A 144,179-nucleotide genomic window follows, 5' to 3' on the forward strand; every position below is an offset into this window, starting at 1 on the left:
ACGACAAGATTTTGTGACCTCTTTTTCTATTTCTTTTATTCATCCTTTCCCCAAAGCTCTTTTTTCAGAGATGCATGGACATTTCTTTTCAAGATCTTTTGCTTAGAGACCGCGTGGGCATCCTATTAAAGCTATTTTATTCATAGACGCGTGGACATTTCTTCCAAAAGGTCCATTGTTCAGAGACAACATCCCTCTAAAAGCTCCATTGTTCAGAGACGAGTGAACATCCCTCCAAAAGCTCCATTGTTCAGAGACGAGTGAACATCCCTCTAAAAGCTACATTGTTCAGAGACAAGTGAACATTCCTCAAAAAGAATCACTTTTGTTTAGAGATGAGTGAACATCAACGGAGACGAAGCACGACCACAACATCAACAACGGCAAGATGGCGTTCCCTAGCTTGAGGAACTTCGTCAAACCAAATCGGTTTCTTTAGAGACGTGTGCTCGACGGTGCAAGATACGTGTTTCTTAACTCTTTTATCTGTTTAATTAATGCTAGTTTGCAGGTATTGGCGTTACAAGAATGATTTAGGATTGCAGAACGTTCTGAATCATTCTCCGTCCCTATCGCTACTTTGACTTTTGTTTTTGAAACTTGCGTTTCTCCAAACTCAGTCAAAGTGGGGGCTTCTGTAGACTCCCAAATGTGTCTCCCCAAAACCAAACCTAGTGAGGAATACCTTTATGTCATTTGAGTATCGAACAAAGTAAAAGTGTAAAAGGTCTAGTGATGTGGATGTTTTTATTAAAATATCTCTCTTTTTGTTTTAAAAAATGTTTCTTCTTTCACTCTATTTATGAAAATATCCAATATAGTTTGGTTTGGTCCATGATAAGGATCCAATAATGGTTTAGTTGTATTGGGCTCGAAAAGACCTTTCCAACGATATATTATAATCCCAATTTCGATTAATAATGAGGAAGTGATGGCCAAAATACTAAACTGGGCCCAAGCCGGATTTTACCTACGGCCCAATGATCATGTGGAGGGTCCAAAGGTTTAATCCTATTCCTAAAAAAATTAGGATTTATTAGAAGCTTCTATGAGTTTCAAAAAGATATTAATTATCCTTTTTGAAATGATAAAATCAAAGAGTTTGAAATTGAATAAAACTTTCCTTTTTTAAGTCCTAATTCTATTCGAATTTAAAGATGTTCAAAGAAAATCAGATATTATTTTTGTGAATTATAATATTTATCCAAATCTTATATAGTTTGATAGATCTTGAAATTATCTTTCCAATGATATATTATAATATTAATTCAGAGCTATAAAGAAAAAGATATGAAAGAAATACGAAACTCTATCCAAAACTGACCTCCTTCCACTTTTTCGTCCATATCCTATAGAAAAGATTTTAATCTGATTCTAATTGGGTTGGATAGTAGACTTCAATATCTTTCCAACGACATATTATATAACTTATTTTGACTTCTGGATCAAAAGATATGAGAAAAACAAAATCCCACAAAAAACTGTCCCAGCGCTAAACGACAGTTTTGTCGCCTGACGCTGCTACTTGCCGCCTGGCGCTACTCCTGTCATCTGGCGCTAACTCCTGTCTTTGGAAAAAGGAGGTCTTTTATTCCGAATAGGATTCAAACTCTTTTTTATCGTATCCCGAGCTATTTTTTCTATAAATAGGGGTCGTATCTCCCCGTTTACATTCATTCAAAACCCAGAATTCTCTAATTCTTTCTCTCTCTAAAAGCTAAAATATTTCCTTCTCTCTCTATTCTTTTTCTAAACCTTCCCTTTTACAAAATTCCACATACATTAGCTCTAAACTCACCTAGCCAAGTTCGAGGTTGCCTTCGCCCTAGACGTGAAAGGTTGATAATTGCTGAGGGTTTGGTCCCAAACCTTATTACAATTCTTTGATTAGATTTACTGTTTTAATATTTTTCCTTGAAGTTAATAACGTGTGTATTTTGTTATTAGAAAGAGGTATGAGGCATCCAAGTAACTTAGTTATTCTTTTGATGTAGAAATCATGTATAGATTATTTTGTTGATTCCTAGTATCATGTTAGGATATTTTATTGCTTTCTAGTATCATGTTTAGGGTAATAACTAAAATTTCTAATATCATGTATGTTTTTTATTCTTCCTATTTCTTTTCTAATATCATGTTAGTATCATGTTAGGGCTAATTGATTTAATGTTTAGTAACATGCTAGAGATTGTTATTAATCTTGTTAGTATCAAGCCTAGGATCTTGCTAATATTATCATTGTGCTTTGATATTGAGAATATTATTATTTTGATGATGATTGTTGATTGTTATTATATTTATGTTATTATTGTTATTGCTTGATCATGCCTTTTATACATGCTTTAAGAGAATTTGTACTTGTAATCACGCCTAATAAGATAACTAATAATCTTTTTTAGGCTAATATGATTATAATTCAAGTGATCGCCAATAATAGATTTGTTTGTGCATTAATATTCAACCAACATAAATTAAACAGGTTTAGGGTTATTCTATTGATTACATGTTAGTCAGAAAGCGCACATGAATACGAGAAGAATAAAGTAGAGGCCTATTTTAAGGGAAGTTCAATCTCTTTTAGGTTGGATTTGTATCTTCATCCCTAAACTTTCAGTCATGGTTCCAGACCTATTGGAGTTAACGATCTCTTGGATCGTTAAGGGGTGTAACCTTAACCTTGTGAACGGTTTTCAAATTCCTAAAACTTGTATGCGACTCTTTTACTCTAGCTTCCTTCCCTTTGGACGCCACCATGCTTAAGTGTATGATCACAGTGGGGCTCAAGTGTGAGTTGCTTGAAATATTCCCTACAGTTTTTTGGCGACTCCACTGGGGACGATTTCTATTTTAATTTCTAAAATTTATTTTGGAAATGATTTAGAATTAGTGGACGAGACTCAAAAAGTTCTAAGTATTTCATGTGAGTAATTTTGATTGACATTATTGGCATAAGCATAAAAAGGTTTGCATTGGAAATACCATCCGTAATGCGTCAAAAACATAGGATTTTTACACGTAGGAAATTAGGGAAATATCTTTCACAATTAAAGTTGAAATAACGCTACGAAAAACTGGAAAATTCAAGAACAGAAAGCTCTCAAGGCATTTAAGAATTAACGCTGAGAAAACAGCGTCAGCGCCAAACGATGGCGCTATCGCCTGGCGACAGTGCCAGCGTCTAGCGACATACACTATTTTCTCGCGTCGAATTCTTCCAATACCGAGCCAGAAATCTACCTTCTTGTTTCGGTTAGTTTTCTAGTATTGTTTGCTCGGTTTTACTTCTTGATTGAGTTTTTTTCCTTTTTTCTGGAACCCATATGTGTTCTACATATGGCAAACCCATATGTGTTCTACATATGGCCATAACCCTCTGGGAATTCACGCTCCATCTACCCAATCGAACGCTCCTGGCAACGAAGGGTACATCCGAGTTTGTTGAGTTCACCAAATCATGGAAGCGAGTTTAACTCGCGGGGTCTTATCCACTCGCGCCAACCCTTCCAAAGGTAAGGCTTCCACACGGTGCATTCGGACTCATAACCGTGGACCTTTTTTTACTAATCCATATCTTGAACTTTAGAGAACTAGAGATATGGTTAGGTTGAAAACTCATTGCATCATATCGTGACTATATGACTACTTGTGCATTATTTGTTGTGCATATTTTATATATGTTTCTCCTAACCATTTTTTTGACTTGTGAATGAGTTAAATAAATTAATTAATGACTAAAGAACTTTGCTAATTTAATTAATTATTTAATAAATGATTAAAGTCTAATTAAATTGATCAAACTTGACTTAGTACGACTTTTAGGCTTGTCCCTTTAAAGTAAAATAATGGAAACAGTCTTAGATCAATGTTCCAGTAATGGCGCAGAGATCTGGAATGTAGCGCCACGCGATGATCTTGTCGTCTGGCGCTGACTCTTAGCGTCTGACGACAGTTCGTATTTTTGCTCGAGTCTTCACGACGAGTCTGACTAATCAATTGGCTAAACAGTTTAATCGGTTTATTAATGACAATAATCATGTTCCGTTCTTATTTGAGTCTAGGCACATAGTCTTATGGTATCACACAAGAGTCAAAGTATGTCACTCACATTCACTATCAAAGCACACACATAATATGTCACCTTTTGACCATGTCTAGAGAGTCTTGTATGCGCGTATTTTTCCGTCATTTTTTTAGGGGGGTAAGTCGAATATTAATCCTCCAATTAAACCATACTTGTTTAAACCCTTACTTTATCCTCAAAAATACACCCTATTTTTTCTTTTTTGTTTTTTAAAATCAATAAAGTCTAAGTCAAAATTGAGTCAAGTCATTAAAATAAATAAATGGTTTAATTTACAGCGCTTGGTCAAGAAAGGAAGGACGGTTAATCAAAGACAATACATTTGTTCAAATACTCCTTTTTGACAAACCAATCAGTCGGAAAAGAAAATCTAAGAAGATAATGGCGTCTCAAGAAGAAGTTAAGACGTGGCCAACCTAACTAAATTGATGAAGAGTACGGCTCTTCAAATCGATGACCCTGTGAGACAACAACAAATGGAACTCATACAAGAAAGCTTGAGAAAATATGTAATGACTATAGATTCCAAGGCATTAGCTTACAAGGGGTCTCAGTGGACAGGGAACTTCTTCCGCAGAAGTTCAATGCCAGTGACATCCCTAGGTTCAAGGCAACAGATAATCCTTACTTCCACTTAAGAGCGTTCGAGACAATAATGAACTTTAAGGGGATAGATAAGGAAATTTTTCATTCACTCTTCTCTTTATCACTCGAAACCGTTTGTCAACAATGGCTCTTTTCCCTTGACAAGGAGCAAAGCTCTACTTGGGATGCCAATTGTAAACACTTTCATTGATAGATACAAATGTAATATTCAAGTTGAAACTGATGGGAAATAGAGATACTTAAACAAAAAGAGAATGAAGGCTTTACTTCTTTCTTTAATAAGTAGAGGGAAACCTCTGCTAAGATGATTGAGGTACCTATTGAAAAGGAATCTGTGAGATTGTTCATAAAGAATCTCCAGGAAAAATATTCCAAACATCTTAAGAATCAAAGTAACTTGAATACTTTCAAGGCCGTCTATGACATTGGAATTAATATTAAAGACGACCTTGCAAAGCAAAAAGCTGCTAACACTAACAACAACAGTTGCTGGAAAGGAAACAAGAATGACAATCCTCTTCTTCCAAAACCACCCACTCAAATAATGTTAGCACCTCTAATCTGAATGAAGTCCTCGCCATGAATAATCAAGGAAAAAAGAAACCATTTAGGAGAAACTTTACTCCTATTGGTATGAGTTATGACACCGCATTTGACCGTCTGCATGCAAAAGGTCTTATAACTCCTATTCGACCATTTGGGGATCCACCAGTCGAAAAGAGAACGACTAATTGGAACCCCAATGCACACTGCAAATATCATCAAGGTAGGGGCCATCTTAATGAGAATTGGTGGAAGCTAAAGGAAGCTATCCAAGACTTGATCGATAACAATAAACTCCCTGTGCCTCCTGCAAGCAAGAAGCCAAACATCTACACCACTTTCTGGATCCTTGGCTATCTAAAAGTTGTGTTGATCCTTCATCTCTAATCAAACCATTCGAAGAAACTCATGCCCTTGAAGAAGAAGAAGAAGTATTCTTCGACGCCATGAGTGAACCGTCCCCAATGCAACAACCGCCCACTAAAGAAGATATGTTGCTCCTCGTATATTTGGTAGAGAAAATGATAGGCATGTGTAGAAGAGTTCTTGAACGCACAGAACAAGAACAAAATAAACATGTCAATAAAGAGGTAACACCTACTATGAATAAACCATTCTCTCTTCAAGTAGCCAAAACACCTAAAAGGAGTTATAAGCCCTACACTCCAATTGGGACCACCTATGCGAATATGTTCAAAATGCTCTCCGAGAATGGCAAGATTAAACCTCTCGAACCAAGACCATTTGAATCATTAAATTCTACTGTCAATATCATCAGTCAGGGACACACAATAGAACACTGTTTTAAATTTAAGGATTTAATCCAGAAATAAGGAATATCCTCAGTATAATATTATGTTACATATTTTGTACCAATATACGACAAAAATAAAATATAGTTAGCATATTAAAATCAAATCATAATATTCAAATAATAAAATAAGATACAATATTTTTTTTAAATTATCATTTATATAAATAATATTCATATAAGTCATAACAATTTTCATTTTAAGGTCATATTATCTATACTACAACATAGAGGTGTAATATATTGTTCTTCAAAATGGCATTCACTATGATATCTGAGATCATTCCTCTTAATTAATCACGGAGAATAAAAGTTTGAATTGTGTGACTATTGTACCAACCTGACTATTCTGATCAAATTTAAAAAAAAAAAAAAAAATTAACTCACTTGAGTTAATTTTAGTTGATAAGAAGGTACAATATTATAGGTTTATAACAATTTTCTTCTTTTAGATTTGTTTACTTTTTTGTAATATGTATACTTATAAATTATAATGCAAAACTGATTTTGATATGATAATGTTTAAACACAAGGATCTAAGAAACAAGCAACTATCAAAGAATCATTCATGCGACGGTTTAAAGGTCTTGTGAAAGAAGGCGCTTCTCGTATTATCTCTAGGTTCGGAGTTATTATACTATACTGGTAAACATTTGGCTACTAGCCATGCCTATAAAGGGAACTTCTACTTCCTCAATATGTATTTGAATTTGTGTCCTTCAACAAAATCCTTAAACAACAGGTCAATGTGGTGATTTTAGTAGGTACGCACGATACATCATATCAATTTATTAACCATTTTTGTTTACATAAATTTCATATATTTTAATCAAATAATATTTTTGTAAAATAATTATAGATCTTATCAGATAGCTTACTGGCATGGGCAATCTTATCAATATTTCAAAAACTGATACCCCAAAGGCCCAAATTACAAATTGACAATTGAGCTAGAAGACTTGCAGTAAGTAATTCGAATCAGCCTATAATAATTGAATTTTTTATTTTTGTTATTATACATGTAAGGCACTAACTTTTTTTTTTTTTTTTTTTTTTGACATGCACTAACTTATATAATGGAATTTTATATAAATATTAGAACTCTTTTTTATTTGTTGACTTCAATTACATTTATCTTGCATTTTGTAGCAAAAACAAGCTGACTTTTTCATTGTTCGGAAAATATGCTGAATAACTTTTGGAGTATACTACTAAAGATGACATATTGTAATTTGCTAAGATTAAGTGTATTAGAGGTGATATTTTTATTAAATATTTATTTATATATTTAAATTATAGTAATTTTCGTCCAAATTTAATAATTGTATTAATCAAATCACCTTGATCATAACTTTTCTAGATGAAGTTTAATAATTGTATTAATCAAACCACAATTCTATATAAACTTTAATTTAATTTTATAATATGTAATGATATACATACTCCATATTTATGTTTTTGTAGGAATGGCCCACCGTTGTATGTGATAATGAAGTCCCTAATGTATCCTTATTCACTCCAACAAAAAGACCTCTTGATGATGCTACAAATGTTGGGATTGATGATGAAACAAGTTTGACACAACGCTATACTAACAAAAAGAAGGTCGTGGTTAAGATTGAAGATAATACCAACAATGGATAATTTTTAGCTACTTATAATGTTTTTTTATAATAATACTATTAGGACCTCTTAATAATGTTAACATTTTGAATACAAAATAAATTATCTACATTATTAGTTTTTCAATGACTATAATATATGGAGTGTTTATTTGAACGGTTTTATCTTAATAATATGATAATCTCATTAATTTTATATCATCTATTTCGTATTAATAGTATGATATCTTGAATATGATAATCAATTAATATATAGTATATATTATATTCCTTAACCATGTGAGACACTATGATTATGAGCCATAATTTTTTGATATATAATTGACATTAATTGCATAGTACATCAGCATATATATGAAGATGTTTTTTTTTAATAATTTTATTTAATATTTTTTTATTTATTTTTGTAAAAAAATTTATAAAGTATAGTTTTAAAGGTAGGTTTTTTTTTTTCCTATCTATATTCCTTTTTCCAATTTATAATAACTACAACACTTTTACTTTTGCACTATTTATATGCTAAATTTGACCATACCTTTTACCAACATAAAAAAAAAGGAAAAAAAAGGAAAAGAAAGAAAAAAAAGCCTGTAGCCATGTAAAATATATTTGGATTGGGATTTATTTATATTATTATTTTACTAATAAAGCTGGACATTAGCATGTTTGTCAATTAAAATGTTGCAGTTAATATGAAACGGTGAGATTATTCAATAAAAAATGAAATATTCTAAGTATCTTATTCTACATACAAACTATGTATCTACATACAATATAATATAAAAAAGGTTTGAAAATTCACAAAATATTCTATACATATGCACATGCAAGTTGAAGTAAGAAATTATCAAAAAAATATTTCCGGGCCTGTTCTAATGAGTTGAACTAAACATAACTGAATATAGCTAAAATGAATTGTTTATGAGGGAAGGAAATTAAGAACTAAACTGAACTGAACTGAATTGAATTGATTGGAGCTAAACTAAAAGTAAGCTGAAGAGAACAGACCCTTAGTATATATAAATAATATAAAATGTACATAAGGATAAAAAAAAATCATAGAGCTTATTCTGATTTACTGAACTGAACTGATTTTAGCAGAACTGAACTGAATAGAGCCGAAATGAATATTTTATGAGAGTAGGAAATTAGGAACTGAACTGATTTGAGCTGAACTGAACTGAAATTAATCTGAAGTGAATATGCCCTTAGTAAAAAAATATATAAAAATACACTTTAATAATCTCAACTATGAGAGTTTTACTTTTAATAATCCCAACTAAGGTTTATTATCTAATAATCCTAACTATGGGGGTAGTTTGCCTACAATAGTCCCAACCGGTCAACACTAAGTCAATGACCTGTTATAACATGTTTCCATGGCACGTGTCATCACGTGATTGGTCCAAATTTAAAAAAAAAAAACTAAAAAAATAAAGGGTTTTTCTAAGCTATGCCCCCCCCCCCAAGTTCTTCGATTTCTAAGTTGTACCCATGCTTTTTCAAAGTTATAAGTTGTGCCCTCTACCTCACGATATTTTATTAACAATACCCTTTGACAGTCATATCCGTTAACGAAAGTTAAGTTATTTTATCAATAATGGTATCGTGGTGTTATTAATTTGACACGTGTCCCGTTCTTATTGGTTTAACACTTTAAAAAAATTTAAAAATCAGAAAATAAAATAATAAACAAAAAAGGTTATTGTTAACGTCAAAGGTTGTTGTTAATAAAAATTAGTGAGGTTGAGGGCACAGCTTAGACGTTTGAAAAAGCATGGACACAACTTAGAAACTGAAGAAGTTTGGGGGCATAACTTAGAAAAACCCAAATAAAATCTCAGCCACCCCTTTACCACCGTGAAACCCTAACCCCCCACCTCCTAACCTCGTCGGCCACCACCTTATTGCCACCGAAACCAACCGGTTGGTGAACCCAGACCCCCAAAACCCCCAGCTGCGTGAATCCAGACCCCTAAAATTACCAGCCCAGCCAACCACGACCCTTAAAACCATCGGCCCGCGCTAACCTCCACCCCCAAAAACACCAGCCGTGCAAACTCCTAAGAGCAAGATTAGCCCTAAGTCTTAAGACTATACATGACATCAGCAAATCACTTATAAATTGTCTTAAGATAAGACTTCACAACATTTATGCATTTATGATTTAAAGTCTTAACAAAGTCTTAAATGGAGTCTTGAAAATTCAAGACCCAACTTAAGACTCAGTTCATACTTTATACATTATATTTTGCCCATATACGTATACTAAAGCACACTTTTTTTAAATCTAATTGCAATTGACTGTTGTATTTATTTTTATTGATTAAATTGTATGTTATATTATAAAGTACGGAGTATTCCTTTATTTGCTAATTTTCTTGTATTTTAATCCAACGTATTCTATTATTTGCTATTATTTTAATCAACAAATTTAAATTATAAGAAAATGTAAATTTTTCGGCTATGGTATTATATATATATATATATATATATATATATATATATATATATATATATATATATATATATATATATATATATATATATATATCACGAAATTTCATTATTATTTATAATTTTATCTATTAGTGGTTTAATATTATTTTTCAAATATGTGCCTATGTAAGATACATAACTTATGACACCATTGTAAATTATACGAAAATAAAAATAGTATGTATATTTGAGAAATCTTAAATAAGTCTGAGGAATGAAGATCTTAATTAAGTTGAATCTTATAAAATCTTAACATAATTATAAAAATATTAAAAATTATTAAAATCTGATGTGGCATGGGAAAAAAATCTTAAGACAAGATAGGGCTAATCTTGCTCTAACCCCCAAAATCACCATCCTAGCCAACGACGACCCCTAAAACCACCAGCTGCGCGAACCTTGACCCTCAAAACCACCATCCCAATTCGAGTTTTTAGGGTCGGGGTTGGTTGGGAGGTTATTTCGGGGGTCGAGGGAAGGTAAGACAGGGTCGTCCCGCCGGTGTAGGTGGATATGGGGGGTGGCCGCCGGTTTCCGGCAAGGTTAAGGGTGCGGTTTAGGGTTTGATGGTGGGGATAAGGTGGCTAGGAAATTTTGGGATTTTTTTTTTTAATTTTCTATATGTTTTTATTTTATTTATAAAAAAAATTAGACCACTCTCGTATTGACATGTGGCTATTACAATAAAATTACAAAAAAAAAAAAACTCTTTCAACAGGTTACCGGCCATTGGGACTATTTGTGGCAAACATACCCAATCGTTAGGATTATTAGATAATAAATCTTAGTTGGGATTATTAAAAGTAAACTGCTCATAATTGACATTATTTAAGTGCATTTTTCCTAAGAAAATATCAAAATGACATCATATATGGTTATTCGTATGAAGTTAATTATGTAATAGATCCAAAGAAAATTAGTAATATTTAATACAAAATATTATCTGAAAAAAAAAAAAAGGAGAAAGATAAAAAATCTAGGATTTCTTTTTTCTTTTTTTTTTTTTTTTTTTTAAAAAAAACAAGGTCTACGATATCTTAAAACCTAAGATAATTTTCTAACAAAAAAATTAAGGACTATCCTAAGTATACCATTTTCATAAAAAAATTCATATAAAAATTAAAAATAAAATTTAAAGGTAAGTTATTAAGTACCAAATATCTTATAAAAAGTAATATGTTACAAATAGCATGGATACATGCAATTAAATTAATCAATTACATTATGCTAAAGGCGAATATGAAGGGACACTTGGAAATATAATATTGTAGACACCCAAATGTGTCTCCCCAAAATCAAACCCTGTGATAAATACCTTTCATGTCATTTGATTGTCGAACAAAGCGAAAGTGTGAAAAGTCTAGTGATGAGGATGTTTTTTATTAAAATATTTCTTCTTTCTGTTTTTGAAAATATTTATTTTCTTACCTTATTTTTGAAAAACGTGCATTCTAGTTTAGTTTGGTCCATGATAAGGGTCCAATAATGGTGTAGTTGGATAGGGTTTGAAAAGACCTTTCCAATGATATATTATAAGCCCAATTCCGATGAATAAGGAGGAAGTTATGACCAAAATACTAAACTGGGCCCGGTGTGGTTTCTATATGCGGCCCAATGATCTATGGAAGAGCCTATTATTAATTATCATTACTAAAACTATTAGGATTGATTATAGTCTTCTAGAATACTCTAGAAGGTTCTTTTAAATACTAATGGAGTTAGGATTGATGATTATGTTTCAAAGAGTTTGAAATTGAATAAAACTACTCTTTTTAAGAATCCTTATTTTGTACGAAATGTAATATATTCATATTTAATTTTGTGCCTCATAATATTTATCCAAATTTTATATGGTTGGATAGATCTTGAAATTATCTTTCCAATGATATATTATAATATTAAATCCGAGCTATAACGAAAAAGATATGAATGAGACATGAAACTCTATCCAAAACCGACACTCTTCCACTATTTCGGTCATATATTTTTATCTACAAAATATTTTAATCTGATTTTAATTGGGTTGGAAAGTAGACTTCAAGATCTTTCCAACGACATATTATATGCCTTATTTGGACTTCCAAATCAAAAGATATGATAGAAACAAAACGCGTGAAACTGATTATTAGCGCCTGGCGCTAATTGCCAGCGTTGGCGCTAATCAAGTTTTATTTGTGTCAGAACTCTGTTTCGATTTTTTATCTTTTTGGCTGATTTTCTTTATAAATAGCGTTCTAAAAATTCCGTTTTAAATCATTAATTCTCATCAATTCTTATTCTTTCTAATTCTCATAAACTCTCATCAAGAAATTCTTGCTTCTCTCTCTCTTTCTAAACCAACCCTTTTTACAAACATAATTCCTCATACATTAGCACTATAAACACCTAGCATAATTCGAAGTTGCCTTCGCCCTAGTCGTGAAAGGTTTAATTTCTGAGGGTTTGGTCCCAAATCTCTCTTTTAATTATTTAGTTTAATTGTTGTTTTATATTTTCCATGAAGTTACTAACGTGTGTATTTTGTTATTAGAAAGAGGTACGAGACATCCAAGTAAGTGCTTTAATTGATTTATTGATATTATGATGTAGAAATCATGTCTAGGTTGTTATCATAATTCCTAGTATCATGTTAGGATGTTTTCCTTAATTTGATGTTTAGGGTGACAATAATAAATTCCTAGTATCATGTCTAGGGTAACTTTAATATCAAGTATGATTAAAAGTATGATGCCTTTTATTTTCTTCCTAATATTCATGTTAGTATCATGTTAGGGCTAAAGATTTGATTTTTATTGCTTAGTGACATGCTAGGGTTTGTTATTAATCTTGTTAGTATCATGCCTAGGGTCTTGCTATTATTATGCTTTAACATGATTATTATGATTATGATTATTATAATTATTATTATGATGATTATTATTATGATTATTTTGATTATGATTATTATAATTGTTATATTGTTTGTTATTATGTTGCTTGATTTTTATTGTTATTGCTTGATCACGTCTTTTAATGCATGTTTAAAGGGAATTGGTATTTGTAATCACGCTTAATAAGATAATTAATAATCTTGTTTAGGGTTAATTTGATTATAATTCAAGTGATCGTCAATAATAGATTTATTTGTGCATTAATATTCAACCAACATAGATAAACAGGTTTAGGGTAAACTTATTGATTGCATGTTAGTCAGAAAGCGCACATGAATACGATCAGAATAAAGTAGAGGCCTATTATTAGGGCAGGTTCAATCTCTTTTAGGTTGGATTTGTACCTTCATCCCCGAACCCTATTTGGTTCAAGACCTTATGGAGTTGACGATCTCTTGGATCGTTAAGGGGTGTAACCTTCACCTCGTGAACGGTTTACAAGTTCCTAAAAAAACTTGTTGGCGACTCTTTTGCTCTATCTTCTTTCCCTTGGACGCCACCGTACTTTAGTGTATGATCACAGTGGGGTTCAAGTTAGGGATTAATGCTTGAAATATTCCCTACAAATATAAAGAGTTTTCCCTCCAAAACAACTTACTAAAAAAACCTTATTTTTAGATTTGTATCTAAATTTTGACTATTGATTTGTACAAAATCTAAAAGAAGCTTCTTTAAATATCACATTGCCCATAAGAACTATTACATATTTAATTATTTTATTTCATATATATACTCCTATCATACTATTTTTATTTATTTTTTTGAAACAATACATTTCATACTTTTTTTTTTTTTGAAGAAATATATTTCATAATTTTAAATACGGAGTTATACTTTTTTGATAAAATTTATTGTTGTTAAAGTTATTTGAAAACCGTGCATTGTACGAGGTTTAATCTAGTAAAGTTATTAATTATCATCCTTAAATATCTTTTATTCATTCCATTTGTCTATACTATATATTTACGTTGTATATTCAATCAATTGTTGGTTGTACGATTATTATGTGATGTATTTTTGCACAACGTATAGGAAAATATACACAACTATACAAATATAAGATGTAAGGTTATTATTATGTCTATATATTTGGTGATTGTAATTAGTAAATAGATATTAGGGTGTTAGCTATTGAATCGATTAATACGAGTATACGACAATAAAATTTTAGTTTTGATTCGTTGTACGGGCTATAGGAAACGAATTTTCTTGTATAGAACATAATTTATTCATTTTCAATTAATAAAATAACAATTAAAAAATAAAAGTGAATAAAACAAAAGAAATACAAACAACATAAAAAAAAAATATTTATATAAAATTTCTTAATTTTACTATTGACCATATTTGTCGGTGAATTACATTTTAATAATTAATTTGTTAATGTTAATAATTTTATTTTTACTAAATGAATTTTTTTTCCTATGATATTAGAATTTTGATTTTAAGACCGTGCATCGCACGGGCACTATACTAGTTCATAATAAATTTCCTGCAATGTATACACTCTTTAAAACACCTTTAAACCTTCTAAAACATACTCAAAAATATTAAAATTATCTACTTTTATTCCCAATTAATAAGTAATTAAAATACCTTCAAGAAAACTTAATTCCAGCCTCTACATAAAAATTCCAACATTATAAAAACTCTTAAACTCGCTATAATTTAGTTTAAAATCATTAGTTTCAATCAACTGCTGTTAAATTTCATCAATAAACATCAATTAAGAAACTTAAGATTTATCAATTTTGGGCTTTTATTTTAATCCAAAAACTAAATCTAAAAATTATGTGAATTAAACATCATTAAAAACATTCACTACAACAAATTAACACTTGTCTCCCTATGGTGGAGTCGTTATTTTTTATTAGTTTAGTTGTTTGTTTGCGTTTAGGGTTTGTTTGTGTGTTAGGGTTTATTAAAAAGTAATCATCTTTTGCCCTATTGTCAGTTCCTTGGTAAAGATTTGTTCGGGATCACAACAGTTGTCAAGTTTTCGAATGCGTTCAAGCGAATCAAATGAAAATCATCCTTACGCCTACAACAAATCGTTATTCTGTCTCTCCAAAAAGGCTCTATATTTCAGCTATGTGTGCGAGAGCTGTACCACAGTGCAAGATCTTTTCAACGATCGTAGCTTTGATGAAGGAAACCTTAGTTTGATTCAATTTTATGTATTTGTTAATTTAGATTTCATTTGTACATGCCGGATGGCTTTTTATTAATGAATTGATTTGTTTCAAAAAAAAAATAAAATAACAATTGTGCCACGAATTATGCCACCGGAAAATGTAGTCAACCAAAAAACTTAAAATGACAACAAAAGTTTATGCCATGTGAAATGTGAAAACAAAAATCGTGGCAAATTAAAACTTGTGTCATGACTATATTTCTTTCCTGTGGCAAATTGACACTTGTGCCACGCGAGATATTTTATTCTCGTGGAAATCCAATACTTTGCCACAAATACTTATATTCTAGTGGCGATCAAGCACTTGTGCCATGGGAATTTATTTTCGTCATGACATTAATATTTATTTCCAAGGAAAACATATACTTACAATAATACAAACCAATAACATTGTGTTTAAGGAAAATAAAATTAGACTAATATTATGAATCTTAAGACATAAAAAAAAATTCGTGGTTAAATGTACAATTAGCTTAAACCATGAAATTGACCCGGAAAAAGTCATCACTTTCTCTCTCTAAGTTGAGAGCACCTCTCTCTAGGTTGAGAGTTTTCTCACTTCACGTGAGTTTCCCCTTCCAAACCCTAACCCTATAATATTCCTCCTTCGACTCCACGAAAGAACTTCCTAGCTTCTTGGCTTTTTCTTGGTTAATGGCACATGCAAAAACTTTTCAGACATTTTATCCAAAAATCTTTCCAAAACCTTTCACCTTCTCTAAGCTCTTCTTGCTCCCCCGATTGAATGCTGCCTTAAGCCCATCAAAGGGGATTTTAAGTCTAATTGGGGAAGTTATCTCTGGTGCAATCGAGGCAGGGACACTTGTTTCCCATGCACTTGGTTTGTGGTTTTTGATCTTCCAGTTTCGGCAGTATAGGAAGGCACTTATTGCTCTTCTTCTGTCCATCTCATCCCTCTGAATATTCTATTCTCCTTCTCTTCTGCCTTTTATTCTCTGTCTTCTTTGCCATGGAGAATAATCATAACCCCCCTCCAAATGAAAACACAAATCAACCACATAGAATGGGTGTTCTGATCTCACCCCCACCCAACTTTAATGCTCTTGGAGTAATTAATTTCAACAGATTCATTGGAATTTTTATTGGCCCAAATCCCCCAACTGTCACCTTCGTCCAACACATTATCAATCAAAGGTGGACCTCCAGGGGTCATGTTCGGGTCCACCAAACTGGGGATTACTTTCTCTTTGAATGTTTAGTCCCTAGTGACATGGATAGCCTTCTCCGACAGTACACTACTACCTTTGATGGTAGGTGTAGGGAATATTTCAAGCATTACTTCAAACTTGAACCCCACTGTGATCATACACTAAAGTACGGTGGCGTCCAAAGGGAAGGAAGCTAGAGCAAAAGAGTCGCCAACAAGTTTTAGGAACTTGTAAACCGTTCACGAGGTGAAGGTTACACCCCTTAACGATCCAAGAGATCGTTAAATCCAATAGGTCTGGAACCATAACTGGTAGTTCGGAGATGAAGGTACAAATCTAACCTAAAAGAGATTAAACCTACCCTAATAATAGGCCTCTACTTTATTCTGATCGTATTCATGTGCGCTTTCTGATTAACATGCAATCAATAGGTTTACCCTAAACTTGTTTATCTATGTTGGTTGAATATTAATGCACAAATAAATCTATTATTGGAGATCACTTGAGTTATAATCAAATTAACCCTACACAAGATTAATTTTTTTTTTGAAATAAGGTAAAATTATATTAACACCAAGAAAAGAATTACACCAAAACAAGGCCCCAACAAAGGGCACAGCTGAGAACCAAAAACTGCAACATACTGCAGAAACAAAAAACAAGCAAAACTACAAACAAAATACAACTAGGGACAACAAGACTCCAGCAGCAAAAGCTAACTGATTAAGCATCTAGACCACTCCCTATTTCTCTTACTCGTTTTCTTAGGCATTACCACACTAATTCTATGATAGATATCCCACAGCAGCTTCTTCATCACATGCTGAGGACTTTGCAGACAGAGATCCCACACAGCCTTGTTCCTCTGCTGCCAAACAGAATACAACAACCCAGCATAGCAGCTCTGAATCACTTGTCTTCTAAATCTTCCTGTAATAGTTTTCAACTTGTCATTGCAACTCTCCAGAGTAATAGGGTCACAATTATACCCAGTTACCTTGTCAATGATCCTGCAGCATTCCTTAGTGTACTGACACTCAAAGAACAAATGCTCAACTGTTTCATCAAACGGTCCACACAAAGGACAATCAGAAGCATCAATAATGCCTAATCTAGCCAATATTGCTCTGACTCTGATTCTTCTCCACACAATCATCCAACTAGTAAAGTTGTGTCTTGGAATATTCATTCTATTCCAAACCCAGTTACACCAAGGCACATCCTGCTGCTCTTCTTTCAACCACTTATAACCACTAGCAACTGTGTAATCTTATTAATTATCTTATTAAGTGTGATTACAAGTACAAATTCTCTTTAAACATGCATTAAAGGTGTAATCAAGCAATGAATACATCAAACAACATAATAATCATAATAATCATTATTATAACAATTATAATCATAAATCACAAAAATAATCATAATCATGTTAAAGCATAATAATAGCAAGATCCTAGGCATGATACTAACAAGATTAATAACAAACCCTAGCATGTCACTAAACATTAAAGATCAAAGCTTTAGCCCTAACATGATACCAACATAAATATTAGGAAGAGAATAGGAAGCATCGCATGAAACACAATTGTCATATTTGATATTAGAAATTATAGTTGTTACCCTAAACATGATGCTAGGAAGATCAAAACACCCTAAACATGATTTCTATATCATAATAACAATAAATCAATTAAAGCACTTACTTGGATGCCTCGTACCTCTTTCTAAAGACAAAATACACACGTTAGTAACTTCAAGAAAAATAATAAACGAACAATTAAATTAAATAATTGAAAGAAAATTTGGACCAAACCCTCAGAAATTAAAACCTTTCACGTCTAGGGCGAAGGCAACTTTGAATTGGGCTAGGTGTTTCTAGATCTTGTGAATGCGTAATTTTGTATGCAAAATCTAGTTTAGCAAAGAGAGAGAGAGAGAGAGAGAGAGAGAGAGAGAGAGAGAGAGAGTAATCAAGAGAATCTTGAAGAAAGAGAGAATTAAGAATTAGAGAGTTGATTGTTATTGATAGTTGTTGATGATTGAAAACAGAATTTTAGGAGGCTATTTATAGAGAAAATCAGTCGAATGGATAAAAAAACGAATTAGAGTTTCGAAGAGAATAAAACAACTTGGTGCCAGACGCCAGACATTAGCGCCAGACGCCAGGCCTAGCGCCAGGCGCTAATCCTGTCGTCAGACGCTAGAAAACCGTGTCCACGCGTTTTCTTAATTTGATAAAATTTAGCCGTACAATAGGGCAAAATCGTATTTTTCTTAAAAACACTTCTTTTATTCTGATTAAAACTCTAAAAAGTCAACTAAAGTCAATTTATCAATGCTAATTAAATTAGGAATGAAAAGAACCTTCTAGAAGAATCTAGAAGACTATAATCAATTCTAATTGCATTAGGAATGATAAATCAATATTAGGCCCTCCTCTAGATCATTGGGCCGCATATAAATATCAAATTAGGCCCAGTTTAGTAATTTGGCCATAACTTCCTCAATATTCATTGGAATTGGGCTTATAATATATCGTTGGAAAGCTCTTTTCGAACCTGACCCAACCACACTATTACTGGACCCTTGTCATGGACCAAACCAAAATGGATTGGTTATTTTCTTAAAATATGTTTTCAAAAACAGAGAGAAAGAAAAGAAATAAAAACTATCCGCAACACGACCGTCCACACTTTCACTTCATTCGATTATGATTCGACATGAAAGATACTCATCACTGGGTTTAGTTTTAGGGAGACACGAATGGGTGTCTACAGTAGGCTAATCAATCTGAGGAGATATGATGCTACTCTTATCCCACAACAAATTAATTTCTCAACCACAAGGATATGGGTACGAGTCTATGGGCTGCCGCTTCCTTTCTTGACTGAAGCTTGGGCTCGAAGGATTTTTGTTCACTTGGGTTATCTCGACCAGTTGGTGTAATACCCCGTATTTTTATACGTATTTTATTTAAAAGATGAATTTTATAAAGTATTTAAATAATTTTAATATTTTAATTATGGCATTTTAACTAATATTTTTATAAAAGGAAAGTTTATTTAATTCCTTTATTTATAAAAGTTGGGGTTTTATTTTAAGAAAGTTTAATTTTAACAAATTCTATTAGGGAAGGGATTAGGAAAAACTAAAAGAGGAAAGTTTAGGGAAAGAGGGATTGGTTGAGAAGGGGTATAAATATCCCACTTATGAGGCAAATCAACTCTGCCCAGAGTGGAGAAAACCCAAGGTAAACTTCTCTCTCTCTCTCCTCCTTATTTTTCTTTCTTTTTCTTTTCCCCCTTTCCCTTTCTTTTGTTTTCGGCTGCTCTTTGCTTCCCCCACCGCTGCCAGCCACCGGCAGCCGGTGGCTGCCTCCTCTTACCCCTTTTTTTTTTCGAGCATGTATAAAAAAAATAAACTTTATTATTTTAATTTAATCAATGCTTAAATCTAATTGTAAATTATGAGTTTTGGGATTTGATTTTGATGTTTGATTATAATTATGTTAATTAATTTTCAGATATAATTTATTAAAAAGCCCCAATTTTTGAAACCCTAAGTTCTTGATTTATGAATTATTGAAGGGTTATAATGTATATTGGTTTAGATATTTGTTTTAAGAGTTTTAAGGCTTAATTACAACAAGTTTTAATTAAAATAAAGTGCTGGAATTTTATGTAGAACACTTAATATTATGTTTCTTGAAGGAATTTTAATTACCCATTAATTGGGACTTAATTATGGTGTTTTAAATATAATTTCAGCTTACTTTGATTAAATTATGAGGGGTTTTAAAATAGTATATATTGCTGGAAATTTTTTTAGAGTGGATTTTAATACTCTATTATGATTTTAATGTGTAGGAGACTTCGAAGTAAGCAATTTATACTAGTCGTGGCGATTTTAAGATCGTACTCAAGGTACGTTCGCGTACTTAGCATATTTTGATGATGTAGAATCATGCTAGGCTTGATGTTAATCAATTACAAGTAGTATCATGCTAAGGTTTTAAGTATGCAATTGTGAATTAATGGTGTTGGTGATTGAATTGTGAAGCATGAATTATTTGTGATGGTTTATGGATTGGAAAATTATATTTTGGCATGTTGTGTTTGAACCACACTTTTATTTATGGCATGTTAGAATGCATGATTAATTAAACTATATGTTTAATTATGTTTGGAATATTGAAAAGGAATTTAATTATGATTCAAATAAATTTTATTGATGGTTTAAGCATGAGAAAGGAGCTATATAAGTGTCCATGTACACGAGGAATAAATTGTATGTTGGTGCTTTTGTGCACTTAAGGTGTTTTTAACACCGAGGGATAGGATTTTTGGCGCTTTATGCGTTTAAGGTGTCTTTGACACTAAGGTAGAATTAAAAAGGGCTCAACATTAAATAATATGTGGTCACTAATTATTCAAGAATTAAATTGGTATGTTTAATTGATTGAATAATTATTGTTGATTGATTTATTATGCTTTGAGAGTCATCACCAAGTCCAATAACATGTAAATAACGTAAAGTGAAAGAGATTACGCACCAAAACTCTTGGAACGTATATACCTTGAGTATGAACAATGGGGGAAGTTATGGGGTTTTATATTTAACCATAACTTCTAATGGAGTACAGGACGCTGTACATCCCTTTTTATTTATTATTATGCGCAGGAATTCCGCCACCTTTGAGTGGTTATGTCGCTGGCACGGTTAGCTCCCGTGTTAGCTAACCTCAATTTATTTGGGGGAGGTATAGTTGGAAACCCGTTCGATGCGTAATTACACTAAAGGAATTATTTAGTGTCTAGTTAAAGTGTCTTGTTGATTGTTGTGTGTGCTTGTAAAACAGGTGCATTGAGGTAAGTGTGTGTTGATAGGTGGAAGCATGTAGTGTGTTTAATTACGCTTATGTACTCAGCTTTGCTGATTGTGTGTGTTTGTGTGTTTGGCCATGTCTTTATCTTGGCCCTATGATGACCCATTTTTAATGGAGAGTAGTGGGGACAAGTAGAGATAAACCTTTCAGGTATTGAAGCATATTCATGATGGGGCATGAGTGAAGAGTGAATCATGCTAGTTTCCATTAGTTACGATGTTTTTTATGCTTTATTTATTTATGACAAATTCTGTGTGGACTAATGCAAAGGTTTGGTTTTGGAACGGTTTTGAATAAGGGCCTTTAATGGTTCCAAGTTGTAGTTTGATTTTATTTGACTTTGTTTGTTTTGGTTTTAAACTTTACTTTCATTTGGTTGACTTTTGAGTTGACTTGTTTAAACGGTTTTTAATTTTAAATCTTCCGCTGTGTATCTTTGATAGTTGCCTTAGCGATGTTCACGGTGGCGGTAATGTCTTAGATATTCCTAAATCGTATTTTAAAGAGTAAAATGAGTATTTAAAGGAAAAAAATTTCGAGGGGGATGCTAACGATCTTGTTAAACCTTTTACAGCACAGGAAATCCGGAAAGCGATGTTCTCCATTCATAACCTCAAGGCTCCGGGGCCGGATGGTTTCATTGCGGAATTTTTTCATCAGCACTAGGATATGGTTGGTACTTCAGTGGTGGAGTCAGTGCAAAAATTTTTCTCTATAGGTTATTTATTAAAGGAGCTTAATGCTTCTTTATTAGTTATGATTCCGAAAGTGGATATCCCGGAAACGGCTTTGCAATTCTGACCTATAAGCCTTTGTAGCACTATTTATAAGTGCATAGCTAAATGCCTTGTAAATAGAATGAAGCACCTGTTACCAACTCTCATCAGCGAGTTTCAGCATGCTTTTGTACCGGGAAGATATGTTGAAGATAATGTTTAATTGAGCCATGAACTCCTGCATCTGATTAATACTAGAAATGGTTTGTCCACTAAAGCTGTGATAAAATTGGACATGTCAAAGGCTTATGACCGAGTTGATTAGGGTTTTTTACTTTAAGTGCTAAAGGTGTATGGCTTCACCCCAGTTTGGGTACAATGGGTTTCCTAGTGTATCTCTACAGTTCCGTATAAAACACTAGTGAATGGACAAGTCTCTGAGTCATTTCAGTCAACTTGTGGATTGAGGCAAGGGGATCCCCTATCCCCTTATTTGTTTCTATTCTTTATGTACATTTTTTCTCGCATGCTCTCAATGGCGGAAAATATTAACCAAATTCGGGGATTGCGGGCAACTCAGAGGTCCCCTTGTATTTCTCACTTATTTTTTTGCAGATGATGCTATTCTGTTTTTCCAGGCTTTTGAGTTTTCATGCAGGAATATAGTGGAAATCCTGACGAGGTTTGGGGAGGTGTCAGGGCAACAGCTAAACTTGGACAAGTCCTTTGTAAAGTTTAGCAAGAACGCCCAACAGGCTGAAGTGGAGGAGTATAAAAATATACTTCGAATAGGGAAAGTGTCCTTGATGGAAAGGCGCTTAGGAGCCCCTATCGATTTCTCTACAGGGAAGAAAGGGGCGTTTTAGTTCCTGATAGATAATGTGTCAAGAAGAATAATGTCCTGGAATACTATTAATTTATCCTAGATAGCAAAACTGATATTGATAAACACGGTGCTGATAAGTATTTCGTCGCATGTGATGAAGTGTTTCAAGTTACCTGCTTTTGTTACTAATAAAATTGACTCTTTGATAGGTAGGTTCTTCTGGGCAGGAAGGGGAGATAAAGGTATGCATTGAGTGAACAAAGAGACTTTACAACAACCAAAAGAAATGGGGGTCTTGGCATTCGGGCCATGGGATGTTTAAATGAGGCCTTGTTATTCAGACAAGTAGTCCGAATGCATTGTAATCCCAGCTGCTTGTTGTTCGTGTTTTGGAGCCAACTCATGCGTGTTCGATATGCACTGGTAAGCCCATAACAATGACTGCTGGAAACGTGTCACGGGGTCGGCGTGGCCTCCGATATGTGGGGAATAAACTAATAAAGGGTTATGCTTGGAAGATTGGAAATGGAGAAAGAGTTAAAATTGCAAATATGAGGTAGGTACAGGGTGCTGTACCTGAACTCAAATCCGATCTTACTCTACATGGCATAGGTACAGGTAAGGTTAAAGATCTCATTATAGAATACACAAGACAATGGAATGCGGCTATAGTTCGGGAAAGGTTTAAGTGGGAAACGACCAGTAGAATCCTAGAAATGGAATTGCCAGTGGAAAATGAAGAGGATTTCCTATACTGGAACTTTCACCCTTCTGGCAACTATTCTGTTAAAAAGGGGTATGCTTTTTTAATGAGTAGCTCTTCTTTGGAATAGGTTGCAGATCAAGATTACAAATTCTTTAAACTCATTTGGAGTTTAAATATTCCCCCAAAGTGGAGCCTTTTTTTAATGGAAGTTGGTTATGAATGGATTGGCTGTCAGGTCAAACTTGATACAGAGGGGGGTGGATATTGAAGGGGCCTGTGATTCGTGTGGAATGATGGATGAAGACTTGCAACACCTTTTTAGGTTCTGCTCTTTTGCGAGGTATGCGTGGAATAATAGTTCTTTGCATATTAGCTCTGAAACTAATGAATCTACTCCTTTGAGACACTGGATTCAACAACATATCCTGCTATTTAATAGCGAGGATGGGAAACAAAGTGAACGCCTGCAAGTCTTTGTGGGAATTTTGTGGAGTCTATGGCTAACCAGAAATGGTCGAGTCTTTCGAAATGAAAAAGGGTATCTGGCAGACTACTTCAGACACTTGAGTCAAACTATGAATAGTCTTGAATCTTTTCTTAAGCCAGATAGTCGTCCTAAGGGGAACTCTCGACATTTAGTTAGTAATGGGGATCTATCGCCAGGTTGCTATAGGGTGAACATTGGTAGGAGAGAAGACCTCCCTACTACACCAATGCAAGGAGATAATGAAGTGGTACTTATGGTGGACGGGTCATGGGACAAAACCATGGGACATGCTGGTTTTGGATGGGCTTATTCTCTTGATGCGGTCAATTTTTTGGATGCGGGAGGGGAGTATGGCACGGCTATGTCGGCCTTGCATGCAGAACTGGTGGCTTGCTTAAAAGCCATCAATTGGGCAAGGACGAAAGCCTACTAATGCATTACAATTTATACAGATTCGATTTCTATTGTCCAAATGATGCGGTCCCCTAATAGAAGGGAAGTCAGACTCTTATGGTCTTTAGAAGAACTACTTAAAGTGGGAGGTTCTTTTGACATGTGCACTTTATGGAAATTCGGGAGGGATCAAATCTCCCAAGCGCACTTCATAGCAGGTAGTTGTAGAAGAAATTTAGTTTCTTTCTCGGTGTAATTTTATTTTAGTTGCTCTTGTCAAAAAAAAAGAAAAAGAAAAAGAAATTGACCCGATAAATGAACCCGAAAATTGACCATTCCCAAATTGACCCGTCCCGAATTGATCCGACCAAAACAATGAGGTTCTTCAAATAATGATGATTTTTTTTTTTTTTTTTTTTTTGGTGTTCTACCCGATCCACCCTTTTGGGCTAATCCGGATTCGAGGATCAATTCTGGGTGGTTAGGTTCCAGTCCCCTCCCAATTATTGTTGCGGGGGATCGAACACAGGTCCTCCCTACCAAGTGTAGTCCCAATCACCACTACACCAACACCCAATTGGTAAATAATGATGATTTTGAAAGTGAAGTAAGTACAACTCGATCTATTTGAATTATTGTTTATCTCCCTCAACATACAGTCAACTATAGTTATCTATTTTGCTTTGATTTAAGAATAGGTCTTTTGGTCTAATTTACTTAGACTATAATCTTTTGTGTAACCTTGACATAATCATGATCAAATGTATTCCTAATGATCTGAATTTTTAGTAACTTCATATCATACCCTTCCTTATCAGCTAAACACTAGCAAATATATCCTATGATTGATTATATATCCTTAATTGGCTGAAAGAACAACTCTATTTTGTGGAGAAAACAAGTTCATATCGAGTAGATGTTGCTGTCGTCGTCTAGCCTGCAGGGAGCTCTTCCTGTCAATTTACTCACATTGTACGCAAACGTACATATGGTTGATCTTTTGGGTAATCATCTGACTGGCCTGGTTTACTGTCAAAAGATTTTCTGACTTCAACCTCTAGCAATAGTAGTATTAGTAAACTGCAGGTTCTCGACTTGTCTGCTAACAGAATTTCAAGTCGCTTCTTATTGATTTTTTTTTTTTGATCTAGCATATCATCACCCTCTTACTATTTCTTTGCTAGAATGATGTGTCATTCGAGGTAAATTCTGAATTTTTTGCGTTTGTGATAAAATCTAAATAATGATTTGTATAAAGATAAAACTCAAAGGTCGTGACTTTGACATACAAGTGTTAGCTTTAGGTTTAGTTTATCCCCTACTCCTCTGTAGCTAGTGCTCGTTAATTTGCTAAATGCTAGAATCTCTCATTATATTGAAGTTGTGTGGTGTTAGATAGGCATAACAAGCTATTCCCTTCGTTTCTAAATATCACATGCCTTATTTGTCCATTTCGTAAAGAATGTATCAATTTTATACTTGGTAGCCTTCTATCATATATTATTGTTTTTTTCGTGGCCAATTCTGCTAATTCCTACACTAATATTAAGACTCTTAAGTCTATCCATTTACCAATTCAGTGGAAATTTTTTTCCTTATTTAGGTAGTCTGCCAAGTATACATGTATTTGTTATATTTTACAAACTATAGTTTATTAGCCTTTTTTATTATTATTATGTGGAAAACTAATTCTTTTTGTTTTCATTCTTGTAGGTAAAAAGGAGATTGCAAAGCACAAGATATACTACTTTTTTTATTATTATTATATTACATAAAATGTATTATTTTTATTTTTCTTTAGAAGAAGGATTAGAGGCCATGACAATTTTTAACCCTATTTTTGTGCGTGTATGTGAATAATGATGAGTCATATTAAATTCAAATATTTTTTTATGTATTAATATTAAACATCAATTTGAAAGTCTATTTCTCCAAATTTATTATGTGTCATAATTTATATATTGGTGTCAAAAATATACCAAATGTGAAAAATATCATTTAAAATTTTTAGCCACGTGCTAATCAAGCCACGAGCCCACGACAAAGATCATCGATAGTAAATTTGGTGGCCACGTTAAAAATTCTTGACAAACAACTTGTTTAGCCATGATAGTATTAGTGACAACGGATGTTATTAGTCACAATAGAATTTGTGGCATACAAGCACATTAATAACAATAGTATTTGTGGCTACACAGGTTTATTAGCCACAGTATAATTTATAGAAAATTAGTTGTTAGTCTCGTTGATATACGTGGCAAAAGAATTTGTTGGTCACGTGAATACCCGTGGCATAAAATTCAAAATTTGCCTCGACATGCTTTTTCCCGTGGCAAATTTCTTGCCACGGCCTCTTGTGCCTCGGGATTAAATTTAGAATCCCCGTGGCTAAACTGCAAAGCCACGAGAATTTTAAACTTGTGTCACGATTTTTCTCGTGGCACAAAGATCAATTTGTTGTAGTGGTTATAGTACGTCACACAGTACTCGAGAAAATAATCAATCAAAGCTAATTAAATATTTGAAGCAAGAAAGTTTTTTTTTTTCCTTTTTGGTTCGAACCACACGCACAAGAGGGAGGAAGGGCGGATGTCGCCGCCTCCCACTGGCTGTTGTTGCTGACAAGTGCTGGTGGTGGTCAGTCGGTGGTGGTGGTAGTCGGCCACCCTTCGATGGTGTGTGCGTGTTGTGCAAGGTGGGTAAAGGGAGGGGAAATTTTAAGGGGAAAGAAAATAAGAGGAGAGAGAAAGAGAGTTTACCATTGGGTACTCTCTAGCGTGAGCGCAAAGTCTAATTTGTTCAAAAGGTGGGTATTTATACTCTCTCTCAAAAACCCTCTTAATTAAATTTCCCTTTTCACCCTTAATGATTCTCATTCCCATTCAACTTGGTATTTTGACATTAATAAAATCCTTTTGACTGAAAAACTCTTTTATAAATCCAAAGTTCCCCAAAATTTCTAAATTGAAGAAATAAAATATTTCTAAAACCAAATAAATAAATTAAAAGTGAGATTTTAATTCAAATAAATTTTTAAATTATTAAAATACCATAAAAAATTCATTTCGAATTATTTAAATTCGTTGTATGATAATTCTTTAAATTAAAATATACATATAAAAATATGGGGTATTACATTGCCGACCGTGAGTGGAGAGGGGCTGGTTTTCTGTCGATTTTTTTTTTTCATTAACTAAAATCTTATTTTAAAGATTTAAAAACATTTTCTAAAATCATTGAAATATAGAGACGGACTTGTTTTTGTGACCATGACAATGCCACCCCAATGGGCCCACTTTTCCCTTGTGGTGATCAATCTTGCTAGAAACATATCAAACATCTTTCATTTTATTAACTCTCAAGCATAAAAGCATATAGATACACTCCCTCCGTTTTTATTTAAATGCCCCAATTTGAGTTTGATACTGCATCACTTTGACTAATGATTGTGCTTTATACGTAAGATAAAATGTAATTATTGAGTACTTGCTAGAATAGTCTCCAAACATAGTTTCTAGTTACCAACTTTTTATAATTTATACATGTTGATAATTAAAGATATCATTTGTCAAAGTTGTACAATAACGTCAGTCAAAATGGGACATTTAAATAACAAAGAGTGGGGGATAGCTCAGGTGGTTAAACAACATCTAGCAAAGTTGTTAAACTATAACAACAACGCACACCTAACTGTAACATCTAATAGAGAGTGAGGGAAAGCTCAAGTGATTAGTACTTCCCTCTAAGAAATCATATGACCAATTCTCTATCACCTGTCCTTTCAGAAATCCCTTATGATACACCAAATTCAACTCAAAACAACCCCTCCCCAACCAAAAAAAAAGGAAATAGAAAAGAAATTAGTAGATAGCTACCTCAAACAAGGCAACCCATGAACTATCAGTTAACATCTTTGGTATTCACAATTAAATCTATATAAAGTGTGCCTCAAAATGAAGGTCCAAAGGAATTGAGCATTTAAAAAGCTCTAAAATGTTAGATTGATATAATTGCACTTATTTGCTTTACAGATTCTATACAGTATAATCAGTTTCACATATGCATTGAAAGAGAGCAATGGATGGCAATCTACAGCAGCACGCCTGGTCTAGCAGAGCCCAGTATCTTCACTGTTATGAAGCCTTGCATAGGAACCACAGATAGTTGATTTGGAATCACCCAATAATTATTCTAGAGTGCTCATTGCTCCTTGAACAATTCACGACCGATGATCATTCTCCTTATCTCACTGGTTCCTGCCCCTATTTCATATAATTTTGCATCCCGAAGAAAACGCCCTGTTGGATACTCATTCACGTAACCATTACCTCCAAGACATTGTATGGCCTGCAAAATGCAATAAGGCGTTCAATTACAGTAAATTTATCTGATATGGCTCATGAAGTATTAACCTTACAAAAAACATGTTAACTTTAATGTAAAACTTTATCATGGAATGTCCCATGTATAAGCACCAGTAAGATTTTTTAACTAGCAAATATTTCTGTCCTCCATTCCATTTATTAAATTCACATATCAAGCTTCCCTTATGGAAACTAATACCAAGTCTCGATAGTAGTCACACCTTTTTTCAAAAAACAGTTACACAAGTCCTTGTTCTCCTCGTTAAAGTACCAACTCAACCAAAAGCTTAAGTTAATGGTTGAAGCCAGGATCGATTATATACTCTATCACGCCCCCTCACATGAGAGCCCTTCGGGCTTGAAATGTGGATGCGGCATGGGCACTTGAAAATGGGGGTGGATGAGACTTAAACCCGTGACCTTTGTGTCACGTTGATTCTTGATACCATGTTAAAGGGTTAACTCAACCAAAAGCTTTAACTAATTGTTAAAGCCCAAGATCGAATATATATACTATCAATATTGAGTTCAACTTGGTCAGGTGACAAGTGTTATGATTAAAGCAGTAAAAAATTTGACCCAACATAACGTGACTAATTAGCTAATTGACTCAATATGATATAAATGAGCATGACCCTCAGCTATTTTGTTATGCACATAGAAAGAAAGGAACATAGAAAAGAAGGCCAAGGAAACAAATCAGTGAAATAAGCAATACTATGTCCTTCAGCTAATTTGAAGAGCACATAGTAAGAAAGGAACTTGCAAATACTAAGGGCTTATCTTGTTCATGTCAAGAAATAAATCTCTTTTTTTGTTGCTTAAATATAGTTAGAGTCAATAGTTTACTTAGAGACTCACTTCTTAGTTCATAAATCATGGATAAAATCATAAGTGATTTCACTAGCTTAAAGCTTTGTCACAATCCATTATCAAAAAAATCTATACTTGCTAGGACTAAAAAGGTACGAGGCAAAGTTCTTAGAAATAAGGAAGAAAAATATATTTGTTTATGAAGACTTATTACTAATAACAAACATTAAATATAAATAAAAATATTTTGGGTAAAAGAGCATTTTCAACGAGCTAATTAAGCTAAATCCACCTTTTATAAAAAAAAAACTAAATATGGAGCTTTTTAGACTAGGTGATTAAGAAGTTTGAGAAACTCTTGTAGAATGACATTTTTTTTTCCTAAACTTGTTATAATCTACATCCCTACCTACCCAAATACCAATTTCTTTGTTGTTATTTCATATGCTCTAGTAAGAAAATAGCCAAAGTTAATGCTAATTTTACCAAACAATTTATGGTAAACAGCCAATAAAGCTAGTCAAAACATCTAATAAACTAATACAACTGGGTAGTCAAATCAGCAAATGCAACCAGTTCTTGGCAAATTACGAAACAAAGCTTTGGCCCACTTATGGGAAATTATAATGTAATGTGATGGGAGTCATTTAAACCCATGTCTTGGATCAAGAAAATAAAGCATAGAAAGTGTAAGCAATATAGTTTTGAGTTTTTTTTTTTTTTACCTAAATCCCTTGCCCCCATGATTCTTAAATTTTTTGCGACCATATTATTTATGGAATAAATAATACTTCCTCTGTTTTTTAGTTGACAAGTTACTTTTTTTAAAAAACAAAAAAGAAAAGAAAGTTATTTTTAGTTACATGTTTCTCTTTTTGATAAGTTTCTTAATGTATGATTCCTATTTTACCCTTACGTAACCAATTTAGATTGGTTTGTAGTTTGGTGGGTGAGGGGTATTTATATCTTTAACATATTTGACATACCTTGATGGCTTAAAATGTGTGCCTAAATGAAGTGTGTCAACTAATAATAAACAAAGGAGGTGCAGCATAAATTATTACACGGGCCAGGTTCTGATTTATGTGACCAAAAATATAGGCACATTTTAATATAACCATTATGTCTCCAGCCAATCTTTCAATTGGCAAGAAGGTAATTTTTATATCAATTTGGCTAATTGGCCACAAAATGAAGATTAAGTTAATGTGCAAACAATCAAAATGACACCTAAATGTCCAAAATACTAATACACAAAAGGGCTTTATACCTGCAGTGCAACTTGTGTACCCCTTTCAGCAGCACAGAGAATAACTCCAGCACAGTCCTGCAAGCATTTTAGAAGAAGGGTGAGGAGGCTTGTCACGTGCTTGACTAATTAAGCAAACTGAGAAATTTTAGGTAAGCAAGAAATTGAAAAGAATTAATAGGTGGTGGCAGATGCAGGATGACAAAGAAACAGACATTATCAGTGGTCATCGCTTGTAGAAGAAACCAATTGATAGACATGTAGCAGAATAATGACTTGGCATGCCATTGCATGTAAAAGAAAAAGATACATAAGATGCCTCTGCAACTTCATAGACATATCTAGAGGCTAGGAAGATGCACTCCTCAACTCCCATAGCATCAAAGCATTCATGTGACAAATCTTACCGCCAGACCGCCAGTGAATATGTTTTAATCAAATTAATTACTAAAGTGTATCATATTTGAAAAAAGATATCACTGTCAGAAAATTATCATGGAAAATGGGGGCAAAAATGTTCTCCGGAAAATCCTTTCAATCTCAATCTATGCATAGATATCCCAACACCAAGGAAACAGCCATAGAACATTCAGATTAGCTAAAAAAATAAGGAAAGCAGAGTAATCACAAAATTTCTAATTCAGCATTTCAGTCTCTCAAAGGCAATAGTGCTAGCATTTCAAATTAAAATTCCTTTCGATAATTTTTGTCATCTTCTAATGCAAATTGTTAAAAACTACTTTCTGGGGCAGTATAAGAAACTTAGGGGTGTCAAATTTACCAGATTTTTGTACATGGAACCTATCAAAATTATACTTTTCTGTCCCAATATCTGTTACATTTTTAAATCATAGTTGCATAATAGTTTCGATCAACGAAATGAGCCCTTAATTCTTTCATTCACATTTCACAATGATGTCTTTGTATTTTGTACCTATTATTTACTCCCTCCAACCCACCCATAATATAGTGTTGTATTCCATTTTTGGTGTCCCACACTGTTGTGCCTGTTTCTAAAATTTCTATTATTATATTAAATAGTTTTATTATAATACACCAACTTCTTTACCTTTCTCATACATCCCAACACTTAGCAAAGTTTTTGTGCCAATATTTACTTTTTATACTTTCCTGTATAAAATAACCCTAAATCCCAAGATTCATCAAATGTCGTTATTTACCTTTTTTTATTTGTACCTATCCCTATATAATTACAACCTTTACTACATTATTCACCAAAGAGTCCATAAATCAGCACAGTGGTAGACGGTTAGACATGCATAAAATCCTCCTTCAATTCCTGATTAAGGGATGTTATCAGGCTCCCAATAAAGAGGACAAACATAGACTGATGATTATAGTTTCAAATCTTTCAATGAGACATTGAATTGAGTAACAGAAACAAATTGAGAGAGCAGTAAGGTGGACTAACATTAGAAAACAAATCGAGATGCAGTATAGATTAACACACCTTTGGGTCAACTTTTCCACCGTCACAGTCTCGTGCAACTGAGTACACATATGACCTGTACAAGGTGCGAGAACAATCAAATTAATTTCTTCAAGACTCTTTCTGCAGTTCATGCAGATGATAAAATCATCAATTTGCTTACAAATTTACCTTGATGATTGCAAGGAAGTATACATGTCAGCAACCTTCCCCTGCATCAGCAAACTAACTGTATTATTTCATTTGCAAGGCTTTCGAGCTGGAAGTTCTAGATCTATCGAAAATTGTCTGAAGGTTTAAGAATGCAAAAAATATACCTGAATGAACTGAAATTCACCGATTGGACGCCCAAACTGTTCCCTCTGCCGAACATAAGGAAGAACAACATCAAGGCAAGCTTGCATAATACCAAGAGGTCCAGCTGACAAAACAAGCCTCTCCAAGTCCAGCCCTGACATCATAACATATACCCCTGGATAAAAGATCAGAGAGCTGTGTTAGCCAGCATGCATGAAAACCTGGGGGCAGAGCTAGGGACATCGAGTCAAACTAAGAAAACTTTTGACTTTATTTTGTTACTAATATAAATACAAAAATTGTTACGTAAGATCTTGTTAAATTTGCTTTAATGTGTGGTATCTAAATATCAACTTTCCATAGTGTGCAATCATATATAATGTAAGATATAATTAGTCAAACATGTGCATTGTAGACTGCAAAATGTGTAAGTGAGAACGCGCAAACACACGCGTGTCCAAAAAAAAAAACAGAAGAGTACTGTATTTTGTGAACCATATATATTGAGGATATATTTCCAAGATACTCACAATATTTGATAGCATTTATATATGGTTATTATGTATATCTTTTGATTGTTTCCTAATTACTAGGTTATCAAGATAAGGTAACTCTACGGTTAGTTTGTAACCTATATATTCTGTTTTGATTGTTCAATGAGAATTAAGCTGAGTTCATAAGTTTCTACATGGTATCGGACCGAAACTGGGTTCCTAAATTTTTTTTCCTTCACAGTAAACAATGACGGGGGATGACACACCACCACCGCCACCTCCGAAAATCGAAATTAATTCCCCTTTTTACCTTGGTCCACATGATAGGCCGGGTGATTTCATCGCATCACAACACCTAAAGCTTGATAATTTCAATGATTGGTCTCACACAATTAGAATTGCATTATCGTCTCGCTGGAAGTTCGGGTTTCTTGATAGTAGTATCGTGAGTTTTGCGCCTCCATGTACGGAGGATGATTGGACTACCATCCATTGTATGTTAGTCTCTTGGTTAATGAACACCATAGATCCAGAAGTTAAATCGATGCTCTCTCATTATGATGATGCTAAGAAGTTATGGGATGATTTACATGAACGCTTTAGCCTCGTCAATGGTCCGTGTATTCAACAAATCAAGTCCGATATTAGTCGTTGTGAGCAAACTAAAGCAATGTCTGGTGCAGTGTATTATAGCAAGCTTTCGGTTCTATGGGATGAGCTTGATAAACACGAGCCTCTAATTTATTGCAAGTGTGGGAAGTGTACCTGTAATGTAGGACGACAGCATGCCGATCGACGCGATGGAGATCGATTGCAACAATTTTACTTGGTTTATATGCTGAGTATTATGCTCCTTTACATTCCACTCTTTTGTCTCAAGACCCTTTACCTACATTAAATAGGGCGTATCAACAAATTTCTCAAGAGGAGCGTGTTAGGGGCTTTTCTCGAAACAAAGATGAAACTCCTTCTTCCTTAGCGCTAGGCTTTGCTGTTCAAGTCAATGCAGGGAGAGGTCATGGAGGGGGAGAGAGGCCAGTGTGTGAGAAGTGCAAGAAGATCGGCCACGAAATTTCAAAGTGTTGGGCGGACAAGACTTGCAATCACTGTAAAAAGAAAGGTCATGAGGAAAGCAGGTGCTATGATCTTCACGGCTGGCTGATAGTTCGGTTGGGCGTGGTAGAGGGTCGGTGAGAGCTAATGTTGTTCTTGGCTCGGGTTCACATGATGCATCCAGTTCCTCTTCGGGGAAATTGTTTTCTAGTGAACAATGGAAAGCTATTACGGGTATGATGGGTAATGCCACTATTTTTTAAAATCGTTTGAACGGAAAGTTTGATGACACCTCTTGGATTATTGATACCAAAGCTACTCATCACGTTACAAGAGATATTTCTTGGCTTTTTGACACCAAAAGTTTTGAATATCCCGTAGGTTTGCCGAACGGTGAAATTGTTTTGACTTCTCTTGTTGGTTCTGTGCGTTTGGCGGACAAGATTACTCTAAACGGGGGGTTCTATGTCCCTAATTTGAATTGCAACTTACTTTCAGTTTCTCAACTTTACGATGAGCTTAATTGTTTTGTCCAATTTAACTCAACTATGTGTGCTATACAGGACCAAACAAAGGAGGTGATTGGAACGGGAGCTAGGAGGGACGGATTGTACTATTTTAGCAAATTGGATTTGGCGCATCGAGTTGGAGCAATTGACACAAGGAATAATTTGGAGTTATGGCATCGTCGTATGGGTCATCCTTCCGAGAAAGTAGTTAAGTTGCTTCCTACAGTTAGTAGTAAAGATAGTTTAGATAAGGGATGTAAAGTATGTATGCGTGCTAAACATGCTAGAGATAAATTTCCTTAGAATTTTTGAAAAAGTTCACTGTGATTTGTGGGGCCCGTATCAACATGTTTTGTCATGCAAAGCTCGGTATTTTTTGACAATCATCGATGATTATTCTAGAGTTGTTTGGGTTTATTTGTTGAATGATAAAACTGAGGTGTTTCGTATGTTTTTATTGTTTGTTGCTATGGTAGAATGACAATATTCCCAAAATATTAAAATTGTGCAAAATGACAATGGTACTGAGTTTAATTGCTTGCATGATTTTTTTTTTTTTCCTACCACCGGCACTATTTTTCAAACTTTGTGTGTAGGGGTAAAAGTTTGGTATTCGGTTTAGATTTTGACCCAAACCAAATCCAAACCGAATTATTTCGGTTTCGAATTTTCCAAACCGAATCCGCACCGAACTAGATTTGAAACCGAACCAATCCAAACCGCAATTTAGAAATCTAATTCGGTTCCAAACCGAAAACCGAATTTATGTCGTTTTTTTTTTAGATTGTTGAAAAAAGTTAATTAAAAATTAAAATATATAAAAAAAAAATAAAAAAAAAACCAAATTTATAATTTATAGATATCTACAAACAGATTAGAAAAAATAGAAGTAATACAACTATGATTAATTGATTATCAATAAATTATATGAATTACACCACTAAAATCTACAAGAATACTACGATTTCGGTACTACAACGGTATAACCTCAGAAAAGCCATTGCAACAACTTCGTATGAATCCCGTTGAAATATGAAACTATGAGAGAGGAGATGTTTTTAGAGAGGAAGAAATTAACCATTTTTGTAGAGATGAACCGACTCCATATTTTTCACAAGTTACCAAAATTACCAACATGCAACAACACCAACACTCTTACTTTTTCTTTATTTTTCTTTCAACTTTTGACCCCTTACCCCTTCCACTGATTAATCAATGATGATGATGGTAATTCCAATATTTTTTACTCAGAAGTTAAATTTTTTGAGAGTTAAGAGAAGGGGGCGTGAAAGAGAGATAAAGAACAGAGAAGAGATGAAGAGAGAGAAGGGAGGCGTGAAATAGAAGAGAGAAATGAACATTAGGGTTTTTTTATACTTATATATAAAAGGTATGGGCTTATGTACAAAGTTAATAATGGACCAATATTTCGGTTCCAATTTCGATTTTCGGTTTTTGGAAGGCCAAAACCAAAATCCACTTCTTTTTTATTTTCAAACCGAAACCAAACCGAATAGGGAAAAAATCGAACCGAATAGTTAATTCGGTTTGGTTTGGTTTGGTTTTTGGTTTTTATCCATATCACTTTCATAGTCGTGTGTAGGCACTTCTCGACAAAACGGGAGGGTTGAGAGAAAACACACACATTTTCAGTGTGGCTAGTGCTATGAGATTTCAAGCAAAATTACCCATTTATTTTTGGGGTGAGTGCATCCTTTTCGCGGCTCACCTAATCAATAGAACTCCTACCACTTTACTCCAAAACAAAACTCCATTCGAAATTATTTCTAATAAACCTCCTATGTTTGATGCAATTAGGACGTTTGGATGTTTGTGCTTTGCTCATAATCAGAAAACGAATGGGGATAAATTTGCAAGTAGAAATAGTAAGTGTGTTTTTGTCAAGTACTCTTTTGGGAAGAAAGATTGGAGATTATATGACCTTGAGTCGAAGGTGTTTTTGTTTCTCGGGATGTTAAATTTGTTGAGGATATATTTCCTTTTGTTTCCCCGGATGTCGCTCGTCAATATTGCTGCTCACTATGTTACTCGGACACGACAATTTTGCCGTCATATCCGGGTTGATATGACCCGACACGGATCCGAGTATGAAATCCGTTCCGGACATGCCACTTGGCGCTTGGGTACAACATTGTTGTCTTCAAAAGACTTTCATGGAAAAGATCCATAGAAAAAACCTATAATTTAAGCTCTTGTATACTTTTCCGACGTGGTTGTCTGTCGAGCAATTTTTAGGCTTTTGGCCACATAAAAAGTTTATTATTTTATATAAAAGGAGTAGGTTGGATACAACTGCATTATTTTAACTTTGACCTCTTGACCTGACCTCACCACTTCTTTAACCATACAAATTGTTTCTCACAATCTATCCCACGTGACCCACCCTTTTCCCTCTTTTTATTTTTTTTTTAATTTTTTTTCTATTGTCTTTTCAAAACTGCTCACATACTGTATTATTACTACGGAGTACTATCTACTCCATACTACTCTACAGTCTACACACGGTAAAAGGTTTATAATTTTGTTTTAATTATTAATATGGGCATATTAATTATTTATTTCTAAAAATTTTATTGTCGTATGCCCGTATCCGTACCCGAGTCCAAAGTTAAGACGGTGTCCCCGTGTCCTTGACGTATCGAACACTTTGATCCGTACCAATATCGGATACCCGTACCCGTGTCAATGTAACATAAGCTGCTAATACTTATGGTTCGGATTGGGATGTTCATGATGATTTTATTGAGTATGAATTGTGGGAAGAAATTGGTGATTCTTTTGAAGTTAATGGTGGGGAGGGTATCACAGAACGGGCTGCTCAAACTCCCCACGCAACACCAGCGGGCGCTGGCAAGGAAGAACATCAGCCCCTGGTCCGGCGGGCGCTGGGGTGGCTGAAGACCAGCCCATGACGTCTGGTACAACCACTGGCGAAGAAGCTAGCGACAATGGCAGCACCTTGGTTGATACTCAACAAAATTCCATGGAATTAATGGGTCGTGGACATCGTGAGAAGTTTCCTTCCGTTAAATTACTTGATTTTGTGACTCATTCAGTGTTCGCTAAAATCCGTCTCCCCCTACTCAGTCTTCCACATCCACACCTCCTTCGGGTACTCCTTATCCTTTAGCACATTATATAAATTGTGACAATTTTTCTTGCAGCAATAGTAAGTGGAAAAGACCTAAAATCATTCAAAGAAGCTATGAAGTGTGAAGGTTGGCATAAGTCAATGCAAGAGGAAATACAACTTTAGAGGACAATGGGACTCGGACTCCAGAGCGTCTTCCTCCGGATAAAAGGCACTAAGGAGTCAATGGGTGTACAAGACAAAATTTTTGTCTAATGGTGACGTTGAGCTTCTCAAGTCACACTAGAATCATGAGCAGGAAGATGTTGATTATAGTGAAACATTTTCTCCAGTAGCCAAGATGACTGCAGTTCGGGCGTTCCTTGCTATTGCGGCCTCTAAAAATTGGGAGCTTCATCATATGGATGTTCATAATGCCCTTTTGCACGGTAATCTTAGTGAGGAGGTATATATGAAATTGCCTCCCGACTTTGAAAGTTCGGATTCTACTCTGGGTTGTCGTTTGAGAAAATCGTTGTATGGCTTGAAGAAACAAGCTATGCGGTGTTGGTTTGCCAAGTTAAATGTTGCTCTAAAATGGTACGGCTTCAAACAGTCTTACTCTGATTATTCTTTGTTCACATATACTTATGCCAATGTTCTGATTAATGTCTTAGTGTATGTTGATGATCTTATTATATCCAGTAATCATTCCGCTACACTTGTTAGTTTCAAAGCTTATCTGTGTGATTGTTTTTAAGATGAAGGACCTTGGTCCTTTGAAGTATTTTTTGAGTATCTGCCCGGAGTTCGAAAGGCTTGTTTCTGTGCCAAAGAAAATATACTCTAGATATTATATCTGAGTGTGGTTTATTGGGTGCAAAGCCGAATAGCTTTCCATTGAGCAAAATCATAAGTTAGATCTTGCTACTGGTGAAATTCTTGCAAATCCCGAGGTATATCGAAGGCTTTTGGGACGATTGATATATCTAAGGGTTACTTGGCTGACTTGGCGTATTCGGTTCATATTCTTTCTCAATTCATGCAACAGCCGCGCATTGAACATTGGGAAGCAGCTCTGAGAATGGTATGAAAATGGTACGGTACTTCAAAGGTACCCCGAGTCAAGGAATTTTGTTATGTGCTTATAGTGATTTAGTCCTACAAGGTTGGTGTGATTCAGATTGGGAGGCATGTCCTTTGACTCGTCACTCGTTAACAGGTTGGCTTGTGTTTCTTGGTAAATCTCCATCACCTGGAAGACGAAAAAACAGCACACTGTATCCACTTCCTCTAGAATATAGATCCATGTCAGGGGTCACTTGTGAGTTAAAGTGGCTTAAAGCTTTATTGCTAAGTTTGGGTGTTAATCATCTAAAGGCGATCAGGTTGTTTTGTGACAGTGAGTCTGCTTTGCACATTGCAAAGAATCATGTTTTCATGAACGAACGAAACATATTGAGATTGATTGTCACTTCGTTCGAGATGCAATTACCAAAGGCTTAATTTCTCCATCACATGTGTCTACTTCTTCTCAATTAGCAGATATTTTCACAAAGGCTCTTCAGAAGAAGCAGTTTGATCATCTTCTATCCAAGTTGGGCATCTATGACTCTCGTACGCCAACTTGAGGGGGGTATTGAGGATATATTTCCAAGATACTCACAATATTTGGTAGCGTTTATATATGGTTATTATGTATATCTTTTGATTTTTTCCTAATTACTAGGTTACCAAGATAAGGTAACTCTAAGGTTAGTTTGTAACCTATATATATTTTATTTTGATTATTCAATGAGAATTAAGCCGAGTTGTAGCCGAGGAGTCAAATTCTTTTTTGATGCAATATATTAATCACTTTGTGACATTATTATGGTTAACATTCTTATTTTGGCCATTTCAAAATAATGGTTACACTTTGCTTATTCTAATTTAAGATACATGACCCAACTTATTTAATAGAATCTCACCCAACATTTATCCCACTTACAATATTTCACTTTACCTAACTTTAATTCTTCATTTCTTACAATACACTTTACCTATATCTTGTTATTGGACTTTTCTTAAAAAAATCCATTTTTCTTCTTTTCTGAGAACATTCCATTTTTTCCATTCATCTCTCCTACTTTCCAATTTTTCTTTGTTTTTGTAAGAAGATCAAGGGTAACCATTGTAGTGAAACGGAAGGAGTACTTTTTAACTTTATAAAGTTTATACACACTTTCATAGGCTTTTTAAAAAGACTTGAGCTGCTCACAACTATGTGAAAAGTAAGAAAACTGCATACACCCTATTTTACAGAACCATAATGCAAAGAGCATCAAACTAACCTTTTCGTTCCTCCCCGAGAACATTTTCCTGAGGCACAAAGCAGTTCTCAAAAACAAGTTCACACCTGCAAGGTATTTAGCAATCCAACACTAAAGTATCAGCACCTCAATACACACGAGATTGAATCATGAGTTTTCAGAAAGTTCACAGAACACATACGTGTCGCTTCCTCGCATTCCCAGTTTGTCCAGTTTTTGGGCTGTGCTAAATCTGCAGTTCATGTAAAAGGGAGAATATATAAATAAACCTCTGGAATAAATGAGACCAAAAATTGTACAATTTAGAAGACTCTATTACCCAGAGCTAGATATATTTCATATTCTCTTAATTATCTTGGTGTTTGGCGACATTCTTTAATGCATGCTCAATTACAAAGACTATAGTGGCAGCTAATCCCTCCCCCCCCCCCCCCCCCCCCCCCAAACACCCTTTTTACGTTTACTTGATTTGACTTTCACATTGGCCATCACACAACTTTGAGGTCATAAATATCTTAATTGTCTCTCAAAAAGAATCTAACATAATCCCACATCACTCTTCTTTCTTATATAAATCATAATAGATGGTCAAAGAGTGTGTGATTGTGTGTGTCAAAATGAACAGTGAGTATACCAAAATACCAAATAGAAGTAGATGTACTCCCTCCGTATTTTTGTACTTGCTCCACTTTCCTTTTGTAGCTGTATTTTATTACTTGTTACATTTCCTTTTTTAAAAACTTTTAACAATATTATACTATTTTTCTCCCCACTAGTGGTCTTCTCATATCATATTTTAATATTTTTCATATTCTCTCTCATCCCCACTTATACACACTTTTGTTTTTCATAATTTTTTATTCTTCAACCAACCCCACTTCATATTTTCTACTATTCCTCCTAAAAGTCCGTGTCCGGAGAGAGTAGTTATAAGCAATTAGAAATGGGGAATGGAAAAGATGTTTTTATCAATAGTCACCTCACCAAAGCATGTCAACTTGATCGATGAGATAAATTAAGATAAGGATAATTCAGGTAATAATCTAGCGGTTTCGAATTTAAAGTGACAAGGCAACTAACCTAATGAGCAATAAGATTATAGATGCATCATATATCAATTGGAATTTAAAAATAATAATAAAAAACACTCTCTTTGAAGCATCTGCTGTAATTGCAAGTAAGAGAACGAGGAGACTGGATTAATGCAAAATACAGTCAGATTTTTTTTATGACATCAAGAAAGCAACGGGAACAATTGCCGACTAAAAAATATTTAATTGCAATTTAGTACCCAGGCATTCCCTTTTCGATGATGAATGCTGTAATTCCTTTGGAGTGTTTGGCCATGTCTGTTTTTGCATAGACTACCTGCTCCAACAAGATATCTCATTATCAAAAAAAAACATATGGGGGGGAAAAAAATCAAAGATGAGGCATGAATTTTCAAATTCTAGGACAAAATGGCTAACATATAAGTCTAGGTCCCCACACAAATTGCCTTCTCGTCTCATTTCTTTTATAGTTTTGGAGGGATTTGTTGACTTAGTTACACATGTTGCCCAGAGTAAGAAAAAAAAAAGCTACAGAAGCTTTTTTTAATTATATGAATTATACCTATTAGCAAAATATAATTCATATGCCATGTAAAAGTAACACTTGCCGTAGTGCAGCTTCAAAAATGTGTTGATTATATCACTTACACAGCATTTCTATTTCAGATACCATCAGTATCCCTAATTCAGTCTCAGCTTTAAAATATGACAAAAATCTTCAGGTCATAGTAGTTGATGACCAGGCCAAGTAGCCAATAATATTATAATTACACAACGCTTTATCAGATCATTTATACGATAACTTAAAAAGATTTGGTTATAAAAAGGAAAAGCAGACATTATCTCACACTATATCGTCTCTTTGTTACATAAACATATGAGACAGACACAAAATGTTTTTCTGACCAACATTCTAGATACACCATAATAACTAAATGTACACCTAAAAATGTCTCCCTGACCAAAACCCAATAATAATGAGTAAAGTCTTTCATCACCATTTGGTTCGGATAGAGTGTTGAAATAAAGGAGTACTATATTTTGATCATAAATCCAGTCCATTTCACCTTTCTAGCCCACATTTATTTCTGTGTTAAACACAAACCATTTATTTTAATTCTTTCTTTTTATTTTTAAGCCCAATTCAATAATTATTCAATTTACACTCGTACAAAACTGGCTAAAACAAACTTTCCACATCTTAACACGCAAGGAATAAAATAATAATATCCCAGATTTCGCGTTCTTTGGTGCGACACGCCAGATTTATCACGTCATGCTAGCTGCTGATGTGGCGCGACAGTAGTTTTGTTAGGAATGTGTGGAGAAAAGATCTAAGTATAGCATGATGGATATACTAGCTTGCATGTGAAGAGTAGGCATGTAGGTGTAGGAGTAGTTGCTGCGCAAATAACAAGGTTGCATACTTACAGCCAGATCGCAGGAACTCAAGGTGAGCTGAGCTTTGCTCTGTGCGCGACAAAATGTGGCTGACCTGCAGCACACACGCAGAATTCCTTGCAAGGATTCGAACACTGGCTGAACCGAGCTCCTGCGCACACAGCACCATTTTCCAGCCAGCAGCCCACTTGCAAGAATACTTGCAGTAGATCACAGGCAGCAGGAAGGTCCCCTGCGAGCGCAGCCCGAGAGCAGCCAGGTTGCGGAATGTGGGTATTGGGATTGCTCTGTTTTGCGGCTGCTAGCAATCATTGGGCACGTGGCTTCTTCTCATGCATTAGGTCTTATTTATTACCCTAGACAAAATGTATATGGTTTTGCCTCATTATTTTGAGGTATTCACAAAATATTAAACACAAGTGAGGGTTTTAAAGCGGTTTTGTGAGAGGCATTTAAATATCACACTTTTCATGCTTGTAATCATCTTCCATTCATCATCTAATATTACTCTATAGTGCAAGGTGGGTTTTTTCTCCCACTTTTTGGGTTTTCCCACAGCAACATCGTCTCCTTTATCTTTGCTTTAATCTTTCATACTTGTTCTTGGTTTATTGCTTGCTTGTTCATTGTGATTGTGGGTTGATTGCAAATGTTGTTGGCACTCTAAATCCTACCAAGTTTTGTTCAGGCACCAAATTTTCTATCCTTTTTCCGATTTTTTTCTTATAAATACCGTAGCCTTTTGAGGATTACGGGCACCATTCTCTGCATACATTCTCTCTAATACTCTAGTTTCTTAATCTTTTATCTCTCTAATGATCCACAATTCCTCCATGAAGTGCTCCTAGACATCTATACTTCACCTGAATTTCTATCGGTGGTCCATGGCGTGAAAGGTTGATCATAAACATGCGGGTTCAATCTAAACTTAATTCGATTTAACTTAATTTGATTTAGTTAAGTTTATTTTGATTTATATAGTGTATTGAAGTAAACTAACGGTTTATTCATCATTTGTTAGCACAACTTTTAATGACTTATGAAATGATTAGATTCTCTCTCCTATTACATCTTTAACTCTATCAGAGCATTATTTCTTTGTTGAATACAACTAAATCTATGTGATTAATCAAGCTTTAATCAAATATGTGAGATAGAGATTGACTGTTCTCTTCAAATTTAGTGATTGTTGAGATGAGTTTTATCCTCTCTGCTATATTTTATTTCCTTGTCTTTCTTCCAAAACCTAGAATTGCATCTTATAAGGTGAAAAAATTGTATGAACTTTTCGTTCAGGAACAATTTTTCAATGAAAATAACCAGATACATGTAATGAATTACTCTACATTCAACTTATAATCCCGAAATTTACATTCCTGAAATTTGGTAAATGAATTATTATAGCATGTATGTGGCTCAATAAATTAAATAAGAAATTCAGCTCTAATGCGTAACAATTGACACAAAAATACAAATTTAAAAAATGAGCATGTGTGTGGCATGTGCATTAAAAGACACATGTGAGCACGCTCACACAAAAACAGACATCATTGAGTAAATGGAAAATTGCACTTGATGTTGCATGAGTTGATGAAATAAATGTGCTCACCAGGGTTTGAGCAGTTGGGCCATTTGTGCACCACATTTTGTTCCCATTTAGCACATAGCCACCATCAACACGATCAGCTCTGCACTTCATACCAACAACATCTGAACCAGCTGCAAAAGGATAACATGGAGGAGAGATAAAACTGCATCCGAGTATCTGACTACCATGATGATAACTGAAAAGCATTCCCATCACTCAGGAAAGGAAGGAAAGAGTTCATAAATTATACCATTTGGTTCACTCATTGCCAAAGCTCCAACATGCTCCCCACTGATAAGCTTCAGGTGCAGCAAACGTTTAATTTATCAGAACATAGATCCAAGAATAAGACCCTCAGACATTCACATAAACATGAACTAGGTGCAAATCTAATTAGTAATATTTGCGGTTTAGATAGTAGGTTAGGAGAGGTCCCTTATTCCCCTAATCTATCAATAATTGGGCACCAGCTTGGGTGATCCAAGCAGGGAAAATTATCCAAAGTGCATATTAATGACACTCTCACAACCAAAGACATTAACATGCAACTGCATACTGCTTTGACACAGGATCAGTTTCCCCTCCTCCTCCTCTCCCAAAGTCCCAACCTCCATCGACCTTGTCATTTGGCTATGACAAGCTAATTAAAACATGATGAAGCCACACCTCACATGATTTTGCACATACAAAGTCAAACGCCACTTACACAGTTACACTTCAAAACCTCAGAAACACATGGGTATTAACCAAACATTTCCTTAACGTACTCTGTACTCTCAAGTGGCGAGCAAGCATATATGTTAATCAATGAAAAAAAAAATTCAGAACCATAATTTTGATGGTTAAGAATTAGTAAGAATTTCAGATTATAGCTATCAGCAAGTGTAAGCACGTTGATGATAAAAGGCACAACTTAAAAGTGTCATACCTTTGGTAAGTATTTCTTTTTCTGGTCAGGATTCCCATTCCTTGCCTGAAAACAAAACACTTTCCTGACAAAGCAACATAGAAAAGAGAAAGTATACTATTTAAACTCCTGTCTTGGTCTTACCAACTGATTTATACAAAGATTAGAGTGGGCTCCATATGACAGGCCAACTGAACCAGAAGCACGACTGATTTCTTCCATTGCAATACAGTGGTAGAGATATCCAAGGCCAAGTCCACCATATTCCTCTACAAAATAAATAAATGCATAAAAATTTACGGTCATCCCTATCAATATCATGAAAGAGATTAGAGTGACATTACTTCACAATTAAAATTGCTTCAAACAAGCCAATTACAAGAATGGTCAAGAACTTCTATTTAAGAAATGAATTAATAAGTTTTACTAATTAGTTTTATAATAGTTGTTACATTTAGGGAATGAAAGATCATTACTGTGATGTTCCTACCATTGTTGCTACTATAGACCAATAGATAATTTAGTTATATACACTGTATAAATGCTTTACTTTATTGCTAACATAAATCTGATAGTTATTGTAAGACAGCTTGACTACTATTATAGGACAGAAAGAGTAAGAAGGTTGAGCCTACATATTATATGCAATAGCATGGAGAACTCTTTGGAAAGTACAGCACAGTGCAAAGATTAGAAGGTCAGGAAACCAGTAATAATATTGACAGTAATTATGATAGTTGAGCTGGTTGATGCAAAGGCATATAACAAAAAAGGACATGAGATAGACATACATCTTATTTCTGGTTCCTGACACAAGCTGCCAAACTTTATCTCTCTATTTGCAAAGAGGTTGACTCCCTTGGACCATGACTTATAACTTATATGAAATTAGATTAAAATTTCACTTATTTCATGTCTAATAAGTTCAGCTCAAATCTAATAAGATAAGATAAATTTTATGAGTTCAGTTCACATAACGTAAGATAAGAGCTAATAATTTCTGAAAAGATTTTGTTAGATTTCAGCTATTTGTGAATTAGAAGTTCCTCATCAATGTGGGGTGTTGGATACAATGATATCCGTGTTAATGAAGATTGTATTTTTATTTTTATGTATGTAGTATTGCGGTATGATATAAGATATGAACACCTTTTTGCATTTTATATATGTGGTAGTCATGGGCATAGAATAGAGAGTGCAAAGTGCTCCCTAGCACAGGGCCCAGATTATTAAAGGGCCTATATTTTTTTTCAATTCTTATTTAATTTTTCTTAATACTACAACTCTCAAGAGCCTCCTTATTTGTAATGCACAACATATTCCCTCTATTAATCCAAGTTCCCATATTAATTTCTAACACTTTTCATATTCTTCTATCAATTCAAATTAGTATTTTCACAATTACATCAATTCCATTCCATGAAATTATAATGTATATTTCTACATTCCAGAATTTTCGACGTAAAAAAGTTAATTTCAGCCAAATTAAAAATAAACGATTCGTAATCCGTAACAACGGCAAAACATTTTTTTTTCATAATTATTCTTATCAAGTTGCTAAATATCTTCCCAATATATAATGGTTATCTAATTGTGTATGGCGTAAATAATAGGTTAAAAATTAAAATTTTGTATGTTTTTAAATTATTAAGGGCCCATTTTTTCATTTTCGGACAAGGCCCCCAAAATTATTGCAACGGCCTTGGTGGTAGTTATTTATTTGGATGATTGTAATCATTCATCTTTACTTTAAATGATCGTATCATTTCATTATACTTGCACCTTTTCATATAGATTGTGTTTCTATTTTGGCATTCTTACAAGTTAACTTCCCTTTGTACAGCTACAATTGCTTCCCATACTGCTCTACAAAATCCTAAGCTCTGCATTAATAGTATTATATGACACATCAAAAGTTCACAACTACAATCAAACCATGGTTAGAGATAGATAAGAAAACAAAAGGTGCCAGAAAACAGGGACATTGCAGCCATATAGGAATTAAAAAAGGTTCAGGTAAATTATGTGAAGAATGAATGACATGAATGCAAATATTACACAGCCCCATACAAAAATTTGAAGCACAACACAAGCTTTCTTGGCATCAAAATATAGTATTGGGACAAGGAAAAAAGATTAATGCTCGTGCTTGGAGCAAGAGACCCACGAGCAGTCAAGCACTAGCGTCAGCACAGTTCAATTGAAAGCCTTCCAGTGTGACATGATAATGAGCAAAAACATATGGACCACATTAAACTGACGTAAAAATTAATATGATCACAACTATCGTTGTTGCATCTCACTCCTCGCAGAGTTTATATAAATGTCATCCACCGACCAACAGTTATCCTTAAACTTCTGTACTTAAATCGTGGCATGTATTGACAAAGAAAAACTTCCACTTGAGTGTTGTGATTCAAGTATTTTAAAATATGTTTTCAGCACCTTGGATGGCTTTTGCATTTGCTGCGATTTAAAACTGGTCCAGAGATTTCATGTGAGTGACTATTTACGATACCAATACATGTTACTATTACTAATCCTTGATAGATGGCTCAATCGTCTATAAATAAGAGTACTACCTCCGTTTCATATTATTTGCAACGATTTGACATAAAGTGTGAATAGAAAGTCTAATAGTTGCGAATAATATTAAATGGAGGTAGTATATCTTGAGTCATAATGTATGTAACATGAAAGTCAAAATACAGATCATATAATCATAATTAATTGAAATTCATTTAATATGACTAAATTAGCTCATCATCGGTAATCTCATCATGTAAACCCAAACTGAGGGTCTAATTGTTTTAGTTTATATGTCATCGATAGTACTCTTTAGTTTTGCTAATTATACTGTCAAAACACTTTAGTAAACAAGTATATCTAGAATCAACGTTCGACACAATCGAAATTTTTCAAACTCTTTTAAATCAACATAAAATCACAAACAAAAAAGATAATAATAAATAAATAAACCTGGTGCCGTAATTCCGTGAAGATTAAATTCTCCCATGAGTTTCCATAGATTCACATCCTACCAGAAAAAAAATCAGTAATACGGAGTATTATTAGTACATCCTCTATTTTTCATTATAATTGCAACAATTTGGCTTTTATACTATTCACGTAATAATCTGACCAAATATGTATACTTAGGGCTTGTTCTCATTGACTGGACTGAGCTGAACTGAATATTTTATAAGAGAAGGAAATTAGGAGCTGAACTAAACTGAGCTGAACTGAATTGAATTTCAACGTAAGAGAACAGGCCCTTAATACAAATGTTGTTATATAAATTGTCGTTAAATTAATTTATACATATGTGAAGTATATAAATGTTGTTATATAAATTGTTGTTAAACTAATTTATACATATATGAAGTATAATTTTTTAATATTAACCATCAAAATTGTGTATCGGTAAACATAATAATCAAATTGATGCACTTACAAGAAAACGATGAATTGTTAAAAAAAAAAAACAAAACAAAAAAAAAAAAAAAAAAAAAACAAAAACAAAACAAAAAAAAAATCAAAACCAAAAACCATTTGTTTGGCGTCAATGTGGTTTTCTTTCTTTTTTTTTTTTTTTTTAATCATACTTCCTCAGTTTTTAAATACTTGCTCCACTTTCCATTTGGAACCGTTTTTAAATACTTGCTCTATTTCATTATTTGGAAATCTATTACAATATTTAATTCATTTTCACATTCTCTCTCCTCCAATTCTCTCAACTATTTTTGTTTTTTACAATTTTTATTTTTCCATATATCTCACTACCTCCATATTTTATTACGAACTCTAATTACTCCTAAAATTCCGCGCATGGAAATGGAGCAAGTATTTAAAAACAAAGGGAGTCCGCTCTAATATTACTGAAACAGTTGACTTTTAGCACTATTCATCACTCTTATTTGACCATAAATTATGATTTATCCATTAAGCAAAACATAATTTTTTATAATTTTTACTCTTCTACAATAATAGATATATAATATATAAAATGTTTTTGGGATGCGTAATTTTACCCAATATTAATAGAACGAAGAGTATGATATATAATGAATAAATAATTAATCAAACTTATTAAAATCATGATAATTTTAAAAAGTGAAAACAAAATTTCTTGTTTCCTATTTTTGGTGTTTTTTTTTTTTTAAGAAGTTTTTTTTTGTTTAAAAAAAAACAGCAAACTGAAGCAAAACACGATGTCAAACAAAAATAGAAAAATCAACTCGGAAATAATGGAGACATACCTTAGGAAAGTAATTGGTTTTATCAATTTTCTCTGCATGAGGAGCAATTTTTTCTTGAGCAAATTGGGCAACACTTTCCTTGAACTGTAAACATTCCAACAAACCTTTAACATGTTACTAATAAATACTTCATAATCAATATCAAAATTTGAATCAAAATCCAATTTGAATTGAAACCTAAAAAAAAAAAAAAAAAAAAAAAAGAGTTAAATTTTATAATTATTACTCCCTTCCGATTAAATTAATCTAATCGTCCCGTTGATAGCGTAATTTGAACTAGTAATGCAACAATAATACCGTGACGAACCTGAATTTGTGTATCATCAAAGAGAAGAGAGGTAGAGAAAGCAGCAGATTGAGTTGAATTCTTGGAAATTAATAACGAAGATAAAGCTCTTCTAATTGCGAATAGCCTCTGCATCTTCAAAGAGAGATGAACTGGTAGAAGGTATAAAAATGGAGTACGTCAAATATAAAATAATTCAAGGAGCAGAAAATTTTGTTATGGAACTGTTGAGATGAGAAAGCGTGGCCCTGTAAAATATTTAATGGGAGTTGCCGTATGAGTATAGGACGATAACCACGATGTATAAAATTATAAATGTATAATGTATATTCAATAATTTGTTCATATCCGAACTATAAACATGCTCTTATTCATATTCAAATCCAATTAACAATGTTGCCCATGTGAATTGATATGCATCGTTGGAGGTGGGTTGGAGGCTTTATCCATTTTATTTTACGGGATATTGGGTTTGACCGTATTATAAAATAACCCGTTTTGTGTTTGGCTAGCTACACTCTATGATCACTTATTAAAAAACAAGGTAATCTCTATAACACTGATCGAGACACCCCTTTAAAGTTGATGAATTAACTTCTTTAATATTAACCGAGTAATATACTAACAAAGTAACTCCTACAAAGACTGGCCACACAATATAGGCATGTGATAAGTCACATATAAGAATTTGTGATTATAAAATTGAATTTAGATCAGATAACAGTGATTTAATACCTAGATTTTTATATCGATTATAAAAAAAACTAATGCATATTAAATACTTTAATAATTCTATAAATCTCTATAGAATCAGCTCGTTGTAGCAATCTCATGCGATAAGATCGAGTATCATTAGATTTCAACACATAAAGTTTTATCATTAGATTTTGTGCTGAAAATATGAGCTCTGAAACCACTATGGCTTGCATTCCTGTGTTTTTAAAATAGTATTGATATGGTGACAACATGAATGTTTTGGGTATCAAACTATCAATAACAATACATTTAGAGTAGTATTAAATTTCTCAAGTTATGGAGAAAGAGCACAATTTGACAGGAAAACTACGTACTTGTTGAAACCTTATTAGTGTATCACATTCCTAGCAATACTGCAAGTCTGCTATACCATGATTTAAAGGGAAAAAATATTAACAAGTGCTATTCTTAACAGATTTACACAAGGATAGACATTAGACAATTAATCGCCTTTATATATTCTCTTTTCTACAAAAGAACTGTTGATTAGGACTCCCAAATTCGTCCAGCTTTTCTACAGTTTTATGACCAAGTATATTATTGATCAAGATTATAAAAGACAGTTATCCCAAATTCTGCATGTACATAAGAGTAATAGTATGACACCAGCACATAATTGTTTAAATCGATAAATGGATCTTAACAGAAATGTCATAGCTTCAGTAGACACTAGCTACTATGAATTCTAAACACAAATTAACAAAACAAACCCATAAAACACTCCCCACATTTTTACACCAACAAACAAAAGCCATCAGCCTACCGCTGTAAACGTTGTGCCTGCAGGTTAACTACACCTGCTTTTGGTGAAAACCAAGTAGGCTTTAAAGACCCTGCTTATTGAAGAAATGTGAATTTCGATAAGATCCTAATACTTACTACTCACTTACCCATATGATATATTAAGATGTGGCTAACTACCAAAATATTCAAAACTCAATTTAGAGTTACACGAATATAAAATTAAAGTCCCGAAGCAATTCAGTACTGCGGACAGAAACAGAAGATTTGATCTGCTCACAAACCCTAAATATTTACTCTCCGGGAGGTGCAACACCTTGCTTGAGCCTCTCCCTCTTCATCTTCTTCTTTGAAACAGGCTTCTTCTTCTTTGGTGGCAAGTTCTTCTGAGCATAGGTGTAAAGTACGTAGTTCCCTACTAGGAAGGTTAGCAGAAGTCCTCCAATAACCAACAGAACTATGAGGCCTGGATTGAAGCCTTTAGCTTCAACTTCGTTAACTGCCTGTTCACGAGCAAAACCAGTCTTAGAACTCACACCAATCATCATAAGTCTAGAGTCATGAAAGAAGGCTATACTAACAAGATATAGGAACATAGATGTATAAATAAACCACAAGCACAAAGATCAGTTCATACTTGCTGCATTTGCAGACTGAATAAGGAGCGAGCAAATTTTAAAAACCATAAAACAAAAGGAGATAGCTAGTAATACAATGAACTAAATATAAAAACCGCCATTGCGTTCATGTTCATGACGGCTGACGCCCAAATGATATTAAGTACCCCTAAACACATAGGCTGAATATCACCCTCAGAACGCACACAATAGGCTGACACAATTAGCCTACATCTGATTTATTACTTCTAACCTCAAAAAATTTATATCTTACTAAGGATGTAATAATGTATTAACACGAACTTAATAATGAAACGCAAACTAGCATGAGTGCATTACAGTTTGCATTTCATTACAACCTTGGTCTTATGATTACCAAACAAATCTTTGTTTGTTGTTCTGTCACAAGATATAGTCTAGGAAACAACTCCCTATCGTAGATCCCCTTGCAGCACTTTCTGATCTTAAAAGGAGAAATTTGGCATGCAAAACTCATTGAAAAGCCATAACACTGGCTGAATATCCACAAAAGATAATTTTAAAAAGAAAGTAAGATTGGTAAAGTGAACCTTTCAACACTCCCTATCACTTATTATATCTTGTTAAGAGTATATGTCCAATTGCAAAAGGGAATTACATTAAAGTTAATACAACTACCAGTCTACCAAAACCTATGTTCGCACTTCGTATTAATTGTTTAATATTGCAAGTTACATTAATTTCATAACTACCAGTTGTCTTCTTCGATCTGATTTATGGCCTGTTTGGTATGGAGCATTTCATTTGAAATGCTGGAATTGGATCAAACACCTTGTTTGGGTAATCCAAAAAATTTAGAATTGGAATTGGCCCAATTCCAACCCACTTAAACTTAAGTTTATTTTTCATAATTTGAAATCCATCAAAAAAGTCTGTCATTTGAAATCCAAAAAAGTAACGACAATGCATCTTTCTCTCTCCTCGTGCTTTCTCTCTCTTCTCATGAGCTTTCTCTCTCTTCTCGTTCGCTCTCATTGCTCGTTTGCTAGGAATTTGTGCGAAACCACATCTCTCTACAAGGGTTGTTCAATTTGTTTAGCTTGAATTTGTTGTGTTATTGGTTAATTTCTGAGAAATTTAGGTTTTATTTTCTATAATCTTAGGTTTAATTGTGTTGGATGTTCTTGGTAATTTTCTGATTTTCCTTCGGATTTTATTTTTTTCCTTTGAATTGGCCTAACTTTCCTCCAAATTGGCCCAATTTTCTTTCAATTATGTATTTTTTTCCAATTGATTTCGAAGTTATATGCATGCTTTGATTGATCTGTAAATTATTTATCTAATGATTATTTGGTATGTTTATTTCATTCTTGATAGTTTCTAAATTTGTGTAAGATTATCTTTAAACCCTAAAATCCTTAATTAATTGTTGAAATCAATTGTTTACTGCAAAGAAAGGAGCAATTTTGTTCTAGACATGTTGCTGCTAGTAAGCTAATAGTGTAATTTCCAAGGAGTCTAAATTCCAAAGGACAAGACAAAGTGTTGTGAATAGGTTCGTAAAACAATAGATTCGATGAGTTCAATATGATTAAAAGATGTATCGAATTCGCAGAGTTAGTCTAAATTTTATATGTAATGATGAATTGATGATGATTAGTAGATTTGTTTAAGTGTGAGTGAACTTGAATTACAACTTTGATGTAAGTATGTTGTATTTTTGTGGTGATTTTATTAGCATAATTTGCCTTTGTTTGAAATTCTGGATTTGAAATACATTGTATTACCAAACATCTTATTAGCATTTGAAATTCCAAATTCCAAATTCATAATTTCCCAAACAAATGACTTGGAATTGAATTCTAGCAATTGAAATTCTGGAATTGAATTTCACTATTTGAAATGAAATAAGAGTATCCAAACGCAACCTTAAAGTAATCCTAAAGTAATCGTCCCATAAAGGTATTAATGAGCTTCAAATCGGTTTATAATAAATTCTACAATGAGCAAATTAGCAGCATGAACAAATGACTTAATCAACTTAAATTTAATCATATCACATTGTTAATATATTTTTTTTCTCAATTCCAACTAGCGAATTCAAATTGCAAACAATGATCTCCAAACGAAACAACATCAAAATCACAAAATCCTCCAATACACATCAAAATTCCTCAACATATTGGTTTTTATCCCTAAATTAACCAAAGAGGTCAAATTGACACTGAAAAATATACCCAATATATGACATTCAAATGTTTGCAATTCACATCAAATGATCAAATACAAAAATTCAACTTTGTTAAGATAATACGGGATCTAATTTAATTTTACAAAGTTAACAAAAGCTAAAAAAATCAATCAAGTAGAAGAAAAACTATCAATTCTAAACACAGCATCTAATCAAAATTTGAAATCTAGCGCATAGCAAAAATCAACAAAAACAAAGCGAAATTTAAAATAAAAAATGTATGTAAAAATACAGAAGCAGAATAAAATTCAAAGGAGTAACAGTAATACCATGATCTAATCCTCCAAAGAAAGAGATCTTTCTCTGTACACCAAACCTGAGAATCAAAATCAAAAATCAAAACCTAAATCTGAATAACAATCGAAATTATAATAGAAAAAATTCAAAAATAAACATGGAGATCTAGGTTAATTGAAAGAAATTCTGACCTAAAAATTGGGGAAATTGAAAGAACAATTGAGATTGAGAGAAGTACTCCGTAATGTAAGAGAAGAGAGAAGAGAGAGGAGGAGAGAGAATACTCTAGGCGTGGTTTGACGTGGGGCAGCCAATGAAAAAGGGAGTGAGATGTGTAGTGGGGTCGTCAAGGAGTGTGTATGTGGCAACACAATCCAAATTCGAGTAAGAGTAGTTGGCTATTCAAACAAAATCGGGTGGGGAATTTAGTACTTGTAGCTAGACTTTGGACCTACTCGATTAGAGCTGGTGTCATGGATGGTACGATAATTTGACACGAACTTGATAAGAACGTCGGAGAGTTATAGATAGAAATTTGAGTTTAGCTTGAACTAAACCCGAACAAGTCAAATTTTATCCCATTTGACTCATTTGTAATGTTTTGTACTACAATTAAGGTTTTTTAATTGTTATAATATAGAGAAATTTTCTCATAATTAGCTATAAATGGATTTGAAATCAAACTACTAAATTTCCACCATGCTTTAAGGATGCTATCTATTCACCATTTTATTTTATTTTTTGAAACAACCCCAAAGGGCGAGACTAATGCATTAAATCAACTGAAGCAAGTTCGATTACACGAGACGGAAAGGCATTACTCCACAAATGGCAACCAACCTCCCATGGTTGAAGGTGAGCCAATTCATGTGCAATTTTGTTCCCTCCTCTTCTCACAAAAGACCAGCTTACTCTAGAAAAATTAGAACAAAAGGCCAAAATATCTTCTATAACTAAAGAGAATGAACCAGAGCCACAATGCTTGTTCTTTAAGGCTTGAACAACTTGCATACAATCACTTTCCAGCACCAAGAGATCAAAACCAGCATCTTTCGCCATTTGCAAACCAAACAACACCGCCTTGGCCTCAGCAATAGATGTTTCCCACTTGTCATAGAATTGAGCAGCACCACAAACCCGCACATTCCCTTCGTTATCCCGTAATACAGCATCAAGCCCCGACCCCATCACACCCACACAACCTGCATCTACATTCACCTTACACCAACCCGAATTAGGAGGGGACCACATTGTAGGGATAGAAGTCCCAGCAGCAGCAGATACCTTGCCCTTATTCAACTCATCGCTGACTTCACAGCAAATCTTCTCAGCATAGCTCACTACATTCTCTGGAATAGGCACCACCCCCTCCATAATCCAAGAATTTCGTGCACCCCATATAGCCCAGCAGGTAGAAATGATACACGCCACATCAAAATCATCAAACTCTGACAAACACCCTTCCCACCAATCAATAATATTATTAGTTTTGGAGTAGGATACCTGAGCAAATCGACTTTTTCTCCAAACATCACGGGCTAACTTGTAGTCTCTAAGCGCATGGATGGTTGTCTTAAAATCCCTCTCACAAATACAGCAATCCAGGTTATAATCATTAATGCGATAGCTGATGTTACGCCGAGTAGGAAGCGCATTTTGGCAGGCCCTCCAAGCAAAAATTTTAATACGAGGCAAAACTTGGAGCTGCCAGATTTTTTTTTCCAAATGGTATGAGCATTAGCAGAGGGAGCTTCTTCATCTTGCTTCCAATTGTCATCAAACAAAGCCTTATAAGCAGATTTTACAAAATAGAAACCATTTTTCTCCAAATCCCAGCAGATGCACTACTACATAAACGAGCAAATGCAACCCCTAAAAACCATTACAATAGGGCAAAAACCCGTTGTTATAGACCTATTGCAACGGTTAAAGGGTCGTAGCATTTGCGGCCATTGCATTAGGTTTAATGCAACGGTTCATTTTACCTGATGCAACGGTCCTATGCCATCAACCATGGACCGTTGCATCAGGGCCTAAAGCAACGGTTAATAAAACCTAATGCAACCGTTCTTTAGATTTCCTACGAACCGTTGTAGTAGACCTAATGCAATGGTCTTTTAGTTCTAGTGCAACACTCATTACTTTCTATAGAATCGCTGCATTATTATTATTATTATTATTATTATTATTATTATTATTATTATTATTATTATTATTATTATTATTATTATTATTTAATGCACGTAGTAAATAAAATAATTAATAAAACTACAAAGAACAAATAATGTAAACAAAATTATATAACAACCATTTTATTTTTCCTCTAGAAATATGTATATATACATTAAGTAATTTTACATTGATATTTGACTTTGCAAACAATTCCATACCCAAAATATTTATCTAAATAGTTCACAAAATATTTACTAATATATAAACCTATATAAGGATTAAGGAGATTATAAAACCTAATTTTATATGTATCTAATTGTCCAACAATATTGTCACAATAATCCCATCACCATTCTTCCTCCTTGATATACACCATGTTGTTCATCATCATATCACCATGTACCTATATACATAAAACAAACAACTAATTACATTAGAGAATAAAATCATTTAATCACATCACTCTACATTAAAATAAAAGTTAGTTGAGTTTCTTATTAGATAAATTTGTTAGAGAAGGTAATAATACATATTTGTCATAGTACAATGATATGTTGATACCAACCAAGCCTATATAATTAATTTAAATGTCAAAAAATTAAATAAAACCACAAACCCAAAAATAACACTTAAATTTAGAAACACCCATAAATAATAATCTAAAAACTAGATGAGCAAATGAAACAAAATCCCCAAGAGAAAAATAATCTAAAAACATAATTAATAGAAGTAGAAGAATTGAATGAAATAGTATGGACTTGAAAAGAACTACATATCATGACCAACATAAATTAACTATAAAATAATTAAATACAACAAGGCATTAGCTAAATATTCATTGATTAGTAATAGTTAATTGTAAAAAAAAAATAAATAATAAAATTGGCATGTCAATAATTATAAACAAAAATTAAGTAAAATTGTACTAAACATATTATTACTTCAAATATGAAAAAATTAAAGAAATAAATTTCAAAAACAAAAACTTACAAAAAAGATATGATAATTGAAAGTATTTTAAGCTTGATGTTGGAAGTTTGGAACTTGAAGAGAGAGAGAGAGACAAGATAGATGTGGAGAGAGAAAGAGAGTAGAGGATAAACATTAAGAGTATGTATATGGTAAGAATTTATTTCAAAAAATAATGATGTCCCGCCGAATAACAATTTCAAATTTTCGATAAAATAATGGGAGCGGGAAACAAGGCGCGTTTTTAATTTTCACATTTTAGCACCTAATGCAACGATCATTTTTGGACCGTTGCAGTAGCCTAAAATTCCGTTGCATTTGATAGGCTGATGCAACGGTTATGTTAGGAACGTTGCAATAGCTTACAAAAAGGTTGCATTAGTCATAAGCTATCACCGTTGCATCAGACCGTTGTATTAGCTTTAACCGTTGCATTTGACCATTGCTTTTGCTCGTTTATGTTGTATTGATGCTATCCTCAGGCAGCCTTGAGCTCAATGGGATACTTGCAACCCGATCACACTCGAAAGGCCCAAAAATATTGTCGAAGTTTATCAAAATCCAAGCAGCGTTATTTACCAACAGCGAGCTCACCCTCATATCAGCATCAGCACCACCCCTAGGGGAAACAACCAAATGTGACTGAGTATCGGGTAACCAAGGATCACCCCAAACCCGAATGGAATCACTATTACCCACCCTCCATCTCATTCCCCTTCGAACCACCCGCCTAGCCTCCGCAATTCCCCTCCACGTATAACTGGGATTAGCTCCAATGTCAGCCTCCAAGAATGATGAATTGGGGTAGTAGCGCCCCTTAAGAACCTGCTCAACAAGAGTACCCGGTTTCAGCATAAGCCTCCAAGCCTGCTTTCCCAACAAAGCCCAATTAAAGAGTTTAAAATCCCAAAAACCCAAACCACCCTCACTCTTTTGTTTGCAGAGCTTCTTCCATGCTAGTCAATGGATTTTGCGCTCTCCCTGCTTTTACCCCCACCAAAATTGAGATACCAAGGACTGTAATTCATCACAAAAAGAGGATAGAAACTTAAAAACACTCATCGCGTAGGTAGGGAGAGATTGGGCCACCGCCTTTATCATAACCTCCCTACCCGCCTTAGATAGAACCATCCCCTTCCAACCTTGGAGTTTCTTCCAAAGTTTCTCCTTAACACCCCTCGTAATCACCTTCTTTGATCTCCCAACCACCGTGGGGAGTCCCAAGTAACGATCATGGATATCTACAATACGCACCCCTAACATACCTGCTAACTCAATTCGCTTTGCCTCCACCACACCCTTGCTAAAAGAAATGGTCGTTTTGTCATAATTAATTTTTTGACCCGACGACAACTCATAAGTGCGAAGGACCTCTTGTATAACTTCCGCATCACCCACTTCGGCTCTAGAAAAAATAATACAATCATCTGCAAATAATAATTGGTTAATAAAAGGAGCAGAAGGAACAATGCGAACACCCCTAAGACCACCCCGCTCTTCTGCCTCCCTTAAAAAAAGCAAAAACACCTCTGCACACAAGGCAAAATTTTCATATAGTGAAATAACTCAAAAGCCACCAATATATTATCAGAAATCAGACGACCCGGGGTAAAGGCACTCTGATTAACAGAAATAATCTTATCAAGAAACATTTTCAAACGATTGGCAAACACTTTTGAGACCAATTTATATACCACATTGCATAGAGAAATTGGTCTAAAATCCACCATACGATCAACATTCTTCTTTTTTGGAATAAGGGCAATGTACGTATGATTCATGAACTGAGGAATAGGGGCACCTCGCAAAATAGACAATACACAACTAGAAACCGAGGGGCCAAAAATATGCCAATAATATTGATAAAATAAAGGACACATACCATCCGGGCCCAGGGCCTTAATCGGGTGCATTTGGCTCAGAGCAAACTTCACCTCATCACTAGTATATTCGACCAGCAAAACCAAATTCATATTAGACGTGACCCTAGCTTGGAACGATTGTAAGGCATGATCAATGAGGGTGGGGTTGGACGAGGTAAATAACTGTCGAAAATAATCAACAGATATTTTACCCACTCTTTCATCACCTGACTGAAACACCCCATCATCATCAATTAATTTCTGAATATTGTTGCGCCTCTTTCGAGTGGATACTCGTTGGTGAAAAAATTTCGTTTTTTTATCACCTTCTGCTAACCATAAAACACGAGACCTTTGCTTCCAAAAAGTCTTCTCCTACTGCACTAGTCCGACTATATCCCTAATTAGGGCCCTACGCTTCTCAAGTTGAGCAGCAGTGAGACCACCCTTGTTTAATTTTTTCAACCTTGCTCTCTTCTTCTTAAGCTCACGAAATAAATTACCAAACTTGGTAACACTCCATTCCTTCAAATCAACAGTACAAGTATCCAACTTTAAGTCCAAGGTTGAGCCACTATTTCATGCATTCTCCATAACACCCTCGCAACCCTCATGAAGTTTCCAACTTGCTCAAACCGGAACGGCTTATCCCCCAACCTCTCAGGGATTTTAGTCTCCAAAATCAGCTTGATCGGAGCATGATCGGACCACTCTCTATCAAGATGCACCAAGTTCGCCCCTGGGAATTTTGTCATCCAAGGTTCCGAAGCAAGAGCACGATCAAGACGACATTGAGTGTTATGAACACCCTCTCTACCATTATCATACGTAAACTCATAACCAAAATAAGTGATATTTCGGAGAGCACAAGTGCTCACAGCATCTCTAAAATTATTCATTTGCCACTCAGCACGATCATCCCCACCATTCTTCTCAGAATCAAATAGGATTTCATTAAAATCCCCCATATAAACCCACGGTAAATCAGACTGCGATGCAAGATCAGTGAGAAACTTCCATGACAAATATCTATTTGCCACCTCCGGCCAGTCATAAAAACATGTAAGCCTCCAAACATCACCACCTCCCTCTCGAATCTCAACATCAATATGATGAACTGACATAGTACGAAGAACCACATCCATACCCTTCCTCCAAAGCAATGCTAGTCCTCCCGACCGGCCCATCGAATTGAAACACCCTCAAATTCCGTCAAAATATCTTTAATTCGACGAAATTCAACGCTACTTAATTTCGTCTCCGATCAGAAAATCAAAGACAGGGCTTCTCTCCGGACAAGATCCCGGAGTCCACTTACTACAGAGGGGTTGCCCAACCCTCTACAGTTAAGGCTCAGAGTACTCATTGAGCTCATCGGGGTTGCTATTCGACAGCCGGCGCCACCCGCAATCCAGTCTTTTCATCAAACAACAACAATTTTTTAGCAGCCTCATCCTCCGCGTTAAACTGCTCAGAACTATTTCTCACCCCTTTATCCAACACTCCATCATCTAAAGCTTCCATTTGGTAGTTAAAGTCATCCCTAGCTCTAATAATTTTCTTGAACTTTTTGTTTCTTCCCTTAGTAGCATTAAAGTTCATTCCTGCCACAAAGTCAACGTGGGCATTCCCACACACTACTTCTAAATTAATCCCCTGCCCCACTTCAAGAGCATTCACTGCATCAATGCCACATAATTTTTCCACCTTTTGACTTCCCACATCTCTATTTAAGGAGATATTCTCCTTACCACTACCAGTTTCCACAAAATTCAAGTCACTGACCTCCCCCTCAACCAAACTCGTACCATCACTTCTCCCTCCAGCCCCCGTATTAGACAAGAAAAGCATCTTACCTCCATCACTTCCATTCCCCTACTCACCCACTGAACCTCTTTGCCCCCCTCTACTTTTTCCTTCTCCACCCCTAAAGCACTCTCCTTCTCATTCTCCTTCTCTCTAGTAACAAAAAAAATACGGCGAGATGCAAGCACACCCTCAACTTCTTCCATCTCTTTCATCCTCCCTTTCCTTGGTGACACTTTAAGCCACCTCCCTCATCCTAGTCGTACCTTCTTTGGTTTCTTTGAGACAAGAAAGCAGTCTCTTTCCGAATGCCCAATAATACCACAAGCAAAACAAAAGAAAGGGAGCCTTTCGTATGCAAATTTAACACGCACCTCTTTGTCTGATTTATCCAAAATTCTCCGAAATATGCGAAGGGGCTTGGTAACATTAATCATCACATTAACCCAGTGAAAACAATCCAAACCCAGGGCATCTTCTTCAATTTCGGTCACTTCACCCCAATTTGCTACTAATTCCTTAACATCTTCATCAGAACGACAGTTGAAAGTAAGATGTTTTATTCGAACCCAGAATGGAGAATGATAAAGAGGGATTTTTTCTGGTTGCTCATCCCCTTCAATCTCCCTCAATACCAACAGCAGGTTGTCGAAGCACCAAGGACATCCCTTAATTACCTTCTCCTTATCTCTCCAGTGGAAAAATTGGAAGGCAAAGAGATTAGGACCAAGAACCCTAATCACCAATTTGTCCTGCAACGCCCATACTTTTGTCATTGTCAATTTAAAAGCATTGATATTATATGGTCGTTCTATTACGAGTCTCCCAATTAGCTTAAGGTGAAATTTTTCAGTCAAAGAGGCAGTTCCCACCGCACCCAAATCAACAACATCGCCATCCTCATCATCAAGCTTAAGGTTGGAATATCGATCAACAATGTCATCCGCCATGATCAGAGCTAAGTCACAAACAGATCACAAAGGCCGAAGCAATAACGACAGCAAGACCCTAAGAGCCAATGTCTAGAGAGCAAAACCCTTTCTTTCGAGGGAGTATTTCAAGAATTTCATAAATTCTGAATTCTATTCACCATATTTTAAATTGTCAATAATTACTTTATCTTTATCTTAAATTCTGAATTTTTCAAAATTTATTAGACGTGTAAGTTTGAACAAAAATTTCGAACTCCCAAAATATAAATGCGGAAATTACATAATGGTTCGACCAACTTACAACCAGGTGATCCTCTAACTATTGCCCTATTAAATTTATGGAAGTACCGGTACTTATTGGTTACTAAAAATTATATATTTTGAGTTGGGAAATAGTAGTGTAGACACCTAAAAATGTCTCCCCAAAACCAAACCCGTTGATGAACACCTTTCACCGTCATTATTGGTCGAGTTGAGTATTTAATCTTTGGAGTGCTTAAATCCATGTTCTATCCAATATATTTCATGAACCAATCCAATTTCTAGCTCATTTCCCTAAACCATAACCTATTTTCCACTTTTCGTGTCCACATCGCAAAACTGAGAGAAACTGATTTTATGGCTATACAATTTTGATCCAATTATTATTTTTTTGGATAGGCCTTTAAATAAGCTTTCCATCCATATATCATAAGCCCAATTCCGAGCTATAACGAAAAAGATATGAGCAAAACACCAAACTCGGCCTAAAACCGACACTCTTCCACTAAAACGGCCATATATTAAAATATACATATTATTTTGACTTGATTCTAATTGGGTTGGAAAGTAGACTTGATAAGCTTTCCAATGATATATTACATGCCTCATTTAGAGTTACGGATCAAAAGTTATGATGGTTTTAAAAACGGGTAAAAACCTGGAATCACCGCGCACAGTGCAATTCCACCGTGTCACGGGAAATTGCACCGTCTGACGGTGGGAATCCCCGTGACACGGTGCCCTTGCTGTGAAGCGGGGCTATTCTGTGTCCTATTTGCGTTCTTCGTACCTAAACAACTCCCGCATCACGGCATTTTCCACCGTGTCACGGGAATTTACACTGTCTGACGGTGGGATTCCCCATGACACGGAGCTGTTTCCGTGTAATTTCCGCGTCTCCCATACCGTGACACGGTGTACTTTACCGTGTCACGGTGGATATTGCCGTGTCACGGTACCTGTGCCGTGTCACGGGACATTCCGTGTCTTTTCTGCATAAACCCTTAACGCGTTTTCCTTCCCGTAACCTAAATATTTCCCGTGTCACACAAATTTGTACCGTGTCACGGGAAAGTTTCCCGTCTGACGGTGGGATTTCCTGTGTCACGGTACACTTTGCCGTGTCGCGGGATAATTTTTTAGGGTTTTTATCATTTTAGGGTTCCGTGTGCTCCCTTAGCACATTTTCTCTATAAATACCCCCTCATTTCTGATGTACGGGGCACCAATAATCATTCTCTCTCACCTTAAACCAAAAATCATTCTCTTCTCCCTCTTTAACCTAATTTCTAGCCTCCTTATTCTTCCATAATAATTCCCCTAAGCACTCCAAGGAGTATATACTTAACCCGAGGTTCCGTCCTTAAACCAAGGCGTGAAAGGTACAAATAACTGAGGGTTTGGACCAAATCAACTTTACTTTTAATTTAATTAAATTTCCATTTACTTTATATTTTTATTGAAGTTACTAACAGTTTATTCATGATGTAGCAATTTAAAGGAACGCGCAGAATGTGAGTAATTAATTAATTTAATTACTCTTATTTTATTTTTATATTGCTAGTATCATGATTAGGGTTGTTATTATTATTTGATTTGACTAACAATTTATTGTTGAATTGCTTCCAATATTAACGTTTATTCTATTGTTTTTATGATCACTATATTGCATGTTTAAAGGGAATATGTAATTGAAAATCACGCCTAATAAGATAATTTGGACAACCGGTTTAGGTTCCTTTTTAATCTTGTTGTTTAATCAAGTGATCACAAATATTTTAGAATTATACGTTGCATTAATATTCAACCAATTTAGCTAAATAATAGTTTGGAGCGAATTGAATTATTGTTTGTATGTCTTTGAGATCGCAGGAATGCTTTTCACTATAAGAATCGAGTAGATGCCAATACGGGCGAATGTGACTCCATGACTGTAATCCCCCATATTTTAATTTAATTATAATTTATTTATATATTATTCTTACAATTATATTTATGGCAATTTCACTAAATAAATTATTTTTATGAAAGGATTTAAAATAAACTAGTGTATTTTTATTAATTTACAAGTAATTTTAACATAGCCTAAAACCCAAATACTACTCCTAATCTAATTAAGAAACCCAAAGCCCAAATAAAACCCTCAAAAACCCTCACTTTCCTCCTCCTTCTCACGTAAAAAAAAAAAAAAGAAAAGCTTTCATATTTTTCTCCTCCTTTCCTACTGTTTTCACGAAGAGAAGAGAAAAAAAAAAAAAAACAAACCTGCTAACTGCTGCCGCCCAGCAGCCACCGCCCCTGCCCCCCAGCAGCCACCGCGCGCCGCCAGCAGCCCAGCAGTTCGACTCCTCCCTTTCTCCTTCCTCTTATTTCTCCTTCTCTTATTCTTGTTATTTTTAATTAAAGCTTCAATTTTTATTCGTTTTCAATTATGAAATTGTTGATATTAGGCTTTGATATTATGTGTAAATTACAAAAGATTATAAATTTATGGGTTTTAACATGTTTAAAGTATTATATTAATTTTCAGATTTGAGTATGTATAAATTTAGGGTTTAAAGTGTTGATTTTTCATGTTTTAAGGCTTAATAACGTACTAAACAAATTACTTAATTATTCTATGTTCAAAGTATGTCAAAATATGATTATTTTGGTTGTATATAAATTTTCAGATTTAATAAAGTTTCAATTTTTATGGATTAGTAGTGTTAATTTCATGTTTTTATGCTTCTAAGCCTATAAAATATTTATTGTGGGTATTTTGTGATTGAAAGAGCTTTGAACTTTATATTCTAATCTTAATAAAATTTTTCAGATTTTATACCTTTTATTTTGAAGCCTCTAATTGCATTGAATTGATATATTCTTGGGTTTTTAACACACTAACTTGCTATATAATGACTATTTCAAGTAATTATGCTTATGGGGTTATTTTATATATTTAAAACAAAATTCCAGATTTAATTACCTACTTTAAAGTTGCTGTAATTTGATATAAAACACTATGTTTTCATAATTCTAACATGTAAACTTAAAGTTGGGATGTTATATTACTAACTTTGATTTTTGGGGACAATCTAAAGACTTTGTTTTGGTAATTTAAGAGGTTTTAAAGTAGTTTAGTATTGCTGTAATTTTAATTGCTTTGGTATTGATTTATTCCTAATTGTTTGGTTTAGGAGAGGACTTTGTAGAAGGCGACTTCTAGTTTTAAAGTGGCCAACCGGATTGTTTACACAAGGTACGTACAAGATACGAAACCTTGCTTGTAGGTGCATGTTTAAGGACGGATCGAGAACCTAGTATCATGTATAGGATTGACTGGGTTAAATTGTCTTGTTATACATTGTGAATTTCAAATGATGTGCACTAGTTTATAATGCAAGTATTATGTGTGCTTTATTTATGCAAGGTGCGCTTAAAGGCAAAGGTATGTGATTAGTGTAAAGATCAAATAATTACTCGTTCAGGATTATGTAAACAGGATGAGTAAAGGAGAAATGCAAGTCTTGTAAGACGAGGTTAAGGTTTTGGGGTGCCTTATGCACTCAAGGTGTTTATACACCGAGGTAGTAATGGAATAAATAATAAATGTTGCTTACCACTAATAAATCAAGAATTGAAATTGGAAAGTTGTTTTTCTTGATTGAATTGATATTGGATTAATTGTATTGTTATGCATATGAGTCATCACCAAGTTTAAACCTGTAAATCACGTAAAGTGCAAGATGGATGAGCAATAAAACTCTAGATTGGTGCACTTCTGGAGTAATGACAATCAGGGGTTGGGGTACATGGGGTATTAGCCGTGTACTTTTCTCGAGGCCGTCTGATCTACGAGTCTCTTCTTTCAAATATTATTTTTCTAAAACTAGGAGTTAGGTGAGATCTCATACTAACTACGGTCACGGAGTCGCGCCCGTGGTCGTTGGATGTTTATTGATGTTTCCGAAAGGAGGCATGGGGATTTTCTTTATTGATGTTCCAAATGGGACATGGGTTGGACAACCTTGTCTATTGCTAAATCCAATGAAATAAATAAACGAGTCAGTTAATATTAAATAGTGAGGTCTTAATAAATTTGTGAATCGAGTCGTGAATTGAGTCTATATTTAATGATGCTTGTGCTTGAATATTGGTAGCATGTTAGGTATTTTCTCAATTCGTTTTCGCAGCTTGTATGTACTCAGCTTTGCTGACTGCGTGCTTTTGTGTGTGTCTTTCTTTGGTCATGGCCTTCGCCTTTCAATGACCCTGTGACGATCCAATTTTTACACTTGTAATATTGGGGAGCAGAATAACCACAGGTTCTCACACATGCAGCATTCATCAGGGTTGTGGGATCTTGAGTAGAGAGTTGGTGGTTTCCATATTATTTATTTTGCAAAGTTTGAATTTAATTTAATTTGTTTTTAGTTGACGCTAATTCTTTTGAGTTTGAAGTTATTAGGACTCTGAATTTAAACACTTACTACTTTTATTGGGTTTTGAATAAGGGCCTTAATGGTTCCATCTTGTAATACTTATTTTGATTTAATTCCTTTGTTTTGAGGTTTATTTAAAACTGTTTTGGTTTTCCGCTGCTAATTTATGAGATAGCATTAACGTTTGAACACGTGGAGGTAGCACACCAGTAATTCTCTTGAAAATTGTTCAGGTTATATACAGGTTTCTCACAGGTTTTTAAGAGAGAACTATTGGGGTGTTACAAAGTGGTATCTGGGAGCTTAGGTTAGATTTAATTACCACTAAAGCCAATTAGCTTAGTATGACTTAGGCGCCTAATCAATGATTTAAAATTTTAATGACAAATTTTTTTTTTTATCCATTTGAAACTAAGTATGTTTTAAACCATTTTATTTATAACAAATTTGAAATTTTTTTTTCTCTACTTGGTGAGTTTTGGGTAGACTTAAGAAGGGAATGCATGCATACATCATACGCATTTTTTTTCCTCTCTTTTGCATTTAATTATCACATGAAGTATTATTTTCTTATTTATTTAGCATGTTATAATTATGTTCTAATTGATTTATTTCTATGATGTGCTTGTTTTATGCTTTTGAATGTTCTTTGCATTGGGTTAACGTAGAAAAAGGATGAGCGACTCAGTGATCACGTCTGAAAAAGTGAGTAATGATATTAGGAACAACCCCATTGCTATGTCTGAAGATGAGAGTGATACTCGAAGTGACGATACTGTAGAAAGGTTTGAAAAGATTATGACGCCAACTAATCCAGATGAGGAAGACTACCAGTACTTACATGAGTTTAAAACAGCAAAGAATAAGAAGCATAAAATTAAAACCTACCAAAGAATGTTCCATGATTATACTCTTATTGAATTTCCAGATGAGGATGAGCTAGAATGGTTACAACCACCACCTGAAGATCCAAATGCTGGGAAGAGAGCTACTAGAAACCCAAATCCGCTCTACAAGTCAATTATTATTGAAGAATCAGATGACGAAAATGACCTTGATTTTGATGTTAATAATTACAATGAGAAGAGAGATAAGAACAGAATGTGTTACCTTGAGGATTATTTTTGTTAGGATGGAGTTAGCATGAATAAGGCATTTGCCATTGATAATAGTTATTAGAACCTCATTATAATTTGATCTGGATGGTATTTTAATAAATAGCTAGTGCTACATAGTTTTTATTTGGGATTGAGACCTTTATATAAGTTATAATAAGAAGTTGATATTTTATTTTCAAGAACTTCATTTCACTTTTATTTGGGAGCAAGAGCAAGTTTAATTTTTGTAATCATATACTTTCTGGGAAAATCTCTTTGTTTATAATCGAACTTAATAAGAGTATCGCGGGATGGGAATTTTTTTTTTTTCATTTAATCCTGCGTATGAATCGTGCTTATATTGTGTGATATTTTGCTTGGGACAAGGGGGTGCAATCTCAAGGTACCCTTTTGAACCAATTTATGTGATAAATATGATATTGTGATTCAATTAATATATGTGAATAGAATTTGGATTTCATTTAAAATGGAGTGCACATTTATTTTATTTCAGGCGTAGAGCTAGAATGGCTGAGAACGCTGCCTTAGCTGATGCTATTCGTTTGTTGGCCGAAAATGTGATCCAAAACCGGGGAGACCAAGTCGACCCCCAAGCTGAAATGTTTAAAAAGCTGGCCCAGGTTAGACCACCAGTTTTTAGGGGAGGTGCTGACCCTACTTTCCTAGAAAACTGGATTCGGGAGTTTGATAAGTTGTTCGTGGCACTCAACTGTCCTGAGGGTCTGAAAGTGGATCAGGCTGCTATGTACCTTAAGGACGAGGCTGATATATGGTGGAGAGACAATGCTGTGACCGTTAGGGCCAAACCTGACTTTGGGTGGGAAGTGTTTAAGACCTCCTTGAGGGACAAGTTTTACCCCCAATTCCTTAAGAAACAGAAGGCTCAGGAGTTCATAAGCCTGGCAATGGGAAACATGTCAATCTCTGAATACTATAATAAGTTTATGACCCTTTCTAGGTTTGCTCCCGAGGTAGTACCAACTGAAGAGTTGAAGGCTCAGAGGTTTGAGCAGGGGTTGACTGACGAGTTACAGAAAGACCTAGCCGGAAAAGTTTTCAAAACCCTTGACAAGGTGTATGAGAGAGCTGCCCATCTATACCATCTGAATACTAGGACTGCTAGTGCGAGTGCTAGAGCTGGGGAAAAAAGGAAGGATTTTGGGAAATTTGAGAACCAGGGTAGTTTCAAGAGGTCTAGGAATGGACACTCGTTTGATAGGGGTAACCAGAATGTTAGTAGTTCTTCCAATGCTAACAATGGGGAGAGAACCTACCACTGTAAGAAGTGTAGAAGGAACCACCCTAGGAGAGACTGTGATGGAAATTTGGTGACCTGTAGGTTCTGCAACAAGAAGGGACACAGGGAGTATGAGTGTTACACCAAACAGAGACAACAGGGAAACAGTGGGAATGGCGGGAACACCCAGCAGAGGCCTAACAATTACAATAACCAGGGGAACAAGGGAAATGGTCAAAATGGGAAGTTTGGAAATGGTAGCAACAATAACAACAGGTCTGGCAATGGCAATGGCAATGGCAACAACAACAACTCAGGCAACAACAACAATGGGTATCAGGCAAGAAATAACACTCCTGGCCGCTTGTCTGTGATGAGCAAGGGAGAAGATGAGAGGTCCTCCGATGTGGTTACCGGTACTTTTTCTATCCAATCTATCTCTGTCAACACTCTATTTGACTCTGGAGCAGCTTATTCTTTCATTTCTACTTCTCTTGTGCGCAAGTTAAACTTAACTGAATCGAGTCATGTTGATGTGTCAGTCAGTCTGCCTACGGGCAAACTTGTTCATTGTAATAAAATATTCAAAGGCTTGCCTTTGAAAATAGGAGAAGCTATCTTTCTATCAGATCTTATTGAGTTTAACCTAGGGGACTTGGATGTAATTCTGGGGATGGATTGGCTGAGCTTATACAAGGCTAAGATAGACTGTGAGATGCAGAGGGTACAACTGAGTGATCCTTTGGGTAAGAAAGTGTCCTATAGACGGTTAGGGAAGCCTAAAGATTTTGGGATCATTTCTGCGATGAAGGTGAAGAAGCTATTGAATAAGGGATGTCCATTGTACTTTTGCTGTGTTCAAGATTTGAGTATGAGTGAGAATAGGCGGATGGAGGATGTGCCCATTGTGAATGAGTTTTTAGATGTCTTTCCAGAAGATATTTCGACAATGCCACCTAAGAGGGAAATTGAGTTTACCATTGACTTAGTTCCAGGAGCCGCACCTATCTCCAAAGCACCGTATAGAATGGCACCGGCTGAGATGAGTGAACTAAAGGCTCAATTGCAGGAGTTGTTAGACAAGGGGTTCATTAGGCCCAGTGCATCACCTTGGGGAGCACCTGTGTTATTTGTGAAAAAGAAGGATGGAAGTTTAAGGCTGTGTATTGATTACAGAGAGTTGAATAATGTGACTGTGAATAATAAGTACCCTTTACCTAGGATAGATGACTTGTTTGACCAGCTAAAGGGGGCAAGTGTGTTTTCGAAGATTGACTTGAGGTCGGGGTACCATCAGTTGAAGGTTGCAGATAAAGACATTCCAAAAACAGCCTTTAGAACTCGGTATGGACATTACGAGTTTACAGTCATGCCTTTTGGGTTAACCAATGCACCAGCCATATTTATGGATTTGATGAACCGAGTGTTTCATGAGTATTTGGATAAGTTTGTAGTTGTGTTTATTGATGACATTTTGGTGTATTCGAAGAATGAGGAAGAACATGCTGAGCACTTGAGAACTACCCTTGAAACTCTTAGAAAGAACAAGTTGTATGCTAAGTTTTCTAAGTGTGATTTTTGGTTGGAGAAGGTTGCATTTTTGGGGCATTACATTTCGAAGGAGGGTGTATCCGTAGATCCTGCGAAGATCAAGGCGGTGAGTGAGTGGCCTACACCTAAGAATGTGACTGATGTTCGTAGTTTCTTGGGATTAGCTGGATATTATAGGAGGTTTGTCAAGGATTTTTCGAGGATAGCCAGACCCATGACTACTCTTATGAAGAAGCAGAGCAAGTTTGAGTGGAACGAGAGTTGTGAGTCAGCTTTTCAAACCCTCAAAGAGCGATTAACCACTACACCAGTGCTGGTATTACCTGATGGGATAGAAGGATTCGAAGTGTATAGTGATGCCTCGAAGCATGGTCTGGGATGTGTCCTACAGCAGAATGGAAGGGTGATCGCATACGCATCGAGACAATTGAAGAAGCATGAAGTCAACTACCCTACCCATGACTTGGAACTTGCATCTGTTGTATTCGCTTTGAAGATTTGGAGGCACTACCTGTACGGGGTTTCTTGTAAGATCTTCACGGACCATAAAAGTCTAAAGTACATCTTTACCCAAGATCACTTGAACATGCGGCAACGTCGATGGTTGGAATATCTTACAGACTACCATGTCCACATTCAGTATCATGAGGGAAAGGCGAATGTAGTTGCTGATGCCCTTAGCAGAAAGTCGAGTCATAATGTCAATGCTATAAATGTGGCCAATGAGTTGTGTGAAGATATGAGGAGACTGAACCTTGAGGTTATCAATCAAGGAGAGTTAGAGGGATTACTGAGTGCTTTAACCATCCAACCTACAATATTTGAGGAGATTAGAGAAAGGCAACTGGAGGATGAGTCGTTTCAGAAGATTAGGGATCGTGTGACTAGTGGTGCGGAGACTGAATTCAAGATTCATGAGGATGGGAGCTTGAGATATAAGGAGAGATGGTGTATACCACAAAAGTGTGAGGATGTTAAAAGAAAAATCATGGAGGAGTGCCATAATACACCTTATTCAGTTCACCCTGGGGGAGATAAGTTGTATAAGGACTTGAAAGAGTTCTATTGGTGGCCGAATATGAAGAGAGAGGTAGCTGAGTTTGTATCCAAGTGTCTAACGTGCCAGAAGGTGAAGATAGATCACAAGAGACCCATGGGAAAAGTACAACCCTTGGAGATACCAGAATGGAAGTGGGACTCTATATCCATGGACTTTGTGACAGGCCTACCCAAGACTCGTTCTGGGAATGACACGATTTGGGTGATTGTGGACAGACTTACTAAGTCAGCGATGTTCATTCCTATCAAAGAGACCTGGAAAAAGAAGCAACTAGCAAGTGTTTATGTGAAGAATATAGTTCGGTTGCATGGGGTTCCCAAGGACATAGTGTCAGATAGAGACTCGAGGTTTCTATCCAAGTTTTGGCAAAAAGTGCAAGAGAACCTTGGGACAACATTGAAGATGAGTACTGCTTTTCACCCTGCAATAGATGGTCAGACTGAGAGAACAAACCAAACCATGGAGGATATGTTACAAGCTTGTGCTTTAGATTTCCAAGGAAATTGGGAGGATCACCTACCTTTGATCGAATTCTCCTACAACAACAGTTACCATGCAAGCATCAAGATGGCACCTTTTGAAGCATTGTATGGAAGGAAGTGCAGAAGTCCAGTTTGCTGGAGTGATTACAGTGAACGGGTTACTTTGGGTACAGATTTCATTGAGGATATGGTGGGCAAGGTGAGACTAATCTAGTCGCGTATCAAGGCAGCACAAGATAGACAGAAGAGTTATGCTGACCTGAAAAGGAGAGATGATGAGTTTAATGTTGGGGACAAAGTATTCCTAAAGGTTTCTCCAACAAAAGGTGTGATGCGATTCGGCAAGAAAGGGAAACTTAGTGCAAAATATGTAGGTCCGTATGAAATTCTCCAACGTGTGGGGAAAGTGGCTTACAAATTGGCTTTGCCAATAGAGTTCGAGAAAATGCATGATGTATTCCACATTTCCCAACTGAAAAAGTATGTGCCTAGTGAAACCCATGTTTTGCAACCGGAGACTATTCAATTAGATGAGTCTCTAACTTATGTAGAAAGACCAGTAAAGATACTAGATCACAAAGTGCGTGGTACTAGAAACAAGGATGTGAAGATAGTGAAGGTCCTTTGGTCTAATCAGGAATATGAAGAAGCTACTTGGGAGGCCGAGGAAGAGATGAGGAACAAGTATCCCGAGTTATTTGACGAGGTGAGTTACGAGGGCGTAACTCTTTTCTTTTGAGGGGAGAAGAATGCGATGTAATTTCACGCTTTTACCTCAATTATACCAGTTATTGCTTGATTTTGCACGTTTTTGCATGTTTTTGGTTATCATTATGCGTTATTATTGCGTTTACATATAATAAAAGTATGTAAACTTAAGCCAAATATGAGTTCATTGAGTACAAAGTCCGATTTTTTAAGTATGTTTGTTGAGAAGCAAGCAATTTACAGCAATACAAAACACAAAAAGTTTGAATGATTTTGGAAAATTATGGTTTTTGGGTTAAGTTTCGAGGGCGAAACTTCTTTTAAGAGGGGTAGATTGTAATCCCCCATATTTTAATTTAATTATAATTTATTTATATATTATTCTTACAATTATATTTATGGCAATTTCACTAAATAAATTATTTTTATGAAAGGATTTAAAATAAACTAGTGTATTTTTATTAATTTACAAGTAATTCTAACATAGCCCAAAACCCAAATACTACTCCTAATCTAATTAAGAAACCCAAAGCCCAAATAAAACCCTCAAAAACCCTCACTTTCCTCATCCTTCTCACGTAAAAAAAAAAGAAAAGCTTTCATATTTTTTCTCCTCCTTTCCTACTGTTTTCACGAAGAGAAGAGAAAAAAAAAAACAAACATGCTAACTGCTGCCGCCCCGGCCGCCCAGCAGCCACCGCCCCTGCCGCCCAGCAGCCACCGCGCGCCGTCAGCAGCCCAGCAGTTCGACTCCTCCCTTTCTCCTTCCCCTTATTTCTCCTTCTCTTATTCTTGTTATTTTTAATTAAAGCTTCAATTTTTATTCGTTTTCAATTATGAAATTGTTGATATTAGGCTTTGATATTATGTGTAAATTACAAAAGATTATAAATTTATGGGTTTTAACATGTTTAAAGTATTATATTAATTTTCAGATTTGAGTATGTATAAATTTAGGGTTTAAAGTGTTGATTTTTCATGTTTTAAGGCTTAATAACGTACTAAACAAATTACTTAATTATTCTATGTTCAAAGTATGTCAAAATATGATTATTTTGGTTGTATATAAATTTTCAGATTTAATAAAGTTTCAATTTTTATGGATTAGTAGTGTTAATTTCATGTTTTTATGCTTCTAAGCCTATAAAATATTTATTGTGGGTATTTTGTGATTGAAAGAGCTTTGAACTTTATATTCTAATCTTAATAAAATTTTTCAGATTTTATACCTTTTATTTTGAAGCCTCTAATTGCATTGAATTGATATATTCTTGGGTTTTTAACACACTAACTTGCTATATAATGACTATTTCAAGTAATTATGCTTATGGGGTTATTTTATATATTTAAAATAAAATTCCAGATTTAATTACCTACTTTAAAGTTGCTGTAATTTGATATAAAACACTATGTTTTCATAATTCTAACATGTAAACTTAAAGTTGGGATGTTATATTACTAACTTTGATTTTTGGGGACAATCTAAAGACTTTGTTTTGGTAATTTAAGAGGTTTTAAAGTAGTTTAGTATTGCTGTAATTTTAATTGCTTTGGTATTGATTTATTCCTAATTGTTTGGTTTAGGAGAGGACTTTGTAGAAGGCGACTTCTAGTTTTAAAGTGGCCAACCGGATTGTTTACACAAGGTACGTACAAGATACGAAACCTTGCTTGTAGGTGCATGTTTAAGGACGGATTGAGAACTTAGTATCATGTATAGGATTGACTGGGTTAAATTGTCTGGTTATACATTGTGAATTTCAAATGATGTGCACTAGTTTATAATGCAAGTATTATGTGTGCTTTATTTATGCAAGGTGTGCTTAAAGGCAAAGGTATGTGATTGGTGTAAAGATCAAATAATTACTCGTTCAGGATTATGTAAACAGGATGAGTAAAGGAGAAATGCAAGTCTTGTAAGACGAGGTTAAGGTTTTGGGGTGCCTTATGCACTCAAGGTGTTTATACACCGAGATAGTAATGGAATAAATAATAAATGTTGCTTACCACTAATAAATCAAGAATTGAAATTGGAAAGTTGTTTTTCTTGATTGAATTGATATTGGATTAATTGTATTGTTATGCATATGAGTCATCACCAAGTTTAAACCTGTAAATCACGTAAAGTGCAAGATGGATGAGCAATAAAACTCTAGATTGGTGCACTTCTGGAGTAATGACAATCAGGGGTTGGGGTACATGGGGTATTAGCCGTGTACTTTTCTCGAGGCCGTCTGATCTACGAGTCTCTTCTTTCAAATATTATTTTTCTAAAACTAGGATTTAGGTGAGATCTCATACTAACTACGGTCACGGAGTCGCGCCCGTGGTCGTTGGATGTTTATTGATGTTTCCGAAAGGAGGCATGGGGATTTTCTTTATTGATGTTCCAAATGGGACATGGGTTGGACAACCTTGTCTATTGCTAAATCCAATGAAATAAATAAACGAGTCAGTTAATATTAAATAGTGAGGTCTTAATAAATTTGTGAATCGAGTCGTGAATTGAGTCTATATTTAATGATGCTTGTGCTTGAATATTGGTAGCATGTTAGGTATTTTCTCAATTCGTTTTCGCAGCTTGTATGTACTCAGCTTTGCTGACTGCGTGCTTTTGTGTGTGTCTTTCTTTGGTCATGGCCTTCGCCTTTCAATGACCCTGTGACGATCCAATTTTTACACTTGTAATATTGGGGAGCAGAATAACCACAGGTTCTCACACATGCAGCATTCATCAGGGTTGTGGGATCTTGAGTAGAGAGTTGGTGGTTTCCATATTATTTATTTTGCAAAGTTTGAATTTAATTTAATTTGTTTTTAGTTGACGCTAATTCTTTTGAGTTTGAAGTTATTAGGACTCTGAATTTAAACACTTACTACTTTTATTGGGTTTTGAATAAGGGCCTTAATGGTTCCATCTTGTAATACTTATTTTGATTTAATTCCTTTGTTTTGAGGTTTATTTAAAACTGTTTTGGTTTTCCGCTGCTAATTTCTGAGATAGCCTTAACGTTTGAACACGTGGCGGTAGCACACCAGTAATTCTCTTGAAAATTGTTCAGGTTATATACAGGTTTCTCACAGGTTTTTAAGAGAGAATTATTGGGGTGTTACAAAGTGGTATCTGGGAGCTTAGATTAGATTTAATTACTACTAAAGCCAATTAGCTTAGTATGACTTAGGCGCCTAATCAATGATTTAAAATTTTAATGACAAATTTTTTTTTTATCCATTTGAAACTAAGTATGTTTTAAACCATTTTATTTATAACAAATTTGAAAATTTTTTTTTCTCTACTTGGTGAGTTTTGGGTAGACTTAAGAAGGGAATGCATGCATACATCATACGCATTTTTTTTTCCTCTCTTTTGCATTTAATTATCACATGAAGTATTATTTTCTTATTTATTTAGCATGTTATAATTATGTTCTAATTGATTTACTTCTATGATGTGCTTGTTTTATGCTTTTGAATGTTCTTTGCATTGGGTTAACGTAGAAAAAGGATGAGCGACTCAGTGATCACGTCTGAAAAAGTGAGTAATGATATTAGGAACAACCCCATTGCTATGTCTGAAGATGAGAGTGATACTCGAAGTGACGATACTGTAGAAAGGTTTGAAAAGATTATGACGCCAACTAATCCAGATGAGGAAGACTACCAGTACTTACATGAGTTTAAAACAGCAAAGAATAAGAAGCATAAAATTAAAACCTACCAAAGAATGTTCCATGATTATACTCTTATTGAATTTCCAGATGAGGATGAGCTAGAATGGTTACAACCACCACCTGAAGATCCAAATGCTGGGAAGAGAGCTACTAGAAACCCAAATCCGCTCTACAAGTCAATTATTATTGAAGAATCAGATGACGAAAATGACCTTGATTTTGATGTTAATAATTACAATGAGAAGAGAGATAAGAACAGAATGTGTTACCTTGAGGATTATTTTTGTTAGGATGGAGTTAGCATGAATAAGGCATTTGCCATTGATAATAGTTATTAGAACCTCATTATAATTTGATCTGGATGGTATTTTAATAAATAGCTAGTGCTACATAGTTTTTATTTGGGATTGAGACCTTTATATAAGTTATAATAAGAAGTTGATATTTTATTTTCAAGAACTTCATTTCACTTTTATTTGGGAGCAAGAGCAAGTTTAATTTTTGTAATCATATACTTTCTGGGAAAATCTCTTTGTTTATAATCGAACTTAATAAGAGTATCGCGGGATGGGAATTTTTTTTTTTTCATTTAATCCTGCGTATGAATCGTGCTTATATTGTGTGATATTTTGCTTGGGACAAGGGGGTGCAATCTCAAGGTACCCTTTTGAACCAATTTATGTGATAAATATGATATTGTGATTCAATTAATATATGTGAATAGAATTTGGATTTCATTTAAAATGGAGTGCACATTTATTTTATTTCAGGCGTAGAGCTAGAATGGCTGAGAACGCTGCCTTAGCTGATGCTATTCGTTTGTTGGCCGAAAATGTGATCCAAAACCGGGGAGACCAAGTCGACCCCCAAGCTGAAATGTTTAAAAAGCTGGCCCAGGTTAGACCACCAGTTTTTAGGGGAGGTGCTGACCCTACTTTCCTAGAAAACTGGATTCGGGAGTTTGATAAGTTGTTCGTGGCACTCAACTGTCCTGAGGGTCTGAAAGTGGATCAGGCTGCTATGTACCTTAAGGACGAGGCTGATATATGGTGGAGAGACAATGCTGTGACCGTTAGGGCCAAACCTGACTTTGGGTGGGAAGTGTTTAAGACCTCCTTGAGGGACAAGTTTTACCCCCAATTCCTTAAGAAACAGAAGGCTCAGGAGTTCATAAGCCTGGCAATGGGAAACATGTCAATCTCTAAATACTATAATAAGTTTATGACCCTTTCTAGGTTTGCTCCCGAGGTAGTACCAACTGAAGAGTTGAAGGCTCAGAGGTTTGAGCAGGGGTTGACTGACGAGTTACAGAAAGACCTAGCCGGAAAAGTTTTCAAAACCCTTGACAAGGTGTATGAGAGAGCTGCCCATCTATACCATCTGAATACTAGGACTGCTAGTGCGAGTGCTAGAGCTGGGGAAAAAAGGAAGGATTTTGGGAAATCTGAGAACCAGGGTAGTTTCAAGAGGTCTAGGAATGGACACTCGTTTGATAGGGGTAACCAGAATGTTAGTAGTTCTTCCAATGCTAACAATGGGGAGAGAACCTACCACTGTAAGAAGTGTAGAAGGAACCACCCTAGGAGAGACTGTGATGGAAATTTGGTGACCTGTAGGTTCTGCAACAAGAAGGGACACAGGGAGTATGAGTGTTACACCAAACAGAGACGACAGGGAAACAGTGGGAATGGCGGGAACACCCAGCAGAGGCCTAACAATTACAATAACCAGGGGAACAAGGGAAATGGTCAAAATGGGAAGTTTGGAAATGGTAGCAACAATAACAACAGGTCTGGCAATGGCAATGGCAATGGCAACAACAACAACTCAGGCAACAACAACAATGGGTATCAGGCAAGAAATAACACTCCTGGCCGCTTGTCTGTGATGAGCAAGGGAGAAGCTGAGAGGTCCTCCGATGTGGTTACCGGTACTTTTTCTATCCAATCTATCTCTGTCAACACTCTATTTGACTCTGGAGCAGCTTATTCTTTCATTTCTACTTCTCTTGTGCGCAAGTTAAACTTAACTGAATCGAGTCATGTTGATGTGTCAGTCAGTCTGCCTACGGGCAAACTTGTTCATTGTAATAAAATATTCAAAGGCTTGCCTTTGAAAATAGGAGAAGCTATCTTTCTATCAGATCTTATTGAGTTTAACCTAAGGGACTTGGATGTAATTCTGGGGATGGATTGGCTGAGCTTATACAAGGCTAAGATAGATTGTGAGATGCAGAGGGTACAACTGAGTGATCCTTTGGGTAAGAAAGTGTCCTATAGACGGTTAGGGAAGCCTAAAGATTTTGGGATCATTTCTGCGATGAAGGTGAAGAAGCTAGTGAATAAGGGATGTCCATTGTACTTTTGCTGTGTTCAAGATTTGAGTATGAGTGAGAATAGGCGGATGGAGGATGTGCCCATTGTGAATGAGTTTTTAGATGTCTTTCCAGAAGATATTTCGACAATGCCACCTAAGAGGGAAATTGAGTTTACCATTGACTTAGTTCCAGGAGCCGCACCTATCTCCAAAGCACCGTATAGAATGGCACCGGCTGAGATGAGTGAACTAAAGGCTCAATTGCAGGAGTTGTTAGACAAGGGGTTCATTAGGCCCAGTGCATCACCTTGGGGAGCACCTGTGTTATTTGTGAAAAAGAAGGATGGAAGTTTAAGGCTGTGTATTGATTACAGAGAGTTGAATAATGTGACTGTGAATAATAAGTACCCTTTACCTAGGATAGATGACTTGTTTGACCAGCTAAAGGGGGCAAGTGTGTTTTCGAAGATTGACTTGAGGTCGGGGTACCATCAGTTGAAGGTTGCAGATAAAGACATTCCAAAAAGTCTGACGCGCCACGGGAAACTCTACCGTGTCACGGCAAATTTTCACCGTGACACGGTGGATTTCCAAAAAAAAAAAAAAAATCCCCATGCCACGTCAGCGTCCACCGTGGCACGGTGGAGTTTCCCGTGGCGTGTCAAACATTCTCGTGCCACGGCACAGTCCACCGTGGCGCGGTGGACCTGCAGCAAAAAAAAAAAAAAAAAAACCACCGCATCACGGCAGCTCGTCACGTGACACAGTATAGTCTTCCGTGTCACGGTGCCCTTGAAATAAGTCTAGTCAGCTTTTTTTAAGTCTTCTGTGTTAATTTGGTCCTCGCGTCAGTCATTTTGGTTATTGTTCACATGTCTAGCCATACGATCATACCACGAGTCTTATGACATCACTTAGTCACTCACGAGTCAAGTATAGTCCACACACTTTCTTTATGTTCCTACTCGAGTCGTGCACCAGGTCGTTTATGATCGTATATTAGGTTCATGCACCCTTTTTTTCGTCATAATAAAAAAACGAGTGGAGTTTTCTCACCTGTTTTCAAATGTCTATTTTTTCCTTCCTTTCCTATCTTGAGCAATGAGTCAAACAATTAAGTGAATTATTTTATTTCACAGTACTTGGTCAAGGAACAGGGATAGATTAATACGGTTCGAGTCATTACCGCAATAATCTCTCAGATCTAATAGGCGTTCAAAGAGAACTTTGCCATCTCCATTACTCATCACCTTTCAATGGCCACTAAAGAAGATATTGAGAACATAAACAAATCCATCGAGGCACTGTCTGCCATGATGCAAACCCTTACCACTAGGGTCACTACCATGGAACAAAACAAGGTCACTGTTTCCACCCTTGACAAACTGAAGGAACAAATGAGTAAGATTTCTGAGGATTTCACTTATGTGGAATGGCCTCCCACTCCTTTGGATGTGAAGGACAGACTCCCTGAAAAGTTCTCCACTGCTGATATTCCAAAGTTCAAGCCTACTGACAATCCAATATTCCATTTGAAGGCGTTCTCTGCAACCATGGCTCTTAAGGGATTGGACGTAACACTCTTCCCTACGGTGTTCCCTCTCTCCTTAGAACATGCTTGCCAACAATGGTTTTATTCCTTAGATGCCAAGCATACTGCGACTTGGCAAGATGTCACCGACAGTTTCATGAATTGTTACAAGTGTAACATTCAAACTAAAACTTCTGAACGTGAACTCTCCATTCTCAAACAGAAAGAGAATGAAGGCTTCACCGCTTACCTGAACAGGTGGAGGGAAACAGCTTCACTCTTGGTAGATCCTCCCAAAGAAAGAGAGATGGTTCGCCTCTTTATTCAAAATCTGACTCATAAATATAGGGAACATCTCAAATTCCTTCCACTGAACACTTTCGAAGCTGTATACGACATCGACATCAATATCGAGGATGAGCTAATAAAGACTGCTGGTAGTAACAATAATAACACTTGGAAAAACAAGAAGAACGACCATCCTTCTTCTTCGTCTTCTAAGCACGAAAATACTACCAACAATATAAGCCGAGTTGATATCAATGAAGTGTTAGCTCTTGATGCTCCATTGCCCAAGAAGAAAAGAACTTACACTCATTTAGGAATGACTTATGATGCGGCCTTTGATCGCCTTTACGGTCAAGGCTTGAGCACACCTATTGGACCATTTCTAGAGCCAAAACCCGAAGAAAGGAGCGCCAAATGGAATCCCAATGCCTATTGCAAGTACCATCAAGGAAGGGGCCACACTACAGAGCAATGTTGGAATTTGAAGGACGTCATTCAAGACTTGATGGATGCAAACAAACTTCCTGTCCCTCCAGGCGGCAAGAAGTAATAAATACAAGGCACGCAGATCCTTCGTGCAAGATTTCATGATTTCTTTCTTTATCATTCTTCTCCATTCCCCCATTCATGTCTAGCATAGGTTTTCCACTTTGAATTTTTCATGTGTTTCGTTCACCTTTTCCATTAATAAAATGAGCAATTTTCCTTTACATCTCGATCATAGAATTTTTCATTCATTCATTCATTCTCAATAAAAAAAAAAATCAATTACCGAACTAAACCCAAGGTACACCAATGACTTGAGGCACCTTTGCAACCATGTCATTCCCTGTTAACCGTTCAATCACATTCCATTTCTTCATCAACCATTTTGAGCCTCGTCTAACGTTTGGCCTTCATTTCTTCAACCCACATTCACTTAACCCTGGGATTGGAAGATGTGTAATTGTATAAAATTCAAAAAGCAAGTAAAAAAAAAAGAAAGCAGCAAAGTAACAATAAAACAATGTCTAAAGGCAAGTGTTCCAATGTCTTTTATATGAACACGTCTCAAATTGCGTCTCTCATCGAGTGCTTGGTACCGTGCCTGAGAAACATGAATGCTAAGTGAGTGATGGACCGCATGATCTGAGATTGTCTACATTGATTCAAAAGAATAAAAAAAAAGAAAAAAAAAAGAAAATAAACTTGAAAATAAACTTGAAAATTCAAAATTTTCAAATTCAAAATTACACATCTTGGGGATTCTCTCGGGTCTTGAGCCTTTTATCCCTTTCTTCCTTAAACCATCAACTTAACCACATTACAACCCTTGAAGACCTCTTTGAGGTGTACATACCCTTGTGCAAAGTTCGGTTAGAGCTACGTTCGGTCTGATTCCTAACGGATACGTAGACAACCTCACATTGAGGTGCGGCCACATTCACATTCATATCTATACATGATCGAGTCAAAGAATATCCAATGCTTATCCCTGCCCATTTAGAGCTAGACTTGGGGGCTTGAACCCAAATCACATTAGCTTACCCAGCCTGAAGAGTCATCATCTTTAACTCTTCTCACATCTCTTTCCATCGCCATAACCCTTGCAGCCAGCCTTAGTATCACATTCACACACTTCACTCACACATCCATATCCATATCAATCATCCTTCCCTTTAAGAGCCCTTTATCATGAAATCTTGTTTCAACACTGTGCATGTTTCATCATATTTAAAGATAAAATTCAGTAGAAGAAACATTGTATACTTGCTTAGCTTCCTGACCTGAACAATGTTCATTGTTTCGCATAATGTGCTAAGAAACATTTATGTATCAATGATTTTTAATCATACAAAGCATATCGTGCTTAGCTCCTTGACCTAAGCAACAAACATTATGCAATAATCACTATACGTGCTTAGCTTCCAGACCTAAGTGACGTTCAAAATCGCTTCTTTACACCATATATGATGCTTAGCTCCATGACTTAAGTTCATTCATCTATCGTGTCACATGATGTAATTGTCCTTAGCCTCCTGGCCTAAGAGCATGCATCATGCATACATTATTTTCAGGACAAGCAATTCAATCCATACGATTCATTTCGTCTTGCTCAAGGAGGAAGTTCAAAACTTCTTTCCTTTTTCATTATTTTATTTTGGGGAAGTTCATAAACTTTTTCCAAGTTTTCATCGAAGGAAGTTCGAAAATAAAAGTTCAATTTTCACATCTTTCTTTTTCGGGAGAAAGTCGGTACCCTCCACTCATGACAAAAATTGACGGAAATTTTTTGCTTTTGCATCTTCGTTTGCTTGTGTCTGCACACACACATATACACACACACACACACACACACACTCACAAGTCATACACATGTCATGTCAAGTCAAACTTGGTCAAGTCTTTTGCTTTTGCATTTTTAATTGCTTGTGTCAGTACACACACTCACTCAAGACACACACAATCACAAGTCATACACATGTCATGTCATGTCAAGTCAAACTTGGTCAAGTCAGTTGGTCAAGTCAATCATAGTCTATACGAGTCCCCTGACAAATTTTATTTTGCAGGTCTTATCTACAGCCCACGTCCGGGGACAAGCGAACCAACTACAGCCCACGTCCGGGGACAAGCGGACCATCTACAACCCACGTCCGGGGACAAGCGGACCACCATCATTTCATGACGCAAGGTTCTCGATACACAGAGACTTGCAATCTCATCATCTTTCGACTTTCCTCAAGCATGGAAAGTATTATCCGGTGGATTTTTCTTCAAGTATAGAAAACCGCCAAATCGGCTTTCCTCAAGCATGGAAGGCATTATCGGTGGAACTCTTCAAGCATAGAATGACACCATATTCATCAGTCGGCTTTCCTCAGGCTTGGAAAGCGTTATCGGTGGATTTTTCTTCAAGTATAGAAAACCGCCAAGTCGGCTTTCCTCAAGCTTGGAAAGCGTTATCGGTGGATTTTTCTTCAAGTATAGAAAACCGCCAAGTCGGCTTTCCTCAAGCATGGAAAGCATCATCGGTGGATTTCTTCAAGCATAGAATGACACCAAATCATACGTCGACTTTCCTCAAGCATGGAAAGTATTATCCGGTAGGTTTCTTCAGGCTTAGAAAACTACCAAACTCCTCAGTCGGCTTTCCTCAGGCATGGAAAGCGTTTCAACAAACGTCATCCGGTGGATTCCTTCAAGCATAGGAAGCTACCAAGCTCATTTGCCACCAATACACTGGTGTTAGATAAGCATTCTATCCCTTTACTCTTTTATCTGTAGAACTAACATTTTTCTGCAGGTATCGGTGTATACAGAATGATTAAGGATCGTAGAACGTCTTAAATCATTCTCCGTCCCTATCGGATACTTTGACTATCGTTTTTCGAAACTGACGTTTCTACAAACTCAGTCAAAGTGGGGGCTTCTGTAGACACCTAAAAATGTCTCCCCAACACCAAACCCGTTGATGAACACCTTTCACCGCCATTATTGGTCAAGTTTAGTATTTAATCTTTGGAGTGCTTAAATCCATGTTCTATCCAATATATTTCATGAACTAATCCAATTTCTAGCTCATTTCCCTAAACCATAACCTATTTTCCACTTTTCGTGTCCACATCGCAAAACTGAGAGAAACTGATTTTATGGCTATACAATTTTGATCCAATTATTATTTTTTTTGGATAGGCCTTTAAATAAGCTTTCCAACCATATATCATAAGCCCGATTCCGAGCTATAACGAAAAAGATATGAGCAAAACACAAAACTCGGCCTAAAACCGACACTCTTCCACTAAAACGGCCATATATTGAAATATACATATTATTTTGACTTGATTCTAATTGAGTTGGAAAGTAGAGTTGATAATATTTCCAATGATATATTACATGCCTAATTTAGAGTTACGGATCAAAAGTTATGATGGTTTTAAAAACGGGTAAAAACCTGGAATCACCGCGCACAGTGCAATTCCACCGTGTCACGGGAAATTGCACCGTCTGACGGGGGGAATTCCCGTGACACGGTGCCCTTTCTGTGACGCGGGGCTATTCTGTGTCCTATTTGCGTTCTTCGTACCTAAACAACTCCCGCGTCACGGCATTTTCCACCGTGTCACGGGAATTTACACTGTCTGACGGTGGGATTCCCCGTGACACGGAGCTGTTTCCGTGTAATTTCCGCGTCTCCCATATCGTGACACGGTGTAATTTACCGTGTCACGGTGGATATTGCCGTGTCACGGTACCTGTGCCGTGTCACGGGACATTCCGTGTCTTTTCCGCGTAAACCCTTAACGCGTTTTCCTTTCCGTAACCTAAATATTTCCCGTGTCACGCAAATTTGTACCGTGTCACGGAAAAGTTTCCCGTCTGACGGTGGGATTTCCCGTGTCACGGTACACTTTGCTGTGTCGCGGGATACTTTTTTAGGGTTTTTATCATTTTAGGGTTCCGTGTGCTCCCTTAGCACATTTTCTCTATAAATACCCCCTCATTTCTGATGTACAGGGCACCAATAATCATTCTCTCTCACCTTACACCAAAAATCATTCTCTTATCCCTCTTTAACCTAATTTCTAGCCTCCTTATTCTTCCATAATAATTCCCCTAAGCACTCCAAGGAGTCTATACTTAACCCGAGGTTTCGTCCTTAAACCAAGGCGTGAAAGGTACAAATAACCGAGGGTTTGGACCAAATCAACTTTACTTTTAATTTAATTAAATTTCCATTTACTTTATATTTTTATTGAAGTTACTAACAGTTTATTCATGATGTAGCAATTTAAAGGAACGCGCAGAATGTGAGTAATTAATTAATTTAATTACTCTTATTTTATTTTTATATTGCTAGTATCATGATTAGGGTTGTTATTATTATTTGATTTGACTAACAATTTATTGTTGAATTGCTTCCAATATTAATGTTTATTCTATTGTTTTTATGATCACTATATTGCATGTTTAAAGGGAATATGTAATTGAAAATCACGCCTAATAAGATAATTTGGACAACCGGTTTAGGTTCCTTTTTAATCTTGTTGTTTAATCAAGTGATCACAAATATTTTAGAATTATATGTTGCATTAATATTCAACCAATTTAGCTAAATAATAGTTTGGAGCGAATTGAATTATTGTTTGTATGCCTTTGAGATCGCAGGAATGCTTTTCACTATAAGAATCGAGTAGATGCCAATACGGGCGAATGTGACTCCATGACTCACTTCGTACCATCATCCCCGATCCTCCTTTCGTGGTTCCGAACCATATGGAGTTAGTAATCTCATGCATTATGAATGGGGTGTAACCTTCACGGGTCAATTGTTGTTGCCTTCGTTGTCCCTTTATCGTGGTTGCCTTTTATGATCCGTGAACGGTTTACAAGTTCCTTAAAAACTTGTTGGCGGCTCCCTATTTTATTTGTCCCTAATCGTATTATGTCAATTCCCACTTCCTATGAGTGCCAAGCATATTCACCACATGCTCTAACGTAGGCGCACTTCGAGCGACGCCTACAAGTAGGAATAGGTTTCAAAATTTGTCCATCTTCTTTTAACATTCCGTATCTTTTGTTTGCAAACATTACTCTTGTATTTTGCAAAGCCACCACGATGGTTTGTCGTAACCTCAAATGTGTTCTAGATTAATTATGTGACATTTTGGGTCAACTAATTAATTAACTTCCCTGAGTCATAATTATAATCATTTTCTCTAGGAGAACTTGAGATACTTAAGCAAACAAAAAAAAAAAGAATATTGGCAAGCGACTTCAACTTGATACCAAAATCATGCCTAGCTAGGAGCTTACTTCTCCTAAACCACACACACACACACACACACACACACACACACACACACACACAAATATATATATATATATATATATAAGTAAATAAATAAATAAATAAATAAAAATAAAAATATAAAAAGGGAATCAACTTTAAGCACGCCCTTGAAAAAGTGTAACAACAAGTTCAAAATTGGAAAGCAATAAGTTTCCTATTGATATGTCCATTTTATATAGTATTTTACCCCCGTCCCTTGGTCATAATTAGTAGTGTTTTTGGCTCTTTAGAGCCACTTTTATTACTAATTGGTGTTTTCTAGTGTTATCGTAGATTTGGTTGACTTTTGTAGGGATTTGCACGTTTGGTGCATTTTGCCGGGATTTTATGGAGCAACTACGAGCATCGGAGATGCACGACCAGTTTTTATAGCCCAGGGCCGGTTAGAGCCATCGAACTGGTGATTAAGAACTCGGTATATGTGATACCGGGGCATTTGGACCGAGTATTCAAGACCCGAAGAGGAAATCCGGATTGGGCCGAAGAATTGGAGCCCAATCGAAGTCCATGGAGTAGCCTAAGAGTGCCGCCCGGCCATGAGAGCTCCCGCCCGAAGGCGCGCTCGGCCAGGCGGGGAAGACTAGCTGACGCCCTAACTCGCGCACGGCCGGGTGCGAGAGATGTACTTGACAGCAAAAAGGCGGGCCCAAACGGGCGGTGCCTCGCCCGATCGGGCGCGTGTCAGCATTAGGAGATGTTAAGCATCGTTGAAGTTTGTTTTAGTTTAGGATTCTTGCTTAATATAAATACTTTTCCGTTAAGCAAGTTTAGTATCTCTTTTTACTCTTTCTTACCTCTTTTCTTAGACTTTCTCTCTCTACTTAGATTATTTCTCTCTCTAGATTACTCTCAAACTTTTACTCTTGTTCTTGACTCAACTTTGTAGTTCCATTGATTTTGGTAACGATTTCTTCTCTATTAATTTCAGCAATTTTATTCCTTTATTCTCTTATGACTTGTTTAATTGCTTTATTTAGTTTAGATTTAATTATGTGTGAGTAGTTTTATTTCTAGGGTTTGTGGGGATCCAATAAATAATATGAAGGGGTAATTTATGATTGTTTATTGTCAATGCTTATTTTATTTCCTATTGATTGATTTAATGCTATGCAATTAGATTAGGCCTGGTTTAATTGTATGAGTTTAGCAATATTGATTCGAGATTCGAGAGATGAGAATTGATGTTTAGGCTTAGTTTCAATAGGCGGACTAATTTATAAATGGTTAATTGTCGAAATTCGAGAGATGAGATTTGATACCGGTAAATTAAATATGTGATTGTAACACGTAGCGGAAGCCCTTTATGACATGATTAATTGATGCATTGATGATTGATTGTTATGTTTTACCCTGGAATATTGTTTATTGGTGAACCTATGCCCTAGGCTTTTATTTCATTGATTTTCTTCCCACTTTTATTCCTTCCCACTTTTACTCTTAGTAGTTTAGTTCCCTTTTATAATAACAATTTGGTTACTTGATAATTTAGATTATTTTAATTAATTAGGAATAAATTAACTCGTTTCCCTGTGGTTCAACCCTTCTTCCCTATCTACATAGTTAATGGATTTAGGTATTATTTTTGATTGGGTGATTACGACTTCAGCGTGTCACCTATACGAAGCAAGCTTTCATACCTTAAACCAAAGTAATTTGGAAACTCTCCCTTCCTACCTTTTTCCTTCACATATCTTTGTTTAGTGGCGGATCAAGGATTTTATGGGTGTTGGTCATCACCAACCATTGACCGCTTAGTTTCTTCAAAATCCAAACCCCTAAAGTGGGAGGTTAAAAATTACAAGGGGCAATCAACGGTCTAAGATAATTTAACTGAGTAATTATTGCACATTTATTTATCACAACTAATAAAACTGATTAAAGAGCATTAGGGTTGTTCATCGGTCCAAGACCAGACCGACCTGGACTGCAGGCCAAAAACTAGAAATTTAAGAACCGAAAACCGGATCGATTAAGCTACCAAACCCGAATCGGACCAAAATAATCGGTCCAAAACCCGGACTGGACTGGTTTGGGCCGATTTAAGAATTGTTTTTTAAAAAGAATTCTAATTCTTTAATAACTTTATGGAAAACTCGAAAAACGTAAAGGAAAATCTTCACTTTAACGTCTTTTTTTTTTGTATATTGAGTACAAAAAAGCTCATAATTTTCTATAAAAAAAAATTTCATAAATTTAAAGTTTTCTAAGCTTAATTAATCTTAATCATTATTTAAGGTTTGACACACATTTTTAATAAAAAAAAATCGGTCCGGTCCAAGACTGGTTTTTATAGGGTTTTGGAAGACCGGAAAGATAAATTTCAAGACACGAAGACCGATCCGATTAATCGGGATCAGTCCGAGATAGTCTGGTCCATTTTGTCGGTCCGGACCGATGTATGAAAACCCCTAAACACTACAAGAAAATTGTCTTTTCGTAGCGATTATATTGTACATTCGCTACAACATGCACATATGTTTGTGAAATAATAGAGGAATCCATATCATTTTACAATCGAAATAGTAAATCGATATGAAATCGATACGAAAAACCTTTATTCTGCACATTTATAAAATTATGGAAAAGTGTATCGTTTACAATCGCCACTAAAATCTAAAAATCAATACGAAAAGCCTTTTTTACACTAGATTTTACAATTTTGTTTGACAAAGAGAACATAAAATATGTCAGAGCTCATTGGAAAAAGATTTAAGGGTTGTTTGGTTCGCACGGAGGAATCGGAATGGAATGAACAAAGGGAAAGACAAGGAATGGAATGAAAAACCTCCAATTTTGGTTTGTTTGTTTTGAATAACAAAGGAATGAAATGGAATGAATGAAAGGCCACCAGTCCAACCACCTTTACACCACCACATCACCACCTTCACACCTACCAACACCACCGGAAAACCAGCGCCCAGACCACCGCCGCCCCTCCCCCGACCACCGCTGACCCTTCCCCGAGCCTCGCCGCCCACCCCTCCCCCCAAAAAACCACCCTTAGCCCCGATCTCCCTCGACCCCGAAAACCGCCGCCCAACACCACCTCACTCTTTCACTTCTCCCCTGTTCCAATTCAAACACCAACCCGCAAAACCCACACTCTAACCACCAATTCACCGCAGCCACCAACCATCACCAGCCTCAACTACATCTTCAGCCCTCACTCCCCTTTTCCATCAATATTGCAGCACGCCACCTGTCACCACCAACCTTCAATCGAGATCCGCAACTCCACCAATCACAGCTACAACCCACTATCAACACCCAACCAGCAGCCCAAGTTAGGGCTTTGAAGGTGGTGGGAGGGCTAGGCGGCGGTTTTCGGGGTCGAGGGAGATCGAAGCTAGGGTTTTACGGGGCTAGGGGTGGTTTTTTTGGGGGAGGGGAGGGCGGCGAGGCTCGGGGGAGGGTCGGCGGTGGTCGGGGGAAGGGCGACAGTGGTTAGGGTAGGGGCGACGGTGATCTGGGCTGGTTTTTCGGTGGTGTTGGTAGGTGTGAAGGTGGTGATGTGGTGGTGTGAAGGTGGGTAGGGAAAGGGAATGGAAAAGTCTAGGGGGGTGGGGAATGAAGTTGGAAGGATTTGGGGTAATGGAGAGGGTAAAGGGAATGATTAAAAGTGCTTAACAAACAACAACAAAGGGAATCGGGGTAGTTGATTCCCATTCCCTTTCCTGAATACCCTCAACCAAACGGCCCCTTAGTATTATAGCCTGAGGTTGCATGTTTGAATCTAGTATAGAGCATTTGTTGGGATTTTTTATTTTTTATTTTTGTAGAAAATGAGTTCAACATTTGTAGCGATTATAAATGCTACAATAATCACCACAATTGATAGTAGTTTCCCATAGTGATTAATGAGGACTACCCCAGCAAAAGTGAAAAAAATACTAAAACCTATGACAACGACGGATGTTGTATCAAAAGGCCATTTGTTGGGATTTTTTTCTTCTAGCAATTACAATCGATACTAAATGTTAAAATAATCGCTTCGAAAAGGTAGTTTTCTTGTAGTGAAAGAGCACCCAATTACAAGACTACTATTTGTCAAAAAAAATTACAAGACTACTAGCTAGTTGCATAATATTGCTTTGTAGCTTCCTGGTCACAAATTTTGGTAAAATAATTGTCAAATTCCTACCAAACTTAGTACTCCGTGTACCCAAATGAAATTTCTTGTTATGATTGGCAACATTGGTATTAATGGGTAGAGCTAAATTGCAAAAAAATCACAACCAAATCTGATTAACAAAAATTAGAAATACTCTAACAAGACTTGGTTAATTAATCAAATAACATCCCTTAGTACCCTTATAATGCTACTCATAGTAGCATTGCATAAGATAATTTATAGGAATAAATTAAATTAGTTAATTAATGTATATTATAAAATACATGTACGTACAAAATAAAAAGTGAGGAAAAAAATTACAAAATAAAATACATAAAGTGTTTGGTATGGGCCTTGATCTCGCACCAACTTGGTAAAAAATGTCACTTAAAGCTTCCAATCATTGAACCGTAGAGAAACCTTGTGATACATTATTGGCTTTCAATTTTCTTTTAACCCTTAAACTTTCTAGGTCACGTGACCCAACATGAACAACGTTGGGTCCGCCACTGTCCTTTTATCCTCATCAATAACAAACTACAAAAATTAGTTCCATACATTGAAATTTTATCTAGTGTCAATAATTAAAAAAAAAAAGACAAAATGGTGTACACCTAAAAGTGTGGAGGTTCTAGGCTAGAAAGAACCATGTTGTAGACACCAAATTTTGATCCCCTATTTTCCATACTTTTCTTTTTACTTTCAATTAACTAATAAATTTTGCATAATTTCATAATTATAATTACAGGTTTAATTTTACTAAACAACAACCGCAATAATTGGACATAAGAGACAAATCCAAGAAATGTTTATTTATAATTTTGGAGTATACAAAACCCTTATAATTTGTGCTTCTAATTTACGAAGAAAACACAATGTAATTTGAAGCACAACTCGAACCTTGTACACTCCGTGCCGAAAATTTCAAGTCGTCATTTATTCATGATTGCGAAGATCATTAACGCCAGTAGTAGCACCACTAACGCTATAATCAAAGCTAAGTTTAAATTTAGCACTCGAAAATGCTAGTCGAACGGAGATAGAGATTGACGGTTTTGGTTTCCGGGAGCCATGGAAACCGAAGATGAAAAGGTAAGAGGTGTATTATTTGGTAGATAAGGGGCCGGGTGATTGGTAATTTTGGATAAGGAAAATCTCCCTTTTATAGGGAGTAAATCTTATCCGTATTTTTATCATATCACAATCGTGCAATTGTTTAGTCTAATAATAGTGATAATGTTATCTTTTACAAAAATAAAATAAAAACAATGTTGTTACTACTCATATGTAAAAATTATTTCGTTTGACATATCTGTGGGGAATTATAGGTACTACGCAACAGAAATAAACATGAATCATATTCATACAGTACCTAATCCCAAGATCTAATGCATAACACATAAAGAACATATAATCGTACCTTTGAAGTGTGATTCCACGTGCAATCGAGTAAGAACAATGGGAGATAAAGAACCTCAAGCGTGATTCCTCTACTTGGTCCACGGGCACAGATTAAGACCTCCACTAATGCTAGTTAGTTGCAATTGAACCCTTCAATTGACCTTCTATGGAGAAGTGCGAGCAACGAACCACAATGAACCACCACGAACCACCACACGCGCCACCAAGGTGGCCGGTCGTACGGACGTGGGGAGGAGAGAGAAAGCCGTGAGTTAGAGAGAGGAATTAGGGTCTTTGGGATTGGTTGCCTTGATGTCAAAATACACTGTGTGTGAATTATGACTTCTTAAATTCAACCCTAGGCATGGATCTTATTTATAGATCTCATCTCTAAATAAGAGCCCATGTCAAAAGCCAAAAACTTAATTCCAATCTAACTATGCTAGTCCAATCCATTTCATGATTAGTTAATTGCTCATGAGGCCCATTAATGGGCCTCTAACTTGCTTAACCCAATACCCTTGTGTGTGACCTCATAGGATCCATTCTAGCGGGCTTTGGACTATTTGACTAGTCCAAAGGTCATCTCTCATAGTCTAGCAACAGATGATGACGCCCCAAGAGAATGAACTTATTATCTCCATAATAGTGATCCTTGATATATCTAGTAATTGCACTTATCGAAGACACAACTCCTTCAATCTCTCACTTGTCTGAGACAAGTGCGCAATATTCAAATTCCTTAAGTCAATGTGTGTCGATTTGATAAATGATTGCATCTCATTTCGTGATCATATTAGTCTACAAATCTTTTCTTGAAAACTGAGTGAGAATTACAAAACAAATGGTTACTATGTAATCCATTTGAGCACGACCATGTATTTTCTGAATTCTCCCCCTTCAAGGGGCCAAAATAAGACACATTCCTAATTAAATAGGTAGAATCAATCCAATCTTGTGGCAACCAAAGCTCCCACTCAACTTTTGAAGTAACCGGGAAACATCCTTTATAATCTCCAGTTACGGGCAGACGTTTGAATGTACCACAGTCAAATCAGCCATTGAATGGAATCACTGTTCCACTCATGTCAAAGGAATCCACTAATATATCCGAAAGCTCTATACTTGAACTTCAAAGTAGGTCTATAGTTCGATCATGCATATCCATGTGATTGACCGAGCTTCACTACGCTCCTATAACCCATGAAACTGCGCTATCCAATCAATCTTACATGCTAGTCCATGAATTGAAATCATTTATGTCCAGTTTAATGTTTCCAAACTAGGAACTTAAATAATATATGAATTTAGTTCACCTGTGGGGCAAAGTTATTAAAATCGGGATTCTACTTTGAATCGGAAGGGGCTATCAGAATCGAATCGTAAAATCGAATCGTAGAATCGTAAGATTCTACCGACATGCACAATCATGACGTCAAATATAAATTTAATTAAATATATTGAAATTATGAGTTTGAAACCTAATTATTGATAGATAATAGTTATTTAACCATTAAGCAATCAATACTTGACAATATTTATATATAAAAACCTATATAAACATGTTTTTTACTTGTAAGGATTTCGCTAGTTAAGAAAAATATGTAAAATCGGGTAGAATCGTAAATCGAATCGTATGATATACATGAATCGTAAAATCGTAAGATTCTAAGATTTAAATCGGGATTTTAATAACAATGCTGTGGGGTTTCATTCACCAGGTCATCAACCTAATGAGCCCATCAATTCATAATTATTTTGGACTTTTTATTTAATCTTGAAACCACGATTAAATATGATTGAAGCTTTGTTTCAGTTGATAAACATAATTCTGCAAATGAATGTATTACATATGTAACTTGTTTTTCTCCAAATACAAATACAACTTCTAATTACATCATTTGCCTCAATCTAATTTCATTAGCATGTTTCTCATGCTTTGGAAATGGAAGGGGTTTAGTAAGTAGAGTTCATGAGACATTCTCATAAACATGAATTTTGCAATTTCTAAATCTTATAATCATTAATTTTCCTTCGTCCTTTCACAAGGAACTTAGAAATTTCGAATTTGTATTCCAACGTTACATTGGATTTCGAGTGAAATCTATCATTACTTTTTTTTAAAACACGTGAATCAAATAGACGAGTATAGTCCATGACATGCATGATGCATCCTTTGCATATTGCATGAGGATCATCACTCAAAACCTTAATTTCATCAACCTTTCTCAAAGCATTGAATCATTAAGCAACATGTCATGTTACATGGGATTGAAACTCCTTTCAATATAATGTTGAACCTTATAAGAATATTATCAATTTAAGCTTCTTAACCAAACTCAAACATCCTTCGAGACCTATCACTATAGATCTTGAATCCCAAATGTACTCGTCATTCTCTTCAAGGTTTTTCATACAAAATGCATCAGCCATTTCTTGACCCTTCAAGAAATGAATAATTTCTCTTTATACTAGACCAAGAAGACTTCATGGCTCCCACTAAACATCTTGTACACACAAGACCTTTTCTTCATTTTACGAGAACATCAAACGATTTGATTAACTCAAAAATTAAGAACATTAATCAACTCCATGATGCTAACTTCAATCCATTAAAGGATCTTTTATGCATCTTTAGGATTATTGGATTTTCAAACTTTTGATTGTATCATATAAAAATCTTATTTCATGAACAATTTCAAGATGGCGTTTTTAAAATCCATCTACCAAATCTTATAAGGTAGAAATCAGTAAAATATCTTTAATAGATTTTTGCAACGTGACTAATGTAAAGGTTTCATCATAATCATAGTCATACTATGAATTTGTTAAATCCTTTAGCAAGTCTTTTCTTTAGTTAGAAAACATTTTTATTTCTTGTCTGTTTTGCTTATAATGGGTCTCACCCAATTAGGCAAATTATTCAAGTGTCATACACTTGCTTACAGACTTAGAATCTATTTTAGATTTCCTGGTTTTTAAACCACTTGGAGTCATAAATTGTCAAATCATATTTATTACTTGCATAATCATCATGTTCCAAAACAAATGTTTTAGAACTCTTAATCAATATGAAATCATATTTCTTTGACTAAGTTTACATATGCTAGTCATTGTTGTGGGTTTGATGCAACAATTGAAACTCATACAACAACTTTGTTTTGTTTTCAATGAGAAACAACTATAGAGGATTTGCACTTGGAATGTACTACCTTCGACACATGGTTATTATTCCCATTACACTTAATGAGACCACGCGTTGTCATTTGTCACATGAGGTGAATCATGCTCATATTGTTGCTTTGATTCGATTACTTCTCAAATTTCTTCAAGATTTTCGAATTCACTTTTCTTGAACTTTTCAAGATTATTATACTCCCACTTGCCTTTTGAGGAGGCATATTTAGCATAAGGTGAACCAACCATGGTTTGAGCCATGTTTATTTGTTGCTTTTCTCGAACTCTTTCGAGATTTATATTACTCCCACTTGACCTTTTGGAACAATTTCCATAAGGGCATCTACTTGAGCAACAAACATTTTGTGCTAAGTATGTATAGTAGTACCCCGTGCTCTATATAGGAATCGAACGTGCATCAAACAATTTAATACAACTTATATTCCTTGCTTTGTAGAAAGACTTAATAAGAACTTTTCTTATCCATATCACATATGAAACCTTTGCTATATTTTGATTTGACCTATGTATCTTTGTTTAGTTTTGTAGCTTATCTTAAAAGTATATCCTTTGAACAATGGTTGGAAGATAGGTAATTTACATCCATTATCAAAATATATCCTATATAGATTGATAGCTCCTTTTTATGAACATTTCATAAGGTTTTCTTTCGAAATTTGTTGTAAAACAATTTCATAACTCTTGGATGTTCATCAAGGTCTTGGCTTAAATTCTCATTATTACGATCATATCGAAATACTTTGAATGTGTTGCCAAGTATATGTCTTGAATTAAATTTTCACAATTACAATCATATTGTAATGCAATTATTATCTTGTCAAGTTGATACTAAATTCATACGGAACATTTTGAACTTTTCAAAATTTTCACTCTTATGCTTCAACTAAGCACAAGAAGTGATCATATCACAAATGAAGTTTCATTGTCCGTCTCTAGCCTTTGAACCTTTAGTTTTCTTATATCGATATGTATTCGACCTCGAGTTCGCATCATCATTTCTCTAAATGGTGACTTTGTCAATAATTTCAAATTAGAATGATATTTACATATATCAATAGATTCATAATCCAATGATATTGAAAGTCCATCCCTTTGGATCTTCCGCATGCAATGTTCATTTTCATTTGAATTAATTGACATTTTAGAGACAATTTATATATAGAAATGGTTTAATTATTTCTATCATATAGAACTTTGAACCTATTTAGCAATCTCAAAAACACATTATGACTCAATGAAGCATAGAATAACATTTATTCCACGTTTTTGAATCTTCGATGCTTAGTCATTACTAACATTGAATGGTGTTTTGATAATGGCAAGAATGAATAACATTTATTTAATTCTAGCCAATTACTAAGTAAGGTGAAATATAGGTTCTACTTGTAAAGTTGCAACTTTTGCTTCCAGACTTGTAGATTCTACTTGTGGAGTAGCAACATTTGCTTCTAGACTTGTAGATTTATTTCTCCTTTATCCATACTTCTTCATTTAGTTCAACCTCATTCTCAATGAGAGAGAACTAAACAAGACATCATATGTCCAAGAAGTAGCAATGTGCTTAATCAATTTCTATAATATACTTTTTAAATTGGAACATTTCCATTCTTTTACCTTCCAACTATATGAGGTAGTCTTTAATTAATTGGAATTGGTCCATTTAATTGGAAATATTTGTTATTCATAACAACTTTTAGCATGTAAGTAGTTCTAGGTTTGAGAAGTAGCAACTTGTTTTCTTTTCTTGGCCTATAACTTCTTAATGCAATCCTCATATATTCCTAAACCTTTCCCATTTGATCCACTTAGAACACTTCTCTTAGGTTCAAAATGATGCTTTGCTTAACTACTTTAAGCACTTTTCATGATTTTGCTAAGTCTATTCAATCATTATTTATAATAGAGTTTAATCAACTATTTAACTCTTATATAAAGTGGATGAAGAATAGCGTCATTTGACCAACTTTTGATCATAAAGATTTCCATTCACTTTCTTATATTCAATCATATTGAAGATAAGAGATGTTATTGGACTTTATACTTGTCTTTTAAAGGGTTTGTACCTCCCATCTCATTATATCCCTTGAAACATTTTTCAAAATGAAGATGTTTTGGAATTTTACTCAGACATTTTGAATAAAACCAACCTTAGACATGTGACATGGATTTCTAAAACTTGCCTTTTAGAACCATCTTAGCAAAATTGGAATATAGGTTTATGGATTATCTTTTAACCTTTTGAGAACGTTTCTCAACTTTATTTTCAATCGAGGAGATTATATATAATAATAAAATTAGAACGACATGTTACTTATAAGTAAACGCAAAATTCAATTATGTTTAATAAAATTTAAAGTACCATAAGCGGTTTTAAAACTGGTAACTTTAAAGCATTTCTTCAATTTTAATTGATCCCTATTGAATAAAATGATTCCAAGATCCTTTATTTGTGCAATAATTGACCGGACTTTGGCCCTACCATCAACCATTACATTTCAAGGTGAGTAAACTCTTTACTGATTACAACTCTTTGTAATTCTTGGTTGAATAATTAACCATCACATGTTTAATTATTACCCTTAGCTTCAAGGTTCTAAACTCTTTAGGTAACCTTGTTGAGTATAACCAATCAAAAGTGTAAAATTTGTTTTACCCCCACTCCCCTAAGATATAATATGACACCCTGCTTTGGCATGACCCATCATAAATATCGAAGGTTTCATCGGGTTTTTGATTGGAAAAGCTGCCTCAATATTACTGCTGGGACCTAGATTCATTATGTTGTGATTATTTAGTGAACTCTAGCGCATCATCAGACAACATAAATAAAATCTAACATGCATAATCTACTAATGTATAAATAAAAACATGACATAGTATGGCCCCTTAATCCTAAGAAAACTAATAAAGCAAAAGCTCCCACTTGAACCTTCATGGATCTCATCCATCTTGCTCCTTTGGGCCTCCACTCCATGGATTCTTGGATTAACTGCAACCTTTAATACTATTCTATTTTATCTACTACTTAAATAAAATAAATTAAAAAAATACTTAACGGTACGCATACCGTATTTAGATTACAAAAATACGAAAACGATGCGCATATCGTATTTAGAATCTATGGGCCGTACTAGTCTATATAGCAATAAATAACATCATATATTATAAAATTGCCACATAATAAATCACTCATCATGATTTCTTAAATTACAACATCGAATGTTCACAATTAAGGAAACATGGCACCAAAATATCTCATATTTTTAATTAATGAAATTAGATAATATCATATATTATTCATGACCATCAATAAAATATCATATATTCTAAATTAGTCATGAGATAGAATCAAATCTTATTTTAATCTTAAAAGATAAATCATATTTATCCTCAAAGATTATCCTAACAAAGTTAGGAAATTCTATCCTAATTACTAGCCAATCACAAAATTTTAAATCAATTATATCAAAAAATAATTATGGGATAATCACATTATTTAAATCGATTATTATCCTTTTGGAATATGCTCAGAATATCCTAACAAATCTTATCCAAAATTAACCACTTTAATTATGGATAATTACCAATTTAACAACTTTAAATATGGATAAATATCAAATATAACAACTTTTGAAAGATTTGACTTTATCCAAATAAAACCAATTTTATCTTTTAAAATAAAAGATCATATTTTCAAAATATTTTATCTTATCCAAAATAAAACTGATTTTATCCCAAAATAATTCATAATTATCTTGAAATAATTTTTCAAAACAGTTTTTTTTTTATTTTTGAAAAGCCGCGTCAGCCACCGTGGTGTGGCCAGCCGAAGCCGACCACGGTGGCCGTACACCTTGCGGTAAACGCTGCCCCTGCAGCGACGCAAGGACAGCAGCAACAGCACACACAACGGGGTGGTGCACTGCTGCGCTGCCCCTTGACCGACCCGATCCCAGCCCACCCTCCCTCCTAGACCACCACCGGTGCGGCAGTTGTCGTGGCTGCGCCACCCAGCCGCGGCTGCCGCACCTCAATCCCCCTTTAATTTTTTTTGGTGATTTAATTTAAAATAAAACATTTTTATTAAAATTAAAATTAATGTGATCCATCTAATTTTAAAATTAAATCATATTCAATTTCAAAATTAGGGTTCTTCATGAATTTAATCCCAATTTAATTCTTACTTTTAAAATAAAATTGATCATCATACATAAAACATTTTTATGCATAAATCAATCCGATTAAAATTATGAATCATAAAATAAACCAAATTAAATCAAAATCAAGCACAAAAATCACATTTTAGGCTAGGAATTTTCTAAATAATTCGAAATTAGTTTAGGTTTTCGAAAATCCGAAACTAGGGTTCTAGGATTCGAAATTTTCGAATGGTCTAGGGCTTAATTCGGTCCTCTTCATGGCTATTTTGAGCATAATTAAATCACATTTAATTAATTCCAAAATTTTAATCACATTAAATATAACAATTGAACCATAATTAAATTAATCTCCCACTTAATTGAATTAAAATTGTGGACTATCAAAGAATTATAGTCAATATGCGTAAATGCAATAGGCTAACTGATACCACTGTGGAGAATTATAGGTACTACGCAGCGGAAATAAACATGAATCATATTCATACAGTACCTAATCCCAAGATCTAATGCATAACACATAAAGAACATATAATCGTACCTTTGAAGCGTGATTCCACGTGCGATCGAGCAAGAACAATGGGAGATAAAGAACCTCAAGCGTGATTCCTCTACTTGGTCCACGGGCACAGATTAAGACCTCCACTAATGCTAGTTAGTTGCAATTGAACCCTTCAATTGACCTTCTATGGAGAAGTGCGAGCAACGAACCCCCATGAACCACCACGAACCACCACACGCGCCACCAAGGTGGCCGGTCGTACGGACGAGGGGAGGAGAGAGAAAGTCGTGAGTTAGAGAGAGGAATTAGGGTCTTTGGGATTGGTTGCCTTGATGTCAAAATACACTGTGTGTGAATTATGACTTCTTAAATTCAACCCTAGGCATGGATCTTATTTATATATCTCATCTCTAAATAAGAGCCCATGTCAAAAGCCCAAAACTTAATTCCAATCTAACTATGCTAGCCCAATCCCTTTCATGATTAGTTAATTGCTCTTGAGGCCCATTAATGGGCCTCTAACTTGCTTAACCCAATACCCTTGTGTGTGACTTCATAGGATCCATTCTAGCGGGCTTTGGACTATTTGACTAGTCCAAAGGTCATCTCTCATAGTCTAGCAACAGATGATGACACCCCAAGAGAATGAACTTATTATCTCCATAATAGTGATCCTTGATATATCTAGTAATTGCACTTATCGAAGACACAACTCCTTCAATATCATGATCAGAAGTACTAAATATTGACCCTTTAATCTGTACAATTTTAAAATCGTGACCGTTTCTATAGTTTCACTTTCTAACCCCGGATAAAAGTTTAGTACTACTGATTTTATGTATCCTATTGCTATTATTATTATTCTAATATTTTTAATCATTTTTTTTTAAAAAAAAACATAGATTATAAAAGCCAAATTAGCATACTTTGATAATGCAAAAGCATGCATGTAATGCATGCATACAAAATCAATTACCAATGCACTAAAGTCACGGCTCCCCCCAACTTGTATTATTTATAATTTTTTTTTTTTGTTTTGTTTTTGTTTAAATTATTTAATTTTAAGATGTTTTGACCCCACCATTTTACTTTGTTAATAACGTACTACTATTCCATTTTTCATCTTCTTTCTTCCTCATCAAAACACCATTACAGCTATACCTTCATGACTCACTTCTTTTCTCTGTTTCATACACTCAGAAATAACAAGTGTAAGTATGCATGTTATTTCTCCTCCGGGTTATTGCAATGACGACCATATTAGTGAAAGAGTGGCTCTAAGCAAAGATACCTCTGCTATTACCACTCATTTGATATGTCAAATCCGACCCCTACAGAAAAAAAATGGTAAGCCATGGTTGTAATTTAACAACGAGAATCAGAAAATAGTGTGATATGACAATACATTGTATCACTGAGCTATGTTTCTTCCCAAACGGTAAGGTGATATGACTATCCACAATCAATGGCAAACAACATTTTTCTCCTTGTTATTTTCTAATAAGTGGGTTTTGTAATAGTCTTATTTTGCTATGGTAAGTTTGATATACGAAGAGTAAGTGCACTCTTCAAAGGAAAGTAGTACTGTAGACACCTAAAAATTTCTCCCCAAAACCAAACCCGATGATAAATAACCTTTCACCGCCACTATTGGTCGGGTTTAGTATTTAATCCCGAGAGTGCTTAAAAAATCGTATCTTATTAAATTCTTGTTTTTGAAAGGTCTATGGATCAGTCTTGGTGTTTGGTAAAGGCATAGTTTTAATTTGTTAATTAATTTTAAGCCCAAACCTTTTTATTTTATTATTTTATTATTTTTGGCCCAAATATTTTATTTATTTTTGTTATTTTCTTATTTTTAGCTCGAATAATAAAAGTCAGAAAAAAGCCCGAAATTATCAATCGGCACTTAAAAAAGCCGAAAGAAATTAGGGTTAAAAGTGAATTTAGACGGAAAAGTGGACTGGAACTGACCGTGTCACGGTCAAGCTTGACCGTGTCACGGGAACTCTTCCCGTCTGACGGTGGGACTTCCCGTGACACGGGAGGTCTGCCGTGACACGGGAAGTTCCGTGTCCTTTTCGCGTAAACCCTTAACGCGTTTTCCGTTCCGTTTTCTAAAAATTTCCCGCGACACTCCAAAACTGACCGTGTCACGGGAACTTGTACCGTCTGACGGTACAGTCTAACCGTGTCACGGTACAGTCTGACCGTGTCACGGGATACTTTTTTAGGGTTTTTATCATTTTAGGGTTCCGTGTGCTCCCTCAGCACATTTCCCTATAAATACCCCCTCATTTCTGATGAACGGGGCAACCAGAATTCTATTATTCTTATTTTTTCTCTCTTCTATGCTCTTAACCTAAACACTAGCCTCCCCTTTTCACTTCAAAATTCCTTCTTCAAGCACTCAAAGGAGTCCATATTTTACTCGAGGTTCTGTCCTTAAACCAAGGCGTGAAAGGTAGAATCGTTTGAGGGTTTGGCCCCAAAATCAACTTTATTTTATTTAATTTAATTTCGTCATTGCTTTATTATTTTCTTGAAGTTACTAACTCGTTTATTATTTTGTAGTTGCAAACAAACAGATTCAAAGTAAGGATCATGCTCTTTTTATTATTATTGTTTTTCTAACGATTTTTATGTTGTTGGAATTATGATTAAATTGGTTTTTATGTTGATATTGATTCTATTATTTATTTTGATCACCATATTGCATGTTAAAGGGAATATGTAATTGAAAATCACGCCTAATAAGATAATTTGGACAACCGGTTTAGGTTCCTTTTAATCTTGTTGTTTAATCAAGTGATCACAATATTTTAGAATTATATGTTGCATTAATATTCAACCAATTTAGCTTAATAATAGTTTGGAGCAAATTGAATATTTTGTTTGTATGCCTTTGAGATCGCAGGAATCACTTTTCACTATAAGAATCGAGTAGAGGCCAATACGGGCGAATGTGACTCCATGACTCACTTCGTACCATCATCCCCGATCCTCCTTTCGTGGTTCCGAACCATATGGAGTTAGTAATCTCATGGATTATGAATGAGGTGTAACCTTCACGGGTCAATCGTTGTTGCCTATCGTTGTCCCTTATCGTGGTTGCCTTTTTATGATCCGTGGACGGTTTACAAGTTCCTTAAAAACTTGTTGGCGGCTCCCTACTTTATTTGTCCCTAATCGTTGTCCCTAATCGTAATGTCAATTCTCACTTCCTATGAGTGCCAAGCATATTCACAACATGCTTTTTAACGTAGGCGCACTTCGAGCGACGCCTACAATTTGGCGACTCCGCTGGGGAGGATTCTTAATTATTTATCGATTTGAGTGATCGGTATTTAATTAAGATGAGTGGATGAGACTTGAAAGATTCTTGAAAAAATATTCCTGTGATTAATTTGGCATTTTTGCATCTGCATAGACGTTTTAACGTCACATTCAGGTCTGTCCCGTAGGAAAAATTGGATAACTCGGTTGCGCGCAAAAGCAAACAGGGCACCAGTCAGATTTTCTGACTGCCGTGTCACGGCAGAGTCTGCCGTGTCACGGTACAGTGTACCGTCTGACGGTAGACTGTACCGTGACACGGGAATTTCTGTCGTGTCACGGCAGTCCTAAAATCTGTCCGGTGACCTATTTTCTTTTCCCACAATCGACTTCCTTCGATTTTTCTGAAAAAACGTATGTGTTCTACATGCGTCTTAGCCCCGGGGGATTTAAGCTCTATCAACCCAAAAACGCTCATGGCAATAAGGGTCCATCCGAGTCATTAAATCTACTCAAACCATGGAGTCGAGTTCGATTTCATCACGAACTCGCGGAGCCGCCCGTTGGCATACACCCTCAAGGGAGGCTGCCTTGCTAACGCGTCCAAACTCTTAACCATGGTACCCTTTTGACACCCAAAGCTTGACCAATAGTTGAACATAGACCTTGACTTTAGGTTGCGAACTTTTTTACATCATCGTGCCTAAATGCTATGTGTTTGTTCGGTGCTAACCCTAATGTGTTTGCTTTTTTGTTTGACCCATGACCGAGGTTTTTTATTTTCACATAGTAATTAGTACGGACTTAAAATCGATTAAAATCTAAAAAAATCACAAAACTGACCTGGAACTGCGCACCGTGTCACGGCATTTTCTGCCGTGTCACGGTGAACAGTGCCGTGACACGGTAAAGGCTACCGTCTGACGGTAAGTCTTAACCGTGTCACGCCAATCTGCACCGTGACACGGTGCCCAGGTAAGTGTCCCGTCAGTCTTTTTTCTCGATTTTGTGTCCAGTATTGAGTCGTGTCTAGTTATATGGTCAAAACACGCGTCTATAACCTCACCTAATCACTTACATGTTATGTCCACACACGTTTCTTTTTTTAGTCGTACACCACTTTTGACCGTATTTTAGGGAAGTCTCGTTTTTGTGTCGTTTTTTTTTTCCGGAGTAAGTCGGATGGTATCCTCCCATGTTTTTCTTTTTTTTATTAAAAAAAAAAAACAAAAAAAAAAATAAGTTGAACTTCAATTTTTTTTTCTTTTTCTTTTTTTTAATCCGGATGGGTTAAGGTTAAGTGTGGTCATTAAAAGGTGTATTTGTTTCGGTGTCACAGCGCTTGGGCAAGAAGCAAGGGTAGATTGTTACGGTTCGAGTCCATACCTCAACAACCTCTCGTACCAAAGAGGCGTACAAGGAAACCACCTCAGTCATCTCCACAAGATCCGTCTCTAGTCTACTTTCAACCAATGGCCACTAAGGAAGACATCGAGAGCCTCAACAGGACAATCGAAAGATTGTCTGACATGATGCAGATACTCACTACTAGAGTCAGCACTGTAGAGCAAGACAAGCAAAACAGTGTCACTACTGCTGCGATGGACAAGATCAAGGAACAAATGAGCAAGATTTCCGAAGAGTTCATTTATGTGGAACAGCCTATCACCTCCTCGTCTATAAGAGAGAAGCTCCCTGAGAAGTTTTCCACCGCTGATATTCCCAAGTTCAAGCCTACTGATAATCCACTTTTCCATTTGAAGGCTTTTTCTGCAACTATGGCTCTTAAGGGAGTAGATGTGACACTCTTCCCTACGGTGTTTCCTCTTTCCTTAGAACATGCCTGTCAACAATGGTTCTATTCTCTGGAGTCCAAGCATGTCACGACCTGGGAGGATGTTACTGAAAGCTTTATGAATCGGTACAAGTGTAACATCCAGGCCAAGACTTCTGAACGTGAACTCTCCATTCTCAAACAGAAAGAGAATGAAGGCTTCACCACTTACTTAAGCAGGTGGAGAGAAACAGCTGCGCTCTTGGTGGATCCTCCCAAGGAGAAGGAGATGGTTCGCTTGTTCGTTGCCAATCTGACGCATAAATACAAGCAACACCTGAGGTTTCTGCCTCTAAGTACCTTTGATGCTGTATACGATATTAGAATCAATATCGAAGACGAACTGATGAAGTCTGTTGGTAACAGCAATAACAACAGCACTTGGAAAAACAAGAAGAACGACACTCCTTCTTCTTCGTCTTCTAAGCCCAATAATGCTGCTAACAATATCAACATCAATGATGTGCTGGCCCTTAATGCCTCTACTCAAAGATTCCAAAGGCAAAGGAGGATTTATACGCCTTTGGGAATGACGTATGATGCGGCTTATGACCGTCTACATGGTCAGGGACTGATTATGCCAATTGGACCATTTCCAGAACCTCGACCTGAGAATAGAACCGCCAACTATGACCCCAATGCTTATTGCAAGTATCATCAAGGCAAGGGTCATAACACTAAGAAGTGTTGGAGGCTGAAAGACGCAATCCAAGACTTGATAGATGCTAACCAACTTCCTGTCCCTCCAGGGGGCAAGAAGCCTAACATTCAAACAGGTCCTCTTTCTGATGCTTTGGCTATCATAGGAGATGAAGTCTCCTTTGATCCGTCAATACTCATTCAACCTGTGAATAAACCTCTGCCGGAAGTTGTATTTATCTCAAACACTGAAGAAGTGAATGGGATTTGGGATAGTGATGATGAAGACATCTATCTCAAAGACATAGCCTGTTCATCTCTCGGCACCAGTGAAGATGTTTGGGGGGACCTTGAGGTCAAGGTTCTCACCAGAAGTGGACGGTTGCAACAACCTAACCTACCTCCACCTCCACCACAATCAAATCCGATACTTGATCCCATCGACCCTGTGAATAGCGATGTGGTCAAACAGCTGCAAAAGACCAAGGTGGAGATGAATGTATGGAAGCTTTTGGCCACTTCCCACGAGCATCGAAAGGCTGTAATGAATGCTCTGGTGAAGATAGGAGTTGATGACGACATGACTCCTCAAGGATTGGTCAACTTTCTCACTACTGAGCTGCCGAGTACCAACAATCTGATCTCCTTTTCTGATAAGGATCTACCCCCGGAAGGGGACCAACATAATAGGGCCTTACACCTCACTGTAGTGTGTAGGCAGATGAATGTTCCTATGAGCCTGGTTGATAATGGCTCTGCAATCAATGTGTGCCCACTCCGTACTGCAAGGAAGTTGGGTATAAAGAATGAAGAGTTGACTCCCTCCACTCAAGGGATTCGAGCTTACGATAATACTCGCCGTTAAGCCGTGGGTACTATCGTACTGAATATAACTACTAGGGCTATTGAACGTCGCACCAAGTTTCAGGTGGTGGACATTAAGGCCTCTTTCAATCTGTTATTAGGACGCCCTTGGCTTCATGAGCTAAAGGCGATTCCGTCGTCGCTTCACCAGAAAGTGAAAGCCATAGTGGGAGGAATTCCGATTACTATCGATGCTTCTCCTATGCGCATTCAAGTTATTGATACCCCTATCGTCCATGTTGAGCACGATGAGGAAGATGAAGATCTGTGGGGGTTTTCTTTAGATGATGTTCTTGCGATCGAAGAAGAGGAAAAGTGTCATCTCGACTTCGATCCTTATTCAAACACTAGTATCAACGCCATTATGAAGAAGCAAGGTCACTTCCCTGGAATGACCCTTGGGCTCAAGAAGAAAATGGCTAAATCTTGGGGGCATCCTGGTGCATTCAAGAAGGACACTTTCGGCTTAGGATTCGAGTCGACAAAGGAAGACCTGAAACGGGCTGCGTTGAAATTGAAGGCTCGCAACAATGCTCGAATCACGAAGACAGAAATGACCATGGATCCATATCCGTTCACTCTCAACAACCAGTACATCAAAGAAGGGGAAGACTTCCCATGCTATGAATTCCCCGAACCATTTGTCCATGATGGGATCCGTGAACTAGGATTTGAGGTATTCCTCGATTGTGACTTCATCGATGAAGAACTCTCCACAGTCGAGAAGTCAGCCAGCCTGAACTCTGATGATCTGGGAATTAACCTTCTTTTTGGAATGGAGAAAAATGAATCCAAGCTGGTCTGCAATGATAACTCTGAGCTCGTTCAAGCGGTCATAGCAAACAAGGAGTTTGATCCCTCCGAGTTAATCGTCCAAGCTGACAACATTTCAAGGGGATGGCGCAAGACATTGAGGATCACTACGCCAAGTGGAGAGAAGTTGGAAATAACCGCTGGCGAGGGTCCTATGTTTGATGAGTCTGAATTGTCTGGGTCCGAGTCCGAGTCTGAGTCTAAGTCTGTAGATGAGTCCTTAGAGTTTGAGGCCGACCCTCTTTCTGCTATAGAGTTCAGCCCTGAATCTTTTGTTGAGCCTTATCCTTCTAGTCCTAATAATTCTGGTGAGGTCGCAGCTGACCTTGCCTCTCTTGATGTATTAGCCAGTGAATTCAATGAAATGAATACCTTTGCTTACGATGTGTGCCATTCCCCTAGCCCTGATCAATATTGCTTTGCTAATGATAAAAATGACAAAGAAATAATAAAAGCAATGGAAGAACACGAAAATAAAACAGCAGTTATTGAAGATACAGAAACAATTAATATTTCCAATGATACGACTGTTAAAGAAGTAAAAATTGGATTAACACTAAGTCAAGATGAACGCAAAGAGTTAATTAACTTGCTTAGTGAATTTGTTGATGTATTTGCTTGGTCATACCAAGATATGCCAGGAATTGACAGGGATATAGCTCAGCATACGATACCACTCATTCCAGGTATGAAGCCTGTCAAACAAAAGCTGCGCCGAATGAAACCAGATGTGGCTCTCAAAATCAAAGAAGAAATCAGGAAACAATTGGCCGCAGGTTTCATCAGAGTATCCAAGTATCCGGAATGGATAGCAAATGTGGTCCCAGTTCCAAAGAAGGATGGAAGGGTCAGAATGTGTGTTGATTACAGGGATCTCAATAAAGCAAGCCCAAAAGATGGGTTCCCTCTACCTCACATTGACATTCTGGTCGATAATACAGCAAACCATGCACTCCTGTCATTCATGGATGGTTACGCCGGATATAATCAAGTATTGATGGCCGAAGAAGACATGGAGAAAACCACATTCATCACACAGTGGGGTACATATTGCTATACGGTAATGCCATTCGGGTTGAAAAACGCGGGTGCCACCTACTAAAGAGCAGCTACAGCACTTTTACATGACATGATGCACAAAGAGGTGGAGGTCTATGTTGATGACATGATTGTCAAGTCTAAAGATCGCCCAGGCCATATTGTCGCACTTCGCAAATTTTTGGCAAGACTCCGTAAGTATAACATGAGATTAAATCCAGCAAAATGTGCATTCGGAGTCACGTCAGGCAAATTACTTGGATATGTGATCAGTTCTCGAGGGATTGAAATAGATCCTTCAAAAGTAAAAGCGATCATGGCCATGCCACCACCCAAAAATGAGAAGGAGATTCGAGGCTTCATTGGAAGGTTGCAGTACATAAGTAGGTTCATATCAAAGCTCACAGCGATATGCGAACCTATATTCAAGAAGCTTAAGAAGAACGTCCCAGTCACATGGGATAATGACTGCCAAAAGGCTTTCGATAAAATCAAAGAGTATTTGGCAAACCCACCCGTGCTAGCGCCAGCAATACCTGACTTTCCTCTTCGACTCTACCTTACAGTCACAAGAGAAACGATGGGGGCAATGCTAGCACAAGAGATCGAAAGCAAGGAGAATGCAATCTATTACTTGAGCAAGAAACTCCAAGGATATGAGACGCGATACACGCCGCTCGAGAAGTTGTGTCTCGCACTTGTATGGGCCGCACAAAAACTGAGACATTACATGCTCACTCATACAGTGCATGTCGTGTCTAAGATGGATCCTCTCAAATATCTGTTCGAGAAAGCAACACTCAACGGCAGATTATCAAGGTGGATAGTCAATCTAGCTCAATTTGACTTGAGATTCATGCCACAAAAGGCCATCAAAGGTTCTGCAGTTTCTGACTTCTTAGCAAACTTTCCGCTAGAAGAAGCTGAAAAAGAAGAAGATGAGTACGATTTCCCTGACGAAGATTTACTCGTGACCGAAGACGATAGTTGGATGCTCTATTTCGATGGAGCTTCAAACCAAAAGGGATGTGGTGTGGGAGTCTTGCTCGTATCGCCCAATGAAGAACACATCCCAATTTCCATGAAGCTCGACTTTGATGTCACCAATAATGCCGCAGAATATGAAGCATGCATTTTGGGATTAGAAACAGCTGTCACCTTGGGAATCAAGAAACTCAGAATCTATGGTGACTCCTCACTAATCATTAACCAAATCTCTAAGAGATGGAAAGTGAGGAGTGAAAGTCTCGCTACGTATCAAGCTCATCTGGAAACTCTCACGGAGCAACTAGATGAAGTGGAATATACGTATTTGCCAAGAGAAGAAAACCAGTTCGCCGACGCACTAGCTAAATTAGCATCAATGGTGCGAATTCCAGCTGACACGATCAGAATGCCACTGACCATAGAGAGAAGATATGAACCAGCTTATGTTCATGCACTTGATGATGAACAAGAAGAAGATGAAGAACCATGGTATACAGACATCCTTAATTATGTAACAAGAGCAGAGTATCCTCCTAATACTGATAAAAGGGCACGCCGTGCTTTGAGGCTCCTGGCCTCACAGTATGTGCTCATCAGGGGAGAACTCCATAAGAGAACCGCAACAGGAAGGAATCTCTTATGTGTAGCTAAAAAAGAAGCACATAAAACCATGGAAAATCTTCATGCTGGTATATGTGGAACTCACATGAATGCAAAGATGTTAGTCCAAAAGATTCAACGGCAAGGTTACTATTGGACTACTATGGAGCGAGATTGTCACGAGTACGTCAAGAAATGTATGAAATGCCAAATCTATGCAAACTTACAACATGTTCCACCTTCACTTCTCTACACGTATACTTCTCCATGGCCTTTCTCCACTTGGGGCATCGACATCATTGGCAAAATCTCACCACCAGGACAAGGAGGGCATGAATTCATTCTCGTAGCAATCGACTACTTCACCAAATGGGTCGAGGCAGCCTCATATGCCAAGCTGACGGCAAAACACGTAGCTCAATTCATTGAGAAAAATATTATATGCCGCTATGGGGTACCACATGAGATGATCAGTGACAATGGAACACATTTCCAAGCCAAATGTGCGGGATTGTTACAGAAATATCATATAAAACATCATCGATCATCACCTTATAGACCACAAACAAACGGAGCAGTCGAATCGGCACACAAAAACGTGAAGACCATCATCGAAAAGATGACGGAAAATTATAAAGATTGGCCAAGTAAGCTACATTTTGCCCTTTGGGGTTATCGAACCTCTGTTCGTACATCGACAGGGGCTACCCCCTTCTCCTTGGTCTATGGCGTCGAAGCTGTACAACCAATCGAGCTCAAGATACCTTCTCTCCGAATCGCATTGGAAAGCCAACTAGATGAAGTCGACTGGATTAGAGCAAGATACGACGAACTGGTCTTGCTTGATGAAAAACGCTTGGCAGCGTTGCATCATGTCCAAACCTACCAACAGCGTATGGCACGACATTTTAATAAAAAAGTCAAAACCAGGAATATCAAAGAGGGTGACCTAGTGCTTAAAGCACTTCGCAAAAATGTGTTAGATCCAAGAGGAAAATTCAGACCGAACTGGTCAGGCCCGTACATTGTTAAAGCCATCCTGTCTGGCGGAGCGGCACAATTGGTAGACATGGACGGCAACGGCTTCCATAATTTAACCAACTTGGATCAACTCAAAAAATTCTACACCTAGTCGCATGGGTTCATGACCCAATAGAGCTACGTCTGGCCTGATTCCTTTTTAGGATACGTAGGCAACCCCTCAAGGGGGCCCGGCCACTTTAAAATAAAAAAAAAATCCTCCCTCTATTGCTTTAATACGTGCCCGGTTCAACATTGCGTCACGACAAAAAAAAAAAAAAAAAAAAAAGGGTAAATATGCCGCGACACGGGAAGAATTCCCGTCTGACGGGAAAAAATCCCGTGTCACGGCAAACTCTGAACGGCAAAAAAGAACAGAGTACCTCCCGTGACACGGGATTTGTTCCCGTCTGACGGAGAACTATTCCGTGCCACGTCACCCTGATGAGAGCCAAGAAGAAGCTGTTCCGGAGACACCTCAATACCCTCCACCACCTCCTAGAATACCGACCAACCAACCACTAGCTAAAGCAAGTCGCATTTGGTCAGTTGCTGAAGATGAAGCTCTAATTGGGTTATACCTGAAAATAAGTGGAGACGCGCTTGTTGGTACGAACCAAAAAGCATCTCACCTTTGGCGAAAAGTATGTGACGCTTATAATGCAGCTCAAGCAGAGAAGCCGCATATACTACCGCCAAGACCTTTGAAGAGTTTAGAGACACATTGGCGAAGAATGGCAGCTGATTTGCTTCAGTGGACTAGTTGCTATGAGGAAGCGGGTAAACTTCCAGAAAGTGGAAGTGGTTACAACGAAGCTGATCGAATTAAAAATGCATCAAAGTTGTTTTATATCTCCACTAATCCACAACATAATTTTGCTTTTCCCCACGCAGTGGAAATGGTTAATCAAGACCCGAAGTGGAGGACAAAGCTTAGATGGGGTCTGTCGAAAGAGGAAAGAAAGGCTTGTGGTGCTGATGACGAAGAAAATAGTAGTGGAAGTGGGAAGAGGTCTAGGGCTGATGGTGAGAGTGACGTTCGAACTGATGGATTTTCGTCGGGAGGTCTACGACGACCTGATGGTGTTAAAAAAACGAAATCTCAGCGTAAGGGCAAAGCAGTGGCTTCCGAGAGTGCATTTCTGAGTATCGGTGAACAGATGAGGGCGTGTACTGAGGTTAGAGAACGAGAAGCAAATCTACGACAACAAAGGTTGGAACTTGATAGGGAAAAGGAAAAGAGGAAGCAAAAATAAGTTGAATTAGCAGAGAAGAAGATGAATTTTGATATGCTGCAATTGTATTTGAGTAAGACAACACCACTCACTGCTGCTGAAGAGGCGCACAAGGAAGAGTTAATTGAACTAGTTTACGGACGAAGACTCGTGTAGGTTTTTAAGTATTGTGATTATATATTTGTAATGAGCTAAGTATGTACTGAAGTTTATTTGTTTTAAGCAATGACTAGTCGTAATCAGTTGTTTGTTTTGGGTTGCATTGAAAAGTCACTTGTCTCATTTATGTCAATCCCCTTTTAATGTATTTTCAGTAGTCATTGAAAAGTAGACAAGTCTCATTGAATTGTCACTCGTGTCTTTTTGGATTGATAGTAGTCATGTGAACTTTGTGTCATTGAATTGTCACTCGTGTCAGTAATTGAATTGTCGCTCTAGTTTATGACCACACATTGAGTCCATGGTTTATAAATACCACTGAAACAATCACCCACAAACACACCAAAATATAATAAACCCTCCAAAAATTCTTTCTTATCCCACATACAAAATGTTTTCCATTAGCTCAACATCAAGCTCATCTGATTCTGATCAATATGCGGAATTTGATCAATTAGTTGATGACTTTTTCACTACTCAGCTACCAACTATGTTGCTTAACCAAACACAACCCCAACCCATAACCGAAATTGATCGTGTTCCAGAGCCTAGAGGCGATACAGATAAGAGAGATAGGGAAAAGGGGCATGTACAGTTGTTTAATGATTATTTTGCAAGTAACTCAGTATACAACGAAAAACAGTTTCGCCGTAGATTTCGAATGCAACGACCTTTGTTTTGTAGGATTATGAACAAGGTCGTTGAAGGAGATCAATTCTTCCAACAACGTAGGAATGCAGCTGGCAGACTTGGGTTATCTCCGTTACAGAAATGCACCGCAGCAATTAGGATGTTGGCATATGGGACCGCCCCGGATGCCGTGGATGAATACTTACGCATTGGTAACACTACCGCTCGGAATGCATTGCAACACTTTTGCCAAGGGGTTATCACCCATTTTGAAGCTGATTACCTTAGAAGTCCCACGGACGAAGATTTAAGGAGAGTCTTGTATCAAAATGAAATGCGTGGCTTTCCCGGTATGATAGGTAGCATTGATTGCATGCATTGGGAGTGGAAGAATTGTCCTATGGCATGGAAAGCGGAATACGCAGGCCGAAGTAAAAATGCTACCCTTATTCTGGAAGCCGTGGCAGATCAAGATTTATGGATTTGGCATGCCTTCTTTGGAATCCCTGGAGCTTGTAATGATCTTAATGTCCTCTATCGGTCTCCGGTGTTTGATGATGTTTTGCATGGCCGGGCACCTCCAATTAATTTTTCTGTGAATGGCTATGAATACAACTTGGGCTATTATTTAGCAGACGACATTTACCCTAAATGGCCTACTTTCATTCAAGGTATAACTCTACCTCAACTTCAGAAGGATAAATTATTTGCTGATAAACAAGCCGCTGCTCGGAAGGACGTTGAACGAGCGTTTGGGGTACTACAGGCCAGGTTCGCCATACTACGACAACCGGCACTTGCTTTTAACGAAGACATTATGTGCGATATTATGAAAGCTTGTATCATTATGCACAACATGATTGTCGAAGATGAACGACACAACTATACTCGGGCCGAAGTTTTGAGAAAGTACTACGAACAAGATCGGCCACAACACAACAGTGCAACAACAAGTGTCACGGTGAACAACAACGAGCCTTTTGAATTCAATGTTGGCCGACCGCCTAACGTTGATTTTGACACGTATGTTCAGAGAAGAATGACCTTACGTGATAGAGACACTCATGTTTCTTTAAAGGCGGATTTAGTGGAACACATTTGGCAAAAATATGGTTCTACTAATGAGTAAAAAAATCAAATATCGTACAATGTTCGAATTCAGTAAGCGTAATTTTAATAATGTAAGGTTATTAAATATTAAAGTTTGTAGAATAGTTTATAATAATTGTACGACAATATATTATTTTAGTATGTAAAATAGTTAACGATTGTACGTTATTTTTCGTTCTATTATTATTATCCAAAAAAATTCGGTTTTATTACTACGGAATTATTTTTTCAGGTTTTATTTTTATGCACGTTAAATTAGAAATTTATATTTTAAATTCATTAAAATAATTTGATTACTAAACCTAAATTGTAATATTTACACTTAATTATACAAAAATCAACAAATATATGGTGATGTGTAAGAGAGAGAAATGTAAGTGGAGTATTGGAATAAGTAGGAGAGAGAAAGGTGAGGAAATTTTTTTTGATCATTGATGGGGTAAAATTTCCTCACCAATTTTCCTCATGAAATAAAGGAGAGAGAAAGTGGGTAGAGAGAGAATGAGGAAAATATTTTTTCCTCATTGTTGTGCATGCTCTTATGAATGTTTTGTATTTTTTTTACATAATTTTTTTCATCTTCTTTTTACAAATTTGTTCTATGAAGTTTTTTTGCTTAGATTAGATGAATATTTTATGTGTTCAAATTTTGATGATTAAAAAAAAATTGCACATATATATGTTATCATATCATCTCCATTTTGTTTGATTATGTTTTTATTTCCCTTTTTTTTGTGTATTTTTAACTTGTCAAAATTAAATTTTGTATTTAAAAAATATTGTTAAATTTTCATCCTACTGAATTCCAATTCAAAATACTCCCTCCGTTACATATTACTCGCAACAAAGGAATATTTTATGTCTCACAAATAATACCCCTTTGTTGCGAGTAATTCGTAACGGAGGAAGTACATAGAATATCGTTCACTATTGTTATTTGCAAAAAAAAAAAAAAAAAAAAAGAGTATATCAATACCTAAGGTTGAGCTTAAAAATCAATGACGTATTTGTGTAGCTAGTAAGTGATAAAAGTTTTTTTTGCGTATTTTTGTAAGTTTTATATTTTATTAGTAACACCGTCGATTTAAAAAACCATTAATACCTCCGGTTCGTATTATATGCAACTTTAGAATATTTAATACTAGTTCTTTGCCCGAGCAACGCTTGGATGTTCATAGAAAAAAATAATGATATTTATATACCAAAAAAATAATGATATTTCAAGAAAATTACCAAAAAAAAAGTTTTATTTAATACCAAGTGTTAGGAGTATTTATTTTTTAAAAGAAAAAAGTCAATATGGTAAAAAATAAAAAAGGAAGAAAGACAACTTTGAGACGTGGTACACTGGTACTAGATGCATTATATACGCGGCTTATTTAGGCCATGTTAACTTCAGCTTAAAAAAATTAATATTCAGTAAAAATAAGTTCAGTTCAGTTCAACAAAATAATTTCAGTTCAATAAAAATCAGTAAATGTAAAGAAGAAATATAATTGTGATTCAGTAAAAATAATTTCGGTTTAGTAAAATTGTAGGTTTGAACGCTATTTAGTTACAAAACCTGTTGTTTTTTTTTCCTTGTGATAACTTATAATTTATTAGTAACTTATTACTAATAATTGGTTATTGAAATTTAAAAAAAAAAATTGAAAATACAAATAATAATCCAAGTTATGTGTCAATTTGATCATTTTTACTTATGCCTTTGTATATATGTATCAAACTTACTACTTTGTATAGTAGATATTACAGGTTAGTATGTAACACCAACTACAATCCAATAAATGTACTTGATTTTCCACATTCACATGTATGATATACATATTTGTTACTAAATTATCATCAAACTTACTAACATCAACTATAACTCAATACCATGTTCTTATTAGATTTATCTATCAACAAATGTTTTGCACAATTCTAGAAGTTTCTCAAAATCAGATTATTATTGAATTTACTTAAACAACAAAAAAAAATGTTAAATTAAAATCCGAAAGGATTATATACTTAACAATCTAATGATTATAATTGCATTGGAAATTAGACGTTAACACACTTTGGAGCGAAGTAAAATTTTAAGACATGGATTGTTGAATGTTTTTCTAAAAAAATGAACTTACTGTATTGAATATCAATTTAATACGAGATAGAGTGCATTAGTTTAATAATAGGACAGAGTATAGAGTTCATACTATTCTCGGAAAAAAAAATCGCCAGAAAATTTTACACCGTTAATGGCTTCCATATTTTCTTCTCCAACTATTTATTTTAATGCTTGGATTAGTCTTTCGTTTTTTCCCTGCAAAGAAATTGTTATAAAAAGTAATTTATTTAAGGTTGAGCCCACAATTAATAAAAGTTTGGCGCTAAGTTTGCCTAACCTTTCTTTGTGGCTCCATAAATCAAAAATTTTCTCACCCATTTTCCCTCTTTTATTTTTGGCTTTGGGTGATGTGGCATTTTTTTACGGGTGGTGTATGTTTACCCCACATACACCTAGTGTATGTGTATGAACCAATCCATAAAAAATCAGACATTAAGGCTTAGTAACACCATAAATTTCTTACTACAGGTCTATCCATTTTCCAATTTCGACCAACATTCTTTTTTAATAATAAAATTTGAATTGACTACCTAGAAAATAGATTCCTTAAGATTTGTAAATTGTGGTCATGCGTTCTCATAGGATGAATACTCTATTTTTATGATTTTTACAAAAACAAGGTATTAAAATATTAAATTGATTTGAGGCTGTTTTTCCCAACCAAAAATACTTTTTTATTTGGAACATCAAATGACTTATAAAAAGGGAGAATTTTCTACAGAGCATCTACATTCTTGTCCTCAACATACCATTAAAAGGATCATGCCAATTTAGAAGTATTTTGACCATTATCACCCAATTCCCATGAACGTTTCAAACTGGAGTGATTTTAAATAAAATTCATTATCTTTTAATTCAACTGTTGGATGAATCCCAATTTTTTGATATGTTATAGAAGACTTGTAAATCTTTCCAAAGACCTATCATATACTCAAATCTGACCGTTATAACATACGTTATGGTGTCCAAAAGATTAGGGAAATTTAAACCCTTAAGAACTTTAAGGAAGAAGAGAATGAACATTATTATATAATTTGTGTCACCCTATTATATATACCTCTAGTAAATTTTAAAAAAAAAATATTTTAAATTAAGTCATTTGAGAAAGCTATGAATTACTCATGCCTTAAATTAATATTAATCTCATATAATAAAGAGACACATATGTATCACTTCAAGACTAATACTCTTTTTTTTTAAAAGTCTTCTTCATATCCTATGGCTATATGAAAGGAGCATTTTAAATAATTTATTTATGAACAGAATGCCTTACTTTTTAAAGAACTTTTGTTTAAGTTTTAATTCCATCACTGTTCGAAAAAGCAAAATTTCCTTATGCATTTCTTAATAAAGAGACAACTAGCTTTTAATTAAGTAAAATATGGCTTTGCATGCTTGTATCATTTTATTAATAAAATAAATCTTTCGAGTTATGGTTTATGGATTACATTTAAATAAGAGGGTAAAATTGAATATCAATCATGACAGGTTACAAGATGATCTATTTGCCACAGAGAATTATACTTTTAAAGTTTTATTATCTCTGATAGATCGCTTACGTAATCTAATATGATTAAGGTTTCCAATTCACTATCTATTATTTAGATTTAAGTCATATGGAATGTCCATTTTGCATAAGTCATTTTCATACAATCCAAATACATTTCCTTCGTATTCTTCTAGATTCATACCAAATAAAGTTCCCTTTTTAGCACACTCAAATAAGACCGTACAATCTCTTTTTGAAAGTTGGTCAACCCTAAATAAAATCGTTAATTGAAACACATTTTACAAACAAAAATCATTGTCCTCAAAGAAACTCCTATGGTGTCGCTGATTCTAGTGACTTCCTCAACCTTGATAAATTGACCTCCATCTTGAAAGCAAGATTGCTCAGCCTAATTCAAATGACCCTATATGGATCGACCACCCCTCCCAAAAAAAAAAAAAAAAATTCTCGAAACCTCGTATGAAATTTTTGACCATGTGTAAATGGATGTTCGTAAGAACTACGTAGGGTTTTGATCCGGGAGTGGATTCAAATCCCACGATGAACGGTACGTAGAGCAACTTTAATGCTCAAACCCACCATATGTCCTAAGGTTTATTTCACTTTTATTTTAAATTTGAGTGTGATTGACAATGTGGAAACTTTCGTGTTTTTATGCATTAGTTTAAGGAAAAGTATGTGAGTAACCATAACCAATTAGCAACATACTAGTAAGAGCCTGTTCGTTAGAACAGAGGAAGAGACGAGTTCCAAACGTTCGATCTTCCTAACTTATACCCCGTACCTAGATCTCTGATTTTCCTAAGACCATACTTATATAGTGTCTCACCTAATGGAGTCAATGTCGTTTTCTATTTAAAAACGATCATAAACAAAAAGATCGTCTCTATTCGGGCAAAAATAGAGTGGCGACTCTAATTTTTTTTAGTCAAATTATCGACTTACGTGGGATTTTAACTTCTAATTTTAATTAGTCAAAAAATGTATACCACACATGTCGGCCACATAACCAATTAAATTTTTATTGCATAGAGATTAGATGAAATATCATTTGCGACTTGAATAGTTTGTAGGTCAAACTTATTTAACAAATGATTCTTCTTAATTTGAAAGTAATCCTAAATCAAAAGACTTTCACAGAGAAAGTTTCTACTGTGTATTTGTGTAATCAACATCGTGAAACATAATTATGGATCATTATTCCTCAACAATACAAAGTTAAGGGAATTTAAATTTGAATCTTCTAATTGTTAATTAAATAATGGTTAAATAATTGCACTATTTTTGTTGCCACTTTATTATACAATAATGCCCTTTTTAGCCTATTTATAAAGGCACAACACCAAAATTCCCTCTTTTGAGTCTTTTCATTTGGTGTTTGTAGAAAGAATGTAATGTTGCCATATTCCATTATTCCATGATGAAACCCTAAGCATTTATAGAGCGAGCGAAATTCATTTGTAATAAGTGGAAATACAAAACTCACACACATGTATCCTTCATCCCACCGAGTCTCCTCTTAGGAAATCCATTTAATATTATACTTCCCATCAAATATTATTTTAGTTGCATATGGACACTTTAGTATGTAACAACTCAACAACATGTGGCACCATTTGAGATAACAAGGACAATATCATCAACACATGAGCTTTCAATCTTGGTAATCCAAAGGTGTAATAATTGAAGCAACAACTCTTCATAAAAAGGCATCTGACCAGTAATTAATAGAGGCATAAAAGACATTACATCTATAGCTATACTTATTATATATTAAAAAGCGTTCCTAAAAATGTTTATGTTTCACGTGGCACCCTCGCCGTGTCATCTTCCAACTATGATCATATTCTAATAAAAATGTCTATCATGAGATTTGAACTCATAACCACAAATATATGCATTAGGTGTCTTACCATCTCATCCATATATTAATCATGGTTTAATACTTAACTCATAAATACATACACTGGCGGATCTACATAGGGGCAAGGGGTAGCACGTGCTACCCCTCAACACAAAAATAAAAAAAATAAAAAATAAAAATAAAAATAAATAAATAAATAAAATCGGCAGTAGCTAATTGGTATATATATTATTCCTTGTATATTATTAAAGAATAACATGTGTTGGTTTGGTGGTTTTGATGTATGGACATAATGTTGTATGTATGTGGCTGGTCATGGGTTCGAGACCTCTAGGCGGTTGATTTTTATAAATTTTTTTTATCCCTTTCAAATGAAATAAAAATTCTAGCGTAGTCGTCGATTACAGACGACTATGGACGACTACGGATGACTATGCTAAGAGATTAAATCTAGACCATTTGATATTTATTTATCTAATCCTAGCCATCCAATTTAACACCTATGCTACACGGTCATCAAAAACTTGTTTGGTTACTCGATAATTCTTTTTACCCACGTTAAATTCTTTTTTACTAAAATAAAAAAATTAAAAAAAAAAAGCAAAATTTAAATATATTATCTTCAACCTTAAATCATCTTTGACATTAAAATTGAACTTGCTCTTGACCTTCAACTTATATCATCTTCATCCTTAAACATTCCATATTCAACAAAAAATTTACCATCCTTAAATTAAACATTCCATCTTCAACAAAAAATGCAGTAAGTAAACCTTATTTAAATTAATTGTAGAAATTTTAAATTCCTCTTTAACTTATATCATCTTCATCCAAAAATCTTCATATTCAACCTTAAAATTACGATTTTGCGTTAACTTATGATAAGGCGTATGATTTAAAGATTAATAAGCCATCATCGAATGTTTAGAATTTATTTTCTGATTTTATATTATCTTATAATTTCAAAAGTAGTCACATGATTTTATGTTTAACTTTGATTATCAGTCTTATAAATTTGTGAATGATCATCCACCATTGTTGAATGTTGAAGCTATGGGCATTATTTTAGGTTGAAGACGAAGAAAATAAAATATAAAAAATAAAATATAACTAAAAAGTGGTGTTTAATTTCATGATTTTAGGTAATATTTCCCTTAATTTTTAATTGGGAGAGAGTTAATTGGGGACTTATTTATTTTTTTTTTTACAAACGTTAATTGTGGACTAGGGACTAGGAAGAGTGTTATTATTTTTATTTTATTTTAAAACATATATAGGTCGTTATCTTATCTTTTCTTCTTCTTCTTTTTTTTTTTATTTTTTTTTTATTTTTAACATAGGACGTTATCTTTTCTGTTTTTTTTTAGGAAAACAGAGATGTCGTTATTTGGGCATAGAATATATGTTAAAATATTTTCGCGTATTTAATTGTTTCAATTATGATAATGAATAACTATAAAATCAAAATATAAAGGGATATTATTACTAAATAATATCATTGACTAATTGATATTATTTCACCATCATTTCCCTTAATAAAAAAAAATCGGCAAAATGTTCAAAGATGCTATAGCATTTATTTTGTTTATACGGAGTATAATATTCCTAGTTAAAATATTAGGCATTATATGTGTTGCTCATGGTGTGGTAGTGTTTACAGCGGTTCGAAACCTCTAGAAAATTTATAGTTACTAGGGTCGAATATGTTAATCGTATGTTTTATTATTTTTTATTACTATGATATTATTAATTTATTTTTGTAAATATAATAGTGGAAGTTATTGAATTTGCTTAGTGAAAGTTATAAAATAGGAAGTTATGATGGATTTTTTTTTAAGTAAAGTTAACCGAATTTGAGGATTGATAGTTTGAAGTGATGGGGTTAAGTGTTGCAAAAATGACTCTACAATTATATATTAGATTTATTTTCATTTTAAAAAGAAGCTTCCCATTTTCATATGAGTTAGTGAATTACTATATAGGGATAGCTTTCTAAATTCTAATCTACATTACAGTCGTCTCAATTAAGTATTCTAGATCGAAAACCAGTTAAAAATAGTTGAAGTTTATTACAATCAATAGGCAACCCCAGTTAGGTATTATAGAGTCCAATATAAAATAGTTGAAGGTTGTTAAAATCAAATTAGGTAGTATCAACTAATTATTATAGAGTCCTAATAAGAATATTTGAAGGTTGTTAAAATCAAATTAGGAAGTCCCAACTAAGTATTATAGAATCCTAATAAGAATATTTGAAGGTTATTAAAATCAAATTAGGCAGTCCTAATTAACTATTATAGAGTCTAATAAAAAATTAGTTGAAGGTTATTACAATTAAATTAGGCAGTCCCAACTAAGTATTATTATAGAGTCCTAATAAGAATATTTGTAGGTTCTTAAAATCAAATTAGGCAGTCTCAATTAAGTATTATAGAGTCCAATAAAAAAAAAAGTTGAAGATTATTACAATCAAATTAGACAGTCCCATCTAAGTATTGTTGTATAGTCCTCATAGGAATATTTGAAGGTTCTTAAAATCAAATTAGGTTGTCCCAATTAAATATTATAGAGTCTAATAAAAAATTAGTTGAAGGTTGTTAACATCAAATTAGGTAGTCCCAACTAAGTATTTTGGAGTCCTAATAAGAATATTTGAAGGAATGTAAAATCAAATTAGGCATTCCCAACTAGGTATTGTAGAGTCCTAATAAAAATATTTGAAGGTTATCAAAATCAAATTAAGCAGTCCCTATTAAGTATTATAGAATCTAAAAAAAAATTTGCGGGTTATTATAATCAAATTAGGAGTCTCAACTAAGTATTATTGTAGAGTTCTAATAAGAATATTTGAAGGTTCTTAAAATCAAATTAGGGAGTCCGAACTAATAAAGCATTATAGAGTGCCATCAACAAAGACTATTTGAAACATATATCAAATTAGGTAGTCCCTATTAAAGTATTAGCTAGGAACTCCCTCTATTTTTTTTTAATTATTTTTTTATTTATCTTTTATAATAGGATTTACTATATTCATATATAAAATGAAGTAATAAATGGAAAATGGGTTTCTATACAATTTTACTTGTTAAGAAAGAGCGAGAAAGTTATTTATAAACATTGGTGTTATTATATATAGAGGTTTGTAATTTGTATGGGCTACGTGCCTACGTGGTGACGTAATTAAGGAGTGATAAAAGTGATTTTTAAAAACATTTTTTGCCATAAAATATTTTTTTTTTTACTATAAAAGGAATAAATGGTAAGTGGGAAGTATGTCATTGTTGGTAATAAATTGATAAGAACAATTGAACACGATCATATCCACCATTGTATTTAACAATTCGTTTAGTTTAACAAGGGTGTCATTGTTGGAAAATGACAAAAATGCAATTTAAGATCAAACCCTGTTAATTTTCATCACACCTTAACAAGGTAGGGATACCCACCCATGATATAGGACCACACATCAAACAAAACAAAACAAAAAAAAAAAAAAAAAAAAAAAAAAAAAAAAAAAAAAAAACACTCACTTTTTAACATTTATGATGGTTTAAATAGAAGTAGATACACATAAATGGATTAATACCAAATGTACATTTACTATATGAATAATGTTCTTTAATATTAGGCAAAATTGGTCGTAACACCTTGAAGTATGGCTGAGGTGCATTGAGCACCATGAACTTTTCATAGTAGCCAAAACACCACCAACTATGGGGTACAGTGCGATGGGTGCTTTAAATGAAAAATTCTGGCCACTTGTTCTTTAACATGACTATATAAATCTTAGGTAGGGTATGTTCAATTCACCTAAATTTTACTTATCTAAACTTAAGGTGTGTTATATATTCACTTGATTTTCACTGTCTGAACTTATCTTAACTTATCTGAACTTATTAGACCTTATTACAACTTATTTTAGTTGTAATTTGTACTTGGGTAACCCTTATTAGATCTTATTAAATCTGAACTGAACTTATCAGAACTTAACTGAACTTATTATGTCTGAAATAAGTGAAAATAAGGTGAACAGAACATACCCTTAACTAGACCTAAATTGAACATATATGAATTTATTAAAACTTATTTTAGTTGTAATTTGATCTAAACTTACCTGAACTTATTTTTTTTTAACTAAACTTATTTTTCCTAAACGTAATTATTTCAACTTATTTTTCCTAAACTGAACTTATCCGAACTTAATTGAACTTATCTACACTTAGGCCTTGTTCATTTCTCCTTATTTTTGATGAACTGAAATTATTTTTACTTAACTGAGATTATTTTTGTTGAACTTAAATATTTTTATTGATAAAATTAATTTTGCAGAATTAAATATTGTAAAAGCTTTCCATAAAAGGAAATGAAGCAAGTATTTAAAAACGGCCGGAAAAGAAAAGTGAAGCAAGTATTTATAAACGGAGGGAGTATTAGATATTTTTAAAATTTATATGTGAAAACTACAAATATGGCAAGAAATAACATTTTCAATATGTTACTCCGTATAATCTGTTACAAATCATTTTTGGTATAGATAATTAATATCACCATGTTAAGTAATATGTAAAATATTCTCCTTTTTTTTTTTTTTTTTTGTTTGAAGAAAATGTAAAATATTCTTTTTTGTATATTAGGAAAGATGGAAGACTATTCAATGGCTACATAAAAAATGTAGTCATTGTAACTACCTTTAATCTCAACCGTTTAAATATTAATGATTAATCTTGTCCATTAATATTTCTGACTTCTAAATTATAAATAATTTTAAATTTAATCTTTTTTTTTAGAAAAAAAAAAACTGAAAACATAACCGCTTGTCTCGCTGCCATTGAATGCAATTCCAAGCATTCAACCTTCAGCCTAAATCTCATTTAACTAGGTATATGGAGGAGCAATTATCATGAATTGGATTAGATTAAAGTATAACCAATTAAAATCAATGGAAAATTGGTAACTAACCTTGAAAAAAGGAATACAATTTTATAGATTGGATAGTTTTATTCGAACTACATGGATATGTACAGTACATAATTATTTAATTACTCTTCCTTTCATCTTTGCACTAGTTAATTGATGGATTTCATGTTAATTTAGTGGATTGTTTTGTTATTCATACTTTGGAGAAAATCATCAATGGAGTAGTTTACTGTGTAGAGAATTAAGGAAAACAAAGAAATTTAATTTCTTAGGTATTTTTATGGTCAACTTAAATCAACAGTTCCAATTTACATAATGATAATCAAGGGTGTAGATTTCATTTTTGTGGTTGCTACAAAAATTTTATTATAGCCATTGCAAAACTGTCATAGGAAAGATAATATTTCGTTTTTTTGATGAAGAGAAAATATAATATTTAGTCCTTAGTCTTAGGAATTAATGCATTATGTATGCTACTGTATCCCTTATTGTTAGGCGATAGACTTGCGACAGTTATGTAAGGCTTTACTATATATGATGTAAATTAAATAATATTAAACATATTTTTTTTGAATATGTTAAAATATTTTAATAAATCATTTTTGGCAAAGATGATTAAGGATAGATTTAGTCAAAAATATCTCCATTATTCAAGGAAAAAACTTCTTCGTTTGTATCATCTTTTTCCTTTTATTAATTTTTTAAAAAAAAAAACTGTATTTGTGATTTAATTTAAAAAACCTGCATTGCATTGTCGTTTTTACTAACCACTAATTAATTTCTTTTACTTGAGATATTCAAAGCTCATCAATGGTGATACAAAAAAAAAACATCCCTTTAAATCACAAAACCATTATACATATGAATATAATTAGTAACAACTAATTAATTTGATACAATATCTTTATTTTTATTTTCATTCATTTTCAATATAATATAATGCTCAAGCTTCAACATTCAACAATGACGGATGATTACTTAATAAGTTAATATTTAAGATGTTTGATCAAATTAAACTAAAAATCATTCCAATTCTAATAATTAATCCCGAAATATTTAATCCGTAATTTTTCAAACGAACTTTTAATACATAGTTAAATTGATTACAAACTCTGAAATTTTTTTTTAAAAAAAATCGAAGGCATAATTGTGATGATTAAATGTTTTTGAATTGATAATAAAGATTGGAGGTTGAAGATGAAATGCCCCATAAAAATAAATCAAAGATTAAGTGCGTCATTGAATATGGATGAAGCTATCAATATAGAGATGAAACTTCTAAAAGACTATGAAACTATAAACGTTTTTTTTTTTTGGGAAATTCTCTTTGGTAACACCCAATTTTTCATTTTTCTCTTTGGTAAATTGTAAAAATTCTTATTATCATTGGTAACATTGTATTTTGTGTTACCAAAGATAATAATTTTTTTGATAAAAACCGTTAACTATGGTTAAATATCTATATTTTTAATAATAAAATAAGTTTTAAAATAATATTTCTAAGAAAATAACAACCCCTCCCAACCCACCAGCCACCACCTAACCCCTTACCCTGGCCGGCGAAAACCCCTTGGCCGACGGAAACCCCCATACCTTGCCCGGCGGCGAACCCCTACCCCTCTGTCTCCTGCCGGTGATTCTAATGAAGATTTTCCTGATAATTTTTTTCCCACTACCCCCTCCCCCAACTAGCAACCCAGGCCCCTCCACTTACCGGCAGCGCCACCCCTCCCCTTGCCGGTGACCAGTGGCGACCATCTGACCCCTCCCCTGGAGACCCTATACCTCTTCCTTTCCCTCACTTTCGACACCTCCACCCCCTCCTTTTCCTCCATTTCACATAATTTAATTTAATAGTGTAGATTAGGGTTTCAGTTGCTTAAAATATTCGAATATCGGTTCAAACATTTAATGATGATGAGGTGAGAGGAAGGAGAGACGGTAGAGAAAAGGTCGGCGGCGATCGGCTGTGGATTCGAGAGGGGGAGAGGTTTCGTTCTTATGGTTTTTAATGGGGAGGAAGGTGGGTTTCAGGGAAGGGGGTGCTAGTTCCGGGGGATGGGGGAGAGGCGCGTTAGGGCGGGGGGTGTCGGCGCGCCGGCGACGGCGAAGGCAGAGCGCTGACGGGGGTTAGGGTGGCCGGCGGCTTGAGTGGTGGCAGGCTGAAGGCCTTTTTAAAATAATAATTTCTAAAATCATTAAAATGTTAAAAAAAAAAATTCTAACTAACTAGAGTTAAACATTTGGTTAAAATTTGTCGTTAATGTTATAGTTGAATTAATATAAAAAAATACAAGTTTACCAAAGATAATAAATTTTTTGGCAATTCACCATTGAGAAAGTTAAAAATTATGGTGTTACCAAAGAGAATTTCCCTTTTATATATATATATATATATATATATATATATATATATATATATATATATTGGATGAATTTTATCAATTTTATAATTTATTTGGATGGTTGTTTATAATATTATAATTTGGAAAAAAAATTATCCTGAAAACAAACAACACTTGGCTGACTGGTCGCTGACTGTTCTTGACTTAAATGATGTGTAAATTAGATTTTATAATTTTTTAAAAAATTTAATATTTAAAGGCTAAGATTAACCAACAATAATAATAAACGGTTTAGATTTAATCTCTTAACATAGTCTTCTGTAGTCGTCCATAGTCGTTCGTAGTTGACGACTATGCTAGAAGCTTCGCAAATGAAAACTTCCCATTTTCATATGAATTACTATGTAGAATTAACTTTCTAATCTATAATACTCCCTCCATTCATATTAATTCTTCCCGGCTGCTGATTTTATTTTATTTTTTTATCCCTTTCAAATGAAAACTTCCCTTTTTCATATGATTTATGTAGAAATAACTTTCTAATCTACAATACTTTCTCCATTCATATTAAATTTTCCCATTTTTCTTGCATATCTTGTTTTTCAAAGCTCGTATTTACTCATTAAACTATTTAGTACTCCGTATTAAATCATTAAGCTCGTATCTAATAGTACTTCATTTGCTTTAAAGTACTTGCTTTATTTCTCTATGCGAGGAGATTTAGGAGAAACTGGAGAAAGTAATAAAATATAGAGGTATTGGGGTTAGTATAAGGTAAATTAGAGAAGAGAGAATCCAAAGTTGATAAAAAAAATATTTTATTAGGTTCTACTAGTTAAGAGAAATGAATTAAATATTGTAAAAGTTTTCTAGATAAGAAAATGGAGCAGGTAATAAAAACGGTCGGAAATGGAAAGTGGAGCAAGCATTTAAAATGGAGGAAGTATATTATATTATATTACGACTACTTTATGAGTTGTAGTTATTTACGGTTTTTTAATACGTTATCTAATGCGTAGTGCTACCCCTAGTTAGAAATCCTGGATCCACCACTGAATACATAAGTATATGGATTGGATAGAGATCTGAACATTTAATAACTGCAATTCTTTTAATTTTTTTTTTTTAAAAAAACGATCCTATTATTTGCTAATTATGCTAATCGAGGTAATACATACAAGCAAGAAAAAATAACTATTGTTATAAATTAATTTTAGTTATTTAATTATTTTGAAAATAATTATGTCTTTATTTTCATTATATTATAAATTATAAACAAAGGACATGTTTATATAATTTTTTTTGACAGGAACATATTTGTATAATTAATCAATAGTTGTTCCATAGATAATTTATTCAAATGTTTAATGAAAAACTATTATAAATTATAAACAAATAATGAATAAATAAATAATAAAGAATGAGCCTATCTATTCAATTACAAGTGTTCAAAATAAATAAATAAATAAATAAATACCAAAGCATTGTCTGGGTCACACACTAGTTAATACTTCCTCCGTTCTTTATTACTTGACCTGTATTCCTTTTTGGGAAGTTTCTTTTTAGTTGACTTGTTTCATTTTTTTGGCAAATTTAACACTACACTTTTACTTATTTACCCTCACATTTCAAACACAATTAAAACCATATACCCTTTGTTACCTTTCCCCATTTTCTCTCACCTCAATAATTCAACCCCTTAGTTCTTCATATATAGTTCACCTACCAGTCACCAACTCACCACCATATCCTCCCTCCTTCCTCCTAATTAACCATGGTAGCCACCCATCTCCACCACCCTAACAATAGTTTTGAACACCACCACAACATCAATAGTCACACTTATCTCCCTTTTTCACCGTTGATGTTCTCCAAACTCCTCCCATCCCACCCTCTCTCGTCACCTTCACGACTTTACCGTGCGTCGCTGCCACATGTCCGAAGAAGAAGAGGCACTACGAACTGGTGTTGGTAAACACGACCCTGGTAAATGGAAATTGATCTAGAAAGATGTCGAATTCAACAAATTTCTTCATTCTCGCTCCAACATCGACCTCAAGCTCACCAAAATCGAGGCCATGGTGGTCGAATTTTTCTAGTAATTGTAGATCTGAAACCACCATAGCCAAATTCGACCACCAAGCTCTCAATTTCTGAAAAAATCTGCTGCAGGGGTGGTTGAATGTGGCTAGCAATTGTTGACAACATTTTTTTAAATGCAATTTATGAAAAATTTGGTCGAATTTGGCCACCAATCATTGATGGGATTGGTCACCGTAGAGGAATGGTTGTCGTAGAGGAGAGATAAGGGTTAGTCGGGGTTGTTGTGGTAGTGAAGGGGTTGTATTTGCGGTGGTGGTTCTAGAGTTGTAGTGGTGGTTCTAGTACGTGGTGAGGTGGGTGGCTGTGACGGGAAAGGTAGGAGGGGTGGGTCAGTGAGCATGGGTAAGGGCAATATGGTCTTTTAGCATTCTTCACAACTTTTCCTTGATATTTGTGCCTAAATGGAGTAGGTCAAGTAATAAAAAACAGAGGAAGTATATATTAAATGGACAATCTTTTGGTCATCAATTCAATGTAAAAATCATGGGCAGCTACGTAACATATAGATCTACTCATAAATATTGACTTTCTTCTTCAACCTTTTAATAAATGGAATATTCATCACAATCTGGTAGCAAATTAGATAACGAAACTAAATCGGTTATTCAATTTAAGTTTATCTAGATATAGTTTTTTTTTAGTTGTTGTTTTCAATATATTTCATAAGCAAGAAGGAAAACTGTCGTTTGGCGCTGGTCAAAAGATAAAAAGCGCTTTTTTACGGAATCCTTTGCCTAATATAATTAAGTAATTAGACTCCGTGTTTATCAGTTTTAAAATCATATATTATAATAACACTTATTTTATTCCCAATCAAATTCTTTATCTTCTAAAAAGATAATTATTAATCCTAATTCTATTAGAACTTAAAAGAACCTTCTAGATCATTTTAGAAGATTAAATTAGGAATATTAATTACTAGGCCTTCCACTAGATCATTGGGCCATAAAACCATTTCGAGCCCAACTTAGTATTTTTGCCATAACTTCCTCATTATTCATCGAAATTTGGCTTATAATATATCATTGAAAATCTCTTTTTTAGCCCAATCCAACTACACTATTATTGGACCATTGTCATGGACCAAATTAAATTGGACTGGCTGTTTTCATAAATAGAGTACATTTTCAAAAACAGAAAGAAGGGAATTTTAAGAGAAACAGCCGCATCACTTAGACTTTTCACACTTTCACTTCGTTCGATAATCAATGACGTGAAAATTATTCATCACTGGTTTTGGTTTTTAGGGAGACACATTTGAGTGTCTACAGTTCCCCAACATTCTTTTTTTCTAATGGTGTTAATTTTGGGTCTTTGGTTGGGTTTAAGATCGATCATTTAGAATATGAGTCTTATTAATTATTGTGTCTATGCATATCAAATTTTGGATTGATACAGTCTCTTTAGATTGTGTTATTTTGTAAGGATGAGCACGAATTGGGTATCCAAAAGCTGCATGCACATTCAACTAGTCTGTTGGCCCGTTCGATGATGCACATGCTATTTTAAAAAAATTATTTTTATTAACTTTGGTTTTTTAAATAATAATTTACCTTATTTTGTTACTTATATTTTGCCAGTTACGGAATGCCTATAATATTTAACCATTTAACGTTATATGATCTATATTAAATTTACTGAGAATGTGAAAGAAATAATGTTGATTACATGTAATGGATCAACTTTATTGATGAATTTAATATAAACTAAGCTAGTTAGTGGCCTAAAAGATGTTCCGGGTCATTTTACAATTATCATCATATCGCAATATTTAAGTTTCTTTATACACAACTTATGATAAATATTGTTAAACAATAGAAGAACTAATGGAAAAATATATATAGATTAAACAACCCCAATCAAAGTTAGATATGTAATTAAAAGCGTTAAATATAACAATATACCAAAAAGTTTGCCAAGATGGTTAGACTTTCAACTTATATTGGTTGTCATGAATTCAAACTCTATAAAAGCGTTAAATATAAAATATACCTAAAAATTGATTGTGGATGATGTGGCATGTTTCTAGTGTTTGAGAAAAGTTCCACGTGGCACATAGAAATGTTCATAGTGGATGGCGTGACATGTTTCTAGTGTTTGAGAAAGGTGCCATGTGGCATATAAAAATATTGATAATGGATTATTTTGGAGGAAGTATAAATGTAGGGCTCTTAGATAAAATAAAATGTCTCACAACATAAAATAATATAACAAAATGTACTAGGAAGAGGGAAAGATGAAGAAAGATATAGAGTGAGTCAAAAAAGGATGGAATGAGGCCCACCTTTTTGTTAGAAGTGTTGTACCACTAAGAGTATATTTTGTACCACTGAATCTACAAAGGAAAAATTTAAATCCCGCATAAAATGACCAACCTACCCCTGCGTGACAATTCTATATATCTCTCAACCCTCCATTTGGAATACGTCCATGATGTGACATGCATTTTAGTGTTTGAGAAAGGTGTCACAGAGGTATTCTAAACAGAGGGTTGAGAGAGATTTAGAAGTATCTCGCAGGAGCAGGTTGGTCATTTCACGCGGGATTTAAATTTTGTCATTATAGATTTAGTGGTACAAAATATACTCTTAGTGGTACAAGATATAATTTCAGTGGTATTTCAAAAAAAAGTTTAAATGTCCCATTAAGATATCAATTAATTTCATTGGAGCTTCATTGGTACAAAATATACTCTCAGTGGTACACAATACAATTCCAATGATACTTACAAAAATCCCCAATGGTACAAAATATACTCTTAGTAGTTGTGGTTCAAATACTTTTTTGTCTTTTTTGCACGTGAAACCATTTCTAACCTTTTAGGTGGGCCCAACCACAACTTTTTTTTCACTCTCTCTATATCTCTCTTTCTTTCTCCCTCTTCATAGTACATTTGTTATATTAATTTTAGGTTGTGAGACATTTTCATTTGTCTCACAACCCTACATTTATACTTCATCATGTGTCGCATGGCAAATAAAAATGTTGATTGTGGGATGGGTGTGACAAATACTTTTTTAGGAACACTTTTTAGTATAGATATTTGAAACCGATCTAAAAAGTTTTATATCATTAAGGATTTTTTACTTTTACCACAAAAAAAAAAAAATCACGATTTTTTTTTACTACCAAAATTTTAAAAGTTTTATTTTACCATCAAAAAAATTATTTTTTACCACCTACTGCCAATAAAACTGTTAAATTTAACGGTTAAAAAAATATTCTTCAATTTTCATGCACAAAACATGTTGTTTATAGGTTTAGGGAGCATTTTGGCCCTACGAGTCCAATTTGAAATCAGAATTGACAAAAAAATTGATTGAAAATGCCTCGTTTTGTGTATTTTACGTAAACTGGGGTATTTTTAACAGGCAAAAGGAAGCATTTCCGATCATTATTTGTCAATTCTGACCTCAAATTAGCTCCAAAGGGCCAAAATGCCCCTTAAAACCCCTAATGATGATGTGTTTGGCACGAAAATCAAAGAATTTAAAATATTCCGTTAGGTTTTTGACGACGGGTGGTAAAAAACAATTTTTAATTTTTTTATTGGTAAAATTATACTTTTAAATTTTTTGGTAGTAAAAAACAATTTTGTGATTTTTTTGGTGGTAAAAGTTTAAAAATCCTATCATTAATTTCCTTAATGTTAATTTTTTTTTTTTTATTTATTTTAAATGTAAGTTATATCCACTTATTCAGATATTTGGATCAGATATCTGATATCCTTTATCTGAAATCTAAAATATTTAGGTTGTGATATCATATATCCAAAATCCGAAAAAATATTTGGTACTCCGTATCTCAAATTTTCACAATAAATGCATTATTTTGACTTTTTCATAATTTAGTTAAATTTAATTACACTTTTTACATATTTAAGATATCAAACAAGTAGGGGTATCAATCAGGTTTTAGGTTCAGTTTTAGGTTCGGTTTATCGGTTTTCGGTTTGTAATGGGTCGGTTTTTAACGGATTGGAATTATTAACGGGTCAGTTCGGGTCGGTTTTAATTAATTTTAGGTCGGTTCGGTTTGATTTATTTTTTATTACAGTTTCTTTTCGGATCGGATTCTAATCGGGTCGGGTTATAATTGGTTTGGGTCATAATCGATTCGGGTTAAATTCAGTCGGTTTAAAAACAGGATTTTTCAGTTTAAAGCGGGTTTTGGGTCAACACATATCGGGTCCTAGTCGGGTCGGGTTGTAATCGGTTCAGGTTGTAATTGGTTCAAGTTGAACTCAGCCAGTTTGATAACTAGTTTTGCTAGTTTTAAACGGGTTTCGTTAACATATATCGTCTAGTATATCCTCAATATTCTTTAATTAGTTATTCCAGTAGATCATACAGAGTATTAATTAGTTGTTTAACTTTATGTCCCTTTTTTGTATAATGATTTTAAGGATCAACTAATAATAAAAAATCTAGAGTTAGCTTTTTATTTAGATTTTTAATTTTTTTAAATACTATATAGTGTTCCATAAGCCATTACTTGTTAGAGGACGATAATATTGCAGCATAAGAGTTTCAATGACATCAAAATTCCAAACCTTTTCAATATAAATACTTTATAATTCAAATTAAACCCTTTTGTTTTACTAATGATAAAATATACGCAAAAAAAAAAAAAAGAAAAAAAAATCTACGGTTATAACGGGTTACGGACTTACGGATTATAAACGGTTCGATTATAACAGATTACGAGTTATAAACGGTTCGTTCATAACTTATTACGGGTTATAAACGGTTCAATCCTAACCAATTACAGGTTGAAAAAGATTTGGGTTTATCGGATTTTTGTCGGGTTTAAACGATTTCGGTTTACAATGGGTCGGGTTGCTATCGGGTTCAAAAGTACTCGGTTCGGGTTGTTCTCGGTTTCGGGTTGTATCATTTTGGCTTGATATCGGGTACAATTCATTAACAGTTCTCAAACATTCGGATCGGTTCACTTTCAGGTTTTAAATCGGGTCGGGTCGGTTTATGGTTTTAAAATAACTGGTTCTTAACGGTTCGGTTCCTTTTCGGAACAGTTTAAAACGGTTCGAATTCACCAGTTCGGGTCGGTTTTCGACAGATCTACAAACAAGCCTCGTGTGTGTTCCGCCACAAGGCGTGACCAAATTTGTTTATAAGAGTAATTCTTATTCATCTGATAAGTAACTTGATTTATTCCTAAGTGTAACCTTAGTCCTCAAGAGTAATTTAAATTCATTATACGAGTAATATCAATTAATTAAAAAAGAAACTCCATTTATTCATTCGACTAACCCTTATTATTATGATTTGTTTAGTAAAGAATAAACCTGTTTATGTCTTGTCAAAAATCCTATTTATTTATATGGTGAGTAACTCCTATACTCATTGGAGTAACCCCATATCCGTGAAGGTAACCCATATGATCATCACTATAAGGTAGAGAGTGTGATCACATTACTCAATTAATTGTCTTATAAGTGAAGTGAGAGCATCTCCAATGGTTCAATTATAAGGACTTGCTTGCAATTTAAATAAATTTTCTAGCTACATGTTACCATTAGAGAACAAAAATTTGAGCAACGTGCACGCAACTATAGCCCAAACAAGCTACATGCTTGATTGAAAAAAAACAAATAAACTCCACTCATATTGTAGCATGTGTATATTTATTTTTTAATTTTATTATTTGCAAAATACAATATGTTGTGGCTTACCATTAGAACAATTTATTGCTTAAAAGTGTTTTAGCTTAGAAATTGATGTAGAAAAGCAAGCTACAAAGCATTGTAGCTTGCCGTTGGAGATGCTATGATAGAGCTAGTAGCCACATATAATATTTTGTAAAAATTAGATATATATGTTCATATTTTTTGGATGGTGCAAATGTAAAATTTCAAAATATTTCTCATAATTTTTCTATGAGTTAATGGATTTATACAAAAATTATTGATTAATATGGTGTATCAAAAGAATAAAAAAGTCTAAGCATTGTATCTGAGTATAATATGTGTATAATATGGAGTGTATAATTATTATTTTTATTACTTGTACTGTATTTATTTATTTACCGCCGGAGATGAGAATTGATTCCATATATCTCTAGAATTAAGAGGGAGCTCTAACCATTTGACCCGTTCCTCACTCTCACATTGACTTTTGTTATGGTAGTTCTGTAAGATTAGGGTTGGAAAAAGTTGACCCAACCCGACAACCTGAACCCAACCCGACCTATTTGCTAGCCCAAGGTAAGATGGAATTACCGTACTCCGTATGAGGCATTAAGATTTGAGACCGAAACCTCCCACGGATCAACTGGGTCAATTTTGAAAGGCGAACACTTTGAGATTTTTCTATTTTTAATACAATTTAATTATTAATTTTTTTTTATCTATGGTAAGTATGGAGTTTCTTAAAAAAAAAAAAAGTATAATATAAAGTGTATATTTATTACTTGTACTCCCTCCGTTTCTTTTTACTCGCAACAAATACCATAAATGGCCAGTACACATTACTTGCAACAAATAAATTTCTTTCCTTTTTGGTAAGTTTTTAATGGAAAAATTACTATTTTACCCTTACTTCATTTTTTAACTTCTTTTAATTTTCCCTAAACACTACTTATCTAACTCCTAATCTAATTCACTTAATCTAATCTAATCTAACCATTCCCACCAAAATATACCACCCCCTTCTGATTTTATTATAAATCATTCAACTCCTTAACTACCAGAATTGAATGATCTTCATTCAATTTGCCTCGACAATGGTGCCCTGGCTCTTCTTCTTCTGGAGATTTCTCCAGAAATTGTTCATAAACCCTAGATCTACTCCATTTTCCTCCTTTCTCTCTCATCTTTGTTCTCTGTTCTCTCTCTTCCATCTTCTCTCTGAAACCCTAATTTCAATTTCTTTGCAATATCTGAGAAAATGAGTCCCAAAAAATCAAAGAAAGAGTCCCTAGTTCATCCTAAGAAAGGTGAGGAGTCCACTCTCTACATCGCTCGACAAGAATCTGGTGTTATGAAACCAGTTCGTCGTTGCTCTGCGTTTTTTTCCTGGTACTCCAGAGGCAAAATTGGGGCAAAATTGGCTATTTCTAGCGACGAGGAGTAGGTTCTAGAAGTAGATCCGGTGCAGTCTGTACATGTTCCGGCGCCGGTGGTCGCAGAACTCTCTGCTACTGGTGGAGGAGTGGTTGATGGTGATGACAGCTTAAAGGGGAGCTGTAGACACCCATATGTGTCTCCCCAAAACCAAACCCAGTGATGAATATCTTTTATGTCATTTAATTATCGAACAAAGCGAAAGTGTGAAAAGTCTAGTGATGAGGATGCTTTTATAAAAATATCTCTTCTTTCTGTTTTTGAAAATATTTCTTTTCTTATCCTATTTTTGAAAAACGTGCATTCCAATTTAGTTTGGTCCATGATATGGTCCAATAATGGAGTAGTTGGATGGGGCTTGAAAAGACCTTTCCAATTATATATTATAAGCGCAATTCCGATGAATAATGAGGAAGTTATGGCCAAAATACTAAACTAGGCCCAAACCGGATTTTACCTACGACCCAATGATCATGTGGAGGGTCCAAAGGTTTAATCCTATTTCTAAACTAATTAGGATTAATTAAAACCTTCCATAAGTTTCTAAAAGATCTTAATTATCCTTTTTGAAAAGATAAGATTAAAGAATTTGAGTTAAATAAAAACTTTCTTTTTTTTTAAAACTTTCCTTTTTCTTAAATCCTAATTCTATTCGAATTTAAAGATGTTCAAAGATAGTCAGATTTTATTTTCGTGCCTCATAATCTTTATCCAAATTTTATATGGTTGGATAGATCTTGAAATTATCTTTCCAATGATATATTATAATATTAAATCCAAGTTATAACGAAAAAGATATGAATGGAATATGAAACTCTATCCAAAACTGATACTCTTTCACTATTTTGGCCATATCTTTTTATCTATAAAATATTTTAATCTGATTTTAATTGGGTTGGAAAGTAGAATTCAAGAGCTTTACAACGACATATTATATAACTTATTTGGACTTCTGGATCAAAAGATATGATAAAAACAAAATCCGCAAAAACTGTTGTCCATCGAATTCTATTTCGATTCGAATTCGGATTCTCTTCTTATTCTTCGACCCTCTTTTTTCTCTATAAATAGTGGTCATATCTCCCCTTTTTCAAATCATCAACTCTCATCAAGAATTTCTTGATTCTCTCACTCTTTCTAAACCAACCCTTTTACAAACACAATTCCTCATACATTAGCACTAGACACACCTAGCCAATTTCGAAGTTGTCTTCGCCCTAAACGTGAAAGGTTTTAATTTCTGAGGGTTTGGTCCCAAATCTCTATTTCAATTATTTAATTTAATTGTTTGTTTTTTATATTTTCCTTGAAGTTACTAACGTGTGTATTTTGTTATTAGAAAGAGATACGAGGCATCCAAGTAAGTGCTTTAATTGATTTATTGATTTTATGGTTCTTAGAAATCATGTCTGGGTTGTTATTATGATACCTAGTGTCATGTTAGGGCGTTTTGATCTTCCTAATATCATGTTTAGGGTAAGAATAAGTTCCTTAAATCAAGTATGATTAAAAGAATGCTTCCTATTTTCTTTCCTAATATTCATGTTAGTATCATATTAGGGTTAAAGCTTTGATTTTTATTGCTTAGTGACATGTTAGGGTTTGTTATTAATCTTGTTAGTACATGCCTAGGTTCTTGCTATTATTATGCTTTAACATGATTATTTTTATAATTGTTATAATAATTATGATTTTTATTATTTATTATGATAATTATTATGATTATTATTATGTTGCTTGATATTTATTGTTATTGCTTGATCACACCTTTTATGCATGTTTAAAGGGAATTTGTACTTGCAATCACGCTTATATAAGATAATTAATATTCTTGTTTAGGGTTAATATGATTATAATTCAAGTGATTTCCAATAATAGATTTATTTGTGCGTTAATATTCAACCAACATAGATAAATAGGTTTAGGGTAATCCTATTGATTGCATGTTAGTTAGAAAGCGCACATGAATACGGTCAGAATAAAGTAGAGACCTATTATTAGGGCAGGTTCAATCTTTTTTAGGTTGGATTTGTACCTTCATTCCCGAACTACTAGTCATGGTTCTAGACCTATTGGAGTTGACGATCTCCTAGATCGTTAAAGGGTGTAACCTTCACCTCGTGAACGGTTTACAAGTTCCTAAAACTTGTTGGCGACTCTTTTGCTCTATCTTCCTTCATTTTGGACGCCACCGTACTTTAGTGTATGATCACAGTGGGGTTCGAGCTAGGGATAATGCTTGAAATATTCCCTACAGTTTTTGGCGACTCCACTGGGGAGGATTTCTATTTTAATTCCTGAAATTTATTTCGACAATGATTTAGAATGAGTGGATGAGACTCGAAAAGTTCTAAGTATTTCATGTGCGTAATTTTGATTAACATTATTGTCATATGCATAAAAAAGATCTCATTGGAAATACCATCCGTAATGAGTTAAAAACATAGGATTTTTACACGTAGGAAATTTGAGGAATATCTTTCACAACTAGGACCGAAATAATGCTGCGCGAAACTGGAAAAGTTTATTGAGCACAGAAAGCTGCTGAGGCATGTAGGAACTAGCGTCAGAAAACAGAGTCTGTCGCTAAGGATTTGACTCTGGCTCCAGGCGACACTCTTGACGCTAGGCGCCAGAGCCAATTCGCGGCGCCGACCTCTGTTCGCTGGCGCCAAGTTCTTCCAATACCGAGCCAAAAATATGCGTTCTAATTTTGACCAGATTTTAGCACTGTTTTCTCAATTCTACTTCCTGATTGAGTTTTTCTCACTTTTCTGAAACCCATATGTGTTCTACATATGGACATAACCCTCTGGGAATTCATGCTCCATCTACCTGATTGAACGCTCTGTGCAATAAAGGGTACATCCGAGAATGTTGAATTCACCAAACCATGGAAGCGAGTTTTTAACTCGCGGTGTCTCATCCACTCGCGCCAACCCTTCAAAAGGTAAGGCTTCCGCGCGGTGCATTCGGACAATTAACCATGGGCCCTATTTGACTAACCCATATCCCGAACCTTAGAGAACTAGAGCCATGGTTAGGTTGCAAACTCATTGCATCATATTGTGACTACTTGACTACTTGTGCATTATTTGTTGTGCATACTCTATGTGATTTTTCCTAACCGCTTGTTTGACTTGTGATTAAGCCTCTAAATAAACTAATTAATGACTAAAAATTAATTAATTTGAGCTAATAAATAAACTTAAAATCGAGTCATAATTCCTTTAAGTCAACCCCGATTTTTATTCCCGTATAATGCACAAGCGTCAACTTGTTTTGGTCATAGCCGGAGTTCTAGGAAGAACTACGAGTCTTACAACCTATGGATCTGTAGCCCCAAGTTTTATCTTTAATGTGACGTTGGGTTCATCCCAATCAGAGTCACAGATCAAAAGTTATGAGTAAAATATTACAACCTGTCCAGTTTAATGCATATACATGAAGTCTTAACTTAGTCTTTGCTTAAGTCTAATCACATAGTCTAATCGCATAGTCTAGCCACATGGTCATGAAACAAGTCTTAACATGTCACCTAAACTCACTAGTCTTAGCACACATTTTGTACATACTCTTTTCACACCATGACCTTGTCTTAGGTTCATGCATGAGTCGGTTTTTTTCCGTCATTTGAGTTGGGGGTACATTCTATTCCTAATTTTTTCATATCTCTCCATCTACATCATCTTTCCATTCTCTACATGCTTTCTCCATATAACAACCTTCATTCTTCCTACCTTCTTCCATCCATGCACGTTGAATCGAATTTGAGTCATGTGATTGACAAACAAAATTATAAGGGCAATGATGAAACAAATGCACAAGGCAAGCTTCTCACCAAGATTTCATGCCTTTCTTCTTCTTTTTTCAAATCCTTTACCTAACAAGTCTAGCATAGACACCTTTTTCCCTTAGATTAACTTTGTAGGTTTTTTCTTCTCCTTTTAATAAAAATGAGCATTTATTTCTTTACATATGATCATTTCATTACATTGCATTAAAATTTTTTTTAAAAAAAAAAAAATCATTGTCAAGCTAAGAACAAGGTATACCAATAATTTGAGGCACCCCTTGTAGCCACATCATATTGCCTTTCATCTCTCTAATTTACAATCCTTTCTTCATAAACCACTTTGAGCCTCGTCTAACGATAGACCTGTCATTTTTCAACCTATATCTACCTAACCTTGGGATGGGATAGTGTGCAACTTATGCAGTTTTCAATATCATAAAAAGCTTGAGTGACTTCAAAAGATTAAAATAGCAAAAATAGAAAAATAAATAAATAAAAGTATACAAAAGGGTAAGTGTTCCAATGTCTTTGATATGAAAATGTCTTTGATAAGAACACATCTCAGATTGCGTCTCTTATCGAGTGCTTGATACCGTGCCTGAGAAACATGAATGCCAAGTGAGTGATAGACCGCATGATCGGGATTGCCCACACTTATAAAAATGAAATAAATGCTAAAGCAAAAGAAAGAGCTAAAAAAGAGTAGAAAACCTCAAGCATGAAAATACAAATATTCAATAGCAAAGTTGCACACCTTGGGGGCTTATCGAGGGTCTTGAGCTTTTATCCCCTTCTTCTATAACCTTTAACCTAACCACGTTACAACCCTTCAAAAGACCTTTTTGAGGTATACACACTTGTGTGAGGTTCGGCTAGAGCTACGTTCGGCTTGATTCCTAACGGATACGTAGGCAACCTCACATCGAGGTGCGGCCGTAATAAACATGCATTCATATTCATATTCACATTCACATTCACACATCATGGTCACATCAAGGGATCTCCAATGCTCATCCCTATTCACTTAGAGCTAGACTTGGGGGTTGATCCTTACATCATTAGCTTACCTAGCCTAAGAGTCACCACCATTTGACTCTTTTAAAAAATAATATCTTTCCACCCACTTAGCCCTTGCGGCCTAACTTTAGAATCATTATCACACACATCACAGATACATGAACAAATAGTCCTTCCCTTAGGAACCCTTTGTCATGAAATCTTAACACAACATTGAAGCATACTTCGTCATAACAAAATCACTCATCAATCATAATCATCATTGCATCGAAGTATGAAGTGCTTAGCCTCCGTGCCTAAGTTACCTAAATACTTTCATTATCGAGTCAGCTAGAATAGTATAAGATGTTACAATCCTTGTACTATGAGAGACAACATTAACAGATTAAGCTCATTCAACATGCACCTTCAAACACTTTGATTTTTTTCCGCGCCTTTCTTTTTGGGAGAAAGTCGGTACCCTCCACAAAAATGACGGAAAATTTTTACTTTTTTGCATTTTGAGTCGCACAATCACATTACAATGCACACGAGTCATGTACACATTGAGTCATGTTATCACATCGAGTCAACACTATGCACACATGAATCACACGAAGTGAGTCATCATTAAGTCAAGTTTATACCTTGAGTCGTGTCAGGTCACTGAGTCAAGCAACACTAAACCTTAGGTCAACCCTACGATAATTGAAAACATAAGCAAAGTCCTATGGTCAAAGATATAAATGCAGGTGCATCCCAGCAAGCGAGGACATTCCCGGATTCTTTTCGAAAAAACCGCGAATATGACACAGGAGATTACTCCAAGATAAGAGGAGTTACATAGATCAGTAAATTAGAGATGAAGAGCTTTAATTTACAAAATATTAGAGCGGATTTGGTTGAAAGGAAACGACCAAGCTTAAAGTTCGGAGCAAAACCAAGAAACAGCGGCAGCAAGAGTAGAATAGGGAAGACCCGACTCCAACGCCAAACGACAAGGCTGTCGCCTGGTGACAACATCTGTCGTCTGACGACAAAGTTCAGCACTTGGCGCTAGATCCCAGCGTCTGGCGACAGAGCCAATTCTTGGCGCCAACGATATTTCACCAGCGACAGAGCTCGAAGCCTCTCAGAATGGTTATTTTGACCTCATATAGCAATTTCGAGTTCCTTGCTACGCCAATTAGCCCCTATAAGCAAATTGACATGGTTAGTAGTCAGCTCGATTACAATCGTAGTAAGTGATTGACCTGACAAAAAAGCGTCTCACTTAGCTTAAGCGCCTAAGCATTGGCTCATTACAAACACCAAGGCATCGGTTCAAAATCAAGTGCATCACTTATACGACAATTTTTCCAAGATTGGATTGTCATCCCCAATTGACAATATTTCCAAATATGGATTGTCGCGCATCTTCTTCAACGACAATTTTTCCAAGATTGGATTGTCATCTCTGGCAAAGTTTCCAAGCGTGGATTGTCGTGCATCTTCTTCAACGACAATTTTTCCAAGATTGGATTGTCATCTCTGGCAAAGTTTCCAAGCATGGATTGTCGTGCTCCTTCTCTGTTTGGCAATTTTTTCCAAGTTCAAATTGTCATCGCTGGCAAGTTTTCCAAGATTGGATTGTCATACACCCAGTTCCCTATGGAAAAATTTCCCAAAGGATTGTTGTAGGTCTCTATTCATCATAAATATCAGCAAAGGTTCCTCAACATGGATTGTCATCCATTTTAGTAAGTGGCAAATTTTCCCGAAGTGGATTGTCGGTCGACTCTTTTTTGCAAATGTTCCAAGACACGGATTGTCAATAGTGGCAATATTTTCCCAAAAGGATTGTCGCATAGCATTGGCAAATTTCCAAGGTGGATTGCTTTTAATAGTTATATTCCAAGATGTGGATTGTCGATCGTAGCAAAGTTCTTATGACAGATTGTTATGAAGCATTGGCAACTTTTCCCAAAATTGGATTTTGGCAAATTTTCCGAGATACGGATTGTCGCTTCATCGTAGCAACATTTCTAAGGATGGATTGTTACGTGGCATTGACAACTTTCCCTAAATCGGATTGTCATACATCATACAAGAGTTGTGTTGGCAACTATTCCCAAAGAAAAGAGGATTGTCATCACAGAAAAAGCACCGACATACTCGTTCATCAACAACAAAATTCAAGCAGCATTAAGGATCAACAAGCAGTGGTCTTTTCAAAGACTTTCACGGTAGAAATTAGAGGCAGTTACAGGCGTAGCAGTCTTCAGGCGGTATTCTCTAGCTTGCAAAAGATTGTCAAAACAAACGGCAGGATGACATTCCCTAGCTTGTGGAAGGTTGTCACAACAATAGCAACAAATTGGTTACTCTTTCAGAGACGTGTGCTCGACGGTGCAAGATACACATTTCTTAACTCTTTTATCTGTTTTAACTAACGCTAGTTTTACAAGTATCGGTGTTACAAAAATGATTTAGAATTGCAGAACGTTCTGAATCATTCTCCGTCCCTATCGATACTTTGACTTTTGTTTTCGAAACTTGCGTTTCTCCAAACTCAGTCAAAGTGGAGGCTTCTGTAGACACCCATATGTGTCTCCCCAAAACCAAACCTAGTGATGAATACCTTTCATGTCATTTAATTATCGAACAAAGCGAAAGTGTGAAAAGTCTAGTGATAAGGATGCTTTTATAAAAATATCTCTTCTTTCTGTTTTTGAAAATATTTCTTTTCTTACCCTATTTTTGAAAAATGTGCAATCCAGTTAAGTTTCGTCCATAATATGGGTCCAAGGGCTTGAGAAGACCTTTTCAACGATATATTATAAACCCAATTCCGATGAATAATGAGGAAGTTATGGCCAAAATACTAAGCTGGGCCCAAACCGGATTTTACCTACGGCCCAATGATCATGTGGAGGGTCCAAAGGTTTAATCCTATTCCTAAACTAATTAGGATTAATTAGAACCTTCCATAAGTTTCTAAAATATCTTAATTATCCTTTTTGAAAAGATAAGATTAAAGAATTTGAGTTAAATAAAAACTTTCTTTTTTTAAAACTTTTCCTTTTTCTTAAATCCTAATTCTATTCGAATTTGAAGATGTTCAAAGATAGTCAGATTTTATTTTTGTGCCTCATAATCTTTATCCAAATTTTATATGGTTGGATAGATCTTGAAATTATTTTTCCAATGATATATTATAATATTAAATTCGAGTTATAACGAAAAAGATATGAATGGAATATGAAACTCTATCCAAAACTGACACCCTTCCACTATTTCGGCCATATCTTTTTATATATAAAATATTTTAATCTTATTATAATTGGGTTGGAAAGTAGACTTCAAGATCTTTTGAAAGACATATTATATGACTTAGTTGGACTTTAGTATCAAAAGATATGATAAAAACAAAATCCGTAAAAACTGTTGTCCATCGAATTCTATTTCGATTCGAATTCGGATTCTCTTCTTATTCTTCGACCCTCTTT

At 35.1% G+C, this 144,179-nt stretch overlaps 7 protein-coding genes across 7 annotated transcripts; 2 read left to right on the plus strand and 5 right to left on the minus strand.

Moving 5' to 3' along the window:
• Window positions 1-17,017: 17,017 nt before the first annotated feature.
• Window positions 17,018-17,644, minus strand: LOC145557441 (uncharacterized). The gene is made up of 2 exons (XM_081618625.1): window positions 17,231-17,644; window positions 17,018-17,098 (listed from the first exon to the last, which is right to left on the minus strand). The coding sequence occupies exons 1-2, from the start codon at window positions 17,642-17,644 to the stop codon at window positions 17,018-17,020; spliced, it is 495 nt and encodes a 164-aa protein (XP_081474751.1).
• A 4,947-nt stretch (window positions 17,645-22,591) lies between these two features.
• On the plus strand, window positions 22,592-24,508 carry LOC145557443 (uncharacterized). The gene is made up of 5 exons (XM_081618626.1): window positions 22,592-22,627; window positions 22,715-22,777; window positions 23,092-23,124; window positions 23,443-23,678; window positions 23,824-24,508. Exons 1-5 carry the CDS (start codon window positions 22,592-22,594, stop codon window positions 24,506-24,508), a joined length of 1,053 nt encoding a protein of 350 aa, XP_081474752.1.
• A 3,813-nt stretch (window positions 24,509-28,321) lies between these two features.
• Window positions 28,322-49,891, minus strand: LOC145559557 (isovaleryl-CoA dehydrogenase, mitochondrial-like). Its single transcript, XM_081620970.1, has 15 exons — window positions 49,615-49,891; window positions 49,308-49,391; window positions 48,028-48,085; window positions 45,193-45,317; window positions 45,070-45,114; window positions 44,392-44,440; window positions 44,163-44,272; window positions 41,392-41,468; window positions 40,282-40,332; window positions 40,122-40,186; window positions 32,662-32,816; window positions 32,516-32,556; window positions 32,366-32,420; window positions 30,916-30,972; window positions 28,322-28,815 (listed from the first exon to the last, which is right to left on the minus strand). Exons 1-15 carry the CDS (start codon window positions 49,726-49,728, stop codon window positions 28,669-28,671), a joined length of 1,233 nt encoding a protein of 410 aa, XP_081477096.1. The 5' UTR covers window positions 49,729-49,891; the 3' UTR covers window positions 28,322-28,668.
• A 7,880-nt stretch (window positions 49,892-57,771) lies between these two features.
• LOC145557444 (uncharacterized) lies at window positions 57,772-59,288 on the minus strand. The gene is made up of 3 exons (XM_081618627.1): window positions 59,198-59,288; window positions 58,327-58,844; window positions 57,772-58,182 (listed from the first exon to the last, which is right to left on the minus strand). Exons 1-3 carry the CDS (start codon window positions 59,286-59,288, stop codon window positions 57,772-57,774), a joined length of 1,020 nt encoding a protein of 339 aa, XP_081474753.1.
• A 443-nt stretch (window positions 59,289-59,731) lies between these two features.
• LOC145557445 (uncharacterized) lies at window positions 59,732-60,364 on the minus strand. Its single transcript, XM_081618629.1, has one exon. It carries the CDS (start codon window positions 60,362-60,364, stop codon window positions 59,732-59,734), a length of 633 nt encoding a protein of 210 aa, XP_081474755.1.
• An 870-nt stretch (window positions 60,365-61,234) lies between these two features.
• On the minus strand, window positions 61,235-61,933 carry LOC145557446 (uncharacterized). Its single transcript, XM_081618630.1, has one exon. The coding sequence runs from the start codon at window positions 61,931-61,933 to the stop codon at window positions 61,235-61,237; it is 699 nt and encodes a 232-aa protein (XP_081474756.1).
• A 6,291-nt stretch (window positions 61,934-68,224) lies between these two features.
• LOC145557447 (uncharacterized) lies at window positions 68,225-76,717 on the plus strand. The gene is made up of 5 exons (XM_081618631.1): window positions 68,225-69,212; window positions 69,273-71,767; window positions 72,275-72,667; window positions 74,574-74,650; window positions 76,255-76,717. Exons 1-5 carry the CDS (start codon window positions 68,225-68,227, stop codon window positions 76,715-76,717), a joined length of 4,416 nt encoding a protein of 1,471 aa, XP_081474757.1.
• The last annotated feature ends 67,462 nt before the right edge of the window (window positions 76,718-144,179 follow it).

This window comes from Chenopodium album, chromosome 9 (genome assembly GCF_948465745.1).
Source record: "Chenopodium album chromosome 9, dcCheAlbu1.1, whole genome shotgun sequence".
NCBI classification, from domain to species: domain Eukaryota; kingdom Viridiplantae; phylum Streptophyta; class Magnoliopsida; order Caryophyllales; family Amaranthaceae; genus Chenopodium; species Chenopodium album.

Excerpts from the sequence above, each read along its gene's own strand:
- LOC145557441 (XM_081618625.1), bottom strand. The coding sequence starts at position 17,644 with ATGAATATTCCAAGACACAACTTTACTAGTTGGATGATTGTGTGGAGA. Across the intron at positions 17,099-17,230 it reads TCTATCATAGAATTAGTGTG|TATGTTGCAGTTTTTGGTTC; the intron begins GTAATGCCTAAG and ends TTGTTTCTGCAG.
- LOC145557443 (XM_081618626.1), top strand. The coding sequence starts at position 22,592 with ATGGCGGAAAATATTAACCAAATTCGGGGATTGCGG. Across the intron at positions 22,778-23,091 it reads CAACAGCTAAACTTGGACAA|GTAGGTTCTTCTGGGCAGGA; the intron begins GTCCTTTGTAAA and ends ACTCTTTGATAG. Across the intron at positions 23,125-23,442 it reads GGCAGGAAGGGGAGATAAAG|GTACAGGGTGCTGTACCTGA; the intron begins GTATGCATTGAG and ends AATATGAGGTAG.
- LOC145559557 (XM_081620970.1), bottom strand. The coding sequence starts at position 49,728 with ATGCAGAGGCTATTCGCAATTAGAAGAGCTTTATCTTCGTTATTAATT. Across the intron at positions 44,441-45,069 it reads AAAAGAAATACTTACCAAAG|CTTATCAGTGGGGAGCATGT; the intron begins GTATGACACTTT and ends CTGCACCTGAAG. Across the intron at positions 40,187-40,281 it reads GGAATGCGAGGAAGCGACAC|GTGTGAACTTGTTTTTGAGA; the intron begins GTATGTGTTCTG and ends AATACCTTGCAG.
- LOC145557444 (XM_081618627.1), bottom strand. The coding sequence starts at position 59,288 with ATGAATTTGGTTTTGCTGGTCGAATATACTAGTGATGAGGTGAAGTTT. Across the intron at positions 58,845-59,197 it reads TAAGGCCCTGGGCCCGGATG|AGGTGTTTTTGCTTTTTTTA; the intron begins GTATGTGTCCTT and ends CCTTGTGTGCAG. Across the intron at positions 58,183-58,326 it reads GTGATGAATTACAGTCCTTG|GCTTGGAGGCTTATGCTGAA; the intron begins GTATCTCAATTT and ends TTGGGAAAGCAG.
- LOC145557445 (XM_081618629.1), bottom strand. The coding sequence starts at position 60,364 with ATGGGCCGGTCGGGAGGACTAGCATTGCTTTGGAGGAAGGGTATGGAT.
- LOC145557446 (XM_081618630.1), bottom strand. The coding sequence starts at position 61,933 with ATGGCGGATGACATTGTTGATCGATATTCCAACCTTAAGCTTGATGAT.
- LOC145557447 (XM_081618631.1), top strand. The coding sequence starts at position 68,225 with ATGGCTGAGAACGCTGCCTTAGCTGATGCTATTCGTTTGTTGGCCGAA. Across the intron at positions 69,213-69,272 it reads AAATGGGAAGTTTGGAAATG|GCAACAACAACAATGGGTAT; the intron begins GTAGCAACAATA and ends ACAACAACTCAG. Across the intron at positions 72,668-74,573 it reads AGGATGTGAAGATAGTGAAG|GTGTGCTTAAAGGCAAAGGT; the intron begins GTCCTTTGGTCT and ends TATTTATGCAAG.